This window comes from Crassostrea angulata, chromosome 6 (assembly GCF_025612915.1).
Source record: "Crassostrea angulata isolate pt1a10 chromosome 6, ASM2561291v2, whole genome shotgun sequence".
Taxonomy (NCBI): domain Eukaryota; kingdom Metazoa; phylum Mollusca; class Bivalvia; order Ostreida; family Ostreidae; genus Magallana; species Magallana angulata.
The window spans coordinates 37,008,445-37,115,645 of NC_069116.1; the positions used below are offsets into that span (position 1 = coordinate 37,008,445).

The 107,201-nt window shown below is 34.8% G+C and overlaps 7 protein-coding genes and 4 pseudogenes across 12 annotated transcripts; 1 reads left to right on the top strand and 10 right to left on the bottom strand.

The window, feature by feature from the left end:
- Nucleotides 1-4,174: 4,174 nt before the first annotated feature.
- LOC128188828 (uncharacterized protein C56G2.4-like) lies at nucleotides 4,175-8,765 on the top strand. Its single transcript, XM_052860108.1, has 9 exons — nucleotides 4,175-4,678; nucleotides 4,945-5,205; nucleotides 6,204-6,430; nucleotides 6,925-7,090; nucleotides 7,162-7,266; nucleotides 7,429-7,549; nucleotides 7,735-7,856; nucleotides 8,196-8,439; nucleotides 8,532-8,765. Exons 1-9 carry the CDS (start codon nucleotides 4,255-4,257, stop codon nucleotides 8,725-8,727), a joined length of 1,866 nt encoding a protein of 621 aa, XP_052716068.1. The 5' UTR covers nucleotides 4,175-4,254; the 3' UTR covers nucleotides 8,728-8,765.
- Nucleotides 8,766-10,994: 2,229 nt separating this feature from the next.
- Nucleotides 10,995-17,538, bottom strand: LOC128189876 (serine/threonine-protein kinase MARK2-like). Its single transcript, XM_052861660.1, has 12 exons — nucleotides 17,269-17,538; nucleotides 14,559-14,666; nucleotides 14,242-14,441; nucleotides 14,075-14,130; nucleotides 13,842-13,974; nucleotides 13,581-13,699; nucleotides 13,357-13,490; nucleotides 13,082-13,259; nucleotides 12,764-12,993; nucleotides 12,013-12,666; nucleotides 11,768-11,907; nucleotides 10,995-11,671 (listed from the first exon to the last, which is right to left on the bottom strand). Exons 1-12 carry the CDS (start codon nucleotides 17,536-17,538, stop codon nucleotides 11,479-11,481), a joined length of 2,415 nt encoding a protein of 804 aa, XP_052717620.1. The 3' UTR covers nucleotides 10,995-11,478.
- A 2,524-nt stretch (nucleotides 17,539-20,062) lies between these two features.
- LOC128190620 (uncharacterized) lies at nucleotides 20,063-21,814 on the bottom strand (annotated as a pseudogene).
- Nucleotides 21,815-24,555: 2,741 nt separating this feature from the next.
- On the bottom strand, nucleotides 24,556-26,616 carry LOC128186575 (uncharacterized; annotated as a pseudogene).
- A 2,016-nt stretch (nucleotides 26,617-28,632) lies between these two features.
- On the bottom strand, nucleotides 28,633-29,910 carry LOC128190643 (uncharacterized; annotated as a pseudogene).
- Nucleotides 29,911-33,513: 3,603 nt separating this feature from the next.
- LOC128190339 (uncharacterized) lies at nucleotides 33,514-34,779 on the bottom strand. The gene is made up of 2 exons (XM_052862360.1): nucleotides 34,091-34,779; nucleotides 33,514-33,980 (listed from the first exon to the last, which is right to left on the bottom strand). The coding sequence occupies exons 1-2, from the start codon at nucleotides 34,704-34,706 to the stop codon at nucleotides 33,544-33,546; spliced, it is 1,053 nt and encodes a 350-aa protein (XP_052718320.1). The 5' UTR covers nucleotides 34,707-34,779; the 3' UTR covers nucleotides 33,514-33,543.
- Nucleotides 34,780-39,646: 4,867 nt separating this feature from the next.
- Nucleotides 39,647-40,962, bottom strand: LOC128189845 (uncharacterized). The gene is made up of 2 exons (XM_052861614.1): nucleotides 40,245-40,962; nucleotides 39,647-40,136 (listed from the first exon to the last, which is right to left on the bottom strand). The coding sequence occupies exons 1-2, from the start codon at nucleotides 40,858-40,860 to the stop codon at nucleotides 39,700-39,702; spliced, it is 1,053 nt and encodes a 350-aa protein (XP_052717574.1). The 5' UTR covers nucleotides 40,861-40,962; the 3' UTR covers nucleotides 39,647-39,699.
- Nucleotides 40,963-46,800: 5,838 nt separating this feature from the next.
- On the bottom strand, nucleotides 46,801-47,871 carry LOC128190126 (uncharacterized; annotated as a pseudogene).
- Nucleotides 47,872-50,726: 2,855 nt separating this feature from the next.
- Nucleotides 50,727-52,537, bottom strand: LOC128189578 (uncharacterized). The gene is made up of 2 exons (XM_052861239.1): nucleotides 51,872-52,537; nucleotides 50,727-51,667 (listed from the first exon to the last, which is right to left on the bottom strand). Exons 1-2 carry the CDS (start codon nucleotides 52,467-52,469, stop codon nucleotides 51,228-51,230), a joined length of 1,038 nt encoding a protein of 345 aa, XP_052717199.1. The 5' UTR covers nucleotides 52,470-52,537; the 3' UTR covers nucleotides 50,727-51,227.
- A 3,032-nt stretch (nucleotides 52,538-55,569) lies between these two features.
- On the bottom strand, nucleotides 55,570-67,355 carry LOC128188688 (phosphorylase b kinase gamma catalytic chain, skeletal muscle/heart isoform-like). Of its 4 annotated transcripts, none has more exons than XM_052859898.1 (11): nucleotides 67,254-67,355; nucleotides 64,396-64,560; nucleotides 60,318-60,493; nucleotides 60,158-60,212; nucleotides 59,259-59,324; nucleotides 59,093-59,165; nucleotides 58,854-58,944; nucleotides 58,452-58,696; nucleotides 58,052-58,132; nucleotides 57,807-57,848; nucleotides 55,570-57,641 (listed from the first exon to the last, which is right to left on the bottom strand). In XM_052859898.1, exons 2-11 carry the CDS (start codon nucleotides 64,488-64,490, stop codon nucleotides 57,393-57,395), a joined length of 1,173 nt encoding a protein of 390 aa, XP_052715858.1. In that variant the 5' UTR covers nucleotides 64,491-64,560; nucleotides 67,254-67,355; the 3' UTR covers nucleotides 55,570-57,392. The 4 variants fall into 4 exon arrangements, with proteins under 4 accessions (XP_052715858.1, XP_052715857.1, XP_052715856.1 ...); XM_052859897.1 differs by having other exon boundaries at nucleotides 67,250-67,347; XM_052859896.1 differs by lacking the exons at nucleotides 64,396-64,560; nucleotides 67,254-67,355 and adding an exon at nucleotides 62,093-64,344.
- A 25,989-nt stretch (nucleotides 67,356-93,344) lies between these two features.
- Nucleotides 93,345-100,792, bottom strand: LOC128187302 (uncharacterized). 3 transcript variants are annotated; one of them, XM_052857640.1, is made up of 3 exons: nucleotides 100,515-100,792; nucleotides 95,648-96,028; nucleotides 93,345-95,411 (listed from the first exon to the last, which is right to left on the bottom strand). In XM_052857640.1, the coding sequence occupies exons 2-3, from the start codon at nucleotides 96,020-96,022 to the stop codon at nucleotides 94,164-94,166; spliced, it is 1,623 nt and encodes a 540-aa protein (XP_052713600.1). In that variant the 5' UTR covers nucleotides 96,023-96,028; nucleotides 100,515-100,792; the 3' UTR covers nucleotides 93,345-94,163. The 3 variants fall into 3 exon arrangements, with proteins under 3 accessions (XP_052713600.1, XP_052713601.1, XP_052713599.1); XM_052857641.1 differs by lacking the exon at nucleotides 100,515-100,792 and adding an exon at nucleotides 97,429-97,522; XM_052857639.1 differs by lacking the exon at nucleotides 100,515-100,792 and adding an exon at nucleotides 96,155-96,309.
- Between the last annotated feature and the right edge of the window lie 6,409 nt (nucleotides 100,793-107,201).

The following is a 107,201-nucleotide window of genomic DNA, read 5'->3' on the forward strand; positions in this document are numbered from 1 at the left end:
TCTGTTTTTGTTTTGTTTTTTGGGGATGAATTTCAACTAATCGTGTATTGGTGAATTGAGATTGTAGCATATGTACAGTGGTTACAAACAGAATTTGTTTAAACTCCAGTCCACAGTTAGTTGGTTAGAGGTTGATTTTCTGTGTTGATTCTTTGTACTAATTTTGTTCTATAACAGGCCCTAGAAATCTTATAATAACTGCATGTTATGTTGGAAGTTGTATACTTCAGTGCACTTATTGATTTTTACTTGATTATTAGGAAAGAAACCTAATAAAAAACTCACGAATAAATATGTACTTATTTTATTTGTAACTAAAATAACCCGTTAAATAGCACCGATTTAATTGTACGTACAATAACTAAGTCATACATAAATCGAATGATGATGTATAAAAATATCAATAATGAATTTGATTTGGGGGTATATAGATATACCGATCCGTATTTATCCCCCTCCGATCCGAAAAAGTCAATCAATGATTTTTTAAGTAATAAAATATCTGTAACTGTATTGTAAAATGTAAACAAAGTAATAAGGACTAGTTTCTTTTATCGCATAACTTCAAATATCTAATCGGAGGTGAAAATTAAAGAATTAGATATCTAATATGCAACCGTCGAAAAACCCAAAGTATTCAGGTTGTAAGTTAAGGGATTTAGAACAATTTTAAGAAAAAATGAGATAAAACTAAAATTCAATGTGGTTCTTGAAAACAGTTTGTTATAATACATGTCCATGTAAGTTTGGTTTTTTTTCCATCTCTTCGGTATTCACTTCGGTAATGATACGAATAGTCCTAATAACAATGGATATGGGCAAGTTAAAGTTAATATGAATTCATAAATACTTATTATTACCCTCCAATAACGCCATACTAGTTTTCAATTCCTCGCTACATAGGACGTGCCTCATATCACTAGTATTATTCATGCCTCACCGCATTTAGATATTTTATTCCCCTGAACACGTTAAATTGAGCGCAGAGATCTATAGTTTTAAAGAAGAAAAAAAAAATCAAAACTGCACTGAAAGGTAATAGCCAACGAAAGACTTATCAACAAAAACAGACTGAAATCCAGGAGCACATATTCAAAAAAACCTCGATCATGGTAGAACGTTTCCGTTATATCCACGTTTACTCGCAAATCATACACTGTGGTAGATCATGCCGTGATATTTGTAGATATTAATAAAATTATCAAGACGTTGTTGCTTTATTGGATTTATTATCGTTTATTTACTATGTATTTTTTAAAGATGTAATGCCGGAGTCTAGTGCATACGTTATGCACCTGGCATGAACGACGCACGTGTTCAATGTGCGCGCGAAGGAAATAAGCACTATATGTGCAAGACTATTTTGGTTACTTGGCAATTCTTGTTGTCAAGTGAATGTAGCTTCTTTTATTTAATTTTTTCAACATCCCATGTATTACTTCAAACTAAGGTTAATGCATTATATTCACATTCAGCGTATATTTCCCCCTGTATTTGGAAATCTGCGACGTTCGATTTTCTGTATAAACACACTTAGCATTGTCACAGCGCATGGGCACAACTATAAACCCCATCACGCATTTTGAATATATTTATTAGTGTTAAATTAAATGAAACGTTCAAACTTATACATAATCAATTTGAAAAATAATCGTTAAATCATATCTATTGGTTAAAAATAAAAGATTTTCTAGAAAGAGTTTTTGGCACTATGTTCTAAGTAGCAGAAGAGGACTATATATGTAACGTTGATATGGCTGTTCCGTCTATGTCTTATATCATTGACTAAGAGCGTATATAATGCTTTATAGCTACGATACACCAATATATTTCAGATAAAGAAACATTAATATGAATATAGCTATAAGCATTGAATTATTAATTTTGGATATCATCGGTCCTATAACACACCAGGGCGTGATGACAAATTATCAAACCGCGATAACGCGTGATATTCAATTTGTCTGTGCGGTCTGCTTTATTATAGGACCTACGATATCTAAAGATACATGTAAGCATTAAATGCTTTTAAAAGTAGAATTTGTTTCACATATCTTTCTTTGTCGCCTATAGCTACTCGTATTTGATTTGCATGCAAAACTTTGACGATATTTAAATACTATGAAAGAGCGTATCTTGAAAAATTCATGAATGAATACAATCTATAGAAGGATAACACGGGAAAAAATGCATCCCTGAAAGAAAACCACTGAGTACCAAAATATTTAGTGGGGTCATCTAGATGACGAGAGTATTCACTGAAAATCCAAAACAGAAAGTTTCCGAGTGTCAGAAAAATGCTTAGTCCTTTTATAAGAGACGGATCTATTTTCTGAAGTTTCGTGAGATAAATCATAAAGATTGTTTGCAAAAACACTTGGGTTATTTCTATCGAGTACCTCAGTAAGAAGAGGAAGCTAAATACATGATTTCCTGTTGACATGATAATAAGAACACAGTACGATATGTCTCCCAAAGAAAACAGTATACTTAGGTTTGGTTTTCTTAATAGTCCATTGTGGTTAACTGCCCCTGTGGTAAAGGAATGCTGACGCGTTATGCTGAAACCGTAGAAAGTTGTTAAAGCCATGGCACATGCTGACAGTGTAGAGAAGAACATCCAGCATATAATCATAGTGTAGTTTGTGAATATGTTTTGAAATAAGCTACAAATAAACACTATAAGGCATGGAAGTAACGTCATCATGGCTAACACGGGAAACGTAAGGTCTCGACGTCTAAGCAGTCTGCGCAGTGAGATCCAATGATATGTTATGCTGCTGTTAGATCGAATACTTGTACCACTCGGAGTCTCACCTGACCCACCACTGGATGCAGGGTCATACGAGATACGAGAATCGCATATCTCTGGTAACATGTCAGCAATTACACATACAGTGAGAAGACTGGAATTGGTCATCAATGAGGTGAAAATAGAGTGACTTTTTTGTAGTATTTGGGTCTGAATCGTTGAATTCCAATAACACTGAATTTCCGGAATTTCACCAGTTTCGTTGATAACGTTTTTATTTATTCTGTCAAATAAAATTCTAGAACTCGTGAAAAACCACATTGCCACATTTGTCAGCAGAATCAATGACAAGGAATAATTTACGAACATGTTTCTTTTCAGAATACATTTTGATAAGCGAGTGATGGCGATTAATTGAATACACACAGACACGAAATGTACTATTCTATTCAGCCCAGATTGCTGATACCTTATCCTGGGTTTACCATTAAAGTTTTCGGAGCATGTGAAGTTAATGATGATGTTAAGACATTGATACAGCATCACTCCCAATCCAAATATCCACAGAAAGCCACATATTAATGAAGTCGTGCGGTTCTTTCCAGTGTCAACGTGTTGGATGATCATGTTTGGTCGAACGTAGCTCAACGTGATATAAATAACCCAGAAAAATGTCGACAGTATCAGAAGGGCCAACAGAATATACAATACCTCTTCATAATCAGTTATGTTATCGTCTTCCGCAACAGAATTCTCGTAAGTGAAAATACAAGCTGCCATAACCCCAATGAGGCTGGTTGCAAACAACATAGATGAAACTTTTCCATCACTAGTTCCGCCAACGCTGTTTGTCATGTCTCCTACAGATACAATGCTTTCTAAAGTTCTGGCAATAACTGATGCTTCTTCTTTCATCGACATCTTGTTCAGTCATAAACACCTGAATGGGAAGATAATAGAGGAAGATAAACGTTTCCTCCTTTATAATTGTATTGATAACTGTACTTAAAAGCATGTGGAGGAGGAAGAGGAAGGATTGCGATAAAATGATTTTATAAACAATTAACTAAAATAAATAGTCAAATGATTATGATTTATTACATTTGATGTTATCTAAAACAGATTAGTTAGTTGACGACAATGCTTATCTTTTTTTGGTAGCATTTTTTTTCCATATTGTTTGTTCCTATTCGCCTCTGAAATAAACAGTTTTTGATTGGTTCCGTAGTTTCATTAAAGTTGGTTAAATGTGGATTTTTTTTCTATATAACAGGAACTTAAATGTTTTCTGACGTGCAAATTAAATTAAAAACCTACACCAATCAATTTTAAAACAAATAGTAATATTAACTTTACACGAAGTTATTGACCGAAAAAATAGTGTCGCCAGGTTCGGTATCTTAAAGATAGATAAGAACTAGAGTTACGTGTTAGCCTCTTAAGCCTATGTTCACGAAAAGGAGGTGAACTTTCACAAATTTCCATGTAGTTTTTCGAAAGCAATGATGAATTTAAAACTTTATCTTTGTTTCGTTGCCCACATTTTTTCTTCTCATGTAGTTCTGGTAACCTCGGCTGCAAATCAGTGTGTACCTGTGCTTGATAACAAATGTACTAGCGAACCAGGATCTAACAATCTCACAAGGTTTCCAAATGCCCTCGGCCATTCTGATTATACGGCATCTGAAGGGGAGTTTCATCAGTTCTTGAATCTGATCGATTCCTCCTGTAGTCCATCCCTTCTACCGTTCCTGTGCAGCGCTTTCTATCCGAAATGTGATCCACTGACAAATACTGTTTTGCCGCCATGTGCAACGGAATGTGTTAAATCTTTGTCACAATGTTCTTTTCTGTTTACATTTTATGGATTCAACTGGCCTAGCAATCTCAGCTGTGACCGTTTTAGTGATGGAAGCCATTGTCCTCGTAAGTACTCGGAATGGATTGGGGGTATTTATAAACTTCCTTCTAAACGGTTTTTAAAACTTTTGAAAGTTAAAAAACCATAAAACTAACTGACAATCATTTGTAACCAATTTTAGACAAAATTTTGTGAAAGTGCTTTGACTATATTTTCAAATGAACCCTTTGTCCTATCGAACCTTACAGAAATTTGAAGAATATATCCAACCATTGACGAGTCGTTAATATCAATCATAAGCTTTCAATGAAAATGTGAATGTTTATAACAGAACCAGGTGTTTCTACCTGCTCCACCGATGTGAAGAAATATACAGAAAAACCATGCTTAGAATACACCAAGAAAGCAGCCACCAACACGTCCACATATTGGTTTGGGTCCAATTACAACACCGTGTGTCCGAAAGAAAGCGCCACGTCGTTCAACTGTACCAATTCCCGCCAGGGGACAGCCGACAGCATAGCAAGTCGTCTACAGCTTGATCTATCGCAACTGGACCGAACTGTCAACATTACATACACGCATGGTGAAGGTATTATTGAGATTATTTCATAATAAACCTGGATATTCAAATAGACTTGCAACACTTTTAAGCAATGCGAAAAGTTTTGGAATCATTAATAAAAAATTATTTTAGACCAAGTGTGTACTTTATGCTTGAAATGAACATGGATTTCAAGAGTGGAATAAAATGGATCAAGACCAAAGAAAATGAAACAAAGTTTCGGGTGTTATAAGACTCAGACTACATGTACACATTTTGTTAAAAATTGACTGTACACCATGCTTGTTTTGACATAATAAGCATACAAATTCTCATTTGGCTTTTAACTGTTGCATATAAATTCTTGTTTCCAGAAGGATGATACTTAATGAAAACAATTACATTAGAAATTTTAAAAATATTTAGAGTACAACAGTATGTATCCAAAGATAACTTTTTAAAAGATTTAAAATGGGCTTAGCCCCTGTGGGAATATATACCAAATTGTGTGCGTGCAGTCATGACTTCGTAGAATTCATATACATGTACATGTATCTTGCACCATGGATACACGATAGTAATGTCGATCTTCCCAAAACAATACATTATATGCCCTTAGTAATCAACAAACAACTACGTGTATCACGATTTTAGAAAAGTTAGAAGTAGAATGGCCAATTGTGTGAAGACCATTCTATAACGTATGTTATATTTTAGAAGTTATATGTCATTAAATATTTCTATTATTCCAACAGTCATTTTGAAGGCCCTCCTACATATAATTTAAAAAAAAAATTCAGGAAATAAACTCTGTTACTGTAAAATCAAGTCATGGCATTTTTATAGCATAGTTAGCAAAATATATTTAGTAATTAATAAAACAATTATAGCAACACTTGGCTACAATTAAGAATTGGGCAAAATACTTCAAAATGCCCTAATGCTTCATACTTTTTGGTTTACAAGCGATGGATACAAGTTTGGTAAAATAATATATCGACCGTGAGACTCAGCAGATGCATGTGACCCACTTTATTTTTTTTCAGGATCCTATGAATCGTGTGGATCAAAAATTAGAGTTTGGAATGGTAACTACATTGAAGTCCAGCCCGGTGACGGAGTTTATAAAGCTTACGACGTACACCAGTTTCCAAAAATTCAGTGGCATGCTGCAAAGAGCGAACTTGACTCTCTTATTGTTTATGACGTTGGAAATTTATACGTTCATGGTATATATGTGAACATTGTCCATGGAGAAATTTCATCAGGACAAGTAAGAGTTACAGGTTAAACAAAAACATCCCAAAAGTTAATGAATAATGATAGTTTTACTGATCAATTTATTAATCTGAGGATCTTTGAGCATTATGAGATGATCAAATAAGGTCAGGGATGATAAAATCCATTAAAGCTCGAATGGCTTTTTGATAGATTTGATCACGCCCAACCGTAAATGAACACCTCATAATATTCAAAGAATGGTATTTTTATTACTTATATTTATATAATTTCCAGCAATTGTACGAATTACATGTAATAATAAAATAGTCAATTTGATGAAATGTAATGGAACAATGTATCACAAAATCGACTCGTGGTGTTATCACAGAAAAAGACACCGAAAGTGTAATTATCTATTGATCTAAATAAATTGAAATCGTCTGTTGATGATGGAACAAATCTTTAGAACTCGTGTAATGCAAGCAAACTCCTTTTACTGACAAGTTTACCTGTATATCTCTCAAGTTCTTTTTATAATATTCTGAGGTTCTGAAGTCATATTTACACCCCATCCCACCCCAGACGGAACCAAATCCTTTTGCGTTTCTGGTGTTTAAGCAGTCCAGTTCTCTGGCAGTCTCTGACGCTACCAAACAAATTCTCCTGCAAACGACAGCTTTAGCAGCCATCACGAAGACCCTTGAATTGACAGGTAAGTTGATATTAACAACTAATCAGAAATCAAATATCACCGATTGTCTATACATTTTTTTCCGTTAAAAGGTCCAGTAGCTCTGAACTGGATAAATGTTGTCCGGGATCCTTACGCCATTGAGGGTCTGGTGGACTTGCACATAGCCGACCTGTGTCCATACCTGGAAACTGAAGGTAAACAGTGACAGCTTTTGCTCACCAGTCACGTGTGATATCAATGTTTTTCGCGGAAGGGCGGAAAAGTTACATTTTCACCGCTGATTCAGTTTTAGCAATCATCATATTAAATTAAATTTATACATGTAAAGATTGTTTTTGTGTATTTCATTATTTTAGCACTTTTAAAACACAACCGTTCCTTTATTCACTCTGATACGTTCCTGGACGTGGCTTTGTCTGTGACGTTCAACCCCTCAGCGACAATATACACGTCTTGTTGCTCCACACACACTGTAACGTGAGTATAATTACACCTCACACAGCGATGACACGCTTAACAAAAGTCTCTATACAGTACTGGTAATTATTGGTACTTTAGTTTTAAAATCGTCTATAAATAAACAAATTTTTTGCTAAATAAACAGAAAAACCCCGCTTGTGATACAATTGATAAACTCACTATACAGTGTACCGTTATTGTAGTGCGAAAACATTAACTCTAAAGTCTCTGGCACCGACATATGTTGACACCGCAGACGTTCGCACCGAGGCAGCCCCGACCATAAGTTTCTACAAGGCTGGACTTATTTCGCTGAATAGAGTCAGTAAGTTTTACGGTTTGTGTTAAGGCATCCGTACAATTCGAATCTTGCAAGTACGCAAACTTTCTGTTCATTCTTCAAAGCGATCTGAAAATACGTCGTCTGTTTTTACTTGCAATAATTATACACATAAAATGCATAGTCTTCTTTAAGGGTTTTAAACCCACTTTCTGTACAAAACTTACTAATACTTGTAAGTTTACTTTCTTATAATGTAGATTCATGCTGTCGTACGGCATAGAAGGCATAGAAAACAATAAAAAAAATCACTCTGCTTCTATTTACATATGCATCCAATTGTTGTGTGTTATTATTAATTGAAGTTTCTTTATGTATTGTCAGCTGATACTTATACTCTGATTTGCATTGATCCCGACGTAAGCAAGAGCCATTCCCCCATTATTCATTGGATGGTAACAAATATACCCGACGGCAACATTCAAAATGGACAGACTGTGTTGCCCTATATTGGACCAATGCCACCACCGGGCAAGAACCACACATACTACTTCCTTCTGTATAAACAGTCGTCCCCGGTAGATGCCTCCACTGTCGATGGTTATGCCGGACCTCACTGCCAGGGAAGGTGAGTATATGTCAACGTATGTAAAATGAAATGAATCTTTGATAGTATGGTAAACTTTGTATCTATGTAACAGTTTTTCTGGGCTGTTGCAGATGTCTTTTTGACATAAATCGTTTTGTGGCCAACAACCACATGACGCTGAGTGGTGCGCGTTGGATGATTGCGCACAATGACGCCTACATACGTCATTTATACGTCACACAGCGTGGAATGGATGAACATGCTGTCTGCCATGGCGTCTCTGGCTACAGTGCTAACTGTCATGAAAGTATTGTTGTCGTTGGATAGAGTCTTTAGCTCACCAAAAAATACACTCTTTAAAACTCGTTGTGCGTATGGTTGTTGATAAAACTGATGCAAATTTAAAGGTTATAGGTAGAAAATTATAATTGTGCGTCGTGAACATTCATGCATGTAAGAATACCTTAATTTTACTATACTTGCACAGAAGTTCAAAAGTGAAATGAAAATAGCGAACAGTTTACTATTAGTTATTCTACGTCTGTGCTGACAATGACCAAACGTAGTTTTAAAATCTGAGCAATTCCACAAATTCTCCGTTGAGGGAAGACAGTACCATTGCAACTCAGGTCTGCAATAGTAAGTTACACTGCTTAGTTATAATCAGACACGTGGCCTCAGCTCATGTGCACAACGAGACAAAAACGAGTCAATATTTGGTGCGTAGATTAACATGACAATACTTAAAAAATTGAGATTTCAACATTATTTGATTTGGGGAGAAAATCAAAGAAATTATTTTTTTAGCAAAAAAATATGGCTTATTCGTCGTGATTTCATATTTGCAGTTTTATAATTTTTACATATACAGAAACTTAATTAATTTTTATTTGCAAACTGATTGAAATTACTGCTAATTATGTCTTCGTTTGATTATAGTACGACATTAAGAAAGAAAGCCATGGCAAAAGTTCATATTAACATGTATAACATTGGCTCTCTTACAATTAGATTTACTGTAATTGTTTACATTAAAGATAGATATGTTTATCAAAACGTCAAAAATGTTTTACCAATAACATTTCATTAACAAAACCATTAATTAACTATATTGTCTTTTTTTAACTACCCATAAGACCGTTTGAACAGTACAATTAATGAACATGATTAAGAAAGTGAATCAGGCCTATTATCGTTATAAGAATTGATGATTTTAGGCGCATACCTTATCCATATAAATAGATAATCACTTTGCTCAAAAAAGGAAGAATTAACTCTTGGTTTCTTTTTGAACGACCAGTATAGAATGTAGTCAATATACTACGTAGGGAGAGTCATTCCTGTATTATCATATTATCCTATATCGTGGTTGACTGACTGCAAAGTTCACCCGGTAAACATTTCTATGTTTCAGGGATATTTATTTACTTACAAACTTTTTAAGATTTACTAAAGTACCTTTTCCACAAGAGAATTGTGAAAGGGATTTTGAAATCTTAAACAAGCTATTTGAAATTCAGTTTTAAAATTCATGAAGTATGTTTATGGACGATATGTACAGTTGGATTGACCTATTTTTGTACAGCATGTACCTAGAGAACTGTAACGAGATATTGAATCATACGTACAATTTCATTGCAATACTACATATACATGTACAACAAGACAAGGCATCAATTTTTTCAATGATATTTTATTCAATAAATATTTCAATATTCCTTCAGAATGATAAATACAGCAATACAAACATACAAATCATATCTGGCAAAAAACAGCTGAAATTTTGATTGATATTTTGCATTTTAAAAATGTTGTCTTCCATGGACCAATACCCCCGCGTTATGCCGCAGTTTTTAAAAAAATGATAAACACGGCGAATTGCTAAGATTCAGATTTACGATATGACTCTAAATGCTTAGTGGGAGCTTTTGATGCATTGGATCAGACCCAGGTAATGCTAGTATCATGAGATGGCCATCATCTTCTTCGAACGAGCTCGGGCCCGAGCCCTGGCACACAATCAGGTTATGGGGAAACCTTTGTAATTGATATGCGGCCTCGACTTGACTAATGGTCTTATTCCTCGGGTTACTAGAAGTACTATGGATAACCCATGAAATAAGAATATGGCTTTGGACTTCAGCTGATTTTAACGGAGATGAACACAGCGTTAAGATTATGGCCAATCTTTGGACCCGGGTCTGGTCGTTTGTTTTGTAAGCGAACTCGGACAGTGATGTATGTAGGCAGAAAGACAGACAGGGGCAGAAAGACAGACAGACGGACATGGTGATTCCAGTATCCTTAGTAAATTCTCAATTTTCTTTGCAAAAGTTATACTGTTTCATCAAAACTATGGTATACCATGTAGCTTAAAACATTTAGATTTAAATAGGTAAAGCATCAAAACCAAGCTGAGAAGGATATAAAAATCTCAATAACATGTTTCAAACATTGTTGTAAAAAGCAGCTAGTTAAAAATAAACTTCAAAAATGTTACCTCGTTACCTCTTCAACAAAAAAGCACGGGTGAAAATGAGGGAATGAACTACCCTCTTATATCCTTTCACCAACAAATCGTTACCAAAAATAGTTTTCACACATCTAATGATAAATACTATGCCAATGAAAGGCTCTCAAACGTGCAACAAAACTGTAGCATCTATATGCTAGGAAATTATTCATCTGATAAGTCATATTGCACCAAAATTAAAATAAAATGATCTTTACCTCTTAAACAAAAAATCACGGGTGAAAATAAGGGATTGAAATACCCGCTTATATTGTTTCACCGAAAATCGTTATCAAAACTAATTATCACACATCTAATGCTAAATTCGGTGCCAATAAAAGGCTCTCAAATGTGCAAATCAACTGTAGCATTCATATGCATAGGAAATTAATTATCTGATGTCATATTGCACCAAAATACTAAATCGGTTTTTTTTCAAAGTTCACGTTTAAAATTTCTTCATCTAAAAATAAACCCCAAGTACATATCAATCAAAACAAGATATGTATTGAAATTAGATTCCCCTTTCTATTCTATGAATGTTGCTTTCCTTCCTCGGAAGCTTTTTAGGGGTAGTGGATGACCACCTTGCGTCTGACGTGAGGGGGTGTGGATCGGCTGTAACTGGCAATGCTGCTCTCTGGCAGGCGGGTCTTCCTGCTGGTAGCAGAGGGCGGCTTGGGATTCCCCTGCAATCCATTACGTCCAGCTTTGACCATGGAGGCCTGGTTGTTGACAACCAAAGGGGGAAGAGGTTTCCTGTAGTAAAAAACATTAATTAAATTAACACTGTTATCAACCGTCTGATTATCATCTATATGTACTACTTTTACACTCCGAGTTTCTGTCACTTACTTGTCGCTAGCGGTGTCATTGTTGCCGTAGATCTCCATCAGGCGGTTGCGGCAGCTCCTGGCGCGCTCGGCGGGGGTCGGGTCCTGTTCCCTGACCACGGCTCTAGTTGGCTCTTTAAATTTTGGAGGCAATTCTGGTGACTGAAAAAATACACTCATATAACACTAAAGCCTCGCTGACCTTCCATTTTAAGAACATATTGAACGATTTGTTTACAGATTTTTCATGTCAACAATATCACATACCACTTTCTTTAATACAGCGCAGCGTTCCTTCTTATCAACCCCTCCCATCTTCTTCTTTGATGGATGGCTGCTGGTTTTCCCCTCGCTCTGGGAAACATTAGGAACCCTAACTTTGGTGCCAGGGTTCATAGCGGTTTCCTTCTGAGCGCTTTCATCCTTGAGGAAGATCAATCTTCGTCTCTGGGGTACGGCGGCCGACCTTGGTTTGGGCGGTGGATGGGGCTCTATATTCAGTAGGTCGCTTTTGATCGGTGGAGAAACGACCTTATTGTTTGCAACAGGCTTAGCACTAGCATAACTTTCCTTAGGTGGATTTTGAACAGCGCTGTTTTTCCTATGATCCACATTTGGCTGTGGCTGAGGTTGGGCGGCCGGGCGTTTGACTTTGTGTTGAGCAGCAACCACAATCTTTGCTGGAGAGGTTGCACGAGCAACTGTAGCTTGCTGCCCACAAGCTGTGCATGCTGGACAAATAGCTTCCGGCTTTGGGTTGTCCTTAACAGCAGGATCGTGTTGTTTTCGTCCAATGAATGGCTTTTCGTTGCAGTGTTTCTTCTGAATGCGTTTCTCAACGACGTGATTTTGCTCCTGGACTTTACCGTTTTCTGTTTCCTTCTTGTCTGATTTTTTAGCTTCTTGCTCTGTTTCCAAAACCTACAAGAAAGCATCAATTCAGAATACATATCTTTACATCTATCAACGGATGGATATGTAAACATAGTATTTGATAACCATTATTTGCGTAACATACCTTCTGTATCAACCAGAGTGGGACTTTTTTGCTAAAATCAGTGTCTTCTCCTTCTCGAATCCTCCTATCCAACATGGCCTCTATCGCCTGCCTTGGGTTAGGACTTGTTTGAGCATTGGTGACCTTTGTCCTCTGCTTCCTGGTGGGTGAGCGGCGATGTGGGGGAGGGGAACCTTGTGGGTTGGCTTTCGCATCCACTGGCCATGTATTTGGGCGTTTGGGACTGTATTCTAAAATAAACATTCATTCTGTTAAATTAGAAAGAGCTGCAAGTTTTATTTTAGCTAACAATATAAATCAGACCAGTTAAGCACTTACGTCTGCGACTCTTCAGGAAGACTGTCTCTCCGGCCTCTTGGTTCAGAGTTACGGTTCCCGTGACGGCCGTTTGTCTGTGTGCGAGTGTTTTGTAACACGCCGGTTGGGATTTCTGACCCGAGCTTTTCTTGACAGCAGCATTGTGTTTCTTTTTTTCTTCGGTCGAATTCACTGAAGGCTGTGTCATAAAATACAATAATTACAAATACAAGTCATGCATATAATATTAGAGTGTGGTGTCCAAATCACAACTCTCCTGCAGTCGTATTACCCACCTCCACCTGTGGACGGTTCAGCTGTCTGGGGATGGGTTTCTTCCCAGTCAGCCAGCAGTCTCTCAGCACTTCTCCAATATTAGGGCGATTTTGTGGAGAAAACTGCAGCAATTTTCTTATCAACGTCATACATTCTGTTGAGAAAAGCAAAGACTTGAAGAGTTTTTGTTATTTTGTGGACCGTGATCATTCCATCAAAAACAGATAATGGGAGGAAATCTTACCAAACGAAATGTTTCGTTCAAATCTCAGTCTTTGCATCTTCATCTCTTCCTCCATCTCTACTAGCTGCGCGTCATTGAATGGCAGACGACCATTAACCATTGCAAACAAAATGACCCCCCTACAGAAAAAATAATACATAATTGAATTTTTAGATTACACATTTTTTTTCATAGTCATGTATTGTCTGCTATCTTTAAGAATTGTAAATAAAAGAAACAAGTGTTTTCAATTTCAGCAAAAGACTTAAGCATTATACGTACAGACTCCAGATGTCAGACCGGAAACCATTGTAGCCATTAGCTCGGATCACTTCCGGAGCTGTATACGCAAAGGACCCACACGATGTACTTAGCATTGTGTCTTTTTCATCATAACGATAAGAAAACCCGAAATCTGAAATGGTGTTTCATAGATAAATGTATCAAATTTATCTATTTTTCTTTTGTTCACATTTTTAAAATACTTTATTGAAAAGAAAAAAAAAGTTTCTTACCAGTCAATTTTAGATCACCGTTTTCATCTAGCAATACGTTTTCACATTTTATATCCCTGGAAGAAAAAAAAACATTAAAGTATAAAGTATGCAAAAGCATATCTCTCTCTCTCTCTCTCTCTCTCTCTCTCTCTCTCTGCTATCTAGGTAAACTTTACTTATCTTACCTGTGAACTACCCCAGCATTGTGGATATGCTGCACTGCGCTGCACAGCTGGGCGAACAGCCGCCTAGATTTCTCCTCTCCTATCCCCTTTTGGTTTTCTCCAATGTGGCGATTTATAAGATCCAACAGATCGCCATTTGGACAGTAGTCCATCACGATGTACACATTATCTCGTGTGTTGATGGATTCAAAGACTCTCACCTACATACATGCACAAATTAGCTTTTTGTACTTGTTTAGAGTGTTTTATTTATAATCATTGACTAATTCACTTTACCGAGTTTCCAAATTGTCAAACTAACAAATGGATAGACTTACCACGTTCTTATGTGGTTGAAGTTGGGAATGATTCTCCAATTCCCGAGGCAGAAACTTGGTGACGAATTCCTGGGCCACCGCTTGTTTGTTGACGACTTTTATGGCAACCTTTTGACAAAAAAATAAAATTACACATTTAAAATATAACATAAAAAAAACATGGGGCATGACATGTTGCAATTAGTGATTACATAAAAACAGGATAAATGTTCATATACAGTAGGACAGTTTTGTATAGTAATATAATCATAATGGAATGATATTGTGCACATCTATGCATGTATCTTACTGAATGAAAAACGGTGATTTTAATTTCACTAATGATGTTATGCTATACTATAGAATATAGTACACTATGATAGCGGCTACTTAGAGCTACATAATGTATCTTTAATGCAGCTCAGTTACGTACTGTCATTCACTATATACAATAAACACCCCCCCCCCCAAAAAAAATTTCTTTCAAGTTTCAGACTGGCACTGCACTGGCGTCGGAAGCAAACTGAAAGGGGGGGGGGGGTAGACTAATCCTCAGAAATATTGAAAAAAAAAACCTAATGCCCAAAATCATGAAATTTCTAATCAGTGGGGGGTGGGGGGGGGGTGGGGGGGGGGGGGGTTAGTATGCTTATGACTCCAACTACTCAATATTTCCTGCGAGAAAAAGTGTGTGTGTGTGGGGGGGGGGGGGGGGGGGGGGGGGGCTGAACCCTCTATGATGCTATGTGCCTAATGGCTAGGTCTAACTTTGCAACCCCCCCCCCCCCCCCCCCGGTTCCGACGCCTATGCACTGCAAATCACGGATTTCGTCCTATGTCAAAGTAATACCGTATCTTTGAAGTATATATAATAGTTATCTACTGTAAACTTAGTCTCACAAAAATATGTATATTTTCATAAAAGATGAATATGATCAATATCTTTAATATTTAAAATTGCCTTCATATTATTATACCGAGCGCAGCGAGAGGCGGGCGAAGCCCGCCTCGCGAAGCGAGGATTAATGGTAACACGTATATATAAGAAAATCAGTGAAAAGTGAAAGTTGAATCGGGGGTACTAAGGCCAAAAAAAAATTCTTCCAGCCCTGGGCGCCGCCATCTTGGCAGCCATTTTGTTTTTAAAAAGTTAGTTCGATCATTGATTGATCGGTACTTATCCATGTTTGTTGCCCCTAAACTCGATTAAATAAGTTCCAGAGTTTCAATAGAAGGTAATTCGAATTATAAGAAATTAAAAGGGAAACCAGATAATTTTCAATAGTGCTTTAATCAAGAAACACGACTTGTTCTATGTATGTCCTATCAAGTTATCAGATGGAAAATAAAATATTAAGGTCAATTAACTGATCTTTTAGATACCGAATAAAGTATTTAATTTTATTACAGCGACATTCATATGAATTAAATTGATGAACAATGAAAGAAGAAATAAAATACAAGTTCGGAATAACGTAACTCTCTTCGGCTATTTCCGAAGACAAAACTTGAATGTTTTACGTCTAAAATATGACGTCATAATGTAGACTGAGCACGCGCCGTTTAGTTAAACTTCGGCTACTGATTTGAATAGGCAAACAGGCGGATCCTACTGTGTGTGTTTCAAATAAATTTTATTCTACAAAAATCAAACTGCACTGTGTTAAATCTGCGCTCGGTCTAACGGTCACACCGTTTACATATTACCGAGCGCAGCGAGAGGCGGGCGAAGCCCGCCTCGCGAAGCGAGGATTAATGGTAACACGTATATATAAGAAAATCAGTGAAAAATGAGAGTTGATTCAGGGGTACTAAGGGCTAAAAAAATTTCTTCCAGCCCTGGGCGCCGCCATATTGGCCGCCATTTTGTTTTTAAAAAGTTAGTTTGATCATTGATTGACTGGCACTTATCGATGTTTATTGCTCCTAAACTCGATTAAAAACTTTCCAATGTTTCAATAGAAGGTAATTTAAATTTTAAAAAATTAAAGTAAAAAACAGATAAGTTTAAATAGTGCTTCAATCAAGAAATACGACTAGTTCTACGTATATCTTATCAAATTATCAGATGGAATATAAAAACATAAACATCAAGGAACTGATCTTTTATATAGACACTGAATAAAGTATTCAATTTTCATTACCTGTAGTCGTGATGAATTAAATGAAAGAAGAAATAAAATTTTGTCGGAATCACGTAACTCTCTTCGGCTGTTTCCGAAGACAAAACTTGTACGTTTTACGTACGAGACATGACGTCATAATGTAGACTGAGCACGCGACGTTTAGTTTAACTTTTGCTAATGATTCTAAAAGTAGGCGGATCCACTGTGTCCATTTCAAATAAATTGTTGTACAAATATCAAACTATACTGTGTTAAATCTGCGCTCGGTCCAACGGTCACACCGTTTACATATTAGTATAGTGCACTGAAACATTCGTTCAATGTGACTTGTCCACCATATAAAGGTTGCATTTCAATTGCCTTCGATCTTTTAAGGTATATGTTTATCAAACAGCGAACTTTAAATTACATTGCAATTAAGCTTTGCATTCAAGTTTGCTACATGTAACGTAACTCAGTTAAATTCAGTTCACTTCATACATTATGTATATTATTTGAACCTTTTGAACTTAGACGACACTCATGATACAGTCTATATGTCAGAATCTATCTTTTCAGACTAGGGCCTAACTAATTATCTAATGTTTATCAAATTTAACACATACCGTCAGAGCATTGGTAGTTTCCACCATATCTGCTAAGGCCTCATTCCGGGCCAATTTCTTGGCCATGACTTCGGCCAGCTTTACTTTGGCATAGGCTCCTTCGCCTACAGATTTGATCACACGATATCCGTGATGGTACAGTTCCGTTTTCACAGTATCCGTAGAAATATAGTTAGGATCGCGAGGTGCGATTTCAAAGATGTGCACCTTTCTCGGAGCAGACTGTCCGCGCGCTTTCGCTCCCGCTCTATAGCGGTCTTCTGTCTTCATTTTCAGATTCGCTCTATCTTACACAACAATGTCGCTATGTATGATTTCCCGAAATTCAATTAACATTATGACGTCATGGATTTATGTGACGTCACGTGTCATGGATAGTTGGGATAAAAGGGAGGTCTCGTTTTATATAAAATTTACATTTTTTTTATTATATTGTACACGAAACAAACAAACCCAAAAAAAAATGGGAAAAAAATATTTGAGTTGAAATATAAATAAATATATGTCTTTATTGGCATAAAAAAATTGTGTTTCACGGCATCGATTTTTTAAATATTTTTTAAGCATAGGTGCTCATTTACCCCCCCCCCCCCCCCCCCCCCCCATGAAGAAGCTCATACAGGGTTTGTAAAGAAAAAAAAAACTATCTTTTGAATTAAAAAAACAAAGACCTACATTTGTTAAAAGGCCATATTATTATAAATCTTTCATTTTTCAGCTAAGGCTATCAAGATCTTTAGTAAAATTCTTGATCTGCACATATACAGTATATATCTTAAATATGCTTGAGATATTTTTTTTAATTCGTGGCAACGAAATAAAATTCGTTCCCACGAAATAAAGGTCGTGACAGATTTAATTTATCTTGACAGAAAAACCTGATGGCATGAAAAATTAATGTCACTGTGCTCATTGTGAATCTTACATTTAAAAAATCAATTTAATTTTAAAGGTGGATATTTTATTTAAAAAATTATTTGGAATTCAGTTCTATAGTTATTTAATAACACGTACAATAGTGTACCATATATAAATTTTGATATGATATAGCCTAGACTTGTATTTTACGTGCACACGTGAACATTACCGGGGTACCCGGTATAGTAATTATATAAAAAAAAATAACTTTAAATAACTATCTAGAAGACATATATTTTGCTATATTTTGCGTGTTATAAGATCTCTTGTAAAATGAATTTCTTAAATTTCTTTTTTATTTACGCGTTTTATTTCATGGATTCAAGTCCCAAATTATTGATTTTATCAGACGTCCATATCAACATATAAGATAGGAACTAAGAAGTCCATTTCAGTATATCGTAAGAAGTTATATTTAGTTCTGCTCAATTTTCGGAAACGCAGGTATAGTATGTGTACTAATACAAGTAGAAGGTTTTCCATTAGATAAAGTCAAACCCCTTTGCCTTCTTTGATATAGAAAATGATGGCTTGTAAAACGTATTATTATTGTATTCATGCAAGTTATGAAGGTACAATGTAGCGACCATTGCAAAAAAAAACTTGTATATGTATACATATTTTTTTGTTCGTCAAATTGATTTATTTCTATGTAAAACACAGATCAGAACCACAGGCACCTAAGTTTATTGCATTGTTGTCGAAACAATTACAGAATTCGGTTTTCAAATGTCAGAGTTTCTGAATAAAACTATGAAACAGCATGCATCCAACTTTGAAGTTGTGAGTCATGAATACAGTACTTTGTTTAAAAAGAATTACTCAATTGTACTTGTGGCATCATAAATTTGTGGATTTTTAGAAGGAACTAGCGTGTGTGGCTGATAATGAGCATTGATACCATGAAACAGAAGCAACATTGGCACAGCACCAGACGGTTCGAGGACCTACTTTGCATTCGCATTACCAGCCAGGTATATAGGACTGCTTTCTGTTTGACCCTTTTCAATTCAACAATTGTTTTTTTTTTTAAGATTCATGGCGAGATTGCATTTCAACATGTATTAGGTTTAAAAGATTTTCATTCTGATTCCCAGACATCTCGTAGCTACCCTGTACGCTAACATGTTAATATACATAATCAATTGCCTGTTTCAGCTGATATTGTGGTGGTTCAATTTTCGAAGTATTCGTTGGTTGTCCTCCCCCACGAATATGAAATGTGAAACCAACTGAGCTATTCAAACCTTAAAGGTGTATCACGTATAATTACTAGTATGTAAACCACTACTTCTATAATACAAATAAGTTTAAAAACCTTTTGTAATTTTTTTGTTTATTTCGACCTAAGGGCAGGATTGTCCCTAAAAATGCTATCTTAATTTATTCATTTGATCAAAACCTATCAAAATATTGATTTCTAGGCCAAAATTCATGCAGAAATAGACCATTTTACTGCAAAAATGATGTCAACTTTGAAGGTTAATTTAAGAATTACAATCGCAACATGCTAGGCTCTAAATGAAAATTCGAAAATTTTAGAAATATGTTCAGCAGAAAATATCAAATCAACTTTGTTTTTAACAGTGATTTCTTTCCGGTAAGAGGATTACCCCTATAGGTTAATTCTTTAGTTATGTACAAGTAATCCTTTACATAACCCGCTATCGCGGGTTCTGTATTTTTTTTCCGCAATGTATTTTTAAAAAACATTATATTGTTTGAGTTGAATATGGTAGAGAGAGAGAGAGAGAGAGAGAGAGAGAGAGAGAGAGAGAGAGAGTAAACACAGCTATCATGAGTTTAGTTATTCCTTTGACCCGATATCTTAAAAAAGAGATGACATTCAATTGCAAATATATTGAGTTTTATTAGGTTACCTTTCAATAGAATTACAAAAAACATGAGATATTCTAAATAAGGCTAAAGTTGATAGTTCTGATTCAGGATTTAGAACAGTTTCCAGCCGCTAAAGGATGACCGCCAGTCCTGGTTACTGAAGAGGTCGTAGTGACCGTTGCTAGGGTGGGTACGAACAAACACTATATCGCCCTGGTTCACCTCCACAACCACAATACCTGTAGTACTTCTAACATCAGAGGCACCAAGCGCGTCTGTTAATGCAGCCCCGACAACTCTGGCATTGACAACAAGATGGGTGTAAAGGTATTCTTCCTTCCAGCAGTGGAGAGTCCAAGTGAACACATAAACGCCATGTTGTGGAGCGGAGAATATCCCAGAGTAGCTGCTATAATGGTTACCAATGTTTGTTACAATGGTGTCAAATTTGATGGTTTGGTCTTTTCCTGTGTTTGTCCGATATATCGATATGTATGCAGAAAAGGCAGTGTGTTCTGTTGGAGAAGGCTGGGTTCCTGTAATGCGTACAAGTACAGAAACAATCATAAAATACATGTACGTACTTCTCATCTAAACGTTGCAACAGATCAAAACCTAAAATGAAATTTCACTTATTTATTTACATCTACCAAGTAATATTTCGTAGTCAATTCATAGCTCTATAAAACCAGCAAGACCGAAATCTACACGCCCCGTTTATTGCTACGATCTATAGCGGCTGAAACTGACAAGAAATTGACAGGACTGAAATTGACAAGTCATCAATTGGTCGAAGCCAATAGCGACCTCAGAAAAATCACGGACTGCACGAAATAATCATGAAGATGTCAGACTCAAAGTCTCACAGGAGACGATTTGGCTTTTTCTTTTAGCTAATGTACATATGTACATTTACAGTTATTTAGTTAATTTTACTAACTTTTCATAATCAATTTATTAATCAGTGAAAAGAAAGATGATTATATATATAATAAAATACTTTCTTTGATGATTCATGCGGATTATGAAGGTAACGAACATTGCAGAAAAAATTTACATGTATTTTTACTGCAATGTCCTACCTTCATATCCCGAATGAATCACCAAAGAAAGCATTTTATTGTTTAAATAAAACAAATAAAAATCAACCAAAAGAGAAATTTACCTGTAAATTGCATTCACACGCTATTTACTTACATATAAATGTATAAACTGTATTTACAATAAATTATTTTAAACAGACCCCACCTGTGGTCGTCGCACTCCTTTCTTTCGGTATGTATGGTATCCTTTTGAACTGTCCGACACTACTTTCTGTAGTCGAATTATTGCGTTGTACATGTATCTTCATTAAATTATCAGTTGTCGATGTTTCGGAATTCTTATTAATAAGCGTGTTTTCTTTCGGAGCATCAGTCTGATTTGATTTGGTCTTCACTTTGTCAAATTCAAATTTCGGAAACCGGTCTGTAGATTCTAATTCTACTATCCTGGCTTCCAGTTCCTCCATCCGTCTGCTAGAGGTCATAACAATGGCTTCCAACGTCTTTAGCCTCCTTTTTAGCTCCCTGTTTTCGCCTTCAAGTTTGATTTTCAACATCATGTCGTCATGGTCATTGTTTGTTTTGTGCTTTGCAAATCCTTCTTTTAGGCTTTCCACGATGCCCTCTAAACTGTCAAGCCTTTCTCTACAAGTTTTGACAGACGATAGTCCAAAAGTATTCATGAATAAGTGAAATAGAATGACAAATGCAAAAAGTGCCTTGAATTGCGCCATGTTCGTATGCAACTCAAGTAGACTGCGTGATTTGGTTCGATATGATAAGCATTCACCTTTACTATCAAATATGATAAGAATTATTTCGGTACATTGCATATATTTAATTTTCTAGTTAGCAAATGATTTACCCAATGTATTTTTTGAAATTTTTTTATAAATGAGTATCTAAAATAATTATTCCAGTAGCAACAAAAGCTCCAGCTGGATTCGAACTCTGGATTTACGGATCACAAGTCGGACACTTTATCCACTCGGTTATGGAGTAAGTTACATGTTTCAGTCCATAAAATCCTTTTGATTAAACGAAATGTCGTTTCGATTAGCGGTCAGCCATTTTGTGATGATGTGTTATTCCACCTTAAATCAATATACTTGTTGAGTGGCAAATAATAAGAACGCTCCGGTAAATTGTTACATAGGTCGTGCAATTTTATTTTAGTTTTTATCAAAATTAGATTGCACCTTATCAGTTTTTATTAAAGCGATTGACCCCCCCCCCCCCGCCGTCGATGTAATCATAATCATTGTGTATATTTACATCTTTCTTTAATGAATTAATAGATTGATTGTAAAATGTAAGTTAAATTAACTAAATTACTGTTATTGTACATCAGTACGTTGTATTAAAGAAACAGCCAAATCGTCTTCAGTGGGAATTTGAGTCTGACATCATTATGATAATGTCGTGCTATCCATGATTACGACCAAATTGGCGTGTCGATTTAAGTCCTGTTAGTTTCTACAGAGCTATGAATTAACTGTAAGTTTTCGTAAGAAATTGAGGGAATCTTACACGGTAGATGTTAATATATGAATTTTTACATTCAGCGTATATTTTCCCTTATGTTTGGATTGGAAATCTGCGACGTTCAATTTTCTGTACAAACAAACTTAGCTTATTTAAACACAGCGCATGAGCACAAATATAAACGTCGTCACGTGTTTTGAAACATTCAATTGGTTACATAACCAACTTGATATGTACTTTTGCAAAATAATCAATAAATTATATCTACTCCTTCATATAACAGATTTAAGTTTCTGGCACTATATTTTTAGTCGCGGAAGCGAACTAAATAGCATGTTAATATTGCTGTTCCGTGTATGTTTCATATCCCTGACTAAGGGCGTATATAATAGCTATACAGCGACAACAAACGTGATTATATTTTAGTTACTTTACTTTACCATTACTTGAGAAACTTGTTTTATTAAAAAAAGAGCACCACAAGAAACTGCCAGTAAAGCTTTAACTTTGATTTTTTTTTAATAACGCGAATCGGTCCCTATGAACACAGCTTTGAGCAATGTTAATTAATACATAGGTTGTTGCACAGGGGCCAAGCCCGTTTTAACATTTATTTCAATGTAACCATAAATAAAGAAAGGGGTCGAACTCTGGCCCAGATAAAAAATACTACCAGCTCGCTTCAAAAGCCTAATAAATCAATTATTTTTTAAAACACTTGCAATATGCGTGTATTTTTCAAAAAAATAATGTCTAAGATACACTCATGCCGAATTTCAAGTTGATGGGTCTTAAAATAGCGAAGACATGCGTCATTATTCTCTCGAATTCGCCAGTTTATTTTTACTCGGACATTCACCGTTCCGTAAAATTCCGTAAATACTCTCCAAACTTAACTTTTATTCTGCAGCCACATCAACTTCTGACCAGACCGGCCATTGTGATAGAAAATGTTAAACTCAATTTCATTGGTTAATATTGGTTAATATTCCTGATGGTCCAATCAGAATCAGTATTTCTCGAAGACGTCAAAATGGCTGGCCCTGTCAGAAGTCAATGTGGCTGCAGAATAAAAGTTCAGTTTGGAGAGTATTTACGGAATTTTATCGGAATTTAAGGATGTAAGTAGCGTGCGTTTGATGTGAGATTTTAAAAGATTAGTGCGAATGATTCTCCACTTGTTGCAATACTGCTGTTGTCAGAGGCAAAATCCCATCGTTGGCCCTGGACCGGTAAATGTCCGAGTAAAAATAAACTGGCGAATTCGAAAGAATAATGACGTCTATCTCCGCTATGTTAAGACCCATCAACTTGAAATTCGGCATAAGTGTATCTTAGACATTATTTTTCTGAAAAATACACGCATACTGTAAGTGTTATAAAAATAACTGATTTATTAGCCTTTTGAAGCGAGCTGGTAGTTTTTTTTATCTGGGTCAGAGTTCGACCCCTTTCTTTATTTATGGTTACATTGAAATAAATGTTAAAACGGGCTTGGCCCCTGTGAGTTGTTGTAATAATATCATATCTTGTGTTTACTAGTATATATTATTTAGATGTATGAGTATTATTTATTATGTAAATATTTAACGGGGGCCTGTATTTTATCTTATCAATATCAAAGTTCTTGAAAACAAAGTAGTCTCTGAAAAAGCATCCAATCGGATTATCCGAGATGTTTCATTACAATCTGACAACTCGGGGAAAGATGGATGAAACTAGAGTTTACGTAACTACTTTGTTATATACAACTTAGCTCGGTTGGTTACTGCGTCGGATTTTTCTATCTGTTTTTTCCTGAGCTCGTGACATTCAGGGGAGTATACTCATAAATTATCTAATTTATCTAAAACAAACGTTTAAAATTGTAAATGGTAATATATGAATTATGATATCTTCTGATAAAGTGTCGCATTATGAATACATACATCTGAATTGACCGACACCACCATATAATGCAATATCTCTTAATTTTAGTTTTAAAGAATCCATTTTTATTAACTTAGTACAGTTTCCAGCCTTTGAAGGATGATCGCCAATCTGGGTGACTGTAGAGATTTAGGTAGTTGCCTTTTGTAGGGTGATTCCGTACAAATACCGCATCACCCTGATTCACCTCCACAACCACAATACCAGTAGGACTTCTAATATTAGAGGCACCCTGTGCATTTGTAAGCATAGTCCCAACTACATTAGAGTTCACAACAAGCTGAGAATATATGTATCCTTCTGCATGACAGTAGAGATTCCACGTAAATACGTAACACCGTGTTGTGGCGCGGGAATGTTCCTGAATGTTTGTTATAATGGTTGCCGAAGTTTGTTAAGGTATACGTTTACTCAGAATGAAAAAAAATTCCACTGATGATAATGAAAAACCATCTATTCGGTGTTAAAGACCTATCATGGTAGTGCTATTTTTCACTTTCAAAAAATTTGGTCAATGACCTTCTTTTTGAGATAATGGCCATTGAATATTTTTTGAAAAATCAAGGAAAATCCCATAAACTTTTACCCTATGTCTGAAATTTTCTTCATTGAGAAAAAAATACAAATTGCTAAACTCTTTTAAAAATGAAATACAGTTTATAAATGGCAGTGACACTAAACAGACACAAAGCATTAAGTTTTCATTCACAATTTTTATGAATATTCCAGTCCGAATTTCCTCTATCAATTTTCAAATTCCTACCCTTTTTTGATTTAATTTTACAAAAAAATGAATGATGATAATACTAAAACATTTATAGCATTAAACTAGGTATATTGACCTCACTCTGCAGGCATAAAAGTTATATGAGGCCAATGATCAAAATTTTGAGATATGTTGTATTTTATCATTTTTAAGCATTTTTCAATATTTTTATACTGAGTGCCATTCGAATATCTAAACGAAAAAGTGAGATAAAAACAACATAAAATATGCAAAATTATGTTGACTAACAAATAAAATCTTAACGTTGAATATTAAAGTATTACCAAAAATATTTCAGTGAAAAACAAAATCTGAAAATTTTAGTTCGAATTTCCTCTGTGTTGCTAAAAGTCCAACTTTGTTTGAGCCTAATTCCATAATTTAGTAAAAATATCGAATGGTTTTGTCAATAATAATTCATTTCATAAATAATTTTAGTGTTTAGAACAAATATTATTCATGACATTGAACTTTTTAACAATCAAAATTTGAGAACTCAAACACTGAGTAAACAACGTCCTTAAAATGGTGTCAAAGTGAATGGTGAAATCCTTAGATATGTCCGTGACATAATGAGACACGTATGCAGAAAATGCAGCACCATCTGGGAATGGGGTGGAGGTTGATTGGATCCCTGAAATACACGAATGAATCAATACTGTCCTGTAGTGTGGTAAAATAAGTGAAATACCGGTATTATTAGATACAAGTTCATGTTGGTTTTCAAGTTAATATCTTACCTGTCAGAAGACGTTTTTCTTTTGATGCACGTGGTATTTTCTCTGACTGACTAATTTTGCGTTTTACCGATGCAGTTTGGAGTTGTACCTTCTCCTCGTTACCGTGTTTTGTCGGTGGATCGGTAGTCTTGTTTTCTTTCCTGAAATTGTCTGTTTTGAGATTTTTAAGCAAAGAACTCGAATATTTCTTACTGAACCTGAAGTTAGTGTTTGCTGTCAATCTGGATTTCAGAAACCAGTTTGAAGATTCTAAATCTGCAATCCTAGCTTCAAGTTTCTCCGTCCGGCGACTCGAGGTAAGAACTATTACTTCTAAAGACTTCATTCTCCTTTTCAGGTAACTATTTTCGTCTTGAACAACTCTGAACATCGCGTCATCTTTGGTTTTTTTCGCTTGATGGTTTTCGAGTTTCTCATTTAGTTTTGCCAATAGTTTCTCTAGATTATCAAGCCTCTCTCTGCAAGTTTCATCTGACGACAAGCCATAGACATCCAGAACAAAGTGAAAGAGGACGACTACAAAAACTGTTGTTTTAAGTTTCATCATTTTTCTTTGCACTAGTTACGTACTGTGTGAGGTTTGGTTCGGTTTGATAAGCATTCATAAACTTAATCTAGATTCGTTTAAATGATAAGAACACTTCATGGAAGTACACCAATGTTTTGTATTTTTTTTTTCGAAGTTGCTTGTGTAACGAAGAATATTGACCTGTTTTAAAAATGATCCGTGGTCATTTTTCTAATGTTGAATACTGACACCAAAGGCATTGATCGAACTATCTTTACATATGTTAGATTGATCAACTTTAGTTCTAAATAAAAAGTCTGTGAAAAACATAAAACATTCAATGATAAGGCCCCGAATTATCACATAAATCGAATGCTGTAATAAAATTCAAGTACTGCCTGATAAAGACTTGTCAGATATTTATGACCACTGGTTATTATACTGTCAGATGAATATCTTAATTTTCTTATTGTTTTGTCGATTTGCCAGAAAAATATGCTTACCGGACGGTCTTGTGTTGGATATATGTACATGTCTATTTCTTAGGTATTATGATAAGTGAAATAAATATGATATCATAGAAGGGGATAATTATTGCTTGCCTCTAAGTTTCATGGGTGCTGGAATAAACAAAAGGACAAAGCGTTTAATTGTTCAAGTTTTAACTATTAAATTACATTTTAATGAATGTGCTACTGGTCTGAAGTTTCTATTCGTACACGCCTTGAGGGTAGAGCTTGCTACCCAGCAGGCTTGTATCAACGTTGTATCAACGTTAAAACAACGCCACCTTCAACGTTGAAATGACGTTGAAAATTGGTTGAATATGAATTTTGAATGGACGTTGAAATTCCGACTTTGATTCTACGTTGATTCAATGTCTTCTGACGTTTATCCAATGTCTAAATGTGGTTGAAATTTCGTCATTTAGTTATATGAATAGAGATGGCTTCTGAACTATATAACCCAAACAAGTCACCAAACTTTAGATAATACTCAATTTATTTATTTAGGGATTTAATTTCCTCACAATAGTTACTAATTAGTCAATAAGGAGCAACAAGTTCACCATAAAACAGATGATACACATATCAAAAAAGTTGGCTCGAATCACATAGTCGTCATTTCTTCTAAACAATAATTCATTGATCTTCCTTCCGTCTCTTCAATCGAGTTTCCTGAAATATAATCATGGGACTCCCAATTTTGCTTCGATACACGTACACAATGTCAAACAACATCTGCAAAGAAGAATGCAAAATGTGTGCACTCAATCGGTTAATGTAAAATCCTTTGAACAGTCCAAATGTCGGGTATTTTATTTTGAAATCAAAGCATTGTGTTACAACCAAGCCAATATGCACGGAACACATGTACCTCATTATGTGATCAATGCAATAATGCATGAGTTTCCTTTATATTTTTTTTTTACATCTATCAATGTTATTCAAACGTTCAAGAAATTACAACTTACTTCACTGTATCGATGATAAAATCCAAATCATTTTGACTAAATGGTCGATGTGTTGCTTCACACATTCAAATTCAAAATACGCTCTCCCTCTTCACAGTTGGACTCTATTTCTTTGTTTGAGTTTGTGCCAGTAATTTGATACTAATTGGTCAGCTCGTTTCAAGCAGTGCGGATTTGGGCGAGGTGTTACGCAAATGGCTAACGCACCATCACTGACAATTTACAAGTTTTGTATGCATTTTATATTTTGTAAATTAACTCTAGGTCTAGTGGTTTAAATATTATTAAAATGGCATTGTTTTAAAGACTTGGAAGTACAAAAGTCGATTATCGGGTGTACAGTCTTAATCTGGGAAAATGCTTATATTTATTACAAAAACAATACAATCAGATAATAATTTTATGTTATGTTTTAGTCGATATATCTCAGAGTATAAGACGTCATACTGACGTTGAAAATTAGTTAGGTTTTCAACGTCTTTTTTTCAACGTCTTGTATCGTTGATTTTTGGTTGTTCAACGTCGTCAACCATAATCAACGTATTTTCAACGTTGGTACAACGTTGTATGCCTGCTGGGTACGCTCGATGGCGTTGAAGTAGAATGAAACAGTACATAATTAATTCAGTTGAAAAGTGTTGAGTTGTAAATGTGAAACATTTAATGTTGTTTCAATTATTTTTCATCAATTCAATAAAGATGTTCGGAAATGAAATGTTCATAAAAACAGATTTTAATGTAGAATTTTTATTTCACTCGTAGAGAATACGTTTTTATTGACGTATGTTAGTACAGTTTCCAGCCATTGAAGGATGATCGATAGTCTGTGTAACTGTAGAGATTCCAGACGTGACCATTTGTAGGGTGAGTCCGTACAAATACCACATCACCCTGATTCACCTCCACAACCACAATACCAGTAGGACTTCTAATATTAGAGGCAACCTGTGCGCTTGTAAACATAGTCCCAACTACATTAGAGTTCACAACAAGCTGAGAATATATGTAACCTTCCGCAAGACAGTAGAGATTTCATGTAAATACGTAAACACCGTGTTGTGGCGCCATGAATGTTCCTGAATGTTTGTTATAATGGTTGCCGATGTTTGTTAAAATGGTGTCAAAGTGAATGGTGAAATCCTTAGATATGTCTGTTTGAGAAACAGACACGTATGCAGAAAATGCAGCACCACCTGGGAATGGGGTGGGGGTTGACTGGATCCCTGAAATACATCAATGAATCAGTACTATCCTACAATGTGGTAAATAAAGAGAAATAGTGTCAAGTACAAGTTGGTTTTTAATTTAATAAATATCTTACCTGTCAGAAGACGTTTTTCTTTTAATGCACTTGGTTTTTTCTCTAACTGACTAATTTTGCGTTTTACCGATGCAGTTTGGAGTTGTAGCTTCTCCTCGTTACCTTGATTTGTCGATGGGCCGGTAGTCGTGTTTTCTTTACTTAAATCGTCTGTTTTGAGATTTCCAAGTAAAGAACTGGAATATTTGTTATTGAATCTGAAGTTAGTGTTTTCTGAATTCAATCTGGATTTCAGAAACCAGTTTGAAGATTCTAAATCTGCAATCCTAGCTTCAAGTTTCTCCGTCCGGCGACTCGAGGTAAGAACAATTTCTTCTAAATATTTCATTCTCCTTTTCAGGTAACTATTTTCGTCTTGAATATCTTTGAACATTGTGTCAGCTTTGGTTTTTTCCGCTTGATGGTTTTCGAGTTTCTCATTTAGGTTTGCCAATAGTTTCTCTAGATTATCAAGCCTCTTTCTGCAAGTTTCATCTGACGACAAGCCATAGACATCGAGAGCAAAGTGGAAGAGGACGACTACAAAAGCTGTTGTTTTAAGTTTCGCCATTTTTCTTTGCACTAGTTGCGGACTGTGTGCAGCTGGTGTGAGGTTTGGTTCGGTTTGATAAGTATTCATGAAATTAACCTAGATTCGTTTAAATGATAAGAAGTCTTCATGGAAGTACATCAATTTTTTGTATTTTTTTTTCGAAATTGCCAGTGTAACAAAGAATATTGACCCGGGTCATTTTTATACCCCCCCCACCCCTCGCAAACGAAATTGGGGGGGGGGGGATTATATAGGAATCACCTTGCCCTTCCGTCCGTCTATCCGTCTGTCTGTGCAAAATTCCTGTTCGGTCTTTCTTTTGGAAAGACATTGGAAGTTATAACTTTACGAAAAGATTGCTAATGACCTGAGGGTGTGTCATGACTTAGACCCAAGGTCATTCGGTCAATGTCACTGGCAGAAAAAGTGCATAGTTCGCGTCCGGTCAATATCTTTCTTATGGAAAGACATTGGAAGTTCTAACCTCACACAAAAGGATTGCTTATGACATGAGGGTGTTTCACGACCTTGACACAAGGTCATTGGGGGAAGGTCAAGGTCACTGGTAGAAAAAGTGCAAAATTCGTCTCTTGGAAGTTCGTATCTCGCACAATGATCGCTTATGACCTGAGGGTGTGTCATCATCATCAAGGTTATTCGGGCAAGGTCAAGGTCACTGGCAGAAAAAGTGCAAAATTCTTGTTCGGTCTATATCTGTCTTATAGAGAAACCTAGGAAATTCTTACCTCACACAAAGATTGCTTATGACATTAGGGCGTGTCATGACTTTGACCCAAGGTCAGTCGGGCAAGTTCAAAGTCATTGTTTAAAAAATACTTAATTCTTATATGTGTCATGTCTTGCATGAATGGAAATGATTAAAAGGTAAAATTTGACACAAAACTTGTTTGTGTTTGGCGAAATTCAATTAATTGTAACATTCGTATCCCCGCCCGCCCCACTGAAAATGGCCCGCCCCAATGCATTTTATCTTTTTTTCGAAAACAACATTGTGTGGGGAAAAAAATTCGGCAAAAAAATCGGGCTCAGTATATTAAAAATTCAAAACATTTAATGGCTGTTTGACACAGTGTGGATTATCGTTTGATTCCAGTCATGTTTTCTTATCATATGGATGCTAATGTCTTAATGCATTAACAGTTAAATTGAAATAAAATGGAATTCAAAGAATAAAAATTTGTTTGTGTACTCATATTAGCATAAGCAATTGAAAAAAGAGAGCAGTTGTTATTGATAGAAAATGGACGGGTAATAGATAGCATCCATATTTTCTACAATAGCAAACTATTTGAGTTATGATTTTTTTCTTAGCGGGAAGTAACATTTGTAAGCTTGCTCACAGTACCTCTAGTTCTAATGAATACTGAAACCAAAGGCGTTGATAGGACATATGTAAAAATGAGCAACTTCAGTTCTTAATAAAAAGTTTGTGGAAAACATAAAACATTCAATGATAAGGTTTCGAAGTATCACATAAATCGAATGCTAAAATAAAACTCAAGTTCTACCTGGTTAAGACTCGTCAGATATTTATGACCCCGGTAATTGTACTGTCAGATGAATACATGTATCTTGACTTCTCAGAATGTTTTGTCGATTTGCCAGAAAAATATGCTTACCAGACGGTTGTGTGTTGGATATATGTACATGTCTATTTGTTAGATAGTATAAGTTATATAAATATGATATCATAGAAGGGAATACTCATTGCTTTCCTTTTAAGTTTCACTGGTGCTGAAATAAACAAAAGACAAAGTGTTTTTGAATTGTTCAAGTTTAAGCTATTAAATCAGGTGATTATACTATAGCATTGAATGATTTATTTTTGACGTCGTCGTGTCAATAACAGCCGTCAGATGAGCAGTCAACTTGGATAAGGCGCGTTATGATAATTTGTCTGCTCAACTGACGGCAGTTATTGACACGACGACGTCAAAAATAAATCATTATGCGTATATTTACATTCCCTTAGTGAGAAAATCAATTATTTACTTAGATAAATCGATACAAATTGCATATCACGGAGGGGGTTAATTAGTAATAGCAAGAAGAACAGCTGTTTTATAAAAACCGGTTTAATCTGGTTATCACTTATACTGTTCAGTTGAGATCGAAGAGCATGAAAATATAATCCATGAAAAATAATTCTTGAAATTTTGCTTTTAACAATAAAGTCAACTTTTTTTTATCGAATAATTGTAAAACATGGTGCTTTGACAACATGTATAAAATGTAATTTTTCAACCGGTAACATAGAAATCATGTTTGTTATTATTGTTATTGTAAATTACATGTAAATTCATACGCATTGATAAGTCGTTGCATTTAGAGGCATTTAAACATCACAAAATTTAAAGGGAAAACACAGTAGAATGTAAGTATTAGTTTTTGAATGAATGTGCTAGTGATCTGAATTTTCTATTCGCAAACGCCTGTCGGTAGAGCCAGCTACGCTCGATGGCGTGTTCGCCGGCGAGCTACGCGTGACTAAGGGCGAATAAAAATAATTTCCAGCCCAGGGCGCCGCTATACTGGCCACTATTTTGTTTTGAAAAAAGCTCAGTCATCAAATGACTTGCGCTATATTGTTGCCCCTATAGTCAATTTAAAACTGTCCAAGGCTTCCAAGATTAAAATAAATGACTATGCAAACCAGTGTGTATCACCAATGCTTGAATCAAGAAATACGACTAATAATTTATGTGTCTTGGCAAATTTTGAGATGGAAAATAAAACATTAACACGAAGGTACCGATCTTTTGAACAATAAATTAAGTAGCAGAATTTTAAAGGCATCCATATATAAAATTGAAAAGCACTGAAAGAAGACAGGAAATATCTTGGAAATATCAAGTACATTTCGTCGGCTTATGTTTTACGTGAAAACATGACGTCATAGTGTACACTGAGCACGCAACGTTTAGTTTAACTTTGGTTGATGATTTGAAGCAGACATGAATTTTATTCCCTCTTTAACAACAATCAAACGATGCTGTCTCTGTCAAAATAATCTGTGCTCGTCCGAACGGTTACGCCATTTAACTATTAAAAAATATTTAATTTTAAAAAATGGTTCATGTTTTTAAACATGTATCAAATTGGAAAGATATGCAAAAAGAGGACGTATTGTCAATTGTTTACTTGATAATTTCAATTCTAATTGTAAATAATTAAAAGCAGAAAAATAGAATTTGACCAAAATCGTGACCATTCCCCTTTAACATCAGCGAATGTTATAATTTTATACAAATTGTAGTCGCTTCCAATTTAAATAAGTATCGGCTAGACCGGCTTGCATGTCTCTCCTGTGGTATATTTTAAGGTACATAATTATAGGGTTTATCTATCTATCTATCTATCTATCTATCTATCTATCTATCTATCTACGTTTATAAAAAAAAAGGAGGGAGGGGGGTTGTGTTGAACGCATATATATTACATTAGAGGCGTTTTCGACGTTGTCGGAAAGGCCCAAGAAGTTGCGATTGACATTTGAACTCGTGGCGAATGATTAGGCCGCTATCAATTCACAGGATACTGAAAGTCGCAGATTTCCATACAAACCTTAGGGGAAGTATAACTATAATTTTTACACTGATTGTAAAAATATTTAAAAATATCATCTGAAATTACCGACACCACCGTTTTTCTGTAGTAACTTTATTTTAATTGAAGAGAATTCATTTTTATTGACGTATGTTAGTACAGTTTCCAGCCATTGAAGGATGATCGCCAGTCTGGGTGACTGTAGAGATTCCCAATGTGAGCATTTGTAGGGTGAGTCCGTACAAATATCACATCTCCCTGATTCACCTCAACAACCACAATACCAGTAGGACTTCTAATATTAGAGGCACCCTGCGCGCTTGTAAACATAGCACCAACTACATTAGAATTCACAACAAGCTGAGAATGTATGTACCCTCCCGTGTTACAGTAGAGATTCCACGTAAATACGTAAACACCGTGTTGAGGCGCGGTGAATGTTCCTGAATGTTTGTTATAATAGTTGCCGATGTTTGTTAAAACTGTGTCAAAGTGAATGGTGAATTCCTTAGATATGTCTGTTTCATAATGAGACACGTATGCAGAAAATGCAGCACCATCTGGGAATGGGGTGGAGGTTGGCTGGATTCCTGAAATACATCAATGAATCAGTACTATCCTACAATGTGGTAAAATAAGTGAAATACCGGTTTTATCAGGTACAAGTTCATGTTGGTTTTTAAGTTAATTAATATCTTACCTGTCAGAAGACGTTTTTCTTTTGATGCACGTGGTATTTTCTCTGACTGACTAATTTTGCGTTTTACCGATGCAGTTTGGAGTTGTAGCTTCTCCTCGTTACTGTGAGTTGTCGATGGGCCGGTAGTCGTGTTTTCTTTCCTCAAATCGTCTGTTTTGAGATTTTTAAGTAAAGAACTCGAATATTTCTTATTGAACCTGAAGTTAGTGTTTGCTGTCAATCTGGATTTCAGAAACCAGTTTGAAGATTCTAAATCTGCAATCCTAGCTTCAAGTTTCTCCGTCCGGCGACTCGAGGTATGAACAATTTCTTCTAAAAATTTCATTCTCCTTTTCAGGTAACTATTTTCGTCTTGAATAACTCTGAACATTGTGTCATCTTTGGTTTTTTCCGCTTGATGGTTTTCGAGTTTCTCATTTAGGTTTGCCAATAGTTTCTCTAGATTATCAAGCCTCTGTCTGCAAGTTTCATCTGACGACAAGCCATAGACATCGAGAGCAAAGTGGAAGAGGACGACTACAAAAGCTGTTGTTTTTACTTTCGCCATTTTTCTTTGCACTTGTTGCGTACTGTGTGCAGCTGGTGTGAGGTTTGGTTCGGTTTGATAAGTATTCATGAACTTAACCTAGATTCGTTTAAATGATAAGAGCTCTTCATGGAAATACAGCAATTTTTTGTATTTTTTTTCGAAATTGCCAGTGTAACGAAGAATATTGACCCGGATCAATATTTTATACCCCCCCCCCCTCGCAAACGAAATTGGGGGGGGGGGGGTATATAAGAATCACCTTGCCCTTCCGTCCGTCTATCCGTCTGTCTGTGCAAAATTCCTGTTCGGTCTTTCTTTTGGAAAGACATTGGAAGACATAACTTTACAAAAAGATTGCTAATGACCTGAGGATGTGTCATAACTTAGACCCAAGGTCATTCGGACAATGTCACTGGCAGAAAAAGTGCATAGTTCGCGTCCGGTCAATATCTTTCTTATGAAAAGCAGTGAAAGTTCTAACCTCACACAAAAGGATTGCTTATGACCTGAGGGTGTTTCATGAACTTGACACAAGGACATTCGGGAAAGGTCAAGGTCACTGGCAGAAAAAATGCAAAATTCGTCTTTTGGAAATTCTTATTTCACACAATGAAAGCTTATGACCTGAGGGTGTGTCATCATCTTGACCCAAGGTCATTCGGGCAAGTTCAAGGTCACTGGCAGAAAAAGTGCAAAATTCTTGTTCGGTCTATATCTGTCTTAAAGAGAGACACAGAAAGTTCTAACCTCACACAAAGATTGCTTATGACATTAGGGTGTGCCATGACTTTGACCCAAGGTCAGTTCGGCAAGTTCAAAGTCATTGTTTAAAAATGCTTTATTTTTATATGCGTCATGTCTTGCATGAATGAAAATGATTAAAAGGTAAAATTTGACACAAAGTGTCACAAATTTTTTTGTGTTTGGCGAAATTCAATTAATTGTAACATTCGTATCCCCGCCCGCCCCACTGAAAATGGCCCGCCCCAATGCATTTTATCTTTTTTTCGAGAATAACATTGTGTGGAAAAAAATTTTGGCCAAAAAATCGGGCTCGGTATATTAAGAATTCAAAACATTTAATGGCTGTTTGACACAGTGTGGATTATCGTTTGATTCCAGTCATGTTTTCTTATCATAAAGATGCAAATGTCTTAATGCATTAACAGTTAAATTGAAATAAAATGGAATTTAAAGAATAAAAATTGGTTTGTGTACTCATATCAGCATAAGCAATTGACAAAAGAGAGCAGTTGTTATTGATAGAAAATGGACGGGTAATAGATAGCATCCATATTTTTTTCTACAAAAGCAACTATATGAGCTATGATTTTTTTCTTAGCGGGAAGTAACATTTGTAAGCTTGCTCACAGTACCTCTAGTTCTAATGAATACTGAAACCAAAGGCGTTGATCAGACATATGTTAAAATGAGCAACTTCAGTTCTTAATAAAAAGTCTGTGGAAAACAAAACATTCAATGATTAGGTCTCGAAGTATCACATAAATCGAATGCTATAATAAAACTCATTTTCTACCTAATTAAGACTCGTCAGATATTTATGACCCCGGCAATTGTACTGTCAGATGAACACATGTATCTTGACTTCTCAGAATGTTTTGTCGATTTGCCAGAAAAATATGTTAACAGGTCGGTTGTTTGTTGGATATATGTACATGTCTATTTGTTAGATATTATGATAAAGTTAAATAAATATGATATCATAGAAGGAAAGCAATGATTATTCCAATCATTGCTTTCCTTTTAAGTTTCACTGGTGCTGAAATAAACAAAAGACAAGGTGTTTTTAAATTGTTCAAGTTTAAGCTATTAATCAGGTGATTATACTGTAGCATTGAATGATTTATTTTTGACGTCGTCGTGTCAATAACTGCAGTCAGATGAGCAGACAAATTGAACAAGGCGCGTTATGACAATTTGTCTGCTCAACTGACGGCAGTTATTGACACGACGGCGTCAAAAATAAATCATTTAAGGAGTCTCGGGGGAGAATGTTTCAAACTTACGATTTCCTATAAATTTTTTACAGTGAAATGTCAACTTATGAGTAAACTATGTGCAAAATATAAAGTAAATTGACCGGATAGTTTATCTGTTTGTCGCGCTCAAATTTTGGTCGTATGTCCGATTCATCACCGACGTTTTATATAGGATTATACAGGAAAATGAGGGTTTTCATTTTCAATATCATATTTAAAAAAATACAAACATACGATTTTCTTTAAATTTTCAGCGATGGAAGGTTAACGTATAAGTAAACTTTTTGCCAAATTAAAACGAAATTGACCAGATGGGTTTTAGGCTATCCGTCGTCATATTTTGATCCTACAAACGTGCAGTGCCAGCCATTTTACATTATAGAATTGTATAAAACAAAAGAATGTTTACGAATCAAATTTAATTTTATTTGCATTAGAAGAAAAAATACATTTCCACTCACACAGAACGTACAAGGGTCGCGTATATGTTTTTATTTTGCAAATTATAGTTTTTATTTTAATTATTGACGCTGTAATAGAAAATGCACGACGTTAATTTTTGTCAATTGTTACGTCAGAGTCTCAACTGACGTCATCCTAATACGTTGACTCCGACGACAATAACGTCGATTTTGAAGAAGCGGCGAAAAAATTGAAATACTTTTGACATTATTCTAACGATTCATTTCACTTAAAATTATTTTTTGATAAGTAATTTTTCTGTAATAAAAACGTTACATTATAACCTGTATCATTAAACATTTTGCTTTAAATTTGTGTTTTACAACAGTTATGCGCAATACCCTGCGCAGAGGGCGCAAAATTTTAAACCCGCTAACGACCTTAATGCTTATATTTACATTCCCTTAGTGAGAAAATCAATTATTTACTTAGATAAAACGATACAAATTGCAGATCACGGAGGGGGTAAATTAGTAAAAGCAAGAACAGCTGTTTTATAAAAACCGGTTTAATCTGGTTATCACTTTTACTGTTCAGTTGAGATCGAAGAGCATGAAAATATAATCCATGAAAAATAACTCTTGAAATTTTGCTTTTAACAATAAAATCAACTTTTTTGTTATATAATTGTAAAACATGGTGCTTTGACAACATGTATAAAATATATTTTTTCAACCGGTAACATAGAAGTCACTGTTTGGGAACTACTTAGCTATTTCCGACAAACGTGTTTTACGTGAAAACATGACGTCATAATGTTCACTGAGCACGCAACGTTTAGTTTAACTTTGGTTGATGATTTGAAGCAGACATGAATCTTATTCTCTTTTTTACAAAAATCAAACAATACTGTCTCTGTCAAAATAATCTGCGCTCGTCCGAACGGTTATGCCATTTAACTATTAAAAAATATTTTATTTTAAAAAAAATTTCATGTTTTTAAACGTGTATCATATTGGAAAGATGTGCAAAAAAGAGGACGTATTGTCAATTGTTCACTTGATAATTTCAAACGGTCAAACAACTGAAGGTGTGACCCTTCACACCTGCAGGGTGGCATGTGAATATAACACCTGGCTCAAGCCATTATTGTTTATTAAGCCATTAATGACACCAAACAGCTTCATTATACAGGGTCATCCTGTTAAATCATTTTGAAAGTAAACTGAAAAAATTGTTTCAAACTGTAATTATAATGTATTGGAGTTGACCAATCTATATGTATTTTCATTTACACTCTGTACTGGATATTTACGAACTCGCGTATTAAAAAATAATAAATGTACAACTTATTTTTTAACAAAATATTTGAATTTAAACATGTACAGATAGAAAGGAATATATACTCAAGACCTTTTGTGTTAGGAGGAGCTTTTCTTGTACGGACTGGACCTTTTTAGAGCAAAGGTGGACCTTAAATGTTAACATATAAAAGGTCCTTCCGGACCATTTTACAGACAGATCCTTAATAATACGACACCGACAGAGCTCGAAAAAAACAACTCGAATGTATTAAAGGGGCATGATCACGATTTTGGTCAACAATTATTTTCCCGATTTTAATGTTTACAATGCTTCAGGAAGGCATTTTTATTATGCAACCATAATTTAAGTGCCAATCGTTGAGTTATGAGCAAGTTACAGAGCTTGCAATTCTTTGCTATGAAAACAAAGCTTTTGTTTACATTTTGAACGTTGAAGTGAAAAGTCCGGTCTTAGACCAAAAGTAAAAAGTTACCACGTTAAGATCTGTTTATTTATGCTTTAAATGAATAAGAAAAAAAAGATCAGCTTAAAAAAAGAACTTTTGCCGGTATATTGAACAAATGTAAACAAAAACAGGGCACGAGCCTTGTTTACATGAAAAAGAATTGTGAGCCCTATATCTTGTTTATAACTTCACTACTGACTCTCCAATTTCATTTAGTCATTGGAAATGCATTTTCTAAAGCATTGAAAATAATCAAAAGCAGAAAAATAGAATTTGACCAAAATCGTGAACATGCCCCCTTTAACATCAGCAAATAATTTAATTCTGATTGTAACGCCTCATTTGATTGGTTAAACAAATTCATATATATAGTATAACATAACTTGCCTACGTCACAATAAGACGCGCGAGCGAAACGTATTAATCCGCTTGACGTTACGTTTAAATTTTGTACAAATTAACATATTTCAACTAATCAATGGGCCTTATTATCTAACTTGGAACAGTTTACGCATTTTTATAAACCGCTACGCGGTTTATAAAGCGTAAACTGCCCTAATTATGTTATATCGTATAACATAGGTAGAAATTAATCTATCTACGTTTATAAAAAAAGGAGGGATGGGGTTGTGTTGAACGCATATATATTACATTAGAGGCGTTTAATGCGTTGTCGGAAAGGCACGAGAAGTTGCGATTGACATTTGTACTCGTGGCAAATGATTAGGCCGCAATCAATTCACAGGATACTGAAAGTCGCAGATTTCCATACAAACCTTAGAGGAAGTCTATAATTTTTACACTGATTGTAAAAATATTGAAAAATATCATCTGAAAGGACCGACACCACCGTTTTAATGTAGTAACTTTATTTTAATTGTAGAGAATTCATTTTTATTGACGTATGTTAGTACAGTTTCCAGCCATTGAAGGATGATCGCCAGTCTGGGGCACTTTGGAGATTCCCGATGTGACCATTTGTAGGGTGAGTCCGAACAAATACCACATCTCCCTGATTCACCTCCACAACCACAATACCAGTAGGACTTCTAATATTAGAAGCACCCTGTGCGCTTGTAAACATAGCACCAACTACATTAGAATTCACAACAAGCTGAGAATATATGTATCCTCCCGTATTAGAGTAGAGATTCCACGTAAATACGTAAACACCGTGTTGAGGCGCGGTGAATATTCCTGAATGTTTGTTATAATGGTTGCCGATGTTTGTTAAAACTGTGTCAAAGTGAATGGTGAATTCCTTAGATATGTCTGTTTCATAATGAGACACGTATGCAGAAAATGCAGCACCATCTGGGAATGGGGTGGAGGTTGACTGGATCGCTGAAATACATGAATGAATCAATACTGTCCTATAGTGAGGTAAAATTAATAAGTGAAATATTATCAGGTACAAGTTCATGTTGGTTTTTAAGTTAATTAATATCTTACCTGTCAGAAGACGTTTTTCTTTTGATGCACGTGGTATTTTCTCTGACTGACTAATTTTGCGTTTTACCGATGCAGTTTGGAGTTGTAGCTTCTCCTCGTTACCGTGATTTGTCGGTGGATGGGTAGTCGTGTTTTCTTTACTTATATCGCCTGTTTTGAGATTTTTAAGTAAAAAACTCGAATATTTCTTATTGAACCTGAAGTTAGTGTTTGCTGTCAATCTGGATTTCAGAAACCAGTATGAAGATTCTAAATCTGCAATCCTAGCTTCAAGTTTCTCTGTCCGGCGACTCGAGGTAAGAACAATTTCTTCTAATGATTTAATTCTCCTTTTCAGGTAACTATTTTCGTCTTGAATAACTTTGAACATTGTGTCATCTTTGGTTTTTACCGCTTGATGGTTTTCGAGTTTCTCATTTAGGTTTGCCAATAGTTTCTCTAGATTATCAAGCCTCTGTCTGCAAGTTTCATCTGACGACAAGCCATAGACATCGAGAGCAAAGTGGAAGAGGACGACTACAAAAGCTGTTGTTTTTACTTTCGCCATTTTTCTTTGCACTTGTTGCGTACTGTGTGCAGCTGGTGTAAGGTTTGGTTGGGTTTGATAAGTATTCATGAACTTAACCTAGATTCGTTTAAATGATAAGAGCTCTTCATGGAAATACAGCAATTTTTTGTATTTTTTTTTCGAAATTGCCAGTGTAACGAAGAATATTGACCTGGGTCATTTTTAACGAAATTGGGGGGGGGGGGGGGGGTATATAAGAATCACCTTGCCCTTCCGTCCGTCTATCCGTCTGTCTGTGCAAAATTTCTGTACGGCCTTTCTTTTGGAAAGACATTGGAAGACATAACTTTACAAAAAGATTGCTATTGACCTGAGGATGTGTCATGACTTAGACCCAAGGTCACTGGCAGAAAAAGTGCATAGTTCGCGTCCAATCAATATCTTTCTTATGAAAAGTGTGGAAGTTCTAACCTCACTTTAAAGGATTGCTTATGACCTGAGGGTGTTTCATTACCTTGACACAAGGTCATTCGGGGAAGGTCAAGGTCACTGGCAGAAAAAGTGCAAAATTCGTCTCTTGGAAGTTCTAATTTCACACAATGAATGCTTATGACCTGAGGGTGTGTCATCATCTTGACCCAAGGTCATTCGGGCAAGTTCAAAGTCACTGGCAGAAAAAGTGCAAAATTCTTGTTCGGTCTATATCTGTCTTATAGAGAGACACAGAAAGTTCTTGCGTCACACAAAGATTGCTTATGACATCGGGGTGTGCCATGACTTTGACCCAAGGTCAGTCGGGCAAGTTCAAAGTCATTGTTTAAAAAATGCTTAATTCTTATATGTGTCATGTCTTGCATGAATGAAAATGATTAAGGTAGTCCTATACTCGGCACTAAATGGGCTCAATCATTAAAAGCTTAGCTTTAAATGATAAATATACATTTTAGCAATACATATACAAAAGAAAATATGTATGTTTACATGCTAGTTTGTTTGTTATCACCTCTCAGACGGGTGTACCCCCTTGCGAAAATTATTGACAATTATGAAATTTGCCAGACGTCCGTTTTTCCTAAAAATAATTACCAATTTTGGGAAAATTAGAACTGAACATACAAAAAAGAGTATAAATATTTATTTAAGCCATATCTCATCAATAATTTTGCGCAAATTTTTGTAAGTGAGTACGCTTTATGGACCTGATGTATCAAAATGGATTACAAAAAATGCAATGCTAGTATCGCGTTTTGTAATTTTTTAACTATTTTATGGACTCAAACTGAAATTCATGGTGTTTATTCTATAGATTGATATCTTAGAAAAAAGATTTGGTAAAATAAATTATATGTTGACGGATTACTTTTCACGCTATAGGCTTTAAACCATGTAGACCCTGACGAAAAAATCCGTAAAAATCGCATTTTGCTACTGTTTTCTGCCTAGATCTGTCAACAATGTTAGATATCATTTAAACATCAATTAATTGACGGTTGATTAAACTCGAAATAGCTTCTGTCTCTAAATTTAAACCGGTTTTAGTAAAAGAAAAAGAAAAATTCGGGGGGGGGGGTCAAAACAAAGAAGATATAAGCATACCTGAGATCCTGGTTAATCAGAAACTTCGTTTTTCATTTTACATTAACAGAATCGAGTTTCTCAACATTAATCATTTCTATCTCTCATAGAATACATATATTACAGTTCTAATTGCTTATTATTGCCATTGTTTACAACAGCGATGTAGAGCAAAATCAATACCGGGGGTATCAAAAACGCTTTGTAAAAGTCGAACCAATATTGTAAAATCCGTATTATGACGTAGTGCGATACTCGGACTACTTTAAAAGGTAAAATTTGACACAAAGCTTGTTTGTGTTTGGCGAAATTCAATTAATTGTAACATTCTTATCCCCGCCCGCCCCTCTGAAAATGGCCCGCCCCGATGTATTTTATCTTTTTTTTTAGAACAAAACTGTGTGGAAAAAAATTTTGGCAAACAAATCTGGCTCGGTATATTAAGAATTCAAAACATTAAATGGCTGTTTGACACAGTGTGGATTATTGTTTGATTCCCGTCATGTTTTCTTATCATAAGGATGCAAATGTCTTAATGCATTAACAGTTAAATTGAAATAAAATGGAATTTAAAGAATAAAAATTGGTTTGTGTACTCATATTAGCATAAGCAATTGAAAAAAGAGAGCAGTTGTTATTGATAGAAAATGGACGGGTAATAGATAGCATCCATATTTTCTACAATAGCAAACTATTTGAGTTATGATTTTTTTTCTTAGCGGGAAGTAACATTTGTAAGCTTGCTCACAGTACCTCTAGTTCTAATGAATACTGAAACCAAAGGCGTTGATCGGACATTTGTTAAAATGAGCAACTTCAGTTCTTAATAAAAAGTCTGTGGAAAACATAAAACATTCAATGATAAGGTCTCGAAGTATCATATAAATCGAATGCTATAATAAAACTCAAGTTCTACCTGATTAAGACTCGTCAGATATTTATGATATTAATATTTGTACTGTCAGATGAATACATGTATCTTGACTTCTCAGAATGTTTTGTCGATTTGCCAGAAAAATATGTTAACAGGACGGTTGTGTGTTGGATATATGTACATGTCTATTTGTTAGATATTATAAGTTAAATAAATATGATATCATAGAATGGAATTGCTTTCCTTTAAGTTTCATGGGTGTTGAAAGAAACAAAAGACAAAGTGTTTTTAAATTGTTCAAGTTTTAGCTATTAAATCAGGTGATTATGCTATAGCATTGAATGATTTATTTTTGACGTCGTCGTGTCAATAACTGCCGTCAGATGAGCAGACAACTTGGATAAGGCGCGTTATGATAATATGTCTGCTCAACTGACGGCAGTTATTGACACGACGACGTCAAAAATAAATCATTATGCGTATATTTACATTCCCTTAGTGAGAAAATCAACTATTTACTTAGATAAATCGATACAAATTACAGATCACGGAGGGGGTAAATTAGTAATAGCAAGAACAGCTGTTTTATAAAAACCGGTTTAATCTGGTTATCACTTATACTGTTCAGTTGAGATAGAAGAGCATGAAAATATAATCCATGAAAAATAATTCTTGAAATTTTGCTTTTAACAATAAAGTCAACTTTTTTTATCGAATAATTGTAAAACATGGTGCTTTGACAACATGTATAAAATTTAATTTTTCAACCGGTAACATAGAAATCACTGTTTGTTATTATTGTTATTGTAAATTACATGTAAATTCATACGCATTGATAAGTCGTTGCATTTAGAGGCATTTAAACATCACAAAATTTAATGGGAAAAGACAGTAGAATGTAAATATTAGTTTTTGAATGAATGTGCTAGTGGTCTGAATTTTCTATTCGCAAACGCCTGTCGGTAGAGCCAGCTACATGTACGCTCGATGGCGTGTTCGCCGGCGAGCTACGCGTGACTAAGGGCGAATAAAAATAATTTCCAGCCCAGGCCGCCGCTATACTGGCCACTATTTTGTTTTGAAAAAAGCTCAATCATCAAATGACTTGCGCTTATATTGCTGCCCCTATAGTCAATTAAAAACTGTCCAAGGTTTCCAAGATTAAAATAAATGACTATGCAAACCAGTATGTATCAACAATGCTTGAATCAAGAAATACGACTAATAATTTATGTATGTCTTGGCAAATGTTGAGATGGAAAATAAAACATTAACACGAAGGTACCGATCTTTTGAACAATAAATTATCTGCGATAAGTAGCAGGATTTTAAATTCATCCATATATAAAATAAAAGAAGACAGGAAATATATTGGAAATATCAAGTACATTTCGTCGGCTATATCCGACAAGCATGTTTTCATGAAAACATGACATCATAGTGTACACTGAGCACGCAACGTTTAGTTTAACTTTGGCTGATGATTTGAAGCAGACATGAATTTTATGCTCTCTTTAACAAAAATCAAACGATACTGTCTCTGTCAAAATAATCTGCGTTTGTGACGTCATAATAAAACTCGACATTTTGACCTTTGAGTACCCTGTGTGCATTACATAAGGAATAAGGAATCATTCTTTGAGTATTATGAGGTGATAATTTTGATCGGGGCGTGATCAAATCCAATAAAGCCCGCAGGGCTTTATGATAGATTTGATCACGCCCCGACTGAAATTATCACCTGAGGTGATAATTTTGGTCGGGGCGTGATCAAATCCAATAAAGCCCGAAGGGCTTTATGATAGATTTGATCACGCCCCGACCGAAATTATCACCTTAGAATTTTCAAAGAATGATTCCTTATTACTTATATTCATATAATTTTAGGCCATCGTGCGATTTATTTTTTTGAATATAAATAAGCAAACCCCGCCGGCGCCTCAATTTGGCATCATTTGTATTATGGATTATATAGTACAAAATCGATACGTAGTGTTATCACAGACAAAGACACTGGATAATGTAAATAAAGTGTTATAACTGCCGTAGCTTTCAACACACTTTACAAGAAAAAAAATAGGTGGAATGTAAATATAATCTATTGGAGTTGACCAATCTATATGTATTTTCATTTACACTCTGTACTTGATATTTACGAACTCGCGTATTAAAAATAATACATGTACAACCTATTTTTTAAAGCTGCTTGGTCCGATTTTTTTGTTATTACAGTATCAAAATTTTTTCCATACAAACCATTTATCTTAGAAAGTTACGGACTTTCTCCTATTTACACGAGCAGAATCAGTCTCCTTTCAAAGTTAGAAATATTCAAAGTAAATAAAAAAATTATTTTTTTGGCAAACGAAAAAACAAACCGAAGTGCATCACGGGAATTCTTAGAAAAGGAAACCGTTTGGTTTCGTCCCCCGAATGATTGGGGTTATTCAACACGCATGCTATTAATCGATTGCAAAGAAAGCAAACTTCAGAAATAATAGCGAACAAAACGTACACATGTTTATTTGTAATTTGTTTGACTATTTCGACCTTTATTTAATGCGATGTCAAAGTCGTAATACAACCATACCCGTCTCGTCGTCAGGGGTGAAATTTAACATGAGGCGAAATAACGCGGTACCCTTTTATGTCGTTTGTTTGTTAGCAAATTTTGTACATATTTTTCTTCATTGAAATTTGGCTTAATTGACTTGAAAAAACTACTGCAATGTCTATTATTATACAGATACTAAGCATAACCATCGTTTAAAAGCGTGCATAAAATTTGATATAAAATCGGACCAAGCAGCTTTAACAAAATATTCGAAATTAAACGTGTACAGATAGAAATGGAATATATACTCAAGACCTTTTCTGTTAGGCGGAGCTTTTCTTGTACAGACCGGACCTTTTTAGAGCAAGGTGGACCTTAAATGTTAACATATTAAAGGTCCGTCCGGAAAACCACCAAGCGGAAAAACCCAGAGTAAACCTCAGGTGGACCCAAATTTTCAAAAAGTAAACCCAGAGAAAACCCTAAAAGTAAACCCGGGGTTTAGTTGGGGTTTATTCTGGTGTTAGGTTGGGTCTTATCGGTACTGTATCTATCTATCTATCTATCTATCTATCTATCTATCTATCTATCTATCTATCTATCTATCTACATTGTATATATCTATCAATATATATTTATACATAAAAATCTAGTAGCTCATATCTCAACAGATCGTAAAATGTGTTGTATCTATAATCTATATCTATATGTATCTATAATATCCAGTTTTATTTTTTTAAAAAGGAGGGGGGAGAGGGGTTGTGTTGGACGCAAATAAATTACATTAGAGGCGTTTTCCGCGTTAATGTCTGAAAGGCCCTAGAAGTTGCGATTGACATTTGTACTCATGGCGAATGATTAGGCTTTCGATTCACGTGATTCTGAAAGTCGCCATACAAACCTTAGGGAAAGTATATAAATTTTTACACTGGTTCTTAAAATATCTAAGAATATCATCTGAAAGGACCGACACCACCGTTTTAATGTAGTAACTTTATTTTAATTGTAGAGAATTCATTTTTATTGACGTATGTTAGTACAGTTTCTAGCCATTGAAGGATGATCGCCAGTCTGGGTGACTGTAGAGATTCCCAAAGTGACCATTTGTAGGATGAGTCCGTACAAATACCACATCTCCCTGATTCACTTCCACAACCACAATACCAGTAGGACTTCTAATATAAGAAGCACCCTGTGCGCTTGTAAGCATAGTACCAACTACATTAGAATTCACAACAAGCTGAGAAAATATGTATCCTCCCGTATAACAGTAGAGATTCCACGTAAATACGTAAACACCGTGTTGAGGCGCGGTGAATGTTCCTGAATGTTTGTTATAATGGTTGCCGATATGGTGTCAAAGTGAATGGTGAAATCCTTAGATATGTCTGTTTCATAATGAGACACGTATGCAGAAAATGCAGCACCACTTGGGAACGGGTTGGGGGTTGACCGGATTCCTGAAATACATCAATGAATCAGTACTATCCTACAGTGTGGTAAATTAAGAGAAATATTGTCAAGTACAAGTTGGTTTTTAATTTAATTAATATCTTACCTGTCAGAAGACGTTTTCCTTTTGATGCACTTGGTTTTTTCTCTAACTGACTAATTTTGCGTTTTACCGATGCAGTTTGGAGTTGTAGCTTCTCCTCAATACCGTGATTTGTCGGTGGATCGGTAGTCGTGTTTTCTTTCCTTAAATCGTCTGTTTTGAGATTTCCAAGTAAAGAATTCGAATATTTCTTATTGAATCTTAAGTTAGTGTTGGCTGAAGTCATTCTGGATTTCAGAAACCAGTTTGAAGATTCTAAATCTGCAATCCTAGCTTCAAGTTTCTCCGTCCGGCGACTCGAGGTCAGAGCTATTTCTTCTAAAGATTTAATTCTCCTTTTCAGGTAACTATTTTCGTCTTGAATATCTTTGAACATCGCGTCATCTTTGTTTTTTTTCGCTTGATGGTTTTCGAGTTTCTCATTTAGGTTTGCCAATAGTTTCTCTAGATTATCAAGCCTCTCAATGCAGGTGTCGTCTGACGACAAGCCATAGACATCCAAAACAATGTGGAAGAGGACGACTATAAAAACTGTTGTTTTAAGAGTCGCCATTTTTCTTTGAACTACGTAGTTACGTATTGTGCGAGGTTTGGTTCGGTTTGATAAGTTCCACATGAACTTAACATAGATTCGTTTAAATGATAAGAACTCTTCATGGAAGTACATAAATTTTTGTATTTTTTTTTTCGAAATTGCCGGTGTAACGAAGAATATTGACCTGGTTTGAAAACTAACCCAGGTCATTTTTCTAATGAATACTGACACCAAAGTATGTGCGTACGGTTCGCTGTAGAATTCACGTTATTCCTATATAAAAGCAGTAAAATTTTCTTGAAAATTAAGACATTCAGTATAACAAAATAAATAGTGCCTGTTTGGGAGGATAACAGTTGAAATCGACACCCCTCGACAACCATTGTCAACCTCCGCTTCGCGTCGGTTGACAATGGTTTTTGAGGGGTGTCAATTTCAACTGTTACTCTCCCAAACAAGCACTATCTATATAATGTTACCCGTTGCTAAGTGCGTTGCTAACGCTGAGGGTAATAGAACGGATTATGAACTGCGTCTTAACCAATCAGATTTCAGTATTTAACATGAAAGTATAACAAATGTTAGAATGATCAACGTTAGTTCTAAATAAAAAGTCTGTGGAAAACATAAAACATTTAATGATAGGTATCGAAGTATCACATAAATCGAATGCTATAATTAATTCAAGTTCTTCCTGATTAAGACTCGTCAGATATTTGTGACCACTGGTAAATTGTTCTGTCAGATGAATATCTTTAATTATATTGTTTTGTTGATGTTTACCGGACGGTGGTGTGTTGGACATATATGTACATGTCGGTTTGTTAGATATTATGATAAGTTAAAGGGGAAGGAAACTAAAAATATGTTGTACAATAAATCAATTAATTATCATCTACTATAAATGTAAATCGTATTTATTTTCATTAAAAACCCCGGAACAATGAATAAATCAAGAAAATCGATCGCTTAATTTAAATTTCCCGCCGCCATGGGGGCTTCCATTGAACTTTAATCTATGACGTCACACCATCTATTCCGGTTTGTCTTATCAACAGTAAATCATGATATTCGCTCTAAAAGTTCGGGAAAATTTGAAACAATATTGATTTGAGACCGTTCTTTTACCTTTGCAAACTACAAACTAACGTCAAATGGAGCATGTTCGTTGAAATCTAAAAGCGGAGGTTAGTGTCGGAGAAATCTCCGCGTAAATGTGGAAATTGTCAACAGATGCCAAGTATCATAGAAAATGTCTGCCGTCGTTTTTTCGACATGGTAATTCCGACTTTAAAGAATGAATTTTAAACATCCCGATTACAATTATAACATTTATTCAGTTAGCGAAGAACTTGACTTGGAATGAAAAATGTAATCGAGGTCGTTTTCAACACTGAATGATAGCAGATTAACAGCTGCCATTTACTTATAAAAATGCATATATTTAAGGAATGAATTCAATATTTATTAGTTTTATACGATATAAAATGGTTTGGGGCAGTTTACGCTTTATAAACCGCGAAGCGGTTTATAAAAAAGCGTAAACTGTAAGTGTTTCAAACCATTTTATATCGTATAAAACTAATAAATATTGAATTTATTGCTTATAATTTAATTTTTTACTCTTATTTGTAGATAAAAACGGTCATTTGACCTTTAAAATGACGTAAAATTGTATAAAATTCAAACGAAACGTCAGGCGTATTGATACGTTTTTGACGTTAGTCTTACTATGACGTAGGCAACATTCTTTGTACGATATAAAATAATTTTTTAGCCAATCAGAAAGCGCGTTACAACCAGAATTAAATTATTTATGCATACAATGATACATGTATTTATTCTTTAGATTGACGTGTGAACTCAAACAGTATTAATTTTGTTTAGTCGATTATTTGAGTAAAAGAAAGACATAAACGAGCGTTAATTATATTCAGAGCATTCATATGTACAGTATATATAAACCAAACCGGAATAGATGGTGTGACGTCAAAATAATTATTTTTTTTTGGTTTTTAATACAAAAGAGTTCTACATCATGTCAGCCTCCAGTAAATACGATTTCTCAAACTTCAAACGTTCATTAAAGCTTAAGGTATCTCACTCCTCATGTTTTGATTTCATTGCGCAGATGATCATTATATTTAAAATGAATATGATTTTATTTATTTAATCATCACAGATAGATTATTATTTCATAATTACACAACATTCATAAAGAAAATCCATTTGAATTCAAAAAAACAAACAAGTTTTTTGAGGAACTATTTTTTCGTGCGGAAGGTTTTTTAGACGAAAATGACAGAAACAAGCAATTTTATGAATTTTCAAGATACTTTTCTTTTTAATTATACTTTATTCATTATTCACATTTTTAACATTTGATAGGTTTGTAACATATTTTATAGGTTCTGTGTGACATGTACAAAATCAAATCTTGAGAATGTGATAGCCGTTTAGCATAAAATCATGCATGTCTGAATTTTTTAAAGTCAAATTTTGCGAGAATTTTACCTTTGAAGCCTTATATCTAAAATTTGACATCACTGACCCCCATGTTATTTATGTCAAAATGATGCTGAATACATATTTAGGCAAACTGGATTAATCTTATAAAATTCTTGATATTCAAAAAGTTTTTATTTCAAATCAAATTGTAACTATTAAAGAAATTGTCTATTTTAAGTGCAAAAAGGTCACACAAAAATTTATGCAGCTTTGTACAAATTTTTTTCGTAATCCCTCTATTCAGTGTGACCATTGAGCATAATTAAAAACAATATTTGAAGAAATAAATTTGCTTAATCAAAAATACTTACAACAAATCCTAATCAGGATGAAATTGCATTTTAGGTGCAAAAAGGTCAAATGAAATGGGCCATAACTCATGAGTACTGATCCCCCATTATCTTTGTATTTTTTAAGTTTGTTTTGTCTACAGATTTCAATGATATACTTCTCAAGAAAATCTTGATACAACAAAACTGAGGAGTGGGATACCTTAATTACGTATTTTATTTTCAAAACAGCATGACCACATGTGATAATTTACACCACTTTATTAAAACAAATAAATTATGTTTTTGACTTTCCTTCCCCTTTAAATAAATATAATATCATAGAAGGGGATAATCGTTGTTTTCCTTTAAATTTCATGGGTACTGAAATAAACAAAAGACAAAGCGTTTAATTGTTCAAGATTTAACTATTAAATCGGGTGGTCATATTTTTTTTTTTAAAATCTCAATTAAGTCTATTATTTCATCACATTTTTTGTCTAACAAAATAAGCTAACAACTGGCAAATAAACCATTACTCTGACCGGTTTATCTATACGCATGACAAAGACTCTGATGAAGTACAAATTTATGTTGTCAATGAATCAGACTCTCCATCCATTGAAAGACGAGCGCCAGGCAGGGTCACTGTAGAGGTTGTGTCGGTGGTCTTTCGTGGGGTGAGTACGTACATACACGGCGTCCCCCTGACTGATCGCCACCACCACGATCCCCGTGGCTGTCCGTATATTTGAGGCGCCCTGAAGCTCTCCGTCCGAAACCATGGCCCCAACGACATTGGAATTCACAACAAGCTCTGAGAAAATGTATCCTTCCGCGTGACAATAGAGAGTCCACGCGAACACGTATATACCGTGTTGTGGTGCGGTGAAGACTCCAGAGTACTTGTTGTAATGGCTGCCGATGTTTGTTATAATTGTGTCAAAGTGTATGGTGTATCCCTTAGACAGTTCTGTTTCATGTGCAGATACGTACGCAGAAAACGCAACGACATCTTGGGTTAAATGTACTGACGTCATGTTTCCTAAAATATGACATATTAAGATTGAGAAGATATTAAAAAGTCATAAAAATTGCTTCCATGCAAGAGAAATGAAATTGTTCTTTTTGACTATAACCAATACTTTATCATTTTAAACAAAACATAAATTTACATGGCAATGGAAGGATTTGATGTTCTGCCATTATACATGTACTAGTTGTGTTCTGTTGACCTTTCATCAATTACCTGAAAGAGCATTGACCCCTTCTGTTTGGTTTTGCGCGCTGTACGAGGATTCTTGTCCGCGAGAAGCTCTGATTGGTTGTGTTTTGGTCTCTGACAATTTTTTTGATAATCTAAAGGGAGGCGCGTGTGATTTAACATTGAACGTAGATACCAAGTTCTTTTTATCCATGTTATATGTCACCTGCTTCAAAACGTCGTTTGCAATGGAACTAATTTTCGAATTCTTTTTCGAACACTTGCAACGGACAGTCTTATTTTTGCTGTTGGATTTTAGAGAAGATTCAAGATCTGAGACCCTTTCTACCAGCTCTTTGGTTCGGAGGTTGGAGTGAGTCAGTGATTCTTCCAGGGATGTTAGCTTCTTCTTTAGATCTCGAATCTCTTTCCGAAGTAAAGTGTTAATGGAGGTATCTTCCTTCTTTCCAAAGTTAACATTAATGTCCGCACCTCTGGCCCCCATTCCCTTTATGAGGCCTCCTACAATACCTTCGAGTACTTCAAGCCTCTCTGTGCATGTGATAGCGAGAGCATTGTCAAGACTAACCAATACCACAAAATGTAAGCACACTAGACGGGAAATCATGTTAAAATTCTCCATTGAAGATAAAAGTGTGTTGGTCTAGTTTCATTTGAACAAACTGATAAGGACTTCTGCAGATCTTAAAGTCTTTTCACTACTCGCCTTTAGACCTGATACATGAGAAATGTATTATATACCAGTGCCACATGTTATGTAAAATTCACCTACAAACTTGAAAAAAAGGAATAAGCTATTTTAAATTATATAATCCAATTTACTACTTCAATTTACTTCTTAATAAATCAATCATGATTAAAATCTATTCTTTAAAATGCAATAAAATTAAACTTTAAACTTGGACCATTGTTCATTACCCTCGTCGTGTTTGAGAAAGAAACATCGAATTCTGAATACAGTGAAAATTGTTCATATAGAAATTTGTTAAAATTACTTATTAAAGATGGTAATTTTTTCTTTAATTTTGGTCCCTTTCTGACCCCCAGGGATCATGTTTTGAACAAGCTTAGAAGTTTCATCTATAAAAAAAAATTGATATTGCTGGCTTGTTGGTTCTTGAGAAAAAATATACTTTTAAAATCCATATCATCCTAATTACATGTATTATGTTTTTAAATTACATCGTATTCAAATAAAATAATTATCTATCAACTGCATGAAACCTCTCAAACTGGAAAACTATCTATGCCACAATTTAATAAATGGACGGACTGTTGTCTGTCGTTGGAACAGCTAGTTTACAACGACATGAATTCATATTGGAGTCGAGTTTTACTATCTGTTAGAATGTAATGTATTATTCTCTATTCGGAAGGAATTTTTAGCAAGACAAGAGGCCAATAGGTCCTCCACACACCTGGAAAAAGTTCTGCATACAAACCCGAACTTGTAAATTACTTAAAGATATGGATTTTTAGCGCATGTTCGACTTAAATACGACAGAAAAATTTCAATTTTGGAGAAATTTTTTAAATCTTTTTCAAAAATGTACTATTATTCATGAAAATAAAAGCCCCCTGCGGTATTCGAACTCGGGACCTCCAGATCAATCGATTGAAGCTACACCCTTTTCGCCACAGAGATATACAACAAACTTTGTCAATATAAACTGTTTTACAGTGCGTTTAAATCTTCATGTTGTGGCGTACTGTCATGAAAAGTAGAAGTCACGGGGTGTCGAGGATCCTTAATCATACAACTTTTTAATTACATCATTTTTAATGATTAATTAACTAGATATGAACAAACAAGGGAAGATAACTCTATCAACTGTTACAATAAATATTAGAATATGCAGTCAGTTCCTATATTCTGTAAGAAGACATTTTTAAACATCATATACATTAACACTATATGACCATTTTGGCCAGACTCTGCAGTAAGAACTGTTTTGGCCCCGTCCTAGATTCAAAATATCCTACCTTGGGGGACAAAAAATTTACAATTTTGGTAGAAAGCTTTATTTTCTTTTTAAATGTGCAGTCAGATTTTATTTAGTATTAGCAGATGTAAAAAAAAAAAAAAAAAAAAGAAGCAAATTTTAACATTTAAATGCATTAACTCTATATGACCACCCAACAGTCAGAACCCCTGCCTGAAGGGACAGGAAATTAACAGATTTGGTAGAGGGTCGGGCTTCTTGGTCTTTAAAATGAGGAATTCAATTTTCCTTACAGACGCATGGAAGTAGAGAAGAGATTATTTTTAAACATTATATACATTAACACTATGCTTCCATTCCACCCCCCCCCCCCTTCCCGAGTCAAAACCCATACATGAAATTTACAATTTTGGTAGAGGGCCGGGCTTTCTGGTCTACATACAAATGGTCTACTTACAGATGTGTGGGAGAAGAGAAGTTGATGTTTAAAAATCATATGCATTAACACTATTTGGCCATATTGTCACGCCCTAGGGCCTGAACCCCTGACCCAGGGGCCATGAATGCCACAATTTAGGTAGAGGAGTTAGTGGACATCACAACCATGCATTCAGTTTTTCCCCACGTGTGGGAGTAAAGAACAAGATTTTCTAAGATACATGTATAATACATTTTCACAATATGGCTATATTCTGATATTTGGCCTCGCCCTAGGGCCTGAGCCCCTGTCCCAGGGATCATGAATTTCAGTAGAAGACTTCACGGACATTATAACCATGCATTTACTTTATAACAAATATATACGGGAGTAGAGAAGAAGATTTTCTAACATTTGATACATTTTACTGTATGGCCGTATTGACTCCACCCTAGGGCCTGAACCCCAGATCCATGGACCATGAATTTCACAATTTTGATAAAGATCTTTATTGACATCATAATCATACATTCCGTTTTTTCCTCACATGTGTGGGAGTAGAAAAAGCTTTTTGAAAATTTGGCTAATTTTTTTCCATATTTGGACCCGCCTATGACGCTCCGGGAGTGGTAGAGGCATGATTTTTACAATTTAGATTCTTCCTACCACAGAAGGCCTTCACACAAAAGATGGCCTTGTACTTTTTTAAGAAGTTAAAAATGTAAAATTGTCAACTAACTATGCATGATGACAGACGAAGACCAATAGCAATAGGTCACCTGACCTTAATATTTTATGTCCAACCAAATATTCTAAAAGTTTGTATTTTATTGTCGAACAATAACTTTGTATTTCTTGGGGAAATTGTATATTCATATTTGAAATTTATGAGATTGTCTGTTCTCTACAAACATAACTAGCTAGCTTTGCTCGTCCGGACCGTCTGTATATTGATTGTAAATATGCTTATAAAGCTTGTATTTCACGTACCATTTATATGGTTTTGAGAAAATGAATGCATTTACAAAATATTTTCCGACAAGCTTGCTAGGTTTCAAAACTTATTTGCATCCGTTTAATATCTCTCTCTCTCTCTCATACATATTACACCTTTATAAATTTATTTATATTTCAAGAGCTTGGTTTGATTTTGAAATTTCTTAAAAATGATTACCAGGTATATACCACTTGAATCAAGTTAATTAATTCTTTTATCACGTAGAATTTATGTGATATGATAACTATGTTTCAATACTACCAATAAAGATACCTGTAGGAATACACAGTAATCCCAAATCACTAATTCTTAATCAAATGATAAAGAGAATCAAAATGTAAGTAAAATAAATAAACTTAAAATCCCTGTATTTAACAGTTTATTTCAGTAACATGATCAGAAAACAACACATAAGACACCAAAATTTCCTTCAGTAAATTGTATTCTTATCTGTCCATTAAACTGTTCATAAAACTCGGTCGTTTCTTAATTTTTACCGCAATAAATTGACAACATCCCTTTACAATGAATGTTTAAAACTAAATAAAAATTGAAATTATCATTGATGTATATACAAATAGCACTTTAGGTACATATACAAAATTAAAATAAGTTATCATCATTCAGTGTTTATCGTGATTTTAGTTTGAAATCCCTATAAATGACAGAACTAAGCATCAAAAGGATCATGAAACAGCCAGTGCTTGTCAAAGACACAAATCAGATATTCCTTTAAAAAATATCTTGAAAGAAATGAAATGTTCAGATCTGTCTCCATCCACACTCAACTACCCCCTCTCCCCTTCCGCCTTTCTCTTATTATTTTCTTAAATTCTTACAATGATATTAATTATGAGTATAATTGAACGCACACATTCATGATAAATTGTCTATTCATTAATTTATTTTGGAAAAATCTGAGAAATTGAGAAATGGATCGTCAGTATTGAGAAATTGGTCTTACATATAATCATATTTGTTGTAACAAATTGACCAGGATTTCATAACTGGTATATAACTGGGACAAAAGTAATACACACCCTGACATCAGGTACCCTTAAAAATAATTATACCGAGCACTATAGGATTTCAAAGGTTTTTATATCCACCCACCCAGTCCATCATATATATGCTACAGATTTTTAGAGTTATGACAGTAATAATAATCTATTTTTCAAATACTTCTACTGATCATAGAGCCATCTTAAAAACATTTGACCTTATTGACAAAACAATTGACAATATACAATGTACCAGTATAAGTAAAAAAAAATGTTTAAAATTGCTTACTCAAATAATGTCTGTAACCAAGTTGCGAATCTTTCAAATTTGAAAATGTATTGCATATATTTGATGTACATATTTCCTCTATCATTGAAAAGCTAAGGAGTCTTTTCGATTTCCCTTACATCCTTGTATTTATGGGCACTTCAATCTCGTTATTTATCAAGAGATCAACTCTATCTGAATCACATGAAACAATTTTCTTTACTGCATGTATACAGGGATATTTTCGCCTTTCAACACTTGCAAATGGTTTCGCCCTGTCTTAAATTCACCGAGACATGCTGGTGTATTAAAGAGATAAAGTGGAACATTGGAATTCGCCCAGTCTTAAATTCGCCCGCTGAAAATGAGGGCGAAAGGGGCAAAAATAAAATGGAGGCAAATATTTCCCTGTATACAGTATGCTTATATAGTCCAATTAAAGAAATCACTGCAGATATATAGACACATTTCATATATTGTAGCACCTTTTATATGTAATTCTGTGCCAAGTGTGAATAAGAAAACAAATGTTTAAAAGAAATCATTAAGAGAAATAACTTACAGACAAAACAAAACATAAAATTCAATTCCACAGTTTTAAAACACATAAATGCTATGAATGTGTGAATGAAAAACTTCAGCGACAATAATAAATTAGTTTGTAACTCCCTGTATTACAGGGAGACACAGTTAAAAAAAATATACCGGATAACAAACTCAAAAATCCTAAAATCTCAACAGAACAGCATCAAACTTGGCAAGCACGGAACCTTAAGCACACTGTAGATTTAGGAATTGTTCATCGCTATACGCAACCTGGAGTCAAGTCTTTCCGTCTCAACAACACAATATTTTGATCACATGATGCACACAGAGAATTTCACTAAAAGCACATGTATCTAGAGTGGGGACATATCATCAGGAATTATCGAACGAGACCTGATTGCGCCAGTCTTCTCTCTGAACGTGTTCAAACAATGCTGCACGGTTCTGGTTGTCTCCCTTCTTTACCCAGTGTCCGTACATTTTGAACGTGCAGCTGTCGATGAGTTTGCGAAAGTTTTTGACACCATACGGATTAGTTTTTATAGTTTCTACAGGTATAGGAGGTGGATTGTAATAGAAAAACTTCAGTCTATGGAAAAATCTCACACAAATAACAAGGGCCTGGAAAAAATAGATATCAGAAAATTAAAATTAAATCCTATCAACAATACAGACATTTATAAACAATTTAAAAAGAATTATCTTCACATAAATGCGACATTTTAAAAAAAAATGATCAATTTATGCCATTAAAAATATATATATAATCTCCAACTATAAACTTACCCTAAATGTCCTCCTTGGGAAAAATTGCTTTGGTGGCTTCAGCTAATAAATGAAAAAAAAATTTCAATAAAATTACCCATCATAAATTCAATTCATGCACATGGGGAAAATGTATGAGAAATACAAGACACCATATAAAGAGGAGTATGCATCAAATACTAGTTGAGAACAATGCAATTAAGATTTTTCCATCACCACTGATGAGTATTTTCAATGTTCAGTGTATGCATATTGATGAATATTACCTCTCTCTTGAAGAAGGGTGACTCTAAAGCCTGCTTTGCAGAGAGCCTCTCTTTTGGGTTAACCACCAGTAAGTTAGAAATCTACAATGTAATTTTTCATGAAATAAGTTACTCCCCTTTGAAAATGAGTTCAGAGCTGCATTCACAATTGTAGCAGCTAAAGTACCTAGCTGTATGTGGCCGCTATGATCTGGAATGATATATGTTAGCTTTGCAATTACACACATTAATTCATTTAGTACATTCATTACTACCTATATATCTAACCTTGCAGCTAAGCCAGCTGATACGATCTTGAACATAGCCCAGCAATATTACAGTACTTTATTGTCAAAAGTATGTGTATACTACTTGTCACATACAGAACTATGCTTTGAATTATTGTGTACATATATCATACCAGATCTTTAGCTGTTTGGCTGACATCGTCCCACTCGGGACTTCCAAATGTGTAGTTGGCCTGCATGATCATCCTCAGCATCTGCATCTGTTTGCGGTGCCAAAAAGGAGGAGCACCACACAGCAAGGTATACATGATGACACCACATGCCCACATATCCACCTCCATGCGGTAGCCTGGGACGTTATCATACATAGAAACCGCCAACACTTCTGGAGCCAAATAGCCTGGTGTTCCACAAAGTTCTGCAAAATGATTATCAAGAACTTAGAGTTTATTTCTATCATTTGTAATACATGTACATGCACCAGATAATTATTTCACTAAATAAAGGTGAAATAAATCACATATGTCCAGTACTTTTTAAGGTCTTGTATTTTATGTAAGAAATAGGAATCTTACCTGTGAGTTCGTCATCTTCACCTAGTACTGTAGCAAAGCCAAAGTCTGAGACTTTGACATTCAGATTATCATCTAGTAGAATATTTTCTGGCTGGAGAAAAATATTTGAACATCAGTTTACAATGAGATTCAAATATGCAAAATGTCAATTACCGTACTTAATAAAAACAATAAATGTTTTTTAAAAAAAACAAACCCAAAAACAACTGCCACAAAAGAAATAATTAAAAAAAAAATACCTTTAAGTCCCTGTGCACTATATTTTTACTATGTATAAACTCTACTGCTTCTATTAATTGCTTCATTATGATCCTGTTTAAAAAGAAAACACATTACACAAATTTAAAACGATTATTAACAGTATACCCACACGTCAACAAATTATTTTACAAATTGTGCACCTACCTTGTGCGTTTCTCTGACAGGGTCACCACCTGAGTGAGGTAATCAAACAGTTCTCCTTGCTTGCATCTACAAGAAGGACAGTAGAGGGTTTATTTTCCAATTAGTTACATGTACAAGTTGAACATATACATAATTGTTTGTTGCTACATAAAGAAAAGGCAAATCCCAACACAGACATTACCTCTGTAAGTCAGAGACCCCACTGTTAAATAAAGCTTCCAGTGCTCTATAGTTAAGGGTACTTCTAACACTAAATGCACTCTGTTCTAAACAAAGTTCCATTGCAATTCAAAGTTTGATACATCAAACACAGAAAGGACACCCTTAATACTGCAGCAGCCAGACGAGTTAATACATTTATAAATAAACCCCAAACAAATTTATGGGTTATCTATAAAAGCTTTTTAATTCCGAGGCCAGGGGCACTTGCTGTGATCAGTTGAAGTCTAGTGGACATGACATAACAGGTGATAATGCTACACAACATCTGGCAGGTGACCTGTTACAGGTAGGTATTTATAACACCTATCTATTGGTCAGCAATCAATAGTTATTGTCAATGTACAACCTGCCATGCACAACTGAGATTTTTTTGTTTAGATATGGCAATGAGACAGTGCTTATGGTGACTCAGAATTAAATCAGGACCTTACAATACTGTGTATAAATAGATACACCTGTTTACACTGCTCAGTGCAGCTTGGTCAATTTAGGAGAGATTTAAGAGAAAGTATTTATAGTGACATGTCATGTAATTAGCATCATTACCTAATAATGGTTATAATTATAATCACACTGTGGGTCATATCACATGATAGGAACTGCCAATGATAATTGTGCGTAATTTCAGTAATCATGTTATATTACATTACTTTATTACAATAATGATAGATACTTACAATTCAAAGACAAGAAATATAAATGTTGGTGTTTCAAATGAATCATGAAGTTCAACTGAAAAATAAAAACATACGAGTAAAAAGCATTTTCTTTTTACAAATCAACTGTTTTGTAAATTCTATACAGCCGTTTTATGATAAATCTAAACCGTCTGCGTACTGATATTGTCATGGCCATTGCACATTTTGAGAATATTGATTTCTCTGACTGTGTCTTTCTTGGTGAGGTCTGCTTCATAGATGTCAGACTTTTCTCCACTGATATCGATAATTTTTACTGCAAATTCCCGCCCTGTCTCCTTTTCTATACATCTTCTCACAATACTGCTTATTCCTCTGTAATAAATATTTAAAAAATGAGCTGCTTCTCCAACAAGTTGATAATGAAATAATTTCATATGTAAACTGACACATATATGTTTACAACCATATATTTTCATAATATTTACTAATATTTACTAATTTACTAATTAACAAAAATGGATAGCAGGATATCATGTAAAAACATACAGGAAAATCTTAGAATCTGTATCAACATACATGTATATGCATTTATTCAGAGCAAGAGATTATAAAACTGATCGAAGGAGATCATTAAAACTTTTATCATTTCCTCATAAAACTGATAAAAGGAGATTTTTAAAACTTTCTCATCTTTCCTCTATTTCAACAGTGATTGTTTACTGAAATGACCAAAATACATGTTCAGTTTAACCACATCATAAAATGTATACATGCATGTACCGAGGTATATTATATTTAACCATGAGCTGTCCCTGATTATTGTGGTTTAAACATTCTAATTAGATAAACAGTAGATGGTTGACACATAGAGGATACAGAGATGTAAACAGGATGAGCTAGCTAGGAGACCAACAGTATTAATAGCCATTTGTTGATGAATCACCAAAAAGAAGATGTATCAGTCATTTACTTTACATTAGTTAATCACCATAATATATTAATTGATATAGCCAGCATACATATTTTTATTTACTATGTACATCAAATATACTTAATTTCAAAATTGATTCCGTATACAGTAAATAAAAAATTATTTAATTTTACAGGAACCAAAACTTAAGACAAACAAATTATATAGACCTGTCATGGAAATCAAAGTAAAAGTTTCCACACCAAATCAGCTCATTGGACTTTCTAACAGCCAGAAATTGCTTCATCTTATACTGTAGAGTGTTGCATACAGTGTGTATATATTATACCCAGTGCTAATAGGTAAACATCTCCTTCACAACTAAGTTGGGAAAGAGATGTTTACCTATTTGCAGATTATTTTTGAGTGAGCTGGGAGTGGGGAAAAGTTTGTTATTATCAATTCCACACAAATATGTTTACATGATCATATTGCCCAGTAGCCTACCAAACCCAATAGGATTATGTGCCTCTGCAAATTTTATAAACATCATATGAAACTATTGTAGACATGTACATTTCAAATTGAGGAGAACCTGAACCTAATATAACCTTATTACAATGTTATATCACTGCTAGCTAGGAGACACGTGCTTGACCTAAATTCTGTGACCTACCTTTGCGAACGTTACACTTGAGTGCCAACAAGAATCTGAACTCTTTGGGTCATTAACAATATTAAGAGGTATATTCCAGAAAAAGTATGAAGTACAGACGTCTCAAATTTCATGCTAAAACTAAGCTATACAATTAACTTTCAGTAGCCCCGATAGAACTTCTTGGTAAGGTGTAAACCAGAAATAACTTGATTTTACTTCTACTTATGAAAACCAACCATAAGACATTTTTTAATCTAAAATGATTCAATTTTCACAGATCTTAAATTATGGCATGCCCCCATGGATATCCAATTCAATTCAAAGATTTTTAATTTCAAACAACTTTGATTTATTTGGAGTGTGTAAACTAAGCAAGTCAATATTCAACAAACATATGACTTACATGCCACAGATTTCACATAGAGTATATGGAGCTCTTTCACATTCCTGAGCATACTTTGTATATCCATGACTATTGTCCTTCAGAATGTAATCGATTTGTGTTTGGTCAAATTTTCCCCTCCTAATGAACGACATTAATGATGAGTGTGTAGAGTACACATTATGCTGCCTGGTCTCCACACGGTGGTCCAATTCCTTGTGATCAGAGGGCCTCGTTGTTTCTGGGCTACCCTGAGACCCGTGCTGCCTCAGCCCCTCGCTGGCTGGGTGGCATCCCCCACACACATGATGTACGGGCTGTAACAGTTTATCCTCCTGTCTCCGTAAACCAGATGTCAATTGCTTGATGATCTTCTCATCACCGGATAGACAATTTCCTTTCCCCATACTGCACCAAGTTCTGCCCTTAACATGGACAACCATCACACAACAACTATTCGATCTCCTAACAAAGCACTTATTATGGATGGAAAAGACCCTTCTTTTAGAAAAACGTCACCCCTATCCCATGGTTTCAGTTGAAATCGGAAAACTAGATCAATCCTGCTTTGATATTTACACTCGCTGATACCAGGGTCTATATTTAGAAGCCCTAGTTTCCCAGCACATGCTCTGCCATGTGCTGGTACTACTGTGAGGCTCTCAACCAGGAGAGATCCTACAAATTATATAACTTTACCTTACTAGTTAAACTAAAGTTTAAATACTGTTAAATCAGGATTCTGGTATGAACCTTTTATATAAATTGCTATTCATGGTCAACATATTATGTTAAAATTTATGCCTCTGTCTGCACATGGCAATACTGACAAATTTTAAATTCTGCAGAACCTCACAAATTTATGGGCCTATGAATTCTCATGGTGACCCATTTACCTAAGATCAACCTAGAAATGCAAGTAGCTTATCAGTTCATATGACATAATAATCTTCCTCATGTAATTGAGTTATTCGTGGTATCAAATGCAAAAAAATGCTTGTAATGTATTTGTTTTGCCATTGAAAATATTTCTCTCTCTTATACCCTTACCTCCTAATCAAGTTATTCTATACACACTTATAAATATATAATTCTTCAATGTATAGTTCTAATAAAAAGTCCGACAGACAATGTTAATTCAGTTTGATGTTGACCGGTCTGTCGATAACACCCATACTGTTATTGACTGGCCACTAAAGCTCATCATTTGGTGGACCTGAAACAGAAATCTTGTCCCCCGTCTCTGGAAAATGTTTCTGTCCTCTGGCCCAACAATCACCTGTTGCCCTCATACACAGGTCAATGACCGTAAACTAGCTATCATAATTTACATAAGCTACTGACTGAATCTTGGACATTCATGTCCCTGGTTTATTATCAAAGTTTATAGTTGAGTGTATCGATAAATGCATGTACATGTTACATTTTATGTCAAGTCAGAATGTATCCACCTTGTAAAAAAAACAATAGACAGATTAATCTTCACTTTTTTTCCTGTTTTTTTTTTTTCTTTACAGTTTTTAAGTTGATAAGCAAACAATTGCCAAATTTTCTCTGAGTATGAAATTTATTTTTCCACGTAAATTATCTCAGGTTATTGAAGAAGTTGAACTCCTATAACAAGAACAAAGAAACAACTGATCCAAGTAGGACTGATATGAACTTATCACCTCTTGATATATGATTCACCCAGTGAAATGACAAAAACAAAAACAAAACAACCCAACAGCACAATAACAACTGACTGAATTAAGCACAGTAAATATAAAGACTGATATCACTTCACAGATTTAGACGCCTCTATATGTAGAAATGACTCACTGGTCATTGTTCTAGCTTGTTTGTACTTATTACACATGTATATACATAATCAAGTCAAGTACAAGCTGATCACTGTTTTTCTTCCTTTTTTGATGTAGCAGACGTCAATATAAACTCATAATATTCAGTCAAATATTTTTTACATACAGAGTCATTTTCATATCAATATAAATGGCAGTCTATTTTACAGTAACTGTTGTTATATAGTTAGTATCAACAGAGTAGATATTCTGATGAGTTATGAAAATATTGTAAAAAAAAAAATAAAAACATTGCCAATCTGTTTTATTTTCTGACAGAAAAATTATTCAAATTAAAAACACTGCTTGTAAAATTCTGGACAGGTATTGTGTGCAATTGTGATACCTACATTTCAATTGAACAGCTATTTGGTCACCCAACTCTCTGAGTGCATTCTGGTTTTGATGACAGTTATGCATCTAACAATGTTAGAAAGAGAGGGGGGAGTGGGTGTAAGTGGGGTGTAAAACAATTCTCCTCACCTCCCTAGAGCTTCCTTGGGCTCATATTTAGCATAGAATTCCTTGGCAGCATCCCTGGATGGTAGATCAGCATCCACCATATCATCTTTGGCCATTTTCCCGGACTAAGAGGATGCATCAATATCACAACACATCATTCCCTTGGGAACTAAAGAATGGGCACAACTGAAACATCAAGAGTTTGTTACAGTATCAAATTTGGATTTTTTGATAAAGAAACAGAACCTGCAAGGATAACATGTAACAGTAGTTGTGGACATGTCAGCTGTACTTGGTTAGAGTTTTGAATAACTGACTTGTTGTTTTTCATCTCAATACATCCTTAACTGAATAAAGCTTATACATTGTGTATTGATTCAGTGGGCGATAGCATTCCTTTCAGTTCTTCTGCCCACGCCACAGCAAAATCAGACTGATACATCATCTGTTTGCCATTACACAAACATACATTGATATTCTGTATATTTCTGAAGATTTGATAAAGAAAAATCTTCAATCTGAATATTTTTTTTTAAACAAATTATTAATAATACAAAAATTGCCATATCAGACAATATGGTACAATTGACAGAAAATTGGTATTCAATGATAGATATTAATAAGTGTACCCGATATTCAACCACCCAAGGTACTAATTAATACACCCCTTCAAGGTCATTAGTATCACTGTGACTAATAGAAGAGCAAGGTAAGTATGTCAGGGTTGCCTTGTATGCCTTCCAGCATTCTGACATCAGTCTCACCCAGTAGATGCAGATTTCATCAAATATATACAGTAGCTATATACACTAGCTACTCTTACACTTGCTATTCAGTATCAGTTAGTTGAGTTCCCTGCACCAGTTACATGTATGTCCGATATAATGCAATTTAAGTAACCGTACACAGTTAGCATTTAGAAAATTGAGTTTCTTACAACCTGTAAAAGGTAAATCTTTGTATAACTTAATGTTCCTGTAATACTGGATTAATCGGAAACTTTTGAGATAGTATAAATGGATCAATCTGCAGAACACAGAATTTTTTTTTTTAAATTGTCGCTATTTATCAAATTCATGAGAAGATGACAGGAAATGTTTCTGACTAAGTTCTATAAAAATATGAAAATTGTGCCTTTATTCCACCTTTTAACCCCCTCCACTTTCCCAATAACCATTCAGATTATGAAATATTTTTGTTCATAGTCTGTACAATATTTCGTAAGGTAAAATACAAAATGAAGCCAAAGGAGAATAAACTGCTTTTACATGCCAGGTACCAGGAATGTCTCAGCCAGACATGCAAATTTTTCACATACTTTCAGGTCATTTCTTATAGCAGCATTGTTCTGTTTGGCAGATGGGATTTAAACACACTGGGTAAATGTAAACACAACTAAGCTTTACTGCCAACTCTTTGGCATGCTGTGCATGTATATCATCATTTAGTAATGTCTGGCACATGCAGAAAAAATAATTTTAATACTTTTGGAATTATTATATATGAAATGAAACAAAAGGGTAGAGGTTTTCAAACAAAAATATGAATGTCATATAGCAAAGAAAAAGCTGTCACATTTCATTCTTTTAAAAATGGCAAAAGAACAGGGCTGAATCAATACATGTACTGGTATGTGATGGTCAAGTGATATATAATACAGTGTTTTGCCGATACACCAACATTAAGTCGGATTTGAAATTTGTGCCTTTAAAATTCAAGAGAGAAGTTTCCAATTAACGAAAGTCTGGGATATTTAAGAGAACAGGCTTAAGTTTTCAGAATGTAATTAATGTTTTGAAAATATTGCAAGTCCCGTCAAGCAACAAATACATGTACACGTATGATGGTTCATCATTCCATCTAGCTTAAATGGCATCAAAAAATTATCACCAAACATCCTATGAAAATGATGGAAATGTAAAAATCAAAACTTCATATACTGGTCCTGAAAATGTGGTAAATGCCCCTGTATTTCTGAAAATGCCCAACAGGCAACTAAATTGTAACTCAAACATACTGGATATCACATCTGTTCAGTACATTGTATCTTATCATATTGGAAATGACCAATACATGCCCATGCAAAAGAGACAAATATGATGGGCATCACGAGCCCTGTCAGAGATACACATACACATTTCCTGTCTTTTTCCTGTCACTTCACAAATGCATTATACAGTCATATTTACATTTTCCTGTGTCTTTGTCTGTGATAACACAACGAATCAATTTTGTAACATATAGTTGAGTACATATCATCAATGAGTATTTTAACATTTAATCATACCGTACATGTACAATTGCTGAAAATATTATAAGTAATAAGAAATCATTCTTAGAATATAATAAAATGATTTATCGGATTTGATCACCATTGATATATTTGATCACCTCATAATACCAAAAGATATTCTTTGCTGTTTGACCTTTAAATTCACAATTTATCTGTGATGTTACAAACTGACTCATGGTAAAAATACTATATGGTGTGAATCTAAATAGAATGAAATCACATAGAATCCAAATTTTGCTTAAAAATGTTAATTAAAAAAAAAATCATGTATGATCGACTGCATTTTAGTAACATAATTTAACATGCGATTTATAGAGAGATGATCAGGTTGTGCTATGCTGTTTGGCTACATTTCGACAATGTTTGATAAAACATCAGATAAAAATATAAGACATGTTAAAGAATACACCATTCCTGTTCGATTTTTCTTTTACAGCCAAGGCATAAACTAATAAAACATGTATGATGACTGATGTTATATAAATTATCTTTACATCTTTTGCAAAAGAAAAACTACCAGCTTTGAAAACACACATGTTTACTAGCATATAAGACAAATACTAAAATATCCTTGAATTCTACCTACTTTCGTGGCGTTCCGTATAAATTCAAGCACTAGATTCATTATTTTATGGTTAGAATTTGTGTTTTCATTTCCATTTTGAGTCGTCATGCGCATTGAGTTCGGATTATTTAGAAGAATCCCGAGCCCGATTGAGAGAGAGAGAGAGAGTCTCATGGAGCATGTTCGTTGTAGAACACGTTAATATTGAATTATCTTTGGTTTAACGTGGTCTTCGTGCTGAATATAATGCAAATATTTCAATAAGTGATTTTTCAAAAACACAATCATCATGTATATATGCACATATGCTGAAAAACCGACACCATATGAAATGGTTATATGGGTGGCCTAGTGGTAACGTGTAGGCGGTTTTGGTTTTGCGGTCGCTGGATCGCTTTCATAATGTAGGGAAAAAAATGTTTAATTTCATACTAATTTTTTTTTCATACTAATTGTTAGACCATAATTAATCACCTAGTTGTCTCGGAACTTTTCCGATTTTTTTCCCGATTACGACAAAGAGCACACGACGGGTGTGACCGGTCAGCAGAGGAGGGTCTCACTAAAAAGCGCCCGGGAACGCCCGAGAGCGCCCGGGATATTAAAATAGCGCCCGGGAGCGCCCGAGGAGCAAAAATAGGCGCCCGGGAGATTATTTATGTTAGTTTAATAGAAATATGTTAAGAAATTACTATTATTACTATTAAATTACTATTATTTCACATTAACATACATACAATAAATGTTAAATTTTACTTGATGGATCGATAAAGAACCGTTTTTGATGTATGGTTTCACAAAAAGAGAGTCCGATGTCGGCTTTGTTTATATTACATTTTTTTTTTGGGGGGGGGGTATTTTAAAGAGATTTAAAAAATTAAACAATTATTTATTTTCATTTTTATCAATATTTTTTATCGAAACAATTATAAAGTTTATTTGCCATGTATTTTTACATGTTACCGCGCTGATTTAGACTTCAGAATTTTAAATGATATTTACTGTAAAAGATAACTTATCATAGATAGTTTTGTACATACCTCATCCAATCTCAACAAAGCTGCTGTAAAAGAATATGGGTCGTTTTCTCCGGAAAAACAGCCAGTGCACGTATATTTAAGGGAATTTGAAATTTTAAACATCTCAAATTCTTGCAGGTTCAAACTCTCGCAATGAGGATGATACCAAACGTTGCAAATGTCGCAACAAATGCAAGCTTTCTGGCAATTTTTCCTGCATATTCCGCACGGACAAAATAAAGTGGCTTTTGAAGAAGCCTTAATTTTACGCCTTTTTAGAGCAGGCATTCTGCTGTCAATAATTTGATAAAGTAATTGATCGTATGATTTGCAAATAGGAAATGATTTTGTGTTTGCAGACTTGATTATTTATGAAAAAATTTGGAGAATTAACAAACTGACAACACATCCTTGTACATAGACGATGGGGATAAATTTGACAATTTTATAACTAACAAGGTTGACAGGTAATGTTTGAAATATCGTGACATGCTATATGAGACGATGGAGAGGGGATGTTATATGACAGCTTTGTGTATTTCTTTATCCTGTATCCTGCTAGTCCGCACCACAGGTAACTAACGGACTCAGCTGTGATACCGCTACCTGTCAGGTAAATAATTGGATTATGACACGCGATTTTACAATTGAGGAATGAGGAAGCTTTTGAGTCCATAAAATCTATCTTACACAGTAAAGTGTCTGATTTTTACAGTCTTTTTGAAAAAATGGACTGTGGGATCCTTAGTATAGATCAGGTTGTAAATAATTTCACTAGTATATTAAACAGTGTTTTTATGCCTTTTTGTAGTGTATCCAACTTTTTAGGTGGTTCGTCTATTGACATTAAGTCTTCCAGTAGTAATAAGCCATGGTTCGATGACAAGTGTAAAGAACTCCGTAAGTTTATAAAAGCTCCTTACGTATTTTTAATTGGGAAAGGTCTGTTCAAAATCGTATCACTTTATGTGAAAACAAACGTGTCTACAAAAAGCATGTACTTAGAACTAGAAATAGGTTTGTCAGACACGAAGGTAATAAACTCAACTATTTAAGAAAGCACAATCCAAAACAGTTTTACAAGATTTTCAAGAAAAGAAAAACAATTAAAAGCTCTTTAGATTTAGATGCTTTTTATCAATATTTTAAGAGTGTTTGTAATGTAGATGAAAATATTGTAGACATTGAAAGTCCATTTTTTGAGCAGAGGAGTACTGATACTTTTTTTTAGTGAATTAGATAAAGCCATAGATGAGGAGGAATTACTTTCAGTATTAAAAAAATTAAAATGTGGTAAAGCTGCCGGAACAGATCACCTGTTAAATGAATATTTTGTTAAATTTAAAGAGTTTTTTTTACCAGTTTTAGTTAGACTTTTTAATAAAATTTTGGATGCAGGTACTTTCCCAAGGAGCTGGTCTATAGGTGTAATAATTCCACTTCTTAAATCAAAGTACTGAAAGTACTGTTAGACGGTGGCGTCGTTTGAAAGTGGCATATTACATGTAACAATGAGTGATGTATGATAATTATTTTTGTCGAAAACCGCGGCCAGTATCGCATACATGCACTAATACTTAACGCTTACTCGCACAACTGGTCGTGAGTTTCCTACATGGATAATTCTATGGAAATCGTAGCTGTGATCTCAATCTACACTTTACAAATGATGTGTCTCTTGGTCGTCATCTTTTGGGTAAAACCCAAAGATTTTTCACAGTAGTCTTTGTCGTATAGAAGTTTGTATCTATATTTTGTATCAATATGTTTGTATCTATATCAGTTGACATTAAAACCTCGTTTGAATGACTCATTATATATGTGGGTTGCCACCACATTTTGAATGAATAAATCAAATCCAAAGAGATTTCATCAGAGTTAGCTCAAATATTTGATTGTTTGAAGAAGGGGAATTTTGGTTTTTTCCCTTTTGACCTTTGGGTTGACCCCGCAAAGGGGAACAACTTTTGAAAAGTGTGGATTGGACTATTGTGCTTTAAAGATATTGTAGATTTCATTAGTAACGAGAACAAATAAAGCTTTGGCATGATAAAATACTTATTTTTACTAACTATTTGGGCATACATATAGTATGTTAATTGTCCCTCTCGACAGCATTTTCCCTCAATTTCTTCACGGGGAAAAAGTTGCAGTCTTGTGGACTATCACATTTGATTTTTTCCATATAGTCAGTTAATACATTTAGGTGTAAAGAAAACGGAATAGGTTTACAAGAACCTGTTTGATAAAACTGGTATTGCTTTTGGAGTGCACGTCATCCTGAAAAAGAAGAGTAAATCAATATTTTATCTTCGACTTTAGTGGATTATTTCCATTTGCTCACAACGAAAGTGAATGAAAATTCTAAAAAATATCATACAACATTCAGTCACGGCAGTTTCATTAATCAACGTTTTAAACATTTGTTCTTTTGTATTTAGCAATAGATTTATTTAAATCATTCAAATGAATTCGGGAAAGTCACATGCTATATTTTATCGCATCTCAGTACACTTTAACACGCATAAATTACTTGCTAAATTAAACTTTTCTAGTAAACTTACAACAAATATTGATTAATTATACAAAATAAGTTTTTAAAAACACCAAACAAACAAAATTCAAGTTGAACGCACGTTTTTCTGACCGTACAGCTGTGTATATAAAGAAGATGGGGGAATAAGATGGTGCAACTGCCCATTTGGTTTAGTCGTAAAATACAATTTCAAATTTAGCATTTTTTCAATTCAATATATTTGATATGTTATTATACAAGTCTAAAAAATGGTAATTTCTAACTATATTTAGTTTGAAATATTCAAAAAGATAAAAAAAATAATAAATCTTTAAGTTTTGGTGGTATCGAACCCACAACCTAAAAACCCAAGTTCTATAAAGTTTCCTTATGGCTGGTGCTCTAACCACTGAGCCATTTCATTCACAACAAAGTGTGTTGTTTAAATGCTATATGAGACTATGACCACGAATTTACGGACTTGTATTATATTTCTAAAACGTTCAATTGTTGAGCTACAAAATGACATTTTTGAACTGTAGTGGGTCATCTTTCCACATTTTTGTTGAGTAAAATCGGTTTAAAATCCATTAAACCACATTTAGACTGTAAAAAAAATATTGAGCTCAGACCCACTCTATGAAAGAAAATGCATTGAAGTTATAAAAATTACACTATTAGGAGGACACTCATACGCCAGTTTAAATCAATATATTGCAAGTATTTGAAATATTTAAAGATTACAACCCGATGTTACGTTAAATATTAATTGTTTTTAATTATTTTTTTTAAAAAAGTATCAGAATTAATGATATTTTAATTTTGCCGTATCTAATCATTCCTCATATGGGCATTTTACACGCCTTATTCACCCATTCTCTTTAATTTTATTCTTTGCATGTACTAGACAATAGATCTAGGGTTCGCAAATCCCGGCAATATTTTCGGGAAGCTATTATAGTTCTGTAGCTCAGCAGAATTCTACAGTCATCTATGAAGCACATTTTTTTGCCTTCATGTTTCATTATTTATCGCAAATATAGCATGGATGTATACGCTACGGCCGATGTATCATTGCCTTAAGTTATGACACTTTCTAACCGGTGTGAATTTCAATTGCGAGTCGCAACAAACTGGCGCATTTACAGCAAACTACATTGAAGCGTTTAATAGGAGTTAACTCCAGAAAAGTTTCTACGTATTGTTTTGACTGACCTTTGTCCAATCAGATCGTAGCTGGGCGGAGTTAAGACATTGTCGCTCGTGACTTGAATGAGAGAGAGAGAGAGAGAGAGAGTGAATTGAGTAATATAGAAGTGGTGCCGATGAAGAAATTATCACTAGTTATTAACTTGCAAACAAATTATTAAGGTCTGAATATGAAAATTACATGTATATCCTAAATTGGTATAACTTTAAAGCGTTTTAAAGAACGATTGTAAAAATTTCTTTGGCCGCGCGCCGTCCACAACATGTACCTGTATAAGAATGACGTAACAAACCATCTAAATTTCATTATTAATACCGCGTAAACAGACAGGGTAACGGAAACACAATTTCATACATTATTTAAATGTATGTACAAAATAATTAGCAGCTATAATGCTTTAAATATCTGATAAGATTAAAATTAGTTCTCATACTGAAATCGACACGTAGATAAAACATTGTCTGTATAACACTGCATACGTGTACCTAACAGAGTTATCGTTCGTTATCCGCTAGGGTCCCCGTGAGAAATACTCTTCCGGTCAGGACCGTAGCAATAGACAGTGGCTATTTATAGCCACCGTCTAAAAAGGTAACACCAATGATGTTAACAATTACAGGGGAATAACTCTTGTTAGTAATCTGGCAAAAATATTTACCACAGTGTTGAACTATAGATTACTTCGCTGGTCTGACGACAATGGTATCATAAGCGATGCGCAGTTTGGGTTTAAGCCAGGTCATAGTACCACAGATGCCATTTTTGCACTTACTAGTTTAGTATCTTTATATTTGAAAAAGAAAAAGAAATTATATTGTTGTTTTGTTGATTACAGAAAAGCGTTTGATAGTGTGAATAGAAACAAGTTATTATACAAACTTGCTACAAATGGAGTCACGTGAAAGTTGTTAAGTATTATTAAGCATATTTATTGTGAGTTAAAATCATGTGTCAGATATAAGTCTGAACTGTCAAATTATTTTTCGTCAACAACTGGACTTATGCAAGGAGAGGCTTTGTCGCCTTTTCTTTTTTCATTATATATTAATGATTTTGAAATGGATTTTATTCGAAGTTGTTGTGAACCTGTTGACTTCAGAGACCTTTCGCTTTTTCTTTTAATGTATGCTGATGATACTGTGTTAATAGCTAATTCAAGGGAGAGTCTACAGGGTATGTTGAATCAATTGTATCAATTTAATAATGATTGGAATATTGGTGTGAACACAGATAAAACAAAAATAGTTGTTTTTCGACATGCGGGTAGAATGTGTAAAAATGATTTTTGGATCTATGACCAAAAGCATGTTGAGGTTGTTAATTGTTTCAATTATTTAGGAATCAATTTGAATTTTAATGGGAATTTTAATGTTACACAGAAAACAATTGCAATGCAGGGTAGGAAATGTATGTTTGGTATTCTAAAACTATGTAATGAAACTTATTTAAATATTGAGACTAAATTAAGCATTTTTGACACCTATGTATCTAGCGTTCTTAACTATGGCTCCGAGATATGGGGTTTTCATTCTGGTGATGAAATAGAACGAGTTCACACAAATTTTTGTAAAAGAATTTTGAAAGTTAAAAAATGTACGTCAAACTTTATGGTTTATTCAGAGTTAGGTCGTCTACCTATGAGTATTATACGTAAATTGCGTATCATTAAGTATTGGTTGAAATTGATTAAAACAGAAAATTGTATATTACGCAATGTATATGAGGAAATGGTCACACAGTTGATACCAAATACATGGTGTTTTAATGTCAGAGAATTATTAGTATCTCTGGGTATGCATGAAGTCTGGCTTTCACAAAATGTGGCTAACACTAAGGTTTTCTTAAAAATTGTAAAGCAGAGGTTGTCTGATTTTTTTATTCAGGAAAGAGACGCATTTTTCGAGTCATCCTCTAAATGTTTATTGTACAAGTATCTGCCTGACACGTTTTCGTTACAATTTTATTTGAGTAAAAATATTCCGGAAAACCTTGTTGTCCTTTTAACAAAATATAGACTGTCATCGCATATGCTTTTGGTAGAGCAAGGCCGTTATAATGGAACTGTCAGATCGATGCGTATCTGTAAATATTGTAATTTAGGTGAAGTCGAGGATGAATTCCATTTCATACTTATCTGTCCATTTTATAAAAGTCTACGGGTATTGTATTTAAAAAAATATTACTGGTCTCGTCCTTCAATGTTTAAGTTAGTTCAACTCCTTGCCATTCATAATCGCAAACAATTGTGCCATCTCGCAATGTTTCTGCGTGAGGCAGGTAAAAAACGGGATGTCGGATAACTAGTACATCCAACTGATGTATTATTACTATCACTATTATTATTAATATTACTATTATTATCATTATTATCATTATTATAATCATTTGATTTACTAGTATTGGTTTATAGGGTCTCTCCTCCTATGAATGTACATGTATGAATAATATTTTTTTAGAATATTGTTTAACGTCAATAGCGAACTGTTTGATTTTGATTGGATAGAGTGTAGCATTATATATTTATAATTATGTACATATGTTTCAACAGCTTATAATTCATTTGAATTTAGCCAATAAACAATACAATACAATTTAGAGTTGTCTTTCTTGTTTATTGCATTATTACAATTCCCCGGATTTTTATTCTAGTGTATGCATACATATTAACAATAAAAGTTTGTAAGACCAATCTATGATCCCGGGCGCCTATATTTGCTTCTCGGGCGCTCCCGGGCGCTATAATATAATACCGGGCGCTCTCGGGCGCTTTTTAGTGCGACCGGCAGAGGATGCTTGCTCCTCCTAGGCACCTGATTATTTGGAGGTCCGTGTTTCTCTGCTTTGAATTTGTATTTCGTTTAATGGATTTTTGAGATGGTTCACGGTTTGTTATTGTCATTTTTTCATATCCACTCTAGGCATAATATTAAGAATAGACAGTTTAAATTACATATATCTAATCTGTTGTATTTCCCCCTTCAAGTTCTCATGTTTTATTCTGAGTATGACAGGCACGTAGCATCAGGAATTCTATTTATTCAATCTTGATGCAGGTTTCCTGAATTTTATCTGTATCTATTTCAATTTTTAAGTAACACGTACTTTCCGTTCAAACACGAGTGAAGTCGAAATAATGGGAAAAGGCTCTATACCTCTTTAGACCACTTTATTGATATCAATAAAATATGTTTTTGACTTTCCTTCCTCCTCAAACAAAATTTAAATACATGTATGAAGGTGCCGAATTTGTGCACCTCTACAGCAAGTTTAATTCAACAACCTGTCACTATAATACATTTTCACGGATTTTAACACTGAAAACATATTTTGACACGTTTGAGTCATAATTCTTCTTTTATTTAAAACGGTTAAATTTTACAACTCATTAGCATGCATTAAAATTGTTTCGTCACAACATTCCACTTAATTAATACATGTAATTCCTACGTACGTCATGAAGCCATATTAAGCCACAAGTTACAATGTATAACTTTTTGTATAGATACGGATTTTTTTTACAAACAGCAATCACATGTACATGTACACCAATGGATTAATTATAATTATTTATCAGTGTATTATATCAAATAAAGACATAAAAAAAAAGATGGGTGGATATACATTGGAATATGGAAATTAGTATTTCTGTAAATCTTAAACAACAAATTTGAAAAATAAAATGTTTTGGGGGGGTTTTTTGTTTTGTTTTGGGTTTTTTTTTTTGGGGGGGGGGTACGATTCCAACATAGCTAATCAAGCGATTAAGCACTTAGAATTTGATGTCGATACAATGTATTTCAACGATACTTTTGTATCACTTTGGTGACTTTGTGTTCACTTTTGAAAAGAAGCGATAAGAAAAAATACTTAACTGATTTCACCATCATAAAATTCATGTATTTTATCAACAATGGGAGAAGAGTTATCCATCTTGTAATGTGTAACAAGCGATTTTTGTTCATATCGACAAATGTAAAATAGATAAAATTAATTTTTATTCATGTTAAATTTTCCTCGGTTGAATAACTAAGCTCGATTATTTTCGCTCAAAATTCCCCGGAGTTAGTTTTTTTTAACTCGGGTCTATTAATGGAAAACCTTTTATATTCATGACATTCATTTTGAATCAAATTTAGGCATACGATATTTTTTTGGATTTTGATTTTAACCCGTAAGCGCTACAGATTTCCACGAAAAAGAGATTGCCCACTAGATAAGGTACATGGATGAAGTTCATTTCAGTTTATTCGCTCAAACCAAAGAATTTGGTACTAGAGGAACATAGATATAGAATACACAAAAATACAAATCGTCGGAGGAATTTTTACAGGTACATTTTCATACAGGAAAAAGATATGAATGAAAAAGGACAAATTATAGAATCAATACTTATGTAAGACTATGGTATAAAGGATCAAAATAGGAAAACAACTAAGGGGAACTGACAGATATAGAAAATATTTGAAATAAATACACGTACACACAATTTTCTTAGAGATTTAAATAGAATTATAATAAGTCATGATTTCAAAGAACTTGAAAAAATTTGGTCTTTTCCAATATTTTGTGTTTATATATTTTTTTATTATTTTTTCTAGGGCCGAACATTCTAAAATAAAATGAAATTCATCCCAATGAGACCTTTATAACACATTAAACATAAAGATCGCTACTCGCTAGCCTAGAACACATGATTAGTGAACACTATTCGCTAAGCTAGGGACACCCCGATTGGTGGATATTGCTCACTAGGCTAGAGAGACACCTCATCTGTGGACACGACTCAATAGGCTAAAGGCATTAAGTCAGTGAACACTTTCACTGAGCTTTGAACACCAGTCGATGAACACTGCTCACTAGACTATGGACACCCCGATCTGTGAACGCTACTCACTAGGCTAGGGACACCCAATCTGTGAACACTACTCACTAGGCTAGGGACAACCTAACTGTAAACACTGCTTGCTAGGCTATGAACATCCAATCTGTAAACACTACTTACTAGGCTATGGACACCCAATCTGTGAACACTACTCACTAGGCTATGGACACCCAATCTGTGAACACTACTCACTAGGCTAGGGACAACCTAACTGTAAACACTGCTTGCAAGACTAAGGACACTTAATCTGTGAACACTACGTACTAGGCTATGGACACCCCGATCAGTGAACACTACCCACTAGGCTAGGGACACACAATCTGTGAACACTACTCACTAGACTAGGGACACCCAATTGGTGAACACTACCCACTAGGCTTGGGACACACAATCTGTGAACTCTTCTTACAAGGCACGGACACCTAATCAGTGAACACTACACACTAGGCTATGGACACCTAATCTGTAAACACTACACACTGGGCTATGGATACCCAATCCGTGAACACTAGTCACTAGGCTAGGGACACCCCGATCAGTGAACACTTCTCACTAGACTAGGAAAACCTAATCTGTGAACACTACTCACTAGGCTAGGGATACCCAATCTGTGAACACTACTAACCAAACTGTAAACACTGCTTGCTAGACTAGGGATACTTAATCTGTGAACACTACGTACTAGGCTATGGACACCCCGATCAGTGAACACTACCCACTAGGCTAGGGACACACAATCTGTGAACACTACTCACTAGACTAGGGACACCCAATCGGTGAACACTACCCACTAGGCTTGGGACACACAATCTGTGAACTCTTCTTACAAGGCTCGGACACCTAATCAGTTAACACTACACACTAGGCTATGGACACCTAATCTGTAAACACTACACACTGGGCTATGGATACCCAATCCGTGAACACTAGTCACTAGGCTAGGGACATCCCGATCAGTGAACACTTCTCACTAGACTAGGAAAACCTAATCTGTGAACACTACTCACTAGGCTAGGGATACCCAATCTGTGAACACTACTCATTAGGCTAGGGACACCTAATCTGTAAACACTACACACTGGGCTATGGATACCAAATCCGTGAACACTACTAAGCTAGGGACACCCCGATCAGTGAACACTTCTCACTAGACTAGGAAAACCTAATCTGTGAACACTACTCACTAGGCTAGGGACACCCAATCTGTGAACACTACTCACTAGGCTATGGACACCCAATCTGTGAACACAATGCACTAGGCTATGGACACCCAATCTGTGAACACTACTCACTAGGCTAGGGACACGGCGATCAGTGAACACTTCTCACTAGGCTAGGGACACCCAATCTGTGAACACTACTCACTAGGCTAGGGACACCCAATCTGTGAACGCTACGCACTAGGATAGGGACACCCAATCTGTGAACACTGCTTGCTAAGATAGGGACACTTAATCTGTGAACACTACATATTAGGCTATGGACACCCTGATCAGTGAACAATAATCACTTCTTTCAAGGCTATAGACACCCAATCTGTGAAAACTACCTACTAGGCTTTGGACACCCAGTCTGTGAACACTACTCACTAGGCTAGGGACACCCAATCTGTGAACACTACTCACTAGGCTAGGGACACCCAATCTGTGAACACTACCCACTAGGCTAGGGACACCCAATCTGTGAACACTACTCACTAGGCTAGGGACACCCAATCGGTGAACACTACGCACTAGGCTAGGGACACCTAATCTGTAAACACTGCTTGCTAGGCTAGGGATACCCAATCTGTAAACACTGCTTGCTAGGCTAGGGACACCCAATCTGTGAACACTACGTACTAGGCTAGGGACACCCCGATCAGTGAACACTAATCACTAGGCTATGGACACCCCGATCAGTGAACACTACCCACTAGGCTAGGGACACACAATCTGTGAACACTACTCACTAGACTAGGGACACCCAATCGGTGAACACTACCCACTAGGCTTGGGACACACAATCTGTGAACTCTTCTTACAAGGCTCGGACACCTAATCAGTTAACACTACACACTAGGCTATGGACACCTAATCTGTAAACACTACACACTGGGCTATGGATACCCAATCCGTGAACACTAGTCACTAGGCTAGGGACATCCCGATCAGTGAACACTTCTCACTAGACTAGGAAAACCTAATCTGTGAACACTACTCACTAGGCTAGGGATACCCAATCTGTGAACACTACTCATTAGGCTAGGGACACCTAATCTGTAAACACTACACACTGGGCTATGGATACCAAATCCGTGAACACTACTAAGCTAGGGACACCCCGATCAGTGAACACTTCTCACTAGACTAGGAAAACCTAATCTGTGAACACTACTCACTAGGCTAGGGACACCCAATCTGTGAACACTACTCACTAGGCTATGGACACCCAATCTGTGAACACAATGCACTAGGCTATGGACACCCAATCTGTGAACACTACTCACTAGGCTAGGGACACGGCGATCAGTGAACACTTCTCACTAGGCTAGGGACACCCAATCTGTGAACACTACTCACTAGGCTAGGGACACCCAATCTGTGAACGCTACGCACTAGGATAGGGACACCCAATCTGTGAACACTGCTTGCTAAGATAGGGACACTTAATCTGTGAACACTACATATTAGGCTATGGACACCCTGATCAGTGAACAATAATCACTTCTTTCAAGGCTATAGACACCCAATCTGTGAAAACTACCTACTAGGCTTTGGACACCCAGTCTGTGAACACTACTCACTAGGCTAGGGACACCCAATCTGTGAACACTACTCACTAGGCTAGGGACACCCAATCTGTGAACACTACCCACTAGGCTAGGGACACCCAATCTGTGAACACTACTCACTAGGCTAGGGACACCCAATCGGTGAACACTACGCACTAGGCTAGGGACACCTAATCTGTAAACACTGCTTGCTAGGCTAGGGATACCCAATCTGTAAACACTGCTTGCTAGGCTAGGGACACCCAATCTGTGAACACTACGTACTAGGCTAGGGACACCCCGATCAGTGAACACTAATCACTAGGCTATGGACACCAAATCTGTGAACACTTCTTTCAAGGCTCGGACACCCAATCTGTGAATCCTACTTACTAGGCTATGGACACCCAATCTGTGAACACTACCCACTAGGCTTGGGACACACAATCTGTGAACACTTCTTACAAGGCTTTGTAAATCAAATCTGTGAACACTACACACTGGGCTATGGATACCTAATCTGTAAACACTGCTTCTTAGGCTACGCACTAGGCTATGGACACCCCGATAAGTGAACACTATTTTCAGGGCTAGGGACACTGATCGGTATACTTTTGTTCTTGCAAAACCGGCAGATTTCGGCATCCAGGCTACCATTAACCACTACCCATAAGGAGACATCTTGACAACATTTTTGATCCACTCCACTCCCCCGTTTGAAGGGAAAGGTTTGGACCAAAATCTCTCAGCCATAGCAAAGATATCCTTACAAATTATTTGTCCAATCAAACGCACATACTAGTATCATCTCTCTGACATCTCGGGATTGGTTTTAAACTTTTGCATATCAATCTGTCATTATAAAGCAAGTCGTCTTAGTTTATGATATTCACAAGACATCTGTGAATTCAGTTACTGATGTGTCTTTATATGCAGAAAGTCGAAAATTCTTTATAAAGTATTTAAGGTCTTTCGTTCAAACGTAAGACCTAATGTTTTTATACTGCTTCATTTTTTTCCGTAAAATTTTGTCCTCGCGAATTTTAAAAACCATCAATGCAATTTCTTGAATTGTTTTCAAAGATAATTTTAAATGGTTTGGATATTATATGGGTTTTTTTAACATAATGATGACGTCATATTCGGTATTGATTTATCGAAGAATAAATTGACCAATGTTGTGCAGCTACAAGTAACTTTTCAAAAACTATTTATGATACCAACGTGAAATTTTCAGGATTGATAGACGACAAATTGAAGTTATTTTAAACAAAAACAAATTTATTTTAAACAATATAAAGTTATTTTAAACAAAATAAAGTTATTTTAAACAAAATGTTATATTTATACGCCAATGGTGCAAACCGGTGTAGCTTGCTAAGGCGCAAAAATTGAGAACGACAAATTTGACAAAATGTTCACACGTTTTTATCATATCTTCCTGTGGAATAATATGTGAAAACATTTAGAACAAAAGTTGTGCAAAATTACAAGACCTTTTCAATATTGAAAAAATTTTGGGGCCATCTTCTATATATCCCTATAGGACCTATAGGACCAATATAGGCCTAAATGACTATTCTTGATATCTGAAATAACGATTGAGAATTTGTAAATCATTATTGAAGCAAAAAAGTTCTCCATTACATTTGACCATTGTTTGTCCCTTTTTAATCCTGTATATTCAGTATATTAGACTTTATAAAGCAACTTGGATTAGAGTTAGATGCATTGATTAGATATTTGGCCAGTGTTACTAAGGTAATCGACGTGGTCCCAGTATTATTTATACATATACACCACATTATTATTTTTTGGCGCTTTTTGTACTTCTCATTACCAAGGAGAGACAACATGCGGCATGGCCATTTACTTTGCCTGTCGTTTGCAGCTAGAGTTGCGCCGCTTCGTAAAATGAAAGTTTTGAGTAAACTCCTCTGAGTCGCCAGCTGAAAACGCACGGCAGATTTTTTTTTGGTATTTCTATGACAAAAGGTTCAAAATAGAGGATTTTTAAAACGCTGTTTGTTTTTCTGATAAAAGTGTAAGCTCCGTGAAATTACGAATAAGTGTAATTTTACTGAATGGATCATTGCTTTTACTAAAAAAAATGTTTCAGAGGTTTTGTTCTGTCCCTTTTTGTTGTTCAAAATAATGAAACAGAAATAATTAAGGGAGAAATAAATCTTCTACGGATAATAATAGCGGATCGACCTCAATTCAACTAACATCTGAAAAAAAGAACTCTTGTCGATTTCTACAAAACATCTTTTTTACAACTCATCACAATTCCCTTCTGATTTACATGAGAAAATAATGAAAAGCAAGTACAGAGGATGAAAGAACTCATTGAATGCGCGGGGTCATTGGTCTGATGTACCAACGAAAGGTTGTTTTACTTGGCAAGGATATTTCAGTGAATGTCCAGATAACTGGAACGATGACATCCTCCGCGTATTTTACAAAAAAAAGAAAATAATTGCCACAGATATTTTATGACTTCTGTTTGCCGTAGTACTAATTTTAAGTGGTTGATTTTGATGTCCGTGTTAACGTATAATGTAATTTCTGGTTATCAATCGAATACAAAATTATGCCTTTTGTTAGGAGAGAGAGAGAGAGAGAGAGAGAGAGAGAGAGAGAGAGAGAGAGGGGGGTACCTGTATTAATACTGTAATTCGTTTTGGTCTTCACTGTCCGGAGTCCGAATAGTTGTATAGTATCGTACCTATTGGACGTAGTTTAGGAAGATGTGAAAGAATATCTATGATATTAATAAACAACACGCACTCCATTTTTCATGCACCATGTTTAAAGTACATTTACCATGATAATTTTACCAAAAACATGATAATATATGTTATTAAGATTACAACTAAGTTTCTAATTCAAATAATTGTCTACTTGTATATAAATGTGGACTTAGGATGTAGACAGAAAGAAGATGCTTGTCTTTGTATTTAAAACAAGTACCTAGGTGCCAAAAGAAGAGGACCCTTAAGTTGTTTGTAAATTAGTCTTAATTTTCTACACGTAGTAAATATGGACAATGGAGAAAAATAGGTATTTCACTAACCTATTTATTAATATTTAATGAGTTCTCCGTAAACTATATAACTACATCATATTTCTTTGTACACCGCGTGTTACAGCCAGTCTTGTTTGTAAGTGAGTAATAACTTGTCAATACCTAAAACTGTTTCGGATTCTGATATCTTTGTAATCAGATTTATTGGCTGAGGATGCAGAAACCTCTTTAGGTTTTTATTCGAGTTTTAGCGCTTTTATCCCATCACCGCGATCATCCGTCAAACGTATAGAAAGCTGACACATTTCGTAATTACAAGATCGTTCTCGCGGTCTTACGTGCGTTTGATTGATATGTGGTTTGCAAGAGATTCTTCAGACTATTCACAATGTCGCAATCAGCAGGCTTTCTTAATTAACCATCATGGGGTATTATAAAATCAGAGAATTAAATCGAGACCTTCTAGTTAATACGACCTACTAACTTATTTGCACGATAGAATTAGTCATTTTAGTTTCTGCAGATTTCTACTCTGCGCCGTTCGGGGACCTAGAATTTTTTTTTTTTTTTTTTTGTCTTTTTTTTTTTTTAGCTTGATGGCTGGTAAAGTTCTAAACAATATTTGGCTGGAGTTTTATGTTGATTTCATTCAGATATACCTATGCGAAATGCTTGATATTTTTTAATGCCGTATAATAAGAGGGGGGGGGGGGGGGTCTAAACCAGTGAATGTGGTCGCAAAAAATATTTACATTGAAAAACTTCATATTCTTAAATAACCGAATAAATACATGCATTTCTTTTAATAGTAGATTAGAATAAAGGAACATCCTTAGTAGTAAAACTGATTTTAGTTTAAGTTATGCTGATCACTTTCGGATGTTTTGAAAAACGGCACAAATTGAGACATGCATGTATCTGTGGATCACAAATGACTAAACTCCGTGAAAGCCGATCTAATACCGACATACCCTAAATAAATACCGCTATTTTAACATACGAGTGTGTTTGATAAGATTTGCATCTTCCGATATTATATATAGCTGTGAACGTTTATAATTAATTGTTCTTCGATTGTATGTCTGTACATCAATATGGTATGAACATTTTTATCCCTTTTCGAACTGACATTTGAGAACCGCACTTTCTTAATCAAGGGGGTATATACTAGTAATTAATCCAAAAGGTGGTTTTAATGAATTTCGTTTGAAACCTGAAACATTAATTTGTTGATTTTTAGCGTTTCTTTTTAATGCTAGATCCATTATGATATCATAATGTTTTTGATTTTTTTATGTTTTTAAGGTTCAAGGAATTTTGCTGAAAATTTTCAAGATATTCCATTTGATATTACGTGAAAAGTTATCCCGATGCCTATTATATAAATAGTGCCTGTTTGGGAGGGCAAGAGTTGAAATTGATACCCCGAGAAAACCATTGTCAACCGACGCGAAGCGGAGGTTGACAATGGTTTTCGAGGGTTGTTAATTTCAACTCTTACCCTCCCCAACAGGCACTATTTATTTTATTATACTGAATGTCTAAATTTCAAAGAAAACTTCACTGCTTTTATATTAAAATGACGTGAATTCTATGGCAAACCGTACGCGCATGATTTACGCGCTTGTAACAATTCGTTGTTACCCGTTGCCAAGTGTGTTGCTAACGCCGAGAGTAATAGAACATTACGTCTTAACCAATCAGATTTCAGTATTTAACATGAAATTATAATATATTCAATTATCATATGCATTTTTAAGGATATGTCACAAAAACATACTAAATGCCGTTTTGGAAATACGCGTAGGATCTATATTCTGTCAGAAATTAAACAAAAATTAGTAACTGATTTTCTTCGTATATGTACATGCATTTTCATTAACACAGACTTTCACCTTGAGTAACTTTAAATAGATTTCGGATTATTGTTATTGTTATCAAGCGTCATAAAAATATTCATATCTCAGATTCCGTAAACTTGTAAGCTCCTTCCATAATACGTAGATCTTGGCCTATGTAACGTCATGCCACGAAAGTGCGCAGAGTTGTAGCGTATGAGAATTACAGTATCCTGGCTTCAATCCATTTCTGGTATCTCTAAACTCACAAAAGAAACTGGATTAAAAAACTCTTAATCATAAAAAAAACATAATATCAACTGTCTCACGTATGTCTTGACGGCACATTATGGACATCCATTTTTCCCCGGTTTTTTTTTTCTATTCTCTTAGAGTGTGAAAGTCATCGATTAGAACTTGTTACAAACATTTTATTACACGCCAAGATTGCAAAGTTGATTACCATCTGTTGTTGACATCTTTTAATTCTGCTGAAAAAACAAACAAACAAACAAAAATGAAAAAAAGAATTCGTCTTCCAACGTTATTTTTTATCTTAGGTTTAGAATTTTATTCATGAAATCAACAAAGAAACCATAAGGAAAAAAGCAAAAAATGGCGACGTTAAAATTAACAGTTAATAGAATCGATTCCAATATCAGTTTTAGATTCTTATGAATATATATAAGCAGAGTACTTTGTATACCTGTACTACTTTTATAATAGTACATTTTGCACCTTATGGCCCACTTTTACTCATCAATAAAAAAAGTACCAATATATTAGGAACACATCTGTGTGCCAAATTTTGTTCATTGAGTTGTAAGCTTGATCCGCCAATGATTTTGTACACTGCAATGTCTTGATAAACTTTTGTACATACACTGTACACTCTAAAAATTAGTTTCCTTTAGATAATCTTTTAATTATTTTATATATATACATGTATATAGGGACTTGTCATCTTGGCATCTATCCCCCCTGCATACCCTGCATATACTCAAGTCGATAACATCAGCTACTCGATCCAGAAAAAGGCGGAACGACAGTCGGCCGTCAGCTTTTATTAATTATGATGATCTCATTAATGTACATATGACATAAATATCACTCTCACGAATGATTTTCTCACGGTTCTCAGTCACTGTGATAAAAAATATAATAAATAACGAACAACAAAATGAACCCACGTGCACGCGTAATCTAAGGTTGTATCACTATTGAAATCTGAACGATTTGATGATACGATTTCTGAATATTTTCTTCTTCCAAATATAATTATATATTTCCATCTACCAAGTATGATTCTCTTTACTTCTTACGGAAACTTGATAGAAAACTGACAGGACTGAAATTGACACACCATGTTTATCGATTGGTCAAAACCTACAGCGACCTTAAGAAAAATCACGGACTGCACGAAATAATCATTATGATGTCAGACTCAAAGTTTCACAGGAGACGATTTGGCTGTTTCTTCTAGCTAACGTACTTATGATCTTATCTATATTACCAGTAATTTAGTGAATTTTACTTACTTTTTAACATCAGTTTATTCATCAGTTAAAAAAGAAAGATGTAAATATAAACAATAAAATGCTTTCTTTGATGATTCATGCGGGTTATGAAGGTAGCGATCATTGCAGAAAATTTTTACATAACCCGCTGACGCGCTTATGTAATTTTTCGTCAATGTCGCTACCTTCATATTCCGAATGAATCACCAACGAAAGCATTTTATTGTTTAAACATTTATTTGTGATTTTGGTTATTTTAACGCCCACTTGGTCAAACTGTAGTCGACTTTGTAGACAGATAGATATTATTGTTATACTTTCATGTTAAATACTGAAATCTGATTGGTTAAGACGCAGTTAATAATATTTACTATTACCCTCAGCGTTAGCAACGCACTTGGCAACGGGTAACATTAAAAAATGTTACATGCGCGAAAATTATGCGCGTACGGTTCGCTGTAGAATTCACGTTATTCCTATATAAAAGCAGTAAAATTTTCTTAAAAATTTTAAAAAAGACATTCAGTATAACAAAATGAATAGTGCATGTTTGGGAGGATAACAGTTGAAATTGACACCCCTCGAAAACCATTGTCAACCTCCGCTTCGCGTCGGTGTATAATGGTACACGCTGATATTGATAGCTTAATATGACGGTCCTTATTTTCTTATCTGTAGAAACCACGTACTATCTCTTTCAGTGCGATAGTTATATACAAGTACTTATGCAATGCGTGCTAAGATCTGTTAGTTTCTTATTAAATGAATTGAGATGTGTATAATTGTTATAATAGTATTTTTATCTATATATATCAACAGTAGTTATCTATATATTTGTAAATTGATAATCACTTTATCTTTTTAATTCTTTGGATGATTTTATTTTGGACCTGCAAAAAATAATAATAAATCATTTGATCAGTTTTCAAAGGAAAATTGCAAATAAATAATTTATAGATAATTTATGTAGAACAAAACTGTGACACACAGTAGTACTTTGTCTCATCGAGTCTGTTTAAAAAAAAAACAACTTTGGCAACATCCGATGCATTTTAATCTCGAAACAAAAGCAGCTTTCCGTAATGAATAGCTTTTAAATAGCGTCTGATTTAGAGCAAAGTGCGCAGTGCACTTAGTGAACCCGGCGGAACAGCTGCGAAGTGCTGTAAAAGTGCAGGCAATTAAAGAACACTATATTTTGAATTGTTTTATTATGTCATTTTATTGATTAACCAACTCAAATATAAATACAATAAAACGTTAAATTCTTTGTAAATGATTAAAAAAAAGTCTTCTGATAAAATACTGTCTGTCATGGACCCTGTTTGCTTGCATCACGACATGTCAGGACTAGGGGTGGGGAGGGGGGTGGGGTTCAGGTGGAATCGATGGAGGAATTGGGGTGAGGGTGGAAGGGTATGAGATCAAAATATATTATTGTGTGCGTCATTCGATTTTTATGAATAATCTAACAAAGTGCTTAATAAAACTATTCAATATTTCAAGTACATAAACTTGTTATAATCGTAACGATCATACTTTGGTAACACAAGAATTTGATTGACAAGGGACATGGATACAATCATTTCACTAACACAAGATGCCTCACAGGGCGGGGCGAATGTGATGTCATGACATTGCTCAGGGGTGCGTCACATCAACCGATTACTACTCATACTGAGACATTATTTTTTATCAGAAATCAAAAAAGTGTTTAAACATGAAATGTTCATGCAAGTTGAATTTGCAAAGATTTCACAATGCTGTATGTTTGTATATCAATAAAACGGCTATAGCAACAATTTCTACATATTTTGCAGTATGGCACACAACACAGCGTGATTTTCTTTTAAAATTAAGACATGGCGAATGCATAGTACGAATTATTAAATCAAAATATACGCATCTTTTTTTTCATTTTTCTCCAGTCTACAAAAATAGAATGAAAAGTTTCTACATAGCTATCTAATTAGCGTCCTGGATTTACACAATTTTACCGGTATTGCCGAGTCTGAGATCATTTGGAATTCTTTTGTAAATCACAATGAATTGGTACAACATATACTGCAATGCAAGTTGAAACATATACAATTGTACAAAGTATAGAAAATATAGCAATCAATAACAATGATAAGTATCAAATTCATATTTATCGATGAATAAAAATCCAAAACAAAAATAGAAAAGTATGAATATTAAAGCATAGTTTGAAAACTAAAAAAGACATGCGATATCAAAGCTTTCACAAAACATCCGCACAATGGAGCCGTCCTTCAGTTTGCATCGTGCGATGTGTATTCCATAGCAACAACGTAACCATCGCGTTAATTTCATCGTGACATGGAATTGTTTCCACGAGGTTTCCCGACCTGTCCATGTCGTAAAAAAACCTGCTTGGGTTACATAAGCCTCTGCAAATAGACGAAAGCATGCTTCCTACTGCAGAAAAAGGTGAAAAATCAATGGAGGACGGAGCTGTTTCATGACTCAGCCTCCGATATTGGAAAAATCTTTCGTCTAAATTTTTTTCTTCCTCAAAATCGTCACTTTAATTGTATTCACCTGAATATAAAGAATGGATGTAAATAGGCATTGGTTTACCGTTCGCAGTGTTTTAAATGTTTGGTACACTCCGTCCACATTTAACCTCTCAGGGCTAGGAGAGGGAATTCGGTATTTGATATCACTTTTTTTAATTTCCTCACGAAAGACTCGAAACATGAGGAAAAATCTGCAAAAAATATATACATACATATATATTGCATCCTAAATAATTCTCCGAACACAAAATATCGTATAAGTGGTATGAAAATACATCAAATATAAAACAGTATTATAGTATAGTACATGTAATAGTATATAATGTGATTTATACGCTTATAATTTAATGTACAAATCCTATAATATTTCAAAACCTTGATTCATTCAGACAGTATGTGTACAAATGATTAAACGGGAATAAACCATTTGCAAAAATGACACAAATAACCCCCTTTTCAATGTAAATCTCTGTGGGGTTGATTTTTTTTTGTAGGGAGGAAGTTTTGTTTTTGTTTTTATTTTTTTGTTCATTTTTATTGGGGGGGGGGTGAGGTCTTTTTTTTATTTGGGGGGGGGGGGTGGTTTTGCTTTTTTATTTGTTCTTGGTTTTTTTTGGTTGTTATTTTTTTGTTTGTTGTTGTTTTTATTTTTTTCTTTCTTTTGATAAATATCTAAAAACATACCAAAGAAATACATCGCCGCTTAAAATATCTTTAATGCAAGTGAGTAAAGTTGAAATAATTTCCGGTTGGATAAAAATAAAAATGATATATGTACGTTAACAATGTCAGGAGGAAAGAGCGGAAATAAAATCTGATAAACACATGTACAAGGAAAGGAAAATTAAATGTGTTATATATTTTGAAACCATATCATCTAAGGGATATGAAAAATTGGACCTCCTTAAAATTCAAAAAAAATATTGCAGCATTGATCGTAGCAAACAGTATTTAGTTGTACATATATTATGATTTATCATTTTGTGATGGTTTTTTGTGCTCTGAGAGAGAGAGAGAGAGAGAGAGAGAGAGAGAGTTACCTTAATTTCAGTATATGAGTAAGCTGATCCTGCACACAATGGCTAAGATCTTCACCGAAGTACTGCATATGTTGGACAGATATTCGGAGGGAATTATCAACACAAAGAAATGTCTTCTGAGCGCGTAAGTTTCGTTCATTTCGTCCCCAATTAGACGGCACATTCTTCCAACTTGCTGTGCATTATCGTCGAAATTCTCATCCATACCAAGTCTCAAGATATCATTGTCAATTTCACTGACATGGCGTTTTCGTCTTCTGATATTAGTCTGCGAATGGAGCATCTTTTCGTCACCCCTCTGTTTTATCTTTTGGCGGGTTTCGGGGGATTATTTTCACATATATGTTTTTTTTCTGAACATGTGCGCATATTATAGAACCAAAACATCATTTGCATATCAAAATAAACATTTGAAGCACGTGGTACCACGTGCCAAGCATCTGGGACGGGAAACGTTCGAAATATGGGTCAATGATTGTCATTTTCTAAATATAACGATTTCGTCATCCTGCAACTAACGGATTGATCGTTAAATTACAGCGCGATTAATATGTATAGTTATAATATCACTGGAGGCATGTATTGGAGTTTCAATTGTTCAAAAACAATGTGATACATGAGTTTTACCTCTATTCTAGTTTGTTTTCTACGCAGTACTTCACTTTTTGGGTTCAGTAAAATGACCCATGACACGATTTTGGCACTTTCAATTGCCAAAAAAGATAACACAACGTGTCACCACCAACACCATTGTTCAAGTTATACATTGGGGTAACTTATAACATAACGTTTAAAAACCGTTCTAGTACATTGGACCTCGCACTTGGTTTAAATAAATCAAATAAGGGATTTGTTTACAACAAACGGTTGAAAATCTAAATTGATTGAATTGTATTATGTATATGCCAAGAATAACCATCCTCTCAAAGTTCTATAGATAGCATATTAACAAATTCAAAATAATAAAGATATGCTATCGATACTACCTCTGACGTCATCCCGCAGCAGAAGACAAAACGCTGCTGTATAAACAAACTTCATTTGTCCAATGTTTGATTTTAATATTTCAGATCATTCTATAACCACATTGTCTATGATATGCTTTAAAATTAACAAGTTGTTGAATATTGATAATGTTAAAAATAACTTTAGCATCCAGTCGCTATATTAGTAACCCTAGCCCAGAAACAAGTAGACCTTACTAATCTCCCTCTTTTGTTCACAACGAACTATTTCTCTTGTCATGACATCTAATTAGAAGTTAAATCCCCGCCTTGGAAAAAAGAGTAGAATGTAGTTTACATTGAGCATCATTCTGTTATAAAATGGCTATGTCATGATCGGTGTAACAGAAGAAGGTTTGAACTGGAATTCAGCTCAATATTTTATTTATTTAAATTTTGTTTTACTTTGATTTGAGCGGTTTTTATTCGGTGTTAATTGCTCACTGATAAGATCGCTGAAACTAGCCTTCAGATGTCACATTCTGAACCCGATCAATAAATCAACTCTATATATTGTTAATTTGTATCATCGAATCACCTTAAAACTATGTACATTTTTTAGCACTGATCGTAGAATTAGACCCCCACCCAGTTGAGCCGATGTTCCCACGAAGAGAAACATAACCACAGTTAATGCAGTCTTAAAGTACGTTTAAAATAAGCAAACTAAAATTAGTATTCAATATGTTTGGTTTTATTGTGAAATATTTCTGAAGATCTCATATAATTGCGTTAGTGTGTCTGAAAACCAATCTCTCTCTCTCTCTCTCTCTCTCTCTCTCTCTCTCTCTCTCTCTCCTATCATTTCTTGCGGGTTCATGGTCAAATGTGTTGGTTTTTTTTAACTTTATAAAAATCTAAAATGACCAAGAACAATTGAGAAGCAATGTTGTAGCAAAGACTTTATTTCTCTTTTATATTTTTGTGTTTCAGATTATAACACTACATTTGTATGCAACAAATTTATTTTTGTAGGGGGAGGGGTTTTATTATGCTTTTCATCTACAGGCGAATTTACCGTAGCATTAATTAATGCCCACATGTTTGCTGTTGCACATATTTGAATATACACACTGAAGCAGTTGGTATTACAACTGTTAAATTTACTTATTTGGAATTTCATGTCTTTACCAATGGAAAAAAGTCCAAGAAATGAAATTTAGTTCGTATGAGTTTTAATCGAATGAACTTCAAGATTGGTGGAATCTTAAAACCAGTGAAAAATTCAAAGTGCCTCGTCATTTGCTTTGTCTTGTATTCTTCTATTTCCCGAATGAAGCTTTGTTTAAATTTGTTCTGATCGACCACTTAGGCACCATACTCATTTCGCATCTACTCATTATTTCTATTGAAGAAATTTGACTAAAAAAGATGAGAAATTCAGGCACCGAGCTAGAAATCTTCATTCAGCTATCGAAGCTGATAAAAGGCACCCGATATTTAACACGTTTTCCTTCTTTACATCTGACTATAGCTGTGAATGTAGTCACATTTGTCAAAATTATAGTGATAAACCACAATACAATAGGCCGCTGTGGACGGTGGCTGGAAACAGAACTCTGTCGTTTGTACACTGAAATATACCGGCCACCATACGAAATATGCTAGCGGATCATGAATAAAATATCGGTGTTTGCCCTGTGATGGAGTTAACAACATGTCCCAACTTGTCGATCCTTGTGATATTATCTTGTTTCCAACTTCTCTTTAAAACAGGACAGATACCTGAGATATGATTTCACATACGAGTGTGTTTTAATATTTACATATCAAATTTTGTGCAACCAGTACCAGTGAAATTTTGGGTTTGGTTTACACTCCATTTTATTTACTTCCTTGAATTTCATTCCTCAAATAAGTAAACGCCCCGCTAATTTACACTTCCTTTCAACAAGCTAGCTACATGTATCAAACCCAATTCCCTCTGCAAAACAAAGCTTGGTATTTCCCCCCAAAAAAATTAATTGAATATATTATTCAAAATAAGTTCCCGCCAATGAACAATCCGTTTAATCAAATGTTGACATTCATTTTAAAATCCGGTCCTTTCGAGTTTTCGACTTAAAAAAAGATATGATTCCTCAAACTCTAATAAAGTTTCATCGAAATCAGTTTCTGCCCATTCAGACATGAAGCGTAAGCGGTATGTGGTCTTCTTCGCATTTCGCCGTCGAATCGCAACTTCGCATTTTCACTTCCGGCAACTTCGCATCATCACTCTTCGCACTAAAGATGAAAGTACGAAGGCGTGCGTGGCTCCAACGGAACACCATGCTTACCTATACCTTCTGTTCGAGTTTGGAACTATTATCACAAAAATATCTTAGAACTTATGGTGAGTGCTTGGTATCTGTTATTGTTAGTATGGTTACAGGTATATTTCCTTTCTGGATGCATAAAATGCTTCATCTACTTAATACTGAATATTTTCTCCCATAGTTTTTTTTAAGAAGTCCGAGTGTGTTCATACAACGACCGACGGAACCAAAAGTCAAACAGTTCAACCAGTCCTGAGTATTCGCACTTCTTGAACATGTCATTATACGCCCACTCTTTTTAATGGGTTGAGAGAACCAGTAAAAAAATTTGTAAATATCATATTTTCTTTGGTTGTTTATACTGACTTTAAAGTAGCGATCATTGCAATTAAAAAAAAAAACATTTAATGAAAATTACGTAAACCGCAGACGTATTTTTCTGCAATGTTCGCTTCCATCATATTATCCAAAATGAACCACAGAAGACAACATTTATTTGTTTAAATAGAACATATCTTCATGTCATTTAACACTTTATTGTTTCATAAACTTTTTTGTTTTGAAAATCTTTGTTTTGGTTATCATGTAAATAAATCTCAAAATTTAATGAAGTGGTTGAATAAGTAAAAAGATATAGACTTATTAACAGTCATTCATTTTCTGATATTAACCCAAATCTGAAATCATTCTTTTAATTCTTTAATTACTATACACATACAAGTCATGAAAAATGTGTTCCGTGACCAACAACTACTTTATTTAAAAAAAACATACAGTCACATCATTGTCTTTGTAACGAAAGCCCAGACGGCTCATTCAAGATTCGACATTTAATATCTAAATCAACCAATCAAATTATGCATATGACAACCTGTATCCTAGCGAAACCAAACCGTTCTCTCATGGTTTTGCACTTCTGACATTTATCAATTCAAATACAAGTATGCAAATTTTTACAATTTTACTCCCTCTTTGAAACTTTGCTTTATGATGAATGTTTTAGATATGGAGGATTAATTTTTCTTTAACAATGAATATTTCACCTATTAGTTACTAACAAACGTAATTTGTTATTTTGAATAGTCAGTATTCTTGACTGGGCAATGTGCATTGCATGAATAGTTTATGTGATGTTAACTACTACTGTTATGTAAACATTGAATTTACTAAGCGAGTATATGCAAAAATTAGAAAACTTGTTAACAAGGGTTTAACAAGGAATGAATGCCCCTCAAGAATTATCACAGATTTATACACCACAAATACTCTGATATGGAACATCTCCTTAACGATATAAAATAAAATAGACTGTGTCAATTACTCTGTCTCTAAGAGATTGGTAAAATTTCCGTTTTAAGTTTGGCTGTTGTTGGCAATGAGTGTACATTGTTGGCTTTTCTCTGGCAGAATACCCATACTGCCTGTGCTACCAGCTTTCTCAGAGGTTTGATATGTTTGATATGATATTCAAGTTCCTTTGATATGACCCCGACGTATATCTTTGTCTGAGATGGAGGGTTTCGAGCATGGTCGTTTTTCAAGATTCTCAGTGTGTCCCTTATAGCACAACGTGGCATGTGATTGAGAATTTCAAGCATGCGCTTTACGTCTGGCATGCGATCCTTTTGCTTAAGGTGTGGCGATGTCTCTTTTAACTTTTCAAAAAGCTCGTCAATAAATATATTAAGAACGTATTTTCCATCAACACATACATCAGCATTGGCACCTTGACGGAGAAGAAATTTAAGAATGTCTAAATCCACCCCGATCTGGACACTGGTCTTTGCAAACTGGTGTAAAACCGTTCCCATTGTTGAATTCTTCCGCGTTATATGTCCAATTTGATTGATATTAGCGTTGTTGTGGCACAACAGATCGGCACATTCTATCACAAACTTTGCAGCTAAGGCTTTAGAATCTAGAGTCTCTGCGTAAGATTCCACGGTGTCCAAGAGACAGTGGATAGCACTTGAATAAGCGTTCCTACCAACTATAGATTTTGCTCCCGTTTTTAGACGTTGTTTCTCGTATTTAGCTTCATCAAAATTTGGATTCGCTCCTGCTTTCAGCAATAGCTGAACACATTCCAGATAGTACTGCGTCCATGTATAGTTATCTAAACTTAGAGAGTTTTTGATCAGACTATACAGTGGGTAGGTGTTCGTAGGTTCCCTCTTCTTCACATCGTGTCTATGTTTCAAAAGAACTTCCGTCACTTTTGGGAGCCGTGCATACCCCTCTTTTCCGAAGGACTGCACCGAAGAAAATGAAAACAAAGTGTGATAGAAATTTACCCCGTTGAAAATGCTTTTTGTGTCAATGTCAGTGGAGAGCAAAATATCAAGGCACTCCGGTTGCGCAAAGTGCACTGCAATGTCAATTGCCTCTCGTATGTCCTCTTTAGTTGGATTATCTTTGAGCAGTACTTTCACGGCATCTTTTGAGTTAGCCAATGTTGCTAAAGCAACATATCCACTCTTTGCTCGCTCTGGATGCTCCTTTATGACGCATTGCGTCAGGATTAGGTAGACGCATTTTGTATGACCTGACTTTGCCGCAATGTCTAAAGGTGATGCCTATAAAGATTTCATTAGTACATGTATTATATTAAGAATGATATTTATCACAATAAGATATATTGACTCATCAACACACACACACACACACACACACACACACACACACACACAAATTAATGCAATGGTTTGCGAATTACCCAGTATCCTTGTGTTAATGAATTTTAGTATTAGATTTAGAGTTTCGCAAGATTTACACTGGTTTGCGGATTACCTAGTAATTACAAATTGATTACCTTATTCTGTTGGGATACATCAGATTCTGACTTCTGACTTGGATATATTAAATTATTCATCGGCCTGTTGTCGCTGAGGCGGAAAGATAGTAAGATGTTTAATATGGTCCTGAAACCTAGTTTTGCAGCTAAATGGATGTATGGGTTAACTTCCGGTTGGTGGGGTTCCACAAAGTAGCCGTTGGACAATAGAAATTCCACGGTCTCTGGAGTGTTTTGAAGAATACATAAGTGCATCAAATCGTTCCCCTTTTCGTCCGTCCATTTGATGACGTCTTTCTTTGCACTACAAGACAATATGGCCCTGAGCTTGGATTCTGCGCCGTTCCTTTTCACTTCATCCAGATATCGGGATACCGTTTCTTGGACGTCCATCTCCTCCTGCACATGTGAACAAAAATAAAACACCTTGTGAATCATTTAAAGCAATTGTTGATCGTTTAAGCTATATATTTTAAAGACCTTTGATTATGACTGCTAAACTGTTGACAAAACATATTCACATACCATGTCACTTTCACTAGAAGCCATTTCTGAACAACTTAAGAGTATTACAACACACAAGATGTAAACGGTTTTAAATGTTCGTCGAAAACATCACACTGCTTGTTTGTACGGGTCGTAAGGTTTCAAATAACAACTATATAGTGTGTATGTAAAACACTCTGTACCTGGCAATAAATGAAATCGCGATTGATTTAAGCGCTATTGACCCAGTTTGGGTTCAAATATTATTGACATGGAGAATTTAAAGAACTCCCTGTCAATAACCTTTTGAGCCTTGTTGGTTATGGTTTAAACCCATACATCTATAGGATATCATAATCATTTTTAAAATTTACAAAAATATTATTATTTATTTAAAAAGGTTCCCCAAAAATATTTTTACTTTGATTACAGCTTTATATTATTTTCATTCTTCCCTAAGAAGGAATTAAAATATGAATCTATCGAAGATCACATGCCCTTTGTTGCTTTTAGTTTGTTATTGGTCTACTAAATTATCTGTCATATTTATAGCGACCGCACTAAGTAGAGTCCGTTTATATCTTAATTAGGAATACGTTATTAGGTCAGATTGTAATTTTTTAGCCGTCTGAATTCTGACACATTTTCAGCAAGAAATGTCGTCGAGGGGATAAGAAACTAATGAATGAATCTATCATCCGTAATGCGTCTGTAAAATTGTTTTCTTTTCATATCCGCTACAAGATTCATCGTTCGACGTATACATTCCGAGTCGGAATCATATAAGTTAATTCCCTATCTAACGCTCCGCATCCGGCAAATATTCGCGTTTCAGGGCCAGTGTTAATTTTTACGACCCAATTTGCCTAGCAGTGCTGGGATGCTCTGCAAACAGCATTGCATATATATTAGGGTATTTACTGCCGACGGATTAATTCAAATCGGACGTGATTTCCTGTGGCGATGAAATGATCGATATTTTACTCAACTTAAGTGTTGTGTCACTTGAAACGAATAATTGCCCTGAAAAAAAAGTTACAGACATATTTGATTTGATTGAATCCATATCATTACATAATACCTGTTCATGTGCTTGAAGCTTGGAAATTGTACTTCCTGATAATATCAGTTGTACTTTTAGTCTCTCAGCATGTTGTAAAGAACAGTGTTTTATATATATATATATATATATATATATATATATATATATATATATATATATATATATATATATATATATATATATATATATATCTTAGTCAATTAATTGTGAGAGTTCATATCAAGAAGTAACACAATCATGGAGTAAATACCTGATGGAATTTTGGAAGATGATTGTCTTTAACTAAAACGCACTTGGTACCAGAACCTTTTTCATTTCAAAGGAAGCCCGCAACTCATCTATTGCAAACAAAAAGGTGCTATACTGCAGGTGTGCAGTGTTGGTTTTAAAATTGTTCTGATGTCAGCCAGAGACTTCTCTGGAATATTCTTGACGCTTAAAATGACTTTTGGGTTATGATTTCCATGCCTTATGTCATATTCATGTTGCGAGAATATCGTTATGTCTAAGAGACAGACTATGTAAAATGTCGGTAAAAAGTAACCAAATAAAACTGTACCCTCCTAAACCATTCACCGTAATCTATCAGACTAAAAACGTATCGCTACATTTTCACACTTTCAACATTCAAATACCCTTTTTATCAGAATACACACGTGCACTTGATGTGGGAGACCAGTTAAGAAATACTTGGTCTTTTCACAAGAACTAAATACGTGTCGAAGAGGGCACAGACAAACATACACTCGGCGTCACCCCGGGGCCTGGTCAATTCAACTGCAATCGCTCAACAAGATTACAAGACGCTTTTTTGGCAAAATGAGTCCCTATAGTGCGTTTATGTTACTGGAAACTGCACAACTATCACCTATAAAGGCGCAAACTCTTATCAACAACAAAAGTTAAAAATCTCATTCTAATTTTATTGTCGATAATAGTGTGTCAAATCAATACAAAGGTGTAAGATTGCATGTATGTAGACTAAATTTAAGAGAAAATAATGCAACTTCATTGTTTTTATCTTTCTGGAACAATATTTTAAAGATAGACGAAAAAGAGTTGAAAAAATTTTAATGCTTTTTTCTATTTCAAAGTTACCCCCCCCCCCCCCCCCCAGCTTGAGTTTTTTTTTAGGGCCTCTATTCTCTGTAAATAATGCCTCTAGGAATGCCACAAGCGCACTGCTGCTTTTATTTGATTTGTTAGCAAGTTTTGTAAATATATCTTTTAACAAGTTAGCAGGGAATCTATTGGTTTGCATATTCATTGCATAATTTATGCAAAGGTGTAAGATTGCATGAATGCAGACTAAATTTAAGAGAAAAAAAAATCAACTTTATCGTTTTTATCTTTTTGGAACAATATTTTAAAGATAGAAGAAAAAGAGTTGAATAATTTTTAATGCTTTTTTCTATTTTAAAGTTACCCCCCCCCCCCTTCAACATGAGTTTTCTTTGAGGGGCTCTATTGAAGTCTATTCTGTGTAAATGATGCCTCTAGGAATGCCACAAGCGCACTGCTGCTTTTATTTGATTTGTTAGCAAGTTTTGTAAATATATCTTTTAACAAGTTAGCAGGGAATCTATTGGTTTGCATATATTTGTTGCATAATTTATGTATGTTTAGTGAACGGTTTCTGTGACTTTTATTTAGGTATATACAGGTTCTTTATACGGTTGTCAGACATCACCATGCATGTCTTGTAAATAAATCGGATCTTAATCAGGGCCGTTTTAAATAATACAGGTGCGAGGATTGCGTTTTCTTCATATTTTTCCCTCATTCTGTTTCCTTTTTCAATATATTAAAACGGAGGATTACCGTATGGTAAATTGAGCTGATAAAAACCAGAATACTTATTCGTACAGGTGTTTAAGAATTTAAAAATACAAAAAATTATGCATTGATTCTTTTGTATATTTATTTTTGTAATGCGGGTGTATATATACACTATAAACAACGTACACTTTAGTTTCGGGTTACATCGGAATGGAATTTAAAAGAGACAATTCATGATACTTTTCTGCAGACGATTTTAGGCACCAAAGTTTGAACCACGAAAAGCATGTTTGGCACCTACTTAAGAGATTATCGACTTGAAGTTTAGTGAATACATTCCCTTGTGTTGCCGGGAGAATGCTTTCTACAACGTTAATGTCCGTCCAACAGTTTTCAGCCTTCCATAAAGTTTTAAAGATGATTTCTTTAGTCATAACCTTTGTTTAAGAAAGAAAGAAATAGTTAAATACGCTTTAAAATTTGAGTATTTTTCTATATCTTTACACAGCTATCCTCAAAGAGATTAATAGTCTCACAATAAATGAGCAGCCAGTCCTCTAAAGAAATGTTGTATTAAAAGTCGCGAATTATGAATTATAAAAAGAAATGATTAACTCAAAATTAGGAATTCTGTGACAAGGGTGGAGGTATGTTTCGTTTGAAGACCTGTATCAAACACGCTTTGTGACAGCAAGTCCAAAAGTCTAAAACATCTCCCCGTTTCTTGATAAAACGGTATTTGGTCATAGCTAAATAACAAAACATTAAAGCAATCGAAAAAAATATGAAAGCAATAAAACAGATAAGTTTTAAGGGGTCAGATGATGCGATCATTTTCCACATTAATGTCTTACTATATGAAACAGTGTGCTATCACAGTTTATTCTATTCGAAATGCTTTGTAATGCTGAAGATTGACGCTAAAGATGTAGTAAACTTTTAAATGTATTTAAATACCAAATTTGAGGTATTTTTTAAACATCTTTACAAAAGACATCAATGTGTTTATAATGTGAATGAATTCCCATTTAAACTGTTCAAATGATGATGAAGTGTAGTGGAAAATTTGTGAATTAACAACAACTTGGTGTAGAACTTAAATACAGGTGTAAATATCGGGTTCAACAATCACAAACTGACAGCTGAAATCGTCCGTAACATTTGGTTTAGTTACTTTTTGAATAAAACAAGTTGTGGACTTGAAATTTTCATCCTCTTCTTATGAGTTCTCTGGCATGATGTGTACCATCTTCAAGTTAATGCGAGTTATAAATGTATGTCAGTTATGCTACAATATTTCTATATATTAACTTACCGCGAATCTTTGGAACCTTGGAGAAAAAATGTCCTAAAATTATGAAAATTACTAGGATATTCATAAAGTTTGGATTTTAAGCAATAAGATGATCTAAATTAAGCGTTTCTAAATAAGTTCAACATCCAAAAACATATATATATATATATATATATATATATATATATATATATATATATATATATATATATATATATATTGCAAATATACCCTCATAGTATGCCATGTACATTAATACATACCTTTCTGCCTAGAAAATGATACCCTCCACACACGGGTATAGTTAACACAGGTACTAGATTAGCAGGTATTCTCAGACACCTTTATCTCAAACAGGGGGCGGCGCTGTTTGAACATCAAAAAAATTCCTGGTCGTACCTTTTTTTCTCTCTGTGAAAGGCAAAGTTACAAAAATATTGTCAAAAGTTGTTTAAAGGGTTATTATTATCAGTCAATTTACTTATATCAACAAATAGGATAGAAGAATTACATTCAACCAGGAAACCCGGCGGTGTTAAAAATAAGCTGCATAAATTGTGAACTTAAATTGTGAAGAATAGGATCGCTAGCAGTTATTCTTTACATAACCATTTTATCTGGGCTGTTTCACAAGATCTTCTGCATATATGCATATAAAAAAAGCCGCTAGATAAATAATCGCCTTGGCGTTCTGTTAACGAATTGTATGAACTGTTTTTAAAACAGATAATTTTTTAAGTGGAGATTTTATCTGCACATTCTTTGAATTTTTATCATTGTCTGATCACTATATAATAAAGGACAATTCTCATAATGAAGGAATATGAAGCCCGATTTCCTCGCTCCACCCCGGGTCTTAACTTCATAAAGTCGCCAGGAGAACGGTGTTTTGGTACTTAAAAACATATTGTACAGTGATATGTGAAACAACAAATAAAAAGAGATAACGCGTGATGACACGTGATTAAAATAACGTGATCAGATCACGGTCATCACACATTGAGACAATCATTGTCATCCCTACCTTTCACCGTGGAGAATGGTATACATTATCTGGAAAATCAGTTACTTTATACATGTGTACAATGACCTAAAAATTTGTTTTTTTATTCAGGTTCATTCCTGACATTTTTAACTACCGAACTCATATTATTTTATTAAAAATACGGCTAGCAAAGGTAAAAGTTGTGATATTCTCGTTATCCCCCCTGGATTAATATGCCGTGCGGATCAATCGTTCTTTGGTAAAACACACACAAGTAACATGTTGTAAATTGGTTAGTTTTTTAGGGCTTTTTAATTAAGGGACGGGGGTTGTTTGTTTATTTGCCAACTTGTATTTTTTTTGGGAGGGGGGGGGGGGGGAGGGGGGTTAGCTGCAGATCTGTAGCTCTCTGGTTGAAAAAATTCGGATAGGTCTATCCTAATTTTTTCAACCAGATAGCTACAGATCTGAAGCTAGGGGTTCAACCAGATAGCTACAGATCTGCAGCTAGATTGGGGGGGGGGGGGTATGAGTTGGGCTTTTTTTTCCTTCTTCTTTTTTACCCTACTAAAAAAAGATCTTTTATTATCCCATACTATTTTATTCTAGAAAGCTTCGCAAAACCATGATTAATTTCAAATTAAATATGTATATAAAGTGAATGTGATAACAAAACATCACTCACTGATTTTCAAATTTTTTTTTATCATTTTGTGCTGGAATAAGCTCAGTCTAATTAATAGCTAGTGTTCTTGGTCGTATTTATCGCCACTTTCGTAAATGTTTTACCCACACAAGTAAACTGATTAATATCAATATTTGATCTGATGATCCTTTGTAACTTTGCCGAAAAATAAAGAATTTTGTCATCGTCGAGGACGTTGAAACTTTTAAAGCGCAACAAAACCAAAATTTACGGTCAAACTCAACATAGGAATCACTCGTGGGGTCCCAGATCTGCGTTACATATATCTACATTGTCTTGACACGACAGTCATAGTTGATTTGATTCAACAACAGATTAACCAAATTATCGAAGAACTTATGTCGGAACTAATCTGATAATTGGAGTGTGAAAAACGCGTTAGGGAAACAAGAAGAGACACAAAGAAACACTGCTTAATTTTAATGAAAGTCTTGCCCACACGAAATAAAAATACACAAATGTCTGATCAGGTCTGAGGAGTCTCGCTTTTTTCGGCGCTCAAGTGACATTTGCTGACTTGATTTAGTCGAAATGACCGAAAATATTCGCGTTGAGAAATAAGGAGTGGGTTCTGGGCTAATTCATACTGCCGCAATGGGTACCTGATGGGAAATCGTTCAGAGACCTCTGGTGTTTAGTTTTCAGTTCTTCATGGCCATCGAGTTAATATGTAGAACAGTGATTCATTCCCTAAAGACGCACGTGTCAATCAACTGTAAAAACAGTTATACCGAGATAACTACATTACCGATTCTGAAAGATGGGATGTAATAATGGAACAAAGAGCGAGCTCTCTCTCTCTCTCTCTCTCTCTCTCTCTCTCTCTCTCTCTCTCTCTCTCTCTCTCTCTCTCTCGTCAAATCTGGGATTTAAACATTTAGAGATGCTATACACAAGCTAAATTTGAAACCATTTGAAACTATTACGCATCCTAAGCGAAAATTATATATCATTTTGGAATTTTATGAAAAAGGACTTTGTAGCTCAAACAAAAAACCCCTAAAAAGGAAGTATCAGCGGTGTTAACTCTATAATGTAAGTAACAACCTCGTCCCTTACCCAAGGAACAAACCCTAAATTCGTGTGACAGAGAGTTCATGACTGAATATGATTTTTCAATTGACCTTAGTTCTCGACTGTCCTATATTTGTTGACATTAGTACTGCAAGGTATATATAAGTTTTTTTATTTATGTATAAATACATACAGGTCTGTTATTCATGAAAAACGTTATTTAAATCTGCGGTGATGTGAACATTAACAAAGATTACAATTTTAAACATCCGTTAAAAAGGGAAAAGGAAGAAAAGTTTAAAAACTAGTATGCACCATGACCACAAAGAAATGAACATGTACATTCAGACAGATATTCCAATCAACTTAAAACAAATTTTCTTTTCAATTGTTGAATTATTTATAATTTAACCGTAATTATATCAAAATAATTAAATTTTGATCCGCGTTGTTGGTTTTGTATGACAAGATATATACATCATAGCAGAAACAGAAATAGTTCGATCGATGTGCAGATGAAACAGATAAGGCCCCTTTAATTGTAAAACTATTAAATATTTAACATAAAAGTTAAAATAAGTGCTTTTGATTGTCACTCTGCCTGTCGTATTGGACTCGGATATTCCATAGCAAACACAGTATAATTCTACATCCACACACGTGCAAACCTCACGGACTTGACGGCTGGCCTCGTTCTCGCGCTGCCAGTCCACACGTTTGCTCTCGGAATATTCACCCCCGCTACCGTTCACCAGGGCATTCGCCGCGAGGACACAACTTATCAGAATCATTCCTTTATCATACAAAATTCTTGTTTGGTTTGTTGAACATGTATGTTAAGAATATCTGAATGTTCAATATATAGTGCACGAATCGCTTTATTTTTAAAGTTCATTTTTAAGGGAGCTGGGCTCTGAATTTTAAAGAAATTATCCTTGAACAATTTGTTTCTCTCGCTTTCTACAGCATACAACTGTATGTGCTACAGTTCCATATGGAGGGTAATCGTGTTCAAAAATCCAGACATGTAAACTTGTAAATCCGAATATGCAATCGTGTTGATGCGTGAGCCTGAGCATGAATATGTGTAATTCTGATCGTGTAACCTATAAAACTCGGGCATAAACACGTGTAAGATTTGACTCAGTTCCTTCACATGATGCACATTTTGCAACTTTATTGTTTACATTAGTTAATTAAACCTTCAACTTTGCACACTTTCAATCCGTAGTTTCTGCATTTGTAACTTCAGGCTCGGCAATAGCACATCTGACATGATACAAATTGACAAATGTAAAGTCTACAAGTTTGTCGAATTTTGACATGACCTTATATGGAAACAGTGACGTCACTGATAGAAAAAGGCTAGCTGCAGGTAAAGGCATGCCGTAATCGCCGGAATAGGGACGGAATAATTAAAAAAGAAATATTAGGTAAGCCTATGATCATATTATCTCTGGATAACAACATTTCATAGAGTATTATTTTTCGGAAAATTAAATTATGAGATTGGTGTACATTTTATCAAGAGAATGTATAAAAGATGCGAGTAAAGAATTCGATCGGCTTCAAATATCCTCTTAGAACTGAAAAAATTACATTTAATGACTTTGTTTGAATACACGTGTATAAAGATATATACGCATTTTTATTCATAGGCGTCTGAACCGGGAGTGGGGGGGGGGGGGGGGGGGGCTAGCCAAGTTAGACCTAACCATTAGGAACATAGCAACAGGGAGGATTCACCCCCCCCCCTACTTTTCCCGGCCTCGCAACAAACAAAATTGTTCCTTAAAAGACCTTAATGAGAATGAAATATTAATGGTGATATTGAAAATTAGAGTCATAGTAGGTATACTAGCACCCCCCCCCCCCACCACCACCACCACGGATTAAGAATTTCATGATTTGGGGGGGGGGGGGGGGATTGGGCAGGTAAGATTGGAGTTATTGGTATACCCTCCCCTACGGATTAGAATTTTCATGATTATGGGAATTCTTGTCAATATTTTTCATGATTAGTTTAGCCCTCCCCCCCTTTCAATTTGCTTCCGACGCCACTGTTATTAGAGTACATGCAACAAATTGTTAAAGTATAGGCCTCGGCTGAATTAAGAAAATATCTCCAAATGCATCCTTATCGCTACCACAAAGTTGTGACAAGACAAGACCCCCCCCCCCCCCACGCGAAAAATTACACGGGGTCCGTCAGCTGAGTTGCAAAGTTATCGATAAGTAAAACAAACTATTTAAAGACATTGGTTTTGAGATTGTGATTACCCGGTAATATGAGACATAAGAAGCGACACCCTCTTTAAAAAAATGAATAAAAATTCCAAAGATAAGGTTAACTGTCGTGAAATTAAAATATGTATCAATTATTTTAAGAAATGTTTCTTTGCATTGTCGGCAATATATAGGAAAAAAAGCCTATCATGCAGGTAAAAATTGACATTTTTTAAAAATTATTTTAAGCAATTATTACGGGATTGAGTATGACGTCCTGAATGTCGGTTCAATACAGACTCACTTTGTGAAGTTGGCTGATAAAAAATTTCTGGAGAGCTAGTATAATACAGCTTTACAGCCACTTGTGAACTAGCTGCAGGTCTGTAGCTCCCTGTCTAAAAATACAGATGGACGATCTTTGAGCTACAATGCCTCCCATGGTAAAACTTCGATTTACGGCGCACAAAAATATGCGCTAGGTTTCTTTTATTAGTATTGAAGATTGTGTTATTATTTATCTTTCACTTACACAACAACAAAAAGTATAAATACATGTAAAGTAACATAAATTTTTCCGCGAAAAATTACCAAATCCTTGCAGGTCGTTTATTCTAACTAATTCAGAAAAATAACAAGAGTAAAAATGGGGTACTCTATATGCAATGTTTTTGCCCAAAAATGACTAAGTTCAACAGCTGATAATTTTATAAATTATCAGAAATCAAAATCCTAGCAATTTGCATACTTCTGATATATATGTATAAATGATCTGCAAAAGAACAACTTCCTATCTTGAAAACTGTTCGAGGAGTTATCGGTACAATAAGGGTACCTTTTTGACAGCCACTCGCCCGTCTGCAATTTTTACTTTTTCAATAATCGGAAACCCGGTTAAAAATTCACTCTCAAAATTCTTAGAATTCAGAAGCAATGGAGTTACATGGGACCTCACGGCGGTCTTCGAACCCCATGTCGCTCAAAAGATATTTACCCCCTTAGGAAATTTCTTGATCCGTCTCATTTCTAGAAAAGAGTACGCATTTACTTATATTCCAGCTTAAATTACATGTCAATTTTTTTTTAGAGATATAAGATATTAGGCATTTCCTTTTATAATACCATGAGAATTATATTACGGAAATTAGCGCATTCGTCACATTGGCAACGATTTCTTTTCTACATGAACCTCTTCCTGTTTGGTCCAGTTTCAATCATACCTCAATTTTTTTCTTCTAAAAATAATACCGGTGTTTTCGATAGAAAAGGTGTCGTTCATTAAAAGTTTAGCTGAATATTATGTTTATTTTTCGTTCATTCCGGTCCGGCGGTTACGGCATGCCTTTTCCCGCAGCAAGGCAGTTGCCATATAAGGTCATGTCAAAATTCGACAAACTTGTAGACTTTACATTTGTCAATTTGTATCATGTCAGATGTGCTATTGCCGATTCTGAAGTTACAAACGCAGAAACTACGGAATGAAAGTGTGTAAAGTTGAAGGTTTAATTAACTAATGTAAACAATAAAGTTGCAAAATGTGCATCATGCGAAGGAACTGAGTCAAATCTTACACGTGTTTATGCCCGAGTTTTATAGGTTACACGATCAGAATTACACATATTCATGCTCAGGCTCACACATCAACACGATTGCATATTCGGATTTACAAATTTACATGTCTGGATTTTTGAACACGATTACCCTCCATAGTTCCAATGGCAATTATGATTCCTTTAAATATCAGGCACGTAGCACAAACACCCCCCTTCTGGTAACACATTTTTCATAAAGTTACATATAAAAAAAATATTAATTTAGAAAGAAAGCCCTCACCCACTATATCAGTAACATGTTAAAAATATGGAGAAAATTAACAAAATGAACCTTTATAGGTACCTTGCACCCCCCCCCCCTCCTGGATCGATACCCCTGGGTCTAGGATATTCATGATTTTTTTTAATTGAATTTTTTGTGAGTGTAATAAATTGTCAGGATTTATCCCCCCTCTCCACTGGTTAG

Coding starts and splice junctions, on each gene's coding strand:
- LOC128189578 (XM_052861239.1), bottom strand. CDS start 52,469: ATGGAGAATTTTAACATGATTTCCCGTCTAGTGTGCTTACATTTTGTG. Junction 51,668..51,871: donor AGGGGTCAATGCTCTTTCAG/GTAATTGATGAA, acceptor GTCATATTTTAG/GAAACATGACGTCAGTACAT.
- LOC128188688 (XM_052859896.1), bottom strand. CDS start 62,514: ATGGTTGTCCATGTTAAGGGCAGAACTTGGTGCAGTATGGGGAAAGGA. Junction 58,945..59,092: donor TAGTGCACAGGGACTTAAAG/GTATTTTTTTTT, acceptor ATTTTTCTCCAG/CCAGAAAATATTCTACTAGA. Junction 57,642..57,806: donor TCCCAAGGAGGACATTTAGG/GTAAGTTTATAG, acceptor TATTTTTTCCAG/GCCCTTGTTATTTGTGTGAG.
- LOC128189845 (XM_052861614.1), bottom strand. CDS start 40,860: ATGAATACTTATCAAACCCAACCAAACCTTACACCAGCTGCACACAGT. Junction 40,137..40,244: donor AGAAAAACGTCTTCTGACAG/GTAAGATATTAA, acceptor CATGTATTTCAG/CGATCCAGTCAACCTCCACC.
- LOC128189876 (XM_052861660.1), bottom strand. CDS start 17,538: ATGAAGACAGAAGACCGCTATAGAGCGGGAGCGAAAGCGCGCGGACAG. Junction 14,667..17,268: donor AAACTACCAATGCTCTGACG/GTATGTGTTAAA, acceptor TTTTGTCAAAAG/GTTGCCATAAAAGTCGTCAA. Junction 12,994..13,081: donor CTTCCTGAAGAGTCGCAGAC/GTAAGTGCTTAA, acceptor TGTTTATTTTAG/AATACAGTCCCAAACGCCCA.
- LOC128190339 (XM_052862360.1), bottom strand. CDS start 34,706: ATGAATACTTATCAAACCGAACCAAACCTCACACCAGCTGCACACAGT. Junction 33,981..34,090: donor AGAAAAACGTCTTCTGACAG/GTAAGATATTAA, acceptor GATGTATTTCAG/GAATCCAGCCAACCTCCACC.
- LOC128187302 (XM_052857639.1), bottom strand. CDS start 96,178: ATGGCTTCTAGTGAAAGTGACATG. Junction 96,029..96,154: donor CTTCTAGTGAAAGTGACATG/GTATGTGAATAT, acceptor TCACATGTGCAG/GAGGAGATGGACGTCCAAGA. Junction 95,412..95,647: donor ATGTATCCCAACAGAATAAG/GTAATCAATTTG, acceptor AAATCTTTATAG/GCATCACCTTTAGACATTGC.
- LOC128188828 (XM_052860108.1), top strand. CDS start 4,255: ATGATGAATTTAAAACTTTATCTTTGTTTCGTTGCCCACATTTTTTCT. Junction 6,431..6,924: donor GAGAAATTTCATCAGGACAA/GTAAGAGTTACA, acceptor TAATATTCTGAG/GTTCTGAAGTCATATTTACA. Junction 7,091..7,161: donor GAAGACCCTTGAATTGACAG/GTAAGTTGATAT, acceptor TTCCGTTAAAAG/GTCCAGTAGCTCTGAACTGG.